This window comes from Thunnus maccoyii, chromosome 11 (genome assembly GCF_910596095.1).
Source record: "Thunnus maccoyii chromosome 11, fThuMac1.1, whole genome shotgun sequence".
Classification (NCBI taxonomy): Eukaryota; Metazoa; Chordata; class Actinopteri; order Scombriformes; family Scombridae; genus Thunnus; species Thunnus maccoyii.
The window spans coordinates 4,889,383-5,015,590 of NC_056543.1; the positions used below are offsets into that span (position 1 = coordinate 4,889,383).

The 126,208-nt window shown below is 41.4% G+C and overlaps 1 protein-coding gene across 1 annotated transcript; it reads left to right on the forward strand.

Annotated features, from left to right (window-relative positions):
- Positions 1-23,407: 23,407 nt before the first annotated feature.
- On the forward strand, positions 23,408-113,301 carry gli2a (GLI family zinc finger 2a). The gene is made up of 14 exons (XM_042426900.1): positions 23,408-23,900; positions 43,150-43,290; positions 74,296-74,401; positions 82,921-83,126; positions 88,010-88,213; positions 98,190-98,391; positions 99,105-99,303; positions 101,235-101,345; positions 101,857-101,997; positions 104,256-104,405; positions 106,416-106,580; positions 106,880-107,161; positions 108,571-108,937; positions 109,036-113,301. The coding sequence occupies exons 2-14, from the start codon at positions 43,176-43,178 to the stop codon at positions 111,360-111,362; spliced, it is 4,575 nt and encodes a 1,524-aa protein (XP_042282834.1). The 5' UTR covers positions 23,408-23,900; positions 43,150-43,175; the 3' UTR covers positions 111,363-113,301.
- Positions 113,302-126,208: the final 12,907 nt, after the last annotated feature.

A 126,208-nucleotide genomic window follows, 5' to 3' on the forward strand; every position in this document is an offset into this window, starting at 1 on the left:
ACAAAACACATACTACATAGTTTTTACTTTTATTTTGATAGGTATATGTATTTTTTATTATTTTCCGATTGGTCTGGGAAGAGGAAAATGCATACATCCTAGATAGATCATCAGACCATAGATCATCTAGAAAATAACTCTAGTTAGAATATAGGGTTTTTCCAGACACCAGTGATGTCATATAACAGGATGTTTCTCACGCTAATTTTTCAAGCAAACCTCTCAGGGGTTCGACGAAGTGAAACTAGCCCGGGGCGAAAAGGACTCTTGTGGAGAAACTGCATTGACCCGGTATCAACAGCACAGAGCTAATAGATAGCAGGTGAAGGATGAGAAAGAGCAATGTCAACACTGCAATCAGAGCTCCCCTTTGGCAGACCTCCAGACCTGCTTAGCTCTTCAAATCAAGTGGTGATACTTACTTTAGTGCTCTGCGATGCCAACATGTGCACGAGGGGCGGGATCACTGAGGGATGTCCAAACCCATCATCTAGCCATCAGTCAGCCAGATCATGTGGAACAGTTTATTATGTGAATGCAGAATATGTGCAGATATTTGGCTCTGACCTTTTTTGTTCCTCCTTGCAAGGATACACCAGACTCCCTACAGCAGAGATTGGGGAGTGACAGTAAAAAAAAAAAGTTACAGAGACTACAGGTGGGTGGTAGGGTGCAGGTGGAGCTTATAAATACTATATGAACAACATGTGGTGGCAGCTGTAGCAGCAAATGACTGCGGCAGTTATAGGGGAAGTTTCAGGTGAGCAGTTGAATCACCAAGCAGAGAATCAGTGCCTTAAATGGACCCGTCTATTGCATGTTTGGGTGTAGCAGCACATCTGAGTTTTCTACTTGAACTAACATGCAGGCTTTGCCTCATTACATGTCTTACAAAGTACTCTAAAGCATAAGTGTTTGTGGAAGGACTTATTAAGATACAAAGGGCACCGATACACACTTTTAGGCTCCTCCCGTGCAAGTAAATATTCAATAGGTCCTCATATACCAGATGTCTCCAGATTTCTGCCCAAAAGCTCATTGAAAATTTAATTTGAAGAACTGAAAGCTTCTCCAAGGCCTGTACTTTGCAGACTGGGCAATCATCATCTGAAAGCATGGCCTGACCTAGAATAAATAAGGAAAACTAGGGTATGATTTTTATAAAATAGAAGCTCTTATTGCAGTTTTATAACAGTATAGTTATGTATGGTGACTCAAATGCAGCAATGCTTTAGTGGAAGAATACAAGGTTTTGTGCAGAAAGGTTATGACCAACCATTAACATCCAGCTGTGCAAAATACTTTTATGAATTCTGAATGAAGTGTTTGTTATGAAAATGACAAGAATGACTGGAACCATATGAGTCTAATCTATCTGTAAATATATCACATGCTCACATGTATGTTACAGTTCATTATACTTGTAGTCCATGAACATTCTACATAGTGCTAGCATAACGGGCTAAATGTGCTAGCCACCCTAAAGGCTGAAAATGTTGGCCAAAACACAAAACAACATACAGATATTTTTAGCATGTGTTAAGGCTGAATGCAAAGCAAATTATATGACGTAATTGCAACAACTGTCAAAGAAAAAAGGAGACTGGGTGCAAAGTAAATAGTTTGTTCTTGATCAGCAAGAAATGAAGCAAAGACATGTCTGCACAGGCTGAAGATGTTTCAACTAAAAAAATAAATTTTCACTCATCCTGAGGCTTTATTCTGCTTCACAAGCGTACATGACATTAGATAGACTGAACATTAGGTAGAAAAAGATAGAGAGAGACTGGAGGGAAATACGTTCTGAGATCAGTCAGAAGCTGAGTTATACAAACACACACAACCACCGTCTACACTCACGCAGTCAGTGCACAAGTTGCTAGCTAGCAACTGTACGGTTGGTACATTTTCAGTTTGGGTCGAATAAACACAGACTGCAAAAACGCTCCAACAATGAATTTCATGTGAATAAAGACAGCTGCAGTTTTGCTTTGTGTTCTGTCTGAACACACCTCCAGAGGTTTAACTTGAGTTTTACTTTTGTAGTTCTATCCGTTATGATAACACTGTACATATTAAAGTAACTGCTGAGATGTCAGAATAAGGCGATGTAGTTAAAAATAGGACTAACGTTAAATATGAGCAGTCAATCAGACTGTTAAACCAAATTATCCAAACTTCATTATTTGAGGTTAAAATTAGAAATTTGCACCTTTGTTATGTTGGTAATAATACCTCCCACACACTCAACTACATTACGGTCAACGTTGAACCAGGTATTCAGTCTGTATACTATGAATGAAAACGGGCAGTTTCAAACTGGTTTTACTCTTCGCTTTTGTTTATTCTTCCAAATATGTTTAACTAACCTGGACGTTTGTTTAAAACTTGTCTACCCAATTGTGTTTCTTGGCCCCGTGTGATCTATTTCTTGGCAACATCACCGCAAAATCTCAAGTGAGTACAGTGTTGTAACTGGTGCCCACTACAAAACCTGTGGTAAACCATAGTTTTGTTTTATAAGTCTCACCAGTAGAGGGATTAAACACGAAAAAACATACTAAAGGTTGTTGCAGAAGAAAGGCCGGGAAATCAGACCACACATTTTCAAAAATACCAGGGATCAAAGTATTAATCAAGTGGACATTTTGATCTGAGGGTCTTCAGGGGGTCATCAAAATTGTTAGGAATCCTCCCCTGTGGTCTGACGACTAGGCAAACATTCAGTATTACACGCACTTTTTAAGCCGGCGCCTAAACGGTGAAACGGAGTGAAAGTCTTACATCAGATATTTGAACTTCTCTCTGAGGACATTTTCAGCGCTATTGTTTTTACTTGTCCTACATTTCGCTTTGATGCGAGGATGGCAGTGCACTCCATTTAAGGACAGCAGCGGGATCATCATAATCACTGAAAATATACGAGGACATGTGAACTCGTGTTCGTTGGGACAGTTTTAGCTTCAGCTTGGCAGAGGAAATCCAGAGGAACATTTTCATCTGCCTGTGCTCGAGTTACAATGTGTCCCTGTGCTCTCTATAATCCACGTGTTTGTCTGGAACATGTCCTGCCTCATAAAGCAGACTATTAAGCAACAATCAATCTACTTTGCTGAGGAACCGCAGCGCATAGTGATAGGGGATGGAGGGTGAAAGATGAAGAAAAAAAAAAACAGAGTTGGTAAATGAATGCAAAGCATGTGCATACACAAATGTATAATACAGCTTAGTGAGACGGATTCCAGTCATTCATCTCTTATGCTGTATTTTTAGAAAGATTACAAATCCTCTGTCTGATATCATGGAGGGTTGTGCTGCAGTTTGATTTAGCTGGATTATTGGATGGGGGTTGGCTTTGTGTGTGTTTGTGTGTGTTTGTATGTGTGTGTGTAGTGGAGGCTACCTCTCGGATTCTATTTGTATGTGTGGGAGAAATGTAATGGTATAAAATTCCCTGATGTCATTTATGAGCAGAGAGTTTAGTGCATTGCAGAGATCACGCTGTCTAGACTCTGGTAGTGCTATAATGGGATTCAGCCAGATTATTGTGATTACACTTGTAGTTGTAATACGGGGTAGCCAGAGGGCTGCAGGTTCATTCGCTGATGTGCCAGGTTGAGTTCCTCAGTGGTTGAGAATCATGCTACATGCAGAGATAACTTTGCTTTTCTATTCCTGATTTTAAAAAAATGTGATAACAAGTTTACATCAAGAGAATAATTGGGAACAGTTGCTGCTCCAAATAAATAATTAAAGTCATAACTACTGTTGATGTACCCTTGAGCAAGGCAACTAACACTCAATTCCATCGGTAGCCTATAGGACTATAACCGCAGGATAATCTATGGATAAATTAATATTATAAAAGCCCGTACTAGTAATTATCCAGAGTAGCTTGAACGCTGTTCATGCTACTCTGGAGCACAGATTTTACTGTCAACAGTTTTTTATTTAAATTACTTTCTACCAATTAAATAGTCCTGCCTGTTGACAGCAGGGTCAGTGGATTAATGTAATGTTTTAATGCTGTGAGCTACACAAACAAAATCCCATTCCAATTAAATATGAGAGGTGGCAGAAATCTCAGAGACAGATTTTTCCAAAAGAAAAACCAAAATACCACCTTAAAAAAATAGATTTTGTGATGTAGGTGAATCAACTCTTGAGTCAAAAGAAACCACAGCAGTGAGCCAAGAGTGGCATCACGCCACTCTCACAAGCACACACACGACAGTCAGGTGAGTGACTTACAGTGAAGCCTGCCAAGCAAGGATCTTAACACACTTAATGACAGCATCCAACTTCCCATGTCTCTCCTGCATACTTCCTGGATGACCTGTCTGCCTCCGCGGAGACGAGGTAAACAGGGTTAAGACAGGTGAGACGGTCACTTAGGGAATAACATGAAGTTCCAGACAGTGTGGCCCAGTCTGGTTCACCTTACAGATATACTGTATATGTCCTACATGTCATGTTTTGGTGTTTAGACCTGTTTACTCAGTTTCAATAGTTATCCTTACATTGTGACTTCATGCTCTAAGGGGAATAATATGTCTTTGCTTTCCAAGGCAACTGCTTCAGGAACATAAAAGATCTTTTGTTCTCAGTTTTTGTCCTTAAATGCCACACAGCACGGCATACGTGGGCTTATAGGTAATGTGATAGTTGGCTTGTGTTTGCTTTGTTGATATATATATCAGATACCAATAGGGACAGTTTCAGTCACTGCAGGCTGATCTCTCTCTCAGCCATCAATCACAGCGAGCCCTCAAGATGTTTTTGTTTTCCACCTACATTCTTCAGAAGTTCCTCAAACAACATTAGTAATGTAACGTGTCCATACAGGCATAAAGACTTGATACACAAGACACTGAGTGACATAAAGCGTGGCCATTCGGGACCACAACTTAGGAGGTTTTAAGTGCACTCTTGAAGCAAATCCCCTTTGTTACTTGTTCATATACTAAAAGGTGTTTTTACAGTAGGTCTGAGACTGTTGACAACACAATGGTCGTCTTTTATCATCACTCACCTGTCTAAGATCATCACTCACCTGTCTGAGAAAGATACCACCCACCCACCCCCCCATCGCCCTGCCACTTGCAAGCTCGTCTAATGGTACATCAAAGCACCTTTACTTAATCACCAAAGCTGCAGCAAGAGACCACAACAAAAGCAAGAAACAGTGGGGAAACTCCCCTACCTCTGACCTTTTCCCTCACGAGACTCGCCATGAGGAATCAAAGCCGTCAGATGTGGCGCACATGAACCCCTTATTTCAATCCCCAGCCCCCCTTCCTGCATTGCATTTGTGACTGTAGCCACCCCTACTGCAGCAGGAACCGACGTGGGGTCAGTTATGGCGACTGGATCATATCTGAGAGAGAACAAGTGGATCCTCTAGAGACCGCAACAGGCGCATTTCAGAGAGAAGTTGGAAGCACAGCGTCAAAGTCCAATTTCCTTGTCTGTCTCGGCACTTGAGGTTCCCAGACGATTTGGTCATATGTGAGGAACAGCCAGCTCTTTCAGTTTAGAGGAAGCATCAAGCAGGCCAATCATGGAGTTTACTGTGTAATATATCAAAGGCCAACTATAATAAAAACAGGGGGAGGAAGACATGCCAAAAAAGAATGGCTTTGATCTCATACATCTGCACAGTGTTTAGGTAACACCATTTGGACAGGTTTCTGAAATCTGTCAGAAAGGTGACACTAACGGGCTTAAAATGCTACAAGAATACACTACCATGTCAAAGGTCAACTGTCCTCGTATCAGCAACATTTTACAACTACAGCTGGAACCAGTGGTGGAAAGTAACAGTACATTTACTCAAGGAATGTACTTGCTGATACTCCATCCACCACATTACAGAGGTAAATATCATCCTTTTTACTCCACCGCCTTTATATGACAACTATAGTTTACAGATGAAGATACATATTAAATTGATGATCTATGTGTAAAATGTGATGCATTTTTATAGATTCAACAGCAACATGTAAAGAAATTCTCTCCACTTTAACCAGCTATGACATTAAAATGCTGCTTACATGTTCTTGCATGAAAAATCTAATAATTTATTATATTATTATTATATTATATGCATTTTCAGTACTTTCACTAGCACAGTATATTTAGGCGATTATACTTTCATACTTTTACTTAAGAAAAATTCTTAATGCAAGACTTGTGTTGCTACTCACTCAAAAATGTGCTTTTCTTCTTCTTGTTCCTTCACTTGAATGTTTGAGCTTCGCTGTGCAGCATGACGTATGTGCAGAGTTTGACACTAGAAGACTGTTTTCAGATTCAAGACAAAGTTTCTCTGTGTTCACTTTAAATCTGACTTTAAGACATATACCCACCAGCATGATTTGTGACTTCACAAACAGTTTGGAGCCAATAGCGGTCCAGTAGACAACTTATATAAATGTGATGTGGAAACTTGAAGCCTCCAGTGCAGAAACACTTAGAATAGACTTTACAGTGAAGTAGGAGACATCTTGTGTCCAACAGTTAAACTTTTCAAATGAAAATATTTTTCATGTTCTTTCTGGAGGAGTATTTTAATGAGGTAATCTAATTTTTTTGGCGGAAAAATTATCAATAGAAAATCAGCCATTTTGATAATCAATTAATGGTTTAACTAACTTTTTTAAGCAATACATAGTTAGATGTGATTTCTGTTTTATATCGTCATAAATTAAATTAAGTTTTTGGACTGTAGTTGAACCAAACAAACAATTTGATTATGTCATCATGGGCTCTGGAAACTTGTAATCTGGGAATTTTTCATTATTTTAAGAGTCATTTTTGCCCAGAATGACAGAAAGTAGAGAGATGATGGTAAATGTGGTTGCAGACATGGTGACTACACAGTCAGTGCCCTAAATCCATGGGTCATCAGGAAACTTTTCACTATTTTTGACACTATACAGATTAAACAAGGACTTGATTAATAATGAAAATAATCATTGGTTGCAAAAAATGGAAAATAAATAGGTTGCACACTTAATAAAGTATAAGGCATCAAGATGGGTGGTTGCAGAGGCAAAAATGTCATAGGGTTAAAAGAGAAGTGAGTTACAAAAAGGAAGACTAAAGGCAAGCAACGTGGGAGAGAGATCGAGAGATGAGGGAGAGTTTATTCCTTTCCCCTCATCTGTTGTCCTTTTATTCTCCGAGGCTCAGACCAGCGATGTGTATCTAGATCTGGCCTGCATATTTTGGACTGATCCCTCCCCGTGGTTCCTCAAACTGCCCCTCTGTGTTTGGGCAAGCTTGAAAGAGAGCTGATAGTATTCAAAGTACCATGAGAAGAGAGTGACGCACACAGTCACTGAGGTTTATCTCGACATCGGCAGCTGGGAGCACAGCCTCAACACATGCCCGTCGTTTCACGTTTCTGCAGCAGCAGTCCCAGATGCAGAACGGGCCAAACGGGCCATGAAAGGCGTTTCATAGGTCAATGACTTGGTGATTTATGAGACAGTGAAGTACCACACAATGACAATACATGGCACGGTGCACTCTGGCGTCACCTGAAGGGATGCACTGAAGGTCTTGAAATTTCATCAGTTGTATCTCTGTTAACCTCTTCCACTCCCACCCCTCTAGCATAGTCCCATTTTTGGAGGGGACAGAGGGTCTTTAGGGGGAGATTGCAGGTATCAACAGTATCCCACATAGAAGTGGTATATATCATCTGAAAACTGTGAACCTGAAGATTAATTTGAGATGCAGCTCAGCACTGTGTGTCAAGTTTTCCTGGTCATAAATTTGTTGTAAACATTGTGTTTTGGTTAGGCACCTGTACAAATTTTGGAGTGTATAAGGGTTTAGAACATTATGATGGAAGTTTATGATGGCCGTCTCCATGCTCAGTTATGTCTCATAAGTTTTTGCAGCAATTTTTGGGTTGATACCATTTATTACACAGATTTGGTGCAATTTTGACCCCTTGAGAATTGATAAAAATGGTCAATATTCTCTCCAAAATACCACATTAAGACATGAAGACCTCGAGGAATGCCATAGAAAAGTTCAATTTTAGTGTCAAAAAACTTTTGTCATTTGGAGATTTCTGTAAGAATTGCATTTTTCGGTGATTGGATGGTGAGCACTTTGGTTCTGGAAATTGCTCAGAAACCCCTTTATTGTCAATATACCTAGAAAAACCATACATAGTCTGAATGTCCCAGGTCTCCAATTTGTGGTTGTAAAGTTTCATGAGGCTGTGATTATCCTAGAGGTCACAATAGGTCATTTTATACAGTGAGGTCAAGTTTCAAAAAATGGTCTCACTACAATGAAATGGCTACTATTGGGACTATCATCACACATGAATACAATTGGGCTCATTGAAGAGTCTCAGCTTTCCAGTCATACACAATTTATGCAATTCCAAGACTGTTCAGGGACTCCACTATACAGAAATATTCAAATACACCATTTTTAGAATGGGCAAAAACTGCATGGGATTAGCATAAAGTGGGCTGTCTGTAAGGAGGCTCATAGGTACCCATAGAACCCATTTTCATTCAGATATCTTGAGGTGAAAAATTATTACTGTTATTTAGCCCCCTTCCCGACAAGCTAGCATGTCATGGTTGGCACCAATGGATTCCTTAGGTCTAGTTTCACTGTCACTTTAAAACTGAGCCCACTACTGTCTCCGAATGACAGTAATGTCAGCCGAGGACGCCGGCATCCTCAGGGACTGGAAGAGGTTCCTCCCCAAAGCCACGGATAGACAGAAAGACTTGACTACAAATCGCTAACTCTTGCAGAAAGCCTTGAGGACCAGTCAGCTGATAAGTCGATTAAACTAATGTGCCAAAGTGGTTGGTCTAATTTCAAACAGACTGTTCTGGTCATAGAACAACAGGATGTATGTTGTAATTTAGACCAAACAAGACTCTTTCCCACATTTCTGTCAGGAAAACCAAAGAACAACCACCGCAAAAAACTGGAATCTAAGAGCTGAGCGGATGTCACTGAAATAGCCTTAGGTAAGCATGTGTGTCTATCTCTCCCTTCATCATATCAGTACCACAGATCACTGAAGATAGCTGGGAGGTCTTTCACATACAAGGCATTTCATTGCCCCACTGGCTGCAGTTTTGATCAAACAATGATTGCGTTAGTTTGATATCTACCTCTGCAATTTAGTATTGTAATAAAACATTTTTTCCCTCTAGATATTCCAATAATCTTGTTAAACAAGGTCAAAATATAATCCACAATCAAATCTGAAAATTAATGCTTCACTTCGAGATTATTTCTAATTGAATGTGATAAAAGAGTCTTTTGGGAGTATGTTTGTTTGATGTCTGTGCACATTTTCCCAGATATATGTAGTCACATGCAGGTACATGTACCGTATGTTTGTAGACCTGAGGTTGTAATTCACAACCATGCTAGCCCTTGACTCTCAGGGGTCCAGAAGGGCCCAGGTTCACCCTGTGTCAATTGGTTTTCAGTAAATTGATTAATTGCAAATTTGTTAGGTCATAATATCAAATAATAAGAACCTTAAAGTGGCTCATTATTATTATTATTATTATTAGGTTCACCATTGTTCATGAGTCAAATCGAGTTTTAATGAAGTTTAGAGAAAGTTCATCAGGAGGACTATCTTCATGCTTACTCCATTTATTTACATTTTTTCTCTCTCTCTCTTTCTCCTTTCGTTTTCCCCTTCCAACTCTATCAGCTGGTTGAGGGCGTTCACACTTTCACTTCAACCAAGTAGATTTTTTCCACAACCTCTGTGAGCCAATCATCTTTAAAAACCGTTCTTTTCTCTGCTGCTGTCAGCTGTCATTTCAGTGTCACATTAGTGCAACCCTCACCTCCAGTTTCATCAGAACCCGCTATTTAACGGGGCCTTTCACTGAGCTGTGCACATCACATCCATCAAGATCTTCAGCCATTGCTCTTTACTCCTTCAACAACACCACTATTGTCTAAACTTCCTGTACAGCTTATGGTGTGACTACACCTGTAAAATGATGACGTCATGATGGGGTGTAGTTGCCAAAGACTCCTCACATATTTCTTCAACTGTTCCTGTTGTGCACGCTGTCAAATAAATCTATTTAATTACCCCTTAAGTCTATCTTTCAATCAAGCATGTCCTGAAATATCTGTCCTGATTCTGTTAATATAATACCTACATGGTGCTTATACCATATACCAAAAAGAAATGTGTTGTGATTTGTTTTGGGGGCTGTAGAGAAAATATAATGAAGCTGCTGTGTGCACTGTACTTGAAGGGTACTTAAAGACAACAAAGTACATACACAACTTACATAGAATAAAATGGAAATTTGGGTTAAGGGGGCATAAAATCTGGCCTTGCAGGTTCTAGCAGTGCAGAGTGGCTGTATAATAAAATGGAATTTGTACAATTAAAATCTATCTCTTACAACAGCAACATCCATCAGTGTTCAAATGGTGATGGAAATTTCCTACCTGGGTCACAATGGGTGAATCAATAGCCAGAATCAGAGCCATGCTTTTGGGACTGTTCAACTTTTACCTGAACTTTAATTAACTTGCCTGATTTTAGTTTTATGCTTTGTTACCATGACAGCTAACTTCTTGTCTAACCCTTAACAGGACCTCATCTGAAAGAGAGTTGAGGTTTTTTGACATAAGATAGTGTGACACAGCGGTTAATGGCATGATGACTTTGTTGAGGCTTCTAGTCTTGTGATCAGACATTTCCCAGCCATCCAGTAGTTTCCCAGACAAAAATTATCAGTAGCAAATGGGGCCAATGTGACTGTAGCTGACTTATCTTAAATCCTTTCCTGGCCTAATAGAGGACTTACCGGTTGACACTTCACAAATTAAAATATATTGATGACATGATAAACATAATAGATAGAAGCACGTAACAGTTATCTCATTAAAACGTTATCTCAATTAAAATCACATCATGCATGAAACAATGGAAAAATCTTTGCCATCTGTTCTTGGTACAGAAATCAAGAACTTGTCAACATTTTTCAAACATTTTCAGGTTAAAACTGAGTCAGTCATGCACATGAGTGGTCTCATTACTTCTCATCAGGTGAAGAAATTATATTAAGATCAATAATTTAGCATTAAAATATCCACCCTTTCTGTATGAAGGGAAGTGGTCATTCAAAGCAAGTTTGTTTGTTTGTTTGTTTGATTGACTGATTTAGTTTATTTCTCTCATTTCCACAGGTTTTCATTGATATTCAAGGTCTGTGGGAACCAGATTTCAAGGTTGTGTCACACTCTTGGAAGGAATATGTCTAATGTCTGTGCTTCAAGCTGCCATTTGGATGAAACAGAATAGTGTAGAGTATATTTAACTACTAAAAACAAAAAAAGAAAATTACCAGAAAATCAAAGCAAGCAAGCAGATAATAATTTCAAAGTCATGCTGTCAAGAAGTTTGACAACTTGCAAAAACAGATCACTGGTTCCTCCTAGTGTTCAATAAAGGTAATGCAGCTGCCACTTGCACACAAGTCTGAGTGTGGATCTAAACCCAGCACAAACAGTTAAAGCACATTTACTACATCTATAAAAATAAACACTGGCTCCAGCTATAAATCTTTGTCTAATGTGTGATTTTGTTGCCCCTCTTTACCGTAACAGCAGGGTACTTTTTACTGGATCATTTGGAGACATCACAGAACTCCCTCACTGATTCTTCCCCTGAGAGAGATTGTTAATGTGTGATTAGAGGTCGTGGTGTGTGTTGACGTCTGATGCTCTTCCATACGCTGCAGCGCCGCACGCCATCGTGACTTGGAGAGCCAGACTGGGCCGTGAGTCAGAGAAGACATGGCACTTGTGGCCTGCTATATTGCCAGCTCACTCAGCCAGCTGTGACTGCTGTGGTGAAGCTTGCCTGCAGATAGTCTGACAGCTACTGTATCTGAAGCAATCTGCGGTCAGGAGTCTGGACCTCAAGTGACCAGAGCTACTATTCTCATGGTTCTTAGAAGGGAGATGAAGGAAAGTCCCAGATAAAGTCATATCCGAGGGAACCTGCCTTGTAATTCTTCCCGTAGAGGAAAGTAAAATTAGGAAAACTAGCAGCTTAGTTGGAATCTAATGTCTTAAATGATGAGATGACTTGTTCCCACCTGCTGAACTCTTAAAGCCTCAGACAATGATAACTTCTTGACCACTTCTCTCAGTTAAGCCTACAAAATGACTCAACCGGATGTTGTAGAGCGGGTCCTTTGAGGTTGACCATGAGTCACTGAAAGGGGACAACACCCTCCCCCCTTTCGGTCCCCTCCCACAGCTTTGAAGTGGTGGCAGATTGTGCACAAACAACATAAACCTCCCTGCGACAAACGCTGTGATTTACCACCCAAGGCAAGGAAATGGCCACTAAGACAGTTCTATTCAGTTTATAGGGCTGTTTTGTAGCTTTCGTACCTCCGGACGGACGCTCTTTTGTGATGCCCACTTTGAGAATGCCGGAAATGAGGATTCCCAGAACAAATGCCTGGCCAGGCACCTAACAGAGGCTTACAAGCTCAGGACAATTTTGTCACAACAAAACTCACACTCTCACTGCTCTGGTCAGGAGATCCAAAGGCCAAATGTCACTGAATTCAGGGGTTAGATGCGGCTGCACTTTCAGTTTTAGGATTCACACATCATCTGTTACGCAACCTGAACACTAAACTGTAAAATTATAGGGCTTGCAGGTGATTGACATATTTCCAACATTCCTTCTCGTAAGTCCACCAGAGTTGGAACAGATTTATCCACAAGTCAGTCAAAGGATGTAAATTTTACTTTCTCATAAACTAGAAAGATTGTGTCATAAAAGCTTATTATACCCTATTTGAAAAGTAACAACTGGGAATGTTTATGTATATGAACTGTTGTGTTAATTAACAGTTTGATTTGAGGGTAGACTGATTACACTAATGGGCTGCTAACTGTAATACAGACTCATCACAAACTCACTGTAATTTGAATCAGAATCAACTTTACTGGCCAAGTACGTATGTTGACACATAAACAGAATTTGACGGTTGTCAGTAGCTCTAAAGATACAATATAGACATATTCAGCAAAGACTAAGCTAAATAAAGATAAGCAGACTAACAGCCCTTATGCACAGGTCAGATGAACAGTATGAAAATTTAGAGGAACACTGAATAACTAGAAATGCATTTCCTGCAGAAAATGCGTGTGAATGCAAAGCATTGCTGCAAATACAACACACTTGTTCAGTATCCTCATCTGTATAACTTTGCAGGATTTGGTTACCATGGTATATTACATTTAAGAGATATGGCAGGTAATAAGTAGTATAGTGGTGCTTTACTCATGACCACAGGGTGGGGCTATTGGTGCCATGATTCAGTATATCATGCAGATTCTCATGGAGAACTTGTCTACCAAGAGAATTGCAGAAATATCATGTTATAATGTTAATTTACTGTGGGTAGAATTATATCAAATGTTACACCCTTGTGCATCATGGCTTTATGTACAACATTCCCAAATTTGGTTGCAATTCAATTTAGCATTGAAGAGTTCTGGCCCGTTAGGGGCGTCATCCACACCTTCAAAAGTTTGGCAACTAATTACAGACAAATGGTAAGTGATACCCAGAAATGAACTCATAAGTTTTGTCCGGGGTCATCTAAATATGGTGTTTACCAAGTTTGGTGAAGATTAGATGAAATATGTGCCAACAGGAGCAAAAAATCCAAAAAGGCGGAAAATATTTCCAAGTGCAAATGCCCTGTATCATATATAAACCCTTGAAGAACAATAGTGTGAATACATGTCAGCATGATTTAATATTAAGAACATTTGGGCCGTATATTTTCACACACATGAGAAGTGCACACTCAGGGCATGCTGAGACTTGTTGTTATTGTTGTTGTTGTTGTTGTTGTTGTAGTATCCAGCCAACACCAGTAGGGTTGGTGTGAACCTAGACCAGTTGCAGTGAACTGCTGCCTTCCAGGACCAATTGGGAGTATTGGTCAGGAACCTGGGATCAGCCACAGCTAGCTGCTCCCTTCCCAGCGCCCTGGCCACCACTCCCATACTCCCGACCACTTCCCCATAAGAAAACTGGGAACAACCTCAGTGAACTGCTGCCTTCCCCTTTTCCCCTGAGTAGGCAGGTATCCTGGACCAGCTGCAGTGAACTACTGCTTCCCAGCACCTTGGCCATCACTTTATTAACATTTTAAATGAATGATGCTAAACATTTGTACACAATTAGAAAATAAACAAAGTATGGAGTTCATTCAGGTAATTAAACATTCAAAAGTCACTTAAAAGTAAATAGTGCAGTCTGTCTGAACGCTGTACACAAATAAAGACAAAACAAAAAATATCAACATGCTCCTCTTACTGTTGCATGTGAAAAGATGCTGGCATGTGAAAAGATTGAACTGGAAAAATGATATGGTTAAAGAACAATGGGACAGCTTTAGTAGGGATATGTCCGTAGGGAGCAGTATAACCCTGACAAGAATGCAAGCTGTAACCAGACTGTCCAAGTGTGTATTTATAAGGGTTTTTAGTGAGTGAGTGAAAAACTGAGAAAGTGAATGATTTATACCAAGTCCCACTCAAAAGTCCATTCATACACAGCGGTTGACTGATGTCATCTTTCTCCGTCTTCGGTGACCGGACGGGGTGCCTCTCTCAGCATTTATCCCTGTGAACCACCTGAAAAACAAAAAGTGTGTATTATAAACTGTATTATTATTATTATTATTATAAATAGCACACCATTCTTCAGTGTTGCATCCATCCAGGAATGGAACACTGACGGACTGGGATATTGCTGCAAATTGCTGATGTGTTTCATATAGGCCACTAGAGTAATAAATCCACTAGTACACACTACTACACAGACAGCGATGGGACATTATCTAAATAAAATGATGTATTAAGTAAAATGAAACTCACTGTGTAATTTGGAGCATCCAAATCACAAGTGCAGCTCCGCTCTCAGAAATGTTGACTTGCTGCTGAAACAAGACATTATTTTAGCAACAGTACAGATGTAGTAGTTAGCAAGACTGATTTCAAAACTTAACTCCTGCGGCTTAAGTCCTATGCCTTTTACATTTCATCAGAATAAAATTCACTTCAGGAAAACAATGAGCAAAACTCCAGATTGTCAAGATTGGTCAGTAAGTCAGAAAGAATCTCAAAGGCTTAACGAAAAAATATATAGCAGTAAAATAGCTTTTTGTTTGATGTGATCAGATGGCATGGTACCAAATCGTTATCATGACAAAAGTAAGGGCTATTGATTGGAAATGTAATGTATTTTAACAATGCTACCAAGCAAAGTAAAAAGGAACTCACCCACTGATTTGCTGGATGAAGACATACGCCGCTGTCCAGGTGCACATGTGCCAGCTCTACTGTTGTAGAGAGCTGCTGCTACTGCCGTTGCGAGCTGCTACAATAGTGTGATTACTTGCAGTAATCGCACCAATTAACAGCCTTGACCTACAGTATTACATACACACATGCTGACACTCACACAGTTTGGACATGGGGATGAAAGTACTGTTTAATACAACCCCAAAAGTTAAGAGATAGAAGAAGATCACTGTCTGTCTCTCACCCCTCCTCTCCCTTTCCCTCCCCTCTCTCATTTTTTGACCCACTAGTGTTCTGTTTATTTTCTTATATGAATAGATAATGGGCGAAAAGCAAGTCTCTTCATTTGCATGTAATACAATTTTAGAGATTAAATTAAATCCTAAAGGGTTTTGGATCAAAAAGACAATTGATGAGATAGGAAACAAGAAAAATGAAACATTTCTGCAACCCTTTCTGGCTTTGTACAATTATTTGCTGTTTTACTGTGAAATAAAATTTTACCTGTGAGGAAGCTTTGCCAGAGTGTCAAGGAAGGTGATAAGGGACAGACTCAGAGGCTACCAATTGAAAACAAACAAAATCAACCTTACCTTCACACAGCTACGCTGACATCCTCTTTCGTTTCTGCTCCCTCCCAAACCAACATCTCTCCCTTTAAATAGGCCCTGAAATCCATCTAGGCAGAACCATATTTCTATCAGGGGTGTCTTTTCCCTTAGACCAACAACTGGTGAATGACAATGTCACTTGTATCAGTTAACATTGTTTACACACACATCGACGACGATGTTCTTTACCATAAACCAAAATAAGTACAAATAACATACATACAAAACCAAACATTTAACTAATTAAAATAAATTCCCCTATACTTGGTCTATCCCATGGCATCACCGGTGATGTCAGCAAGATCTTAAAACCAGGAAGTGGTTCAGTGCCTCCTCCTTTTGTCTCCTGGCTGTATGGTGATTGAGTATGGTAGGTTACAACCTGAGCTTATCTATAACTCAAGAAACAATAAATAATGAACTTAAATACTTTTCTGTCTTGATTAAACCATAAATGAAGATGTAAATGTAACAAAACAATGCTAAACACGAACAAAACCCAGAGCAGTATGTGACAGCAATGTGACTGGCTAAACAAACGACAAGTATGGCAGGAAATACAAATGCTGTGTCTCAAATCGCATACTTCTGTACTCACACTTAACATTTTGAGTACATAAGTGCGTTCACACTGAGAAGTATGGAAAGATGCAGTGCACTGTGAGAACCCGGGTGTGGTGCACCCACAGTGAGGCCACCATCTTGGCTACGTAGTGGAAGGGGAGGGATGTTGTAACTACGGTGATGTGGTTTAGCACTAAGCACCACTATACTGTTGTCGGATATAAGCCATCAGTATGTTTATTAGGTTAATTTAGCAGTCTGTAATGATTTGGGAGCACAAACAACAACATGAAAGCTAACGTTAGCTAATGCTAATTTGCGATCGTCATTTCCGGTAAGTACACAACAGCCGTGTTTAGTGTGAGACAACACTACCCTGTCGAAAATCACGCACTACGCCAGTAAGTACATAGTGTACATAGTGTACTACATGAAAGTGTACTAATAGAAGTATGTGATTTGAGACACAGCGTAAGTGTAATGGGGACAAAAATGGAGGCCTCACACACTTTTTCATAGCCTCTAAAAACTATTCAAACAAAACAATCCTAAGATTTGATATATTTGATACTGAAATAGTCAAAACTCAGTTTTTTAACCAAGAAAAATTAAGCTAAATAGTTTGGTTTTGGATATAAATAGCTTGACTCAACCAGTGAATACTGAACTGTGTTACGATTGAACATACTGTATGTTTGTATGCTAAGTCCGTCATATATTTTAACATCTGTTGTCATTTATCTTTCCTCTTAGGCTCAAGTGGAACAGAGGGCTGAGGCTCCTTGAGCTTCAAAGAAATCTCAGTATGATGTGTGCTGAAATACTGTTGGTGCTTGAATGTTTAATTTTATTAGCCGTGTACCCGATGGTTCCCCCAGCTCTACCGCTCCAGTAACTGGTTGCCTCATCTGAAGTGGATACTGGCCTTTTAACTTGAAAGATTTTCATAGGGAGGGATTTCAGTTCTTCAGTTGTTGTAGGCAAACATTTTCAGTTTCACATCTATTTTGAAAACCAAATAAATAATATTGCTCACAACTTCAAACAAGGGCTTGACTAACCATTATTTTCTTGATTCATCAATTAATTGTTTATAAAATGTCAAAAAGTAGGAAAAAAACACCAATTTTAGTGTCATTTGAAGAAGCCCGAGGGAACTTCTTGAAATGTCTTGTTTTGTCTGATCAACGATCCCAAACCCCAAGATATTAAATTCACTGTGATATAACAGAGAAAAGCAGCAAATCTGCATATTTGAGAAGCTGAAACCAACACATTTTTGGCATTTTTTTCTTTAAAAATAAGAAACATAATAATGAAACAATTATATAAAATTAATATATAATTGCTGATTAATTTTCCTCCGATCAACTTTCCCAACTAAACATTGTAGCTCTACGTCAAACCCTGCCCATATTATATTTTTGACATTTTTACTTGGCCGTAAATTAATCAAAAGTTCATATTCGTGTTTTTGTGCACATCTAGGACTAAAGAGGCCTAAATCACCTGAATCACCAGAAAGCAGCTAATGTATTGGTATGTCAGATAAATAGTTACATTCTGTATTTAAAAAGCATTTCATTGTGAAGTCCTTGTTAACTGGAATAATCAGGAATTACCCCTCTAACACCAACTAAAAAATGCATTTGCCCTGTGAATCCTGAAGAGACCACTCCCATCAGGATAGAAATGTTTCATCATAAGATAAAGGTGATGACTCAGAACAACTTTGTATTGATTCGCAGTGACCCTTCTCTCTAAGGGGACAATTGGACCCAAACCATGCCAGCAGAAATGCCCCCCAAAGCATAACAGAGCCACCAGATCCCCACAATGTAGAGGTCAAACATTTAAGTCTGAACTGGTTTCACTAAAGTTCTCTGAGTCTGTTAAAGGTTTGTAAACACGGTAGTAAAAAGATGAGGGTTTTTTTCAATTATTCAATTAAAATATCTTGAGTGTGAGTAAATTTGTCATTTATATGGATTAAAATGTGCTGGTTGAGACTTTAATGACAAACTTAAAGCTGCAATATTTTGTATCGTCATTAGAGGGCAGCATTTTCTAAGAAATTCATGCCCCTGCTTCCTTTAACCAAGGTGCTGTGACAGCCTGAGACTGAATTTATTCCTTTTTGAAATTACAAGTTGAAACTATTTTCAAAATCTATAGCATGGTTAGGTTAGTTTAGGTTAGGTTAATATACAGTAGGAGTAAAACAGTGAGTATAGCAGTAGAGGTGGAACCTATTTTAGCTTGAAGAAATGCCCTGAGTAAAAAAAAAAAATACAATTGAATACTTGAATTCTTTCATTACTTTAGTTGTTTAGCACATGTTTATCTGAAGCTTATCCGAGGCTTTGGCAGTCCAAGTTAGTCAAATCAGGAGAATATCTTCCAAAGTAGCAGCTTTTTTAGTACAAAATTCCCTCTTTTTTTGTTTCTATCCCTCCACTGCAGCTCAACAAGGAAACACTGTCCACAGAAACAACATTTTTGTACTAAAAAGACTCAATCTTTGGAAGATATCCACTTTATTTACTAACCCAGACTGCTGAAGCCTCATATAAGAGAAAGAAAACAAGGACTGTGAATTTTGTCCCCCATCACTTACATTGTAAGTGCATTAAGAAGAGGTTGTTAAATGGCCAGTATGGGCAGAAGAAAAAGCCTGTCTCAGTCTTCATATGGGCACCTGACTATTGTTTAAGGCACTGATTTTACACTTTATCTCTCCAATCCAAGCTCTTGTCTGAACACTGTATGTGTGTGTTAACAACCTGAACCTTCTTACTGTACCTGGATGACAGGGGAAAGAGTTGCTGCCCTGAAAAAAAACAAAAAAAACACTGCAGTGCTGTCAAGGGCAAAGAGTCTGGTTGAATAGACCATAAAGAGCTCAATGATGGGCAGATAAGAGGACAAAGTCGCTACTGTACACCAGCAGAGGGCTGCCTCACCCACTTACCTCATCTAGTCTACATGGACGTGAGTGAAGTCAGCTTTCATCAGAAGGTCTGAAGATAAAGTTGTATTTTGTTAATTTGTGATATGGAGCTTTAATAAAACTGAGCTTAAAAAACTCATTAAGCCTGTCATTCAAAGCGATATTTTCCTAACACAGTGTTGACAGTGTTGCACATCATAACAAAATAATCACCACAGATCTGACATTTAACATTGTTTAAGTGGTAGTGAAGGAGAATTCAGCCAATGTGAGGTTTTGAGCTGAAATGGCTACACAGATCTTTGTTTGTTGTTGTTTGATTGGAGAAACAATGAAAAATATTAGTAATTAAAGCAGGAAAGTACGTGAATTTTGATTACAAGTATGCTGGCATGTTCATCATATCAACATGACTCAACAATATATATTATAATGATCAATAACCTGCCGGTATCAGTCAAAAAAAAAAGCACTGTAAAGACACAAGGTGATTCACTAAAACTCTGATCTTGACCACAAAGATCTCATGTGAACTTTGTTTTCGATTGCCCAATAGCATGGGCAGTGAGTTCATTTGAACAATATGTGCCCTATAAACAGTTAAATAATGAGTTGCACCATCACAGCTTGCAGATGTTATCACAGAAGTATGCATGAGGTAATATGATCAAAACATAATCCTCTGGTCTCCCTACCGTCTCCTCGCCTCCTTACCTTTCTCCCCCTTATCCTCCCCTTCCCCTCGCTGCTTTACTTTTTCGCAGTTACATTCTCTTTATTCCAATCAAAAAAAAAAAAAAAGCCCAACAAGCTCATTAAAATTCCTGCTTGTAAGACCGTAGTAGCACGGGAGAGAAGGCCAGCGAGCCTGACACTGGCATTCACCCTTCTTTTGAGGACGTGCAGAGGCACAGAGGCGCGGGGAGCAGCGGAGGCCGCTCATGTGCACAGGGTTGTTTTGAGAGTGGGCACTCAGGCATGATGCAACCACAGAGAGAGACAATAGGTGGCAGCACCTCAAGCCCTGAAACCAATCAAGCCTGACAATCCCTCTGTGACTCAGACTCTTTTCAAACCGCTCCATCTATCCACCTCTTTTTTCGTCTCATATCTCTAGCTGCGGAGCAAAAAGTTTGAACTGCTGTCTCACAAGGAGTGTGGCCCAATCTGAATAGAGTTTACATTTGTGTGTGTGTGTGTGTGTGTGTGTGTGTGTGTGTTCAGGTTGCTTAGAGATGCATAACTGGATCCACGAGTATCCGTTTGTTTGTGTGGGTGAGTATGTGATGAGTAAGTAATAGAGATTGAGTGAATGAATGAGTGTGGAGTGCGTCAATGGATTTGTTTTATTTTAGCTCTATTTCCACAGTGACCAGTGGTGCAACCTAAGAAATTCTTCAGGTAGTAACACCAACATGATCTATAAGAAACCCCCAAGAGGAAGCAGGCGAAGTTCCATGTGACTGGACCCTGATGTCTTTGTTTTATCGATCTGTCATTAAAACAATCCTTCCTTTTTCTTTCATCTGCTGGTATTCTTCTCTTACTGTCTTACTGAAAAACATTGTAAACACGGTGGTGAACGTCTGCAGTGAGATCACAATTACTCATCAGAAAAGTCTTTCTGTTCTGTTTAATAGAAAAGAAAGCAGAGTGTGTTCAGGGTGACGGCTCCCGTCCTCTACATCCAGTTTCAGATCTTAATATTCTGCTTCTATGTTTAGAGTCTGATTAGCAAAAACTAACAGATACAAAAATTATTTCATTCCCTCGACATCATTTGACAAAATCATTTATATATTTATATTGAAACTGTTAAATTGTTTTGTGGACTTTGCTTTCTTTTGTACCTATTTGATGTTTTTGTTTTTATTTATATGTTGAGTAACCATGTGCTGCATGTTTTTATTCATGCATGTTGCATTGCTGTACATCCAATTGCCCTCTGGCACCAAATAAAGTAACTGATTGATTGATTGATTGATTGATTGATTGATGAAGTATTTATTCAAGAACTATCCTTATGTACAATTCTGAGGTACTTCTACTGTACTTCACCTAAAGTTTTCCATTTTACTCTACTTCTTTCTTTGCTCCACCTTGACCAGCTAAAACATTACAATGCTGCTTACCCATTAATGCATAACTATCAATGATAATAATTAAATAATATATTGATATAACACACTTTAAAGAAGCCATGCTGTTAATTCAGTACTTTCACTTTTCATTCTTTAAGTACAAACTTTAATGTTTATTGTCCTGTATGTCAAACTCTAAGAAAGAAGTTATTCAGTAAAGCTGAAAAACTTTATTCGTTGGTGAAAGATGTTGAAATAATATAAACATGTTTGCAAAGCATATAAATACTTCTTCCACCCCCGCCAGTCACTAATAACACTAATAATACCTCATTAATATGCTTTACATGCAGTAACTGTCAAATGTAGGTGATATACTATTAATAATTCAAATGACATGTAAGTCTGGGCTATATAACATCATGTTGCATATGGATAAATTACAGTCTTGCATCAGAGAGCCGTTAACCAGGAACTCAACTCAGTTACAATGAACTTGTACCCATTAGTTTATAGTCTTATAGAGATATTACAATGTGTATTAGATTCAGTACATTTATAAGATAACATGATGTAACTAGGATGTGATGCAGAATAACCAGTGTAAAAACAGCATTACAATTAAAGATAACTACTGTCCATTACTTAAATCCATTGATTATAAATCTAATGAAGAAAACATGCAGTATTCTCACAGCAGCATGACAGTATAGTGGAATATACACATTTGTACTTACTGTAAGAGCAATTTGAGGTACTTGTACTTTACTCTGCTATGTTAAACTTCTCAATTTCAAAGGGAAATATTATAATTTTACTACACAAGTTGACACATGTAGCTAACAGTTACTTTGCAGACTGAGATTTTGCACACAAAAATCAGGTTTTTTTATTATTATACATCTTTACTTTTACTGAAGTACAATTTTGAATGCAGGACCTTTACTTCATCTTGTGTTATTGCTACTTTTGCCTCAGTAAAGGATCTGAATACTACTTCTTTCTTTTATTCTCATTATTTCTTAATGTCTCTTCACTTTCTTTAAACAATGAATGCCATTGCATTTAAATGCACCGGCACGGACAGGGTTATTTTAGGTGAAATCTACATGAATCACATAATAAATGCTGTTTGTCCGCAATATATCACTGTCTACTGCAACGCTGCCCCCGCTTACACTGCTGAATAAAAGGCTCCGAGATGAAAAAGCCTGGATGGGAATAAACAAAGCATAAATTATAAAGATTGTTTGCTGACTACTTTTTTAAAATCAACAAGCTGTGGCTTTAACTATAGGGTTTGGGTGTATCTGTTGGATGAATGTGAGTTTAGGTTTGTTCAAGATCAGAGTGTCTTGATTATCCCTCCACCCTCTTAAAAAAAACAACATAAATTACAATTAAAGCTCCAAACTGTCATTTTTTTCCAAATGCAAGAAACTTTTATAATAATGTCAACAATTGCAACTGATGTAAATTTGTGTATATAAAGTCTGATAATACACACAAGCCCAAAATTGGCTCCTTCAGACATGCTCAACTGTAAAGCCCGTGAAAAATCGAACAATAAATGAAACTTTATCTAACTCCCCCCCCCCCCGCCCCCCCTCCCTCTCTCTCTACACCCCACACACACACACACACACCCCGACTACAACTGCTGGATTGAGTTAGCCCGGCCCATCTGGTGCAGCAAATGGCCCAACTCACCAGGGAGCAAAGGGAGTGAGAGAGGAGGAGATGGTAAAGGAGGGGGGGGGGGGGGGAGAAGGAGAGAGAAGTGAGGAGGGAGGGAGGGGGGGGTTCGGATTGAAAACAGATCAGCAGCCTGAAGATCTCAACACCACCGCATGTCTCTGCAACAACTGTCGAGTAAAGCCAAAGCGCTTTTAGTTTCAAACTTCTACTCAAGATAAAAACAAGGCTTTTCTTTTTTTTTTTTTACGTTTCTTTGCTGTAAAAGCGCGTAAAGCACGCACACCAGAGCGCACCTCTTGGAGAAGATGGATTGTAAGAAAAAGTTGGACGCGACTTCTGCTCCGCATTGAATCAGCTCTCCGGGACGGAGAGGTTTGGTAATGTCGTGCAAACTTTACGTGTTTTAAAAAAGAAAAAGAAAAAACTTTTTTTCTAACTCGGTTCATGGAGTTTCGCGTCAAGTCCGGAGAGGCTCGTTTGCGCGTTTTGCGTTCAATGGTGGTGCCAGCTCGGTCATAGTTTACGGGAATCAGACTCCAGGCAAAGTTTTCCTCGGACAAAAAGACTTGAGTGAGTGGAAGAGCTTCGGTGTCGAAGTGAAAAGAGACGGCGGTGGAGGTAAGGCAACTTTGTGGTGATGCTGACAGCAGCGGGGTTTTTATTTGGAGGAGTCGCTTTAACTTTTTGTTCAGTTTGTCTCTTTATTTCTTTTATTCACACTTATTCCAACTACTAAAGTGTTTCGCTGTTGGTTTTCTCCTCCTCTCTCTCTCTCCCGTTTTTCTGTTGCCTTGCGTGTCAGCGGCAGATGAGGCTTAGGGGCAGCGCTTCACATCTCATTTGCACTTTGAACTTATCTGACATAGGAATCCAAAAAATTTTTCTCCTGCAACTTGATCCATATGGGAAGAGATGTGATCAGAAAGCTCGGCGCCAATCCCTCTACATAGCTTTTTAATAGTTCAACACAAACTATTGTAGTGTTTTCCACTCAAGTCTCCAAACTGTTAAAAAAAACTGGCGGTGATTGCATTTAAAATAAAATAAAACAGTTTAAACAGCCTGCAAGATATATTTTACAAGATCAAATAAGCTATTTGTCATTGCTTTTTTCTCCCACATTGTTTCAGCTTTCCAGTCTGTGCATGAAAAACTATTACAGCAATCACAAATCACACACTGCACATGCAGTCTTGCACACTTTCCCACTTTTAGCACTTTGCTTTTTACATTTTTTTAAAAAATTATTATTATTTTATGAGGGGGTGTGTGGGGGATTTTTTGTCATTATTGGACAGTGTGGGCAGCGTGGAGGCAGACAGGAAGCAGGAGGAGAGAGAGAGAGACAGAGAGATGGGTTTGACATGCAACGAAGGTCCCCCTGGCTGGAATCGTACCAGGGACGTTGCGGTTATGTGGCATGCGCACTAACCATTCCCAGTAACTTTTTAATCTCTTAATTCTACAAAGTGAAGAAACAAACAGCAGGCAGAAGGTTTGAGGAATGCAGTAGCAGCACGGACACATCACTGCTTCTGACAGGGCTGTGGGAGTTGTGTGCTTATTGTTGAAAGATTGCAAAGTTTACTGTTTGCTCTCCAGGCTGAGCAGTCAACAAACACTTGACGCCTTTGTGGGGCCCTTAAGCAGCTATATTTGCTGTTGGCTTTTACTCCTATCTAACAGGCGCTGCTAATGATCTCCAAACTCATGTGTGGACTTATGAGTCCCACTTTTTTTTTTTTTTTTTTTGTTAGTTGTTTTGGCTCTACACATTGCTGATAATGAAAACAGCCAGTTTGGTTTTTTTTTCTGAGGGCTTTTCTTATATAATTTACATTTGAAAATCAAACGGGGTCCTCTTCTGATGTTTTTTTTTTTTCTTCTTGAAAGCTGGTGAGAAGTAAAGTTGGAAACATTTTGGGGCATTAAGTAACTAAGAAGAGCAGCTTCACAACTCCGCTAAAGGAATAATTCAAGCAAATAAAAAGAATTAATTAATAAACAATGAATGAATTTGTAAAATACAGAAAGTTTCAAATAATAACAATATTTGTGATCCTCCTCTCCTTTTTTCTTTTTTTGGGGGGGAGTGAGAGAATGTGTGTTTTCCGCTTCACTTGATGACAACCCCAGTCAGTCAGGGCTGAGGTGATTTGCATGAGAGAAAAAAAAAGAAAAAAAAAAAAAAGTTTTAGTGCGTTTGCCCCATTGTGAGGAATGAAGAGTTCCAACAGTTAGGGCCTACGGAGAGTGAAAGGAGTAAAGAATGGATGAGCCTATTCAGCTCATTCAGCCGGAGTTCGGGGGCTCCGCTCTGCAGCGTTCAGAGACCCATAGTGGCCATGTCACTTTCATCTCCACAGCCCAGCCCCTGTGTGTGTGCTGTTGTATGTATGCTGCTGTAGCCCCCCCCCCACCTCCCCACCCCCCCACCCCATTTTCACACATCGCCTCTCTGCACAGGCCCCACTTTATTGATCTGGTTCCTTTTTTTTTTTTTTTTTTTTTTTCTCTTTTCTGGAAGTCCGCAGAAAATTTAATGAACCAAATACTGGAAAAGGAGTGACTGGGTTGTGTGTGTGTGTTGGAAGGGTATAGACTAAGGAGGAGGAGGAGAGGGTGGGAGAGGGTGGGAGAGGAGGAGGGGAGGAGGAGGGGAGGGGAGGGGGGGGTACGGCTTTTTTTTTTTTTTTTTTTGAAAGCAAATACCGATGAAGTCTAGCGTACAGGGACAGAGAGGAGGGTTGGAGGAGAGGGTGAAGTCTGAGTGACTCTGAGGAGGGGGAGGAGCACCCTCCTCCGCCACAACCACCCACTCCTGCTGAGTAAACTCAAAAGTAGAAAAAAAAGGAGAGAGAGAGAGAGAGAGAGAGAGAGAGAGAATGCCTTCAACCCCAACCCATCCTACTCTGACCCTCGTTTCAAGACGCCGTACTGTACCCAATGAAGCCGTTCGGCGGCCGGTGGCTTCATGATGGCAGCCGTATGAAAACGCAGCGTGCGTTGGGGATGCGCTCGGAGTAGATTACGAGGCCTTTGGGTGGAAAATGTTTGTACTGGAATTTAGTGGCTGTGGATGAAGGGTACCTGCTGTTTATTGGCTGGACTGTAACAGCGGGGCCGGTCCTACAAAACTGTCCATGAGCGACTGGCTGAGTGAGCCACTGAGTGATGAAGTTACACCATTGGTCAGCAGAAGAAGCTCGGGACAGCCAAGTATCCCAGAATGCATTTCACACCAACTGTAGCATTTTGGATATATGATGTAATTGCTTTTGGAAGATAAATGTTGGTCTCACAGATGAAATCTAACAAACAGCGCTGCCTCTGAGGCTCCATATGTACACATATCACCACATTTACATAAATATAAATGTATTAAAATGAACAGATCAGTCTACATTACACACTGAACATAACTTACTGCATCTCTCTGTCAGTGAGGTTATGTTTTGTGTGTAAATGGAGCTTTGAGTCGAGATCATGTTGTCACAGTACAGTCAGGTAGTTGTGTTGAAGTTGAGCTGCTGCTGTCAGCAAGTACGCTGTTGTTCCTGTTGTTAGAATGACCGCACTGCGTCCTTTTGTACTCGGAAATTTGTACTCCCAAGTCGAACTTGCCAAGTCTGAACTCGGTGTACTTGTTTTTGTTACTAGGTTTTGGCCTAGTCTTGTTCCCTCAAGCACCATGTAAACCTCTGACCCACTGCTGAACACAGTGAAGAGTCAGCATAAAGTTCTCTACTATTACCACTCTGTGACTACTTGTTGCAGCTCTAGATGTTTGGATGTAGGTGGTTACAGCATAGTTACAGCAGGAGTTTTTCTTCAATCTGAAAAACACTGGAGGTACTATTGAAGGTACTCTGCATTATCGTCTTGTAGCTGCAGTGCAATTTCTGCATACTGAAGATGTAGAAATTGGTATCTCTGCTTGTTTTATCAACCTATATGACTGATGAGCGTTCATACAGGAGGTATCCTTCTGATGTGTCTAGGCCATCATTTTTAGGCACAGGAAACAGGAAAAACATGAACTTATAGAAATACAGTTTGAGTGAGATCACACACTTATGGTGTTACGGAGCAGGATGTTAACATGTGTCACAGGTTTTGCATCTTACTTTATTCATAAGTGCCAATATAGGTGCTGCAAGTAATGATTAAATATATTTTGCCTTTCTATTGATCCTGTTAATAATTCAGTCCGTAACAGGGCTGCAACTTATTATTTAATGAATTGTTCAGTCTATGAAACACCATTTTTGCCAACCAACAGTCCGAAAGCTGAATATATTCAGTTAATAATGATATAAAATATAAAAGTAATGCAGGAAATCTTCAGATCTCTGAAGCTGGAAGCGGAGAATGTTTGGCAGTTTTACTTGAAAAAATGTCTTATAAAATATTCATTTTATCACAATTGTTATGAATTAATTTTCTGGTTACCATGGAATTGATTAAACAAGCTTTATAATAAAAATAATATGACTTTAGCAACAGTGATGTTTTCTCTACAGAGGACTGCGAGGCCTGGAGCCCACAGAGGAGGGATGTGTTGTGGATTGAAACTTGCTCATGTGCAGGGGGGCGATGCTTCTCGAACTTTTTCATGCCAAGGACCCTTAAACTGACACAAATTAGACCCCTATTTGATCAGATTTTGTGCCAGGGTCCCCCATCTGATAAAATCTTTGCTTTTAGATGTTTTACTACATAAAGTATATGAGACCCACGACTAAAACAGTCTGTAATTATGGTACTTATAGATGGAATTATAGTGAAAATAAATTATCCCCACTTTTGCTGGGGATCCCCCTGGAACCCTCTCAAGGACCCCTGGGAGTCCCCCGGGTCCCCCCTTTGAGAACCACTGATTTAGGAGGCTGTAAAAGGCAGCTATGTGTTGAACGATGCCACCGTGATCTCTCACAGTCCGCCTGCACTTCAGATGGAGGGAAAAGTGGAAGAGTTAGAGAGAGAGAGAGAGAGAGAGAGAGAGAGAGAGAGATGGCCGCTTACATTCATCTGTAGAGCCCTTCACTGAATCCTTTTGCTTTTGGCATGAGGACAGCACCAGACAGTCCTCGCTTGTTTTAACGCCTGTTGTTTCACTCCCCTCAAGGCGTCCTGTTCATTCTGCCTCAAGTGTGTGAGGTTAAATAGGCTCACATCATATCCGGGTTGGGCAGGGGATATGAGCTTCCCCCTCTTTACACTAGAGCAGCGATGAGTGGGCACTCCAAACCCCCCAACACCCCCCCCCCCCCACCCGAGGTCACGCCGGATTGTACGACTGCCGTGAAAAGAACACATCTGAACCGTATGGCCTTCAAAAAAAAAAAAAAAAACACATGTTGTCGGAAAAACGGAGCGGAGGCTGATGTGCGTTTAACAAGCCACTTTAAGGGCTGTACGGTAAAATAACTGACAAGCTCATTACAAGCCGATTGACCTCATCAATCACTGGAGGTTCTCAGCTCTCATCTAAAACAGGAACACATAACTGCAGCGGAAATAGGTTCACTCCGGAAAACTGTACTTCCAAGTCATGCAACAAGGCCTAACAACCTTTTTCCTATGCCTGTATCTTTGTTAAAGTATTCTTAAAGTACAAATAGAGAAGAAACACGAGACCTTAGCATGCTACCATTATCTCCCAAAGGGAGGAAAACTTAAACAGCTTCAGTGTTGTATACAGTTGTACTCGGTGTGATGCAAGATGTGTCATCACCGTCACATTACAAAGATCCACCACTCACATCCTGCCAAACTCTTCACACACTCCTTCACTCACATACTGACTCATCGGAAACCCGGTTTCCCAAAAGCAGTTTAGCAGTAACATCATCATTGTCTATCAGCTTACAAAGGAACAATGGTGGTCGCAGCTCTGGGGTCTTCTGGGGAAACCCTGCCCAGGTCACGAGAGGTCAGTTAATTTGTAGGAGGGGGGGGGGGGGGGGATGGGGAAACTGATTTCATTATCTCAACACAAGATTAACTCTCTGGGCAATGGAAAGTGTCAAGTTTCTGTCTTGTTTTTAAACCGGAGATAAATCTGAATCAGCTTATTTTTGGCTGGACCACAACAGCGAGGCCATCTCTACAAACCAGAACGTCCGTCACTGACTCACTCACTGACTCACTGACTGAGTGATGAAGTCACACCATTGGTTGGTCAAAGTGTATTAATAATATTTTTTCAGGCGAGAAAGTAACCATGTAGATTCCCAATATGTGGTCGGTTTATCCAAATAACGCCTATTTGGAAGTTTGCTCAGGCGTTTTTCGGAGATGTGAGGAGCCGCTGGCCGGGTGCCAGCTGGTCAACGTCCGTCGTCATTCCCGGGGCAGAGTCAGACTGGAGAAATCCAGGTGGGCCCCTTGAGAACTATGTGGGCCGCTTGAGCAGCCCATTATACAAAAACAAGCGCCTCTTATGTCTTTTCCTCCCTTGATGTCACCAAACATAAAACCTCTTGTTTAGACAGGCTTTTTAACTTTATTTGGGAAAACAAGCCACACAAAGTAAAAAAAAAAGGAGGTTATGTCTGTCTCTAACAGAGGGAGGTCTTAACATTTTGTTCTTTTCCTCAAGTCAACCATATTATCAAAATTAACTGGATCAAAATATTTCTAAGAGATCCAGATAGCATGTGACAGCATTAAGTTTCTGTTTAAAAAAGTAGGTGGTCTTAATTTTTTATTCATGTGCCCTCATGCTGGTAAACTTCCTTTCAAACTCTCCAACTTTCACCACAGGCAAACTCTTATGTGTTGGTCCCTTCTGTATAAGCACAACTATTCTCCTCAGAATAATGCCAATATCACGAAACAAATCATCAATCATTTGATAGAGAAGAATAGTGTTCCTGTCTCCCAAAGTGAGCATAGTAGTGTAATTAATGCACAGTCAACTGGCATCATATGGTTATCATGTTGCTTATCAGGTTTATTCCTAATATAGAAGACAAATGCTCTTTTTGTAATTATATGGTAGAAACGTTTATTCAGATTGTACATGTGACAATGTTTTGGGCTGATTTTCAGTTGGATCTTGAAAATATATATATATATAATAATATATTCTCCAGCAGTGACCAATGAGGAAGTTGTCTTGAGGAAGTTACCATCTTATATTACATTTAAACAAACAGATCTAAGCATATATCTTCAAACATTTCATACACGGTCCAGTCATATACAAGGTTTTGTCCAAGTCTTGTCAAACAGAAAGACATTTGATGCTAAGTGTATATTTTTCTGTCTTCTCCTTTGCACTGAATGGGTTGAGTTTAGTTGGAAACGCAGTAAAATCACAATTAATTCTTTTGCTTGTATAACTAAAAGACAGCCTGCATGTAAAAAAGAAAAGGAGGTAAAAAGATGAGAAGAGTAACAGAATCTATTCAACAACCAACTAGTGTTTGAACTACTGGTGATTTTTTGTTTATGGCATCTGAAATGCGATGACGTGATTGTTTTTCTGTCTTTTTCTGGTTGAATGTTATGGTTTTCTATCTGTTGTTGATCTGAATCATCATCAGATGGTCATCTACCAGAACCTGGACATTACAGTCATTCAGCTGTTAATAAAATATGTAATGGGAAGACTGTTTAGATAATGAACAGACCGAATGGTTGACAATCTTCTTAGCCACTTATAAGGTGGGAAAAATTTAAAAATGAATTCCCGTGACCAAGAAAGGTGTGTTCCAATAAAATCAATACAAAGCAAGTCAAAGATTGTGCAGGATTTCTTTTTCATTCACTACTTTTCTTTACATCCACCTGAAATTTGTTTTCCCACGTTAACTAAGAAGATTACCTACCATCCCGAAAGTGTTATTCAATATTATTCCTATAACTAATTTAGTGATCCACCTTGTGACTGAAGCGTCAGGTGATAGTTGGTATCTGTTATCGGGGATCAGGGTTAAGCTCATACGATGTGTTATCCGACTGTTGGAAATTAAAAGTGTGTATGGATGTTCTTTAAAGCCACACTTAAAGGCAGAGTGAAAAGTGAGAGCGGAGAGATGCCATAAACGTTAAAATATGGGAATAACAGTGCAACATTATCAGACTTTCTCTCCTAAAAAGGTATTTATAGTGTTGCAATTGGTTGTAAACACAAAAAACTGACAGAAATAGTTGTGTAACAAACTAAAAAGAGAGCTAAAGAGAGGAGTTCAAACCCTGGTATCCGATCCTTTCTTGACATCTGCATACCTGAGTCACAGTGTGAAGTGGGCGTTAATGTGAGGTTGACAGTTTCTGAAAAGTTTGGAACTTCCTGTGTTTAAAAGGTGTGTGTGTGGGTGGGTGGTAGGGGGTTTATGAAGTTATTTGACCATCTGACAAGCAGTTCTGATGGAGTATACTGGTTGATTAGACAAAAGAAGCAATTTTAAGACGTCACTTTGGTGTCTCAGTGGGCGTTTGTGGTGGTGTGGAGGAATATACTGTGTACTATATATTCCTCACTCCGTCCTGTGGTTATTTAAGTCCTGGCTGGTCAGTGTGAGAAGATGATCAGAAGGCGAAGGACCATGATTTCCCTTTTCTGCAACATTATTACTCCCTCATCAAACACCTAACAGGCTTTCCAATGTGACTGCGAACTGTTTGAGATCGCAGACAATGCCGTATTGTCTGCGATGTTTGCCGCAGGCCCTAATCTGATGCAGAGGCAGAGATCGGGGTCTACGCAGAGGCCACTGACGACAAACTGCAGCCAATATACAGAGAGAGGGGGAGAGACGGAGGGGGTGGAGGGGGAGGTTGGAACTGTTTGTGCTCCTAACTCCGAGGTTTGTGTTTGGAGGGAAGAGGGCGAGAAGTTTGTAAGTTATGATTTACACTTGGGCCCTCCCATAGCTACAAAGTCAACGAACGCAGCCTCAAGGGCAGGGCAGTTAGGCTCCTTTTTCTTACGTTTCCATATGATGGAAGATATTATATTCCAAATCGTGCTGACTCAGTGCCAGGCCACTGTCTCCTCTCAGATAGAAGCCGGAGACAAGAGAAGGGGGGAGAGAAAGAGAGTGAGCGTTGAGCTTGGATATAGACATATGGTTGTCTTTAGCAACGAGCACCGCAGCCTTCCCCCTCCTCCCTCACACTCACAACATGTCTGTTGCTGCCATCATCTCCTCTCGCTTCTCCCTCTCTCTCTCTCTCTCTTTCTCTCTCTCTCTCTCTCTCTGGCTCTGGGCCCAAATGAGGTTTTCTCATGTTTTGTAATCAGCTCATTAGAGAGAAAGTGGGATGAAAACCGCACTGGTTACGTGCAGGGCCATCTTTGCGCTCAGTTGTTTCACATGCAAGAGTTTGCAATGTAAAGGCTGCTCCGAGAGTCAACTCAGTGGTGTCAACAGGTGGTCGTAGCGTAGCGAAGCATTCCAGGACAACGAGTCGGTGAAGACAGCAGAGAACATGGGTGTACTGTAGTGTCAGTCTTGTGCTCGGCGTTGAAAGCTGCATGCATGTTTTTTTTAGCGGTAAAGTGCACGTTGCTGTTCAAACAGATCTGGAGTTTGAACATCTTGTTGCGTGCAAGCAAAGATAAGAAAATGGTCAAAGTAACATGGTTTTGGTTTGGATAGTAGTCAAGAAATGATAAAAAATAAACTACTTTTAGCATAAAATTTGAAAACATAGTGTGCAAATGAAAACAATGTAAAACCACAGTAGGAGACAGATGTTTCCGTCCACACTGAAACACCCAAACCCAATATCGTGCATCATATTTACATCAGTGCTGAAACAATTGAGTATTTGCCAACAACTGTGGTGATCGATTATTCATTTAAGTCATTTATTGAGCAGAAATGCCTCACATGAGCTTGTTCCAGCTCCTTTTCTCTGTTTAAATCAGTCTCAATGAAATATCTTTGGGTTTTGAGCTGTTGGTTGGATGAACAAGCAGTTTGAAGACGTCACCTTTAACTATTTTCTCTGACATGTTATAGACTAAATGAAAAAAAATAGCCGACAGTTTAACTGATAATGAAAATAAGACATTTACAGACATAATTTACATAGTTTGTTTGCAGCTTGTTACCTGTTAACCAGGCAAACAGTAATTCTTACACTGCTACTCCCCACTGTCAACTATCCAAAAGACAAAAACAGCTGTAAAGATGTTTAAATTAAGTGATTACAGAGAAAATGTCAGGTAACAGAAAGTTGTCTTCTTAACTTCACCTGTTGTCCTCACTGAAACGCACGGCTGGTGTTACAAAAATCTGTTGACAAAGTGACAAAACAAAGACGAAAAAATTCATTTTCAAATCATGCCAGCTCAGTATGGACATTGTCTAAGTAAGTTACAATTATCACCACTAGATCACACCTGGTGGCATGCCTTAACAGCTGCTACTGCTGTATTACCCACCAAAACAAACACACACACATACACCCACAACTTCAAGGGGGGTCCCCCTCCTGTCACCAAAGGGCCCCGAGATCTGACTTGGAAGTGGAAGCAGCTGGCTTGAAAGGACCAGTAATGCACAACCACAGACACAGACTGTCAGCTATCGTAAGCACTTCTACTAGAGTGGTAAATTCACCGCAACAATGTAGAAGTTGCACCACAATGAAACCTGAGTGTAGCAAATGCCAACTTTGATTTGGGCCAAATCTTTACTCTTTTAGGCTCGTAGGCATATACGCTGTGGTTTTCTGCGCAGGAACACACACATACACAAAGCCAGTTTTGCTTAAGTAGTTGTGGTGGTTATTGACAGCTGAAGCGGTCGAGAGTGAGTGCTAACAACACATTTAGGATGAATGACCCAGGCCAAATGCTTCAGAGAGGAAGCCGGCTCGACTCAGCGGTGTGCAATGTGGCACCGGTGACAGCTGTGACTTTTACACACAGACACACACACACCTCCGATACATGGTTAAAGGGGTCAGCTATGTGTTCATTCAGCTGTGGTATGTCAGCAATAAAAACATTACAGTTTGCAACTCGGAATTATTTTCATTAGCAATTAATATGTCAGTTAATTTCTTAGACTGATTGTTTAGAATATAAAATCCTCAAGCTGACATCTTCAAATTTCTTATTTTTTCAATCTACATTCACATGAATCTTGAGACAAGAAGCAAATCATCAAATATAAGAAACTGGAACCAGCAAATGTTTAGCATTTTTAATGTTAGCAGCATTTGGATGTTAGCAGCATCTGTAGATCAGTCCACCACTTTTGTCTATAAGTATGGATATATTGCCATGAAACGATTCGTCGACTAATCGATTAATCGCCAACTATTAAACTGATCCAAACTGATTGATGAGCTAACTATTTAGAGGCTTCAAGTGTCCACATCACACTTGTGTAAGTTGCATATTAGACCAGGATCGACTTCCAAAATAGACGCGATGTCACAAATCCTGCTCGTAAGCCCACGTCTTAAAAGCTGAGCTCAGAGAAACTTTCCCCCTTCAGCAGATGAACGTGAAAACATCCTTCTAGTGTCAGACTCTGCACGTACGTCATCATCCTGCACAGTGAAGCTCAAACATCCAACTGTAGGAACAAGAAGAAAAAGACATTATTAAGTGGAGGAGGGACTTTAAAAGAAGAAAATGTCCAAATTCTCTCATGTGTTCTCATTTATTTAGTTTATGACAGTAAACTGAATATCTTTGTGTTGTAGATGTCACCGTGGGCTTTGCTTTTCTGACATGTTCTGGACCAAACAACTAATCGATTAATCAAGAAAATAATCCACAGATTAATCGCTGTGAAGAAGTACAGCCCCATAGAAACATTTGTAGGCTATCAGTCTTGGCACTTGACTTACATGATTAACCGATCATCAAAATTGTTGTCCATCAATGTTCTGATTAATCAAGTATCTGTTTCCAGTATCTCACCCATCATTGGGTCTTGTAACGATGTCTACCTGCCTGTACTCGGGTCAGTCTGTAAATCGATCGTATTCTCTCGCGTGAGTATCTGCTCATTGACTCAAGGCAAAGACAAAAACTCAAATTGCATCCATGTAGATTCCTCCCTGTCTGCAACTGTGTGTAGGCCATGAGCTCCACATCTGTTTTCTGTTGGTTCAGGGAGACGAAGAGATCAACCACAGGATATTGCCTTTACTAGCAGGAAAGGTCAGGTTCAGGGTTGGGGTAAGAACTCATCCAGAGGGCTTTTCTCTGCTGTTTTAGATGCCTTTTATATTACATCAGTTGTTATCTGCTCATTATTCTGTATCTTCTGCAATCCATTGAATGGTTGGGTTTTGGTAAGGGATTTAAGTCCTCATGTGCAGTCTGCAGATTGTAAAAAATTTGGAAGAGAATTGGAATTTTAATCATTTAAATCCTCTTGATTGATACCCACTCGTTAAATTTCTCTGAAAGCAAGATAAAGCAAGATACTACTGAGCCAAGTAACACTTAAACACCCCTCTATAGGAAACCTACACCCTGGTTTGAGCAAGCATATTATGGCAATACTCTCCTTCCTGCTTGAGTGACTTGAATCTATACATGTGTGACAGGCTGTAGTAATGTTGTTTCAACCTCTGAATCAGGCTAATGGCTAATGTGTTGCTGTCAGACCTCTCACAGTCTACTTCATGACCTTTAAGACCCGAGCTTCAAATTGTCAAAGGAAAGCGTGATTCACCCGCAGAGTATGTGCCCCGTCTTAGTCTAAACTTGTCTAGTCCCATAGTTCTGAAACTCACCGTCCATTACAGTGTATCTCCTGTCAACAAAAACATTCCTGGTCTGATATTGATTGATTTGCGTTGATACAGGATAATTTTACAAAAACACATCAAGCTAATATGTTGGATTTAAAAGTTTTGAAAGTATAAAGTTTCGAACTACAGAACATCAAATAAGACACTGAAGAATATAAAACTATTTGTTTTTGGCAGGTCGTCAAAAGCTGTTGGTGCGTCCATCTTTCCGCGGATGGAGGGGTCATTGTACCTAAAGGACCAGTGTGCAGGATTTAGTGGCATCTAGTGGTGAGGTTGTAAATTGCAACCAACTAAATACCCCTCCCCTCCCCTTTCAAGCATGTAGGAGAACCTACGGTGACCACGAAACTTGTAAAAAATGCGAAAGGTCCCTTCTAGAGCCAGTGTTTGGTTTGTCCGCTCTGGGCTGCTGTAGAAACATGGCGGTGCAACATGGCGGGCTCAGTTGAAGGGAACCCGCTCCCTATGTAGATATAAAGGACTCATTCTAAGGTTGCGAAAACACAACAATTCTTATTTTCATGGGATTATACACTAATGAAAACATACTTGTGAATATTATATTCCATGTCTGCCAAGTCCGTTCTGCTAGATGCCACTAAATTCTACACACTGCACCTTTAAGAGTTTTTTCAAGGCCGGTCTTTGTATAAAACTGTATTTTCTGTTCAGTTTAAGCCAAAGATTTCCTACTTAACAATTACATTTAGGTAAACTTCAGGAAATAAACCCAATGTATGAGTTCCATAACATTACACACATATTTATGAAGGTGTATAGAAACTGCAGACCAGGTTTATCCTACTCTGTAAACTGTAATGGAGCACTAGAAATGCACAGAGAACGTAGAAGTAAAGATCTTTTTTTGGAACCAGCTTTGCTTTGTGTTGATTTCAAAGCAAGTAGAACTTGTTCTAATCGCCAAAAGAAATGCAGAAATCAAAAAACTTCAAACATTTAAATGATGGAAGTTGGCAGGAATACAGTTTCAAATGTGGTAAACCAAAGATGAAAGTTTTAGAGTGTCTGTTAAAAATGAACCGTTTGACTGTTAGGTATACCGTAGCAGCCAGGACTAAAAATGAGCTGTGTTGTCTAAGGAAGGAAGTATTTGTATTTTAAGTGAACAGAGTTCTCATGGAGAGAGAACATTTGGTAAGTTAAATTAAAGGTTTCTCATGAAACTGTTGCAGAGTCTCACAGAAAGTCCAGCCAGGGGTGGTTAGGGCTGGCCATATGAGGGGAAAAACAGCTGTATTTTGTCTGAATTATGCGAGGAGCTCTCTGGATCCGGATATAGTGAAGGTACAACTGAAGCAAAGTGAAAAAAAAGAAGCCTGTGTGGACTCCCTCACCACCACCACCACCGCCACCGCCTCCCTTTGCTCCTACACCTGTCCACCTGTAAATTAGATCTGACGGTTCTAGCATTCCTCCTCAGTGTATCATCATGTTTAACATTTTGCCTACTCGTGTGCTACTGGAAAAAGGATTAAGAGCTGCAGTGCATAACCTGTAAAGTCTCCTGTATGTATCACAGCTTAAAGGACCATTTTGAAGCTTTTCAAGTCTAGATTTAGGAGTTATTAATCACTGTTATCAATCTTCCTGTCGTCCTTTATTATATTAAGAAAGACCTGAAAAACTTCAACATGTGTGTGCAAATCCTCTACTTCAAAGACGCCATTTATCACATATGATCCCTTTACAACACGGCTAACAAACTATGGCTATGTTCCCTGTTCTTGTTTTATATTTTTTAGATTGTTTTTATGTGTTTTATACGTTTTAATTTCAGTAGCAGTGGCGGAAAAAGCATTTAGATCATTTACTTTATGTAAAAATAACAAATACCCCTTTACAAGTAAAAATCCTGATGTCAAAATGTAACTGAAAAATGGAAAAATGTATCAAAAGTCAAGTATTTCCAACTTAAACCATAAAACTGACAGCGTTGGTTGTTTGTGACCTATTTGACCTCTTGTGGGATAAAGGTAATAGCAGCATGACATTGTTGTGATTTGATTTCTGATGAGGTCAGACAACACTTTGTACGACCTACTTCTTTTCGAGCACTATCTGGTCTTTAGGGAGGAAGTTGAGCATGGAAAGCGTGACCACAATCTCTACCGTAGAAGTGGTATATGGATTTTAAAGGATGCTAGGTCAGAATATGTTCATATGGGTAATTTTGGAAGGAATAATGGGTATTATGCAGAATGGCACCTTCCAAAATGTTGTATTTTTCTACATACTGTAATGTCGAACAACAAAGCAAGACCGACTGGAGGTCCTGCAAGCAAACTTGTGAAAAAGCCAACGTGATGAAGACACAAAAATATGTAAAACATAACTATATTTTGGCTTTTGGTGGTTGTTATGTTAACCTGCATGAGTGTCACCGTCAGAAATTTGAGTAGAGAGGTCTGCAGGTGGCATAGGGGCAGGAGACCTCACCTATCCATCTCTCTCTCTTGTGTTTGCCAAGTGAGCAGAGTGTGAGACAGCAGTTGGTGAGCCTGTCATTGTGTGTGTGTGTGTGTGTGTGTGTGTGTGTGTGTGTGTTAGCGTGTGTGCGAATTCACCGTGTGCACCCATGAATATGTGTGTGTGCTGCCAGGAAAGAGAACCTACCAGCATACGGATCGCATTGACTGAAAGATAGGAAGGAAGAAAGTAAGAAGAGCAAAGCCTGGAAATCTTCAAAACGAGAGGGCCTCTTTTGATGTGTGTTTGCATTCCTTTCAGTGTTGGTGAAAGGGGAGCTGTTGAACGGTAGTGGAGGAGAGGAACACTTGAAACTGAACGAGGCGCTAAGAAAAACACACACCAGGTCTCAACAAAAGTCCTGCCAGTCTGAGACAGAGGGGGTAGAAGGTAAATTAACAGAAAGAGGAGTCGAGAGAGGAGAAAAGACAGAGGCAGAGGTCATCTTCTTTATATGAGAGGAAAACCTGCAAATAGAGTGAGACCATTACTGAGCTGAGGTGTAAATTCATTAGTCGGGTGATTATTCTGACTCGTTTGCAATTGTTTCAGAAAAAAAAAACCTCCCAGAAACAAGTGATTCTGCTTCAGAAACAAGTGGAATTATCTGACCCTCTAATAAATTCAACACTGACGTTGGCAGAAGAAAACATAACAGTGACTTTCCCCATTACCTCAGTCTTTTTCCTGGGCCTGGTGTGGTTAAGTGGTACGTCTGGATGATCCATCAGAGCGAGGGCTACGGAGAAAGATCAACATATACAATATCTACCATGAAGTGTAGCACTCTGTCAAAAACTGACCTTTTCTGCCACCTTTTTTTAAGCTAAATATACTTTTTTTTTTTTTTTTTTTTAAATAAAAATTTCATCCAAAAGACATTCCCGGTGTAGGCGGACATGTGTTTGAAATTAACACTGAAGAATTTTGTTGAACTTACTGAATACAAGACATCTTTCCTGGCATTCATGTGTTCACTTCCAGAACAGCTAAAACCACCAGTTGTCTTGTTCTTGCACGTATTTGGGGAAAAAAAAACCAAACACACATTCGCAGATACTTCACAAAACTGCATTTGAATGTTTATTATAATTCTCCGAAGATAAAGACGTCCAGTTTTGTGGCTGAGTGTCAGGAAGGAACATAAAAACAAACCAACCCTTGATGTAAAACTTAAGGGTTAAGGTTTCTGATATGGTCAGTCTAGCCTCGCTCGTGCTTTGCATTCAAATGAATTAAATAAATCATTCCAGGCAGTCATTAGACAGTCATTGCAGTGGTGTTTTTGCTCCGCACTTCCCAGAAATCACATCAAACACAGATGATGGTACTGTGGCATCTTTCCCCTTAATTTTCTGTTGATAATACTTCCTGTGACAGATTTTGAGGACACCAGATGTAGAAGTTTTCATGATATAACCAGCAGTTCAAAAAGGAGGTTTTTGAGAAAGCTCTTTTAATATAATGTAAATTAGCAAAATGAGAAGTCATTATTTGATTTCTTGGGATTTAGGTGACTGTCTGTGTGTGTTGGGGTGGGGTGGGGGGGTGGGGGGGTAATCCTGCCCTGCACTCTCAAGTCCCTAGCCTGTGGTCACATGGCACCAGAGGGTGGGGTAAGGAGAAGGTGGGGTGGGGAGTGTGGGGTTTATCCTTTTTCCTTTTCGTGGGCTTATCCTTTTTCCTTTTCGTGCCGCAACGGGGCTGCCCAGCCAACCAGAAGATGAGAAAAGAAGTGCACCCTTGTTGTTTGTTCGCCTTTGGCCCCTGCCATCTGTCCGCTTGGTTCCTGACACCTGTACCAGCCTGTCAGAGCTGGGCTTCCCTGTCATCGGGGGCAACACGGGACTGGCCTGCGGGGAGACACAAGGGTATGGGGGCTAATATAACAGCTCTACAGAATGAAGAAAAGATGTAGATGGTGAAGGAGGGGGCTGAGGGTGAAGTTTGGGCCACTTTTTTGATTAATTAACTAAAATCTAGCAGTTCTATATAGACCATTTTTTAAGATGTAACAGTTCCTTTTTATTTTTTAAGCTAATGACCTTTACAGGTGCATGTACCTCAAACCTCTCTTCATTAAATATTGGCTCAAGGTTCAGAGGCAACTGGAAAGCAAATAGTTGGCACGCTGTAAAGCACGGAAACAGCTATTAATGCGGTGCCAGATGTTCATCAGACACTGATGTTAACGGGAGGATTCTCAGTTATTTTTAAGGGGCAGGCTGCTTGAAAGGCAAAACACTGTTACTGTGAGTGCCAGTATGTTCATGGGCACATCTTATCTGGGCCAAGAGGGTTCACTACCAAAAAAAGAGCCCGTTTTCTGGCCAACTCTGAATAAGATAAAGGCCCATGAAAGACCACATTAAATTCTATCACTAAGGTGATGTCAGAGTGGCGGAGTTCTCCAAGACAAGATGGCTCGCTGGCTAGCTCCAAGACTGTTTGGCACCAGAAAAAAAAAAGAAACAGATGCAGCCTAAACCTGTTAGTCGCCCACCTCTAATCGGCTTACATTGGCTCGGTTACAGGCGACTGGCACCTCCGAAGGGTCACAGACATGGCTGCTAGTACACACACCTCACAATAAAGGATGACATGTTGGATATCCACATGAAACCAAAAACAGCACTTCACACATTCAGCTCGCCGCAAAAAACCAGATCACTGAACAATCACGTTTTAGTTTCAATGACAGTATCATTCTCAGTACTCATGACTATGTATTTGCTGTAACATATTCTCATACCATCTAGTATTACAAAGAGAGTGAATTTATTATGTTCTCTTGATCCTTTAGATCATTTTTTTTCTGCTGTTACTTGCTGCCAAAAATCACATTTGTTTCCCTGACTCGAGTGAAAATTAATTTCCGGATCGCTGCTTCAGTGTTGTTTGTGTCCTTTGGGCACAAGACAAGTCATAAACACATTTGTTTTATAAGATTTGCGGCTGCAAAATTATTTCTTTGGTATGTTCGATGAAGGTTTAATCAACAGACTTCCCATACATGCCTATGGGAAGTCTGTTGATTGAACCGGTGTGTGGAGACAACTGAATTGATTCATTCGGATGCCCCAAAGCATCCAGATGCACACTGACTTTTTCTCAAAACTGCAGACCCTACATGGAAACATTTCCTTTTCCTTGCACCTGTGAAAAGTGAAGTCACTCCTCTGATTACATCCAGTTGTCTGGTCTGGCCGTAACGTCCTTTCAGCATTCTGTCAAAGCACGCAGCACATTTTTCTCACCAGTGTTTGAAAGCAGGTGGGAAAACGATGACCGCAAGCTAACCGGAGAGCGTGGAATGACTTTTCCCCTCCCGGGCCGGGGACTGGGTCTTGTTTGTTCTCGGCAGAGGATGATCTTGTAGGTCCCACCAAGTCAAACAAGTGGCACGTTGCCAAGTCACAGAGCCATTCACACAGACATGAGGAGGTATTGACACAGTGTGTGCGGATAAAACCTCAGTGCTAAGGGCCACTCACATTTACAATTGGAACAGAGGGGGCACTGTGAACTCATTACATCAAACTGAGAAACCTATGTGTGTTTAGAGCCTGACCTGACATAAGTTACACTGACAGGATAAATACATACACACCTATGGAGAAATTACAGCATAAACATTGTAGTACTCAACAGTTTTAGCTACAACATTGAAAAAAAGAGATAATTTCACTCATATTTAGCTTGAAGGAGAAGGAAAGAGGTGCTGGGAAGATGAAAATCAGGTGTATGTGCAGTTTTGTGAATGAAAAGCCTCAGAACAGTCATTGTATTGTTTGAAATACCATTTTTTATTTCAAATTGAAGTGTTAATCTGCAGAATTCCTGACACTTAAGTCATATCTGTGGTTGTTGCTTCTGTGACTCACTGCGGTCTCTCTCTGAGGGTTTCTTTCATCTGTGTTTCTGCAAAAAAAAAACTAAACACATTTTCTGGGCTTTGCTATCCATATTGTAAAAATAAATAAGTATGTGCACCACAGCGCTCGCAATTAGAAGGTGAGACCTTGCTGTAATTAAGTTAAATGATTAATTTGTTTGCATATAAAAAGACTTGCAGCTCCCGTGAAGTTTTACTGGCGTGTTAGCGTGTGAACTCGGTTTATTCCATATCCATGAAATCCAACAACACAAATGTAATTTTTCCAACTTTTAGCTGCTGTCTTAAAACATCTACACCATTCAGCCCTCTCTCTGCTCTGCTGCTGCTGCTGTTATTGCAGCCATGCTCCATGACTCAGAGAAACAGTAAAACAAACAACAATATCGAATTGTTATATTTGAAAACTCTGTCTTTATCTAGACACATGGAGTAAACAGCACAACATACAATTGTAGTGAGGTCATGCTCCAAGGCTGCTTTTTTCCAGTAATTTGCATTTGGGTTTTTGAATGGGTTTTTTTTTTTTTTTTGTAACCACTTTGGCTCGTTATATGTGTTGCTCTTTGTTCAACCATATTGGCAATCGTTATTAATGGTGACTAATCACCACTTTTCTTGCTATAAATGTGAAATGGATTACTTCCTTTACACCACAGGACTGTTTCCTACATTGTTTAGAACAATATGAGATACAGTTTTTAACCAAAACCACTTTTTTTTTTTTTCTTGTTTCTGCAGGCTGTGTCAGAGATTTGAAGAGTGCCATGGAGACTTCAGCTCCAACAGCCACTGAGAAGAAGGAGTGTAAGGGTTCTGGTCTGGATGGAAGCAGCTTTTCAGAACTCCCCAAAAAGCCTTCACCCACTACTCTGACCAGAGGTACGGCGATTTTCCAAAGCTATTTTCTTCTTTAAACTAGATATTTATGGTCAACAGAGTAGGCATTACACTTACTGGTTCAAGTATAATAGTTTATAATGTCATTTGGGAACAACAACGGTGATGGGGGGGTGAAAATCTGGTGGTACTGCAGTTCTCTCCATTTCAAACAGTAGTATAATATAGCCATCTTGTATCTTGGATGTTTTTCTGTAGGTTCATGTACTCCGCAGTGCAGTGAACTGAAACATTATGGCTACTCACATAAGTAGATGGGTGGCACATGAAAAGATTTAGACCCAGAGATAGAGGCTGCGTGTTTCAAAGATGTCAGAGAATGGATGATGAGAAAATGCTATAATGAGGTCGAAAGACCTTGTTCTCACCTCCCGAGTGTAAATTTCATGAATTACTAAAAAAGGCTGGCATAGCAGTGGACGACATGGTGTATCAGAGGCCTCTGATAAAGGCTGGGAGGAGGGAGGCACCTTTGAAATGCTAACAAGATGTCGAATGACATTGTGGCGTTAGCAGAATTTCTGCTTAATGATGGGCTTGGTGGCCTGCCACGAGAGGAGCCATGAGCATTAATTGTTTAGGGATGCGGGGTGAGAAACTAGGACGTTTGAGTGCACCCTCCCTGGCACCTCCACAAAGAGGCCACAAGTTTTTTTCAAACCAGCAAAAGAAAATATTGCACTTACCATGGCATGAATTATTTAGTCATATACACAGTTATGACCATTGTGTGTCATGTAGGCTTGTGGGGGTTGAATTTTCATAACCTTGGACCACTGACAGAAAGTAGTCTTCACCCATCAGGGGTTATTTGTGGAAGTGAGGTAAAATAGAGGGTGCAGGGTGCGGAACATTCACTCTATAAAGGAGGTCATAATTAAAAGATGAGAGCTCATGTTTTCATTAGTGACTGTGTGATGAAAACTCCTCATAACGAGGTTGGAGGACCTTGTTCGGGCCTCTGAGGTACCAGTGTTATAAATTACTAAGTCCTGCTGGTGGAGCGGGCTGGTGGACACTGAAACCCCTCAGGAAGACACGCTGGCATCATCTGAGGGGCCACTGCAGGAACATTTCATTCAAGTTTGTTTTACTGTTTAATGAAGGGCCTGGTGGCCTGCCATCACAAATCTCATTTTCTCACATAAGGGAACAGTAAAAGTGGGACATTAGTACGTCATTAGATAGTTTTAATGCTCTGCTTTTGTTTTCAATTTGATTATATTCTCGTTATATGAACCAGTTCTTAACTTAGCATGCGTGTGCAAACAAAAAAAACAAAAAAATGGGGGCAAATGTGAATAAATCAAGTAGCTTGGAAACATTCTTTGTAAGATGTCGGAAACTTTCTTTGTTCAAGGACCCTTATTTATTCAGCTTACTTGTATGTCTGTCTGTTGCAAACTCCACACCACACCATGCAGACTACATTACAGTTTTTAAGCTCAAAAATAAAACCACACAATATAATAGTGTAACCTAAGCAGAAACATCCTGAGAACATCTTGTTCAACTTAATCCGTTATGTCAGCTGGCCTCAAATCTCATAACTTGTTTCATGAGAGCTCACTTTGCTTGTGTCTCATGGAGACATGCCTTGCCCTTTTGAACTTGTCTGTGTCTCTGAGTGTTAAGACATAATGGAAGTGTGTCTGGCCTCTAATGCGGAGTATGTGTCAGCGTCCAAGGAGAAGTAGAGGAAAGAGGTTAGAGATGCTGGCACAAAAGCGCAGGTCGGGTTCAGTCCATATGATAGGAATCAGGCTGCTTTCTCAGGGCCTTGTTAATGGTTTTAAATGGGCACCCACATTTTGTGTGACAGCCTGCATCTGTCTCACAGCTACAAGGCGTGCTTCCACAGGCTCAACCAGCGCAACCTGACTCCCAGGCCCCGGGATTTACGAGTGTGTGTCGGCTTGTGCTTTACCATGTCAGAGTAACATGTGTTCAGATTAGGTGCCCGCTTCCATGACTGTAAAACATCTCACGGTTTCAAAGGAATACCTGTGAATGATGCGCCCCCCCTCCTCCTCCCCCTTCCCTCCCTACTTCACACCAAAAGCTAGCGTAGATGTGCTGTTTTTTCGCCGCCTTCCTCTCTCTCGGTTTCAAACACAGATCTGCCAACTTGTTGTTTTATGACCCTTATTATATTCTGAGAAAGTTTTCCAAAGAGAATTTTTCCATCATCCTTCACTTTTGGTGTTGACTGTACGAGGCCAGTGGAGCAGACAAGCTCAGTAACACAGTGAGATTATTTCTGCCTAACCGATGTGTTATATTCATCTTTCTTAGTGTCTGGCTGTAGCTTACGAGCCTCTGACAGATACTGATGTTCTTCAGCCACAGATAATTATTCACAACCTTGATGTATCTAAAGAGGAGGCGCCACAAAAAAGAAAAAATCCTCACCTTTGTCAACACTTGCCGTCTCACTTGTACTTAAACAACAGTACAGATAGAGCATTAAATCACCCTTCCTCCAGTTTTTTCCTGCGTGAACATGGATCATCCGCAGGTCTTTCCAGTCTGACTCCAAGTGGTCACTGTAGTGTAGATGGATGAAGAAGAGACGTCTAGTATAATTACTCCTGCTGGGAGTAGAGCGTGGCTTTGAGATAAGGAGCCGCCGTGTGTTAATCATGAGTAAGTCTCAGATGCAGCTTGAGTCTAAAGGGTCTCCACCAGGGTCTCCGCACTGGCCACAGGGCCTTTCTCTGGAGGGTGCTCTGGAGCGGGTCACGGCCCCCCCTGGCAGAGAAAAATGTCCCAGAGAAAAATAGACCCCCCCCCCCCCCCCCCCCCCCCTCCTCTCCAACCCTTCCAACCCTCCTCCCCTGTCCACAGTCCTACTCCAAAGGGACAGCCACTAATCTTCCTGAGAAAGAGATTTCTGCCTTTCTTTCTATGCTCCTAAATGAGGCTCTTACGCCGCTGTGGTTCCACAGGCCGATAGAGAGGTGGAGGAAAGGGGGTGGGGGTGGGGGGGGGGGTTCAGTGGCCAGGGTTATGCAGGGATGACCACATTCATGCCAGACCCCCAAACCTCCTTTTGGGTTTAACTCCTTGGCCCTCCACCTTAGTTAAAAGAATCAGAGAATTTGAAAGTATTCTGCACAGTGAAAAAAGTAAAATGCAGTTCTTGACGAGGCCCCTGCTACTCCGTGTGGGTAAAGTGTGCAGCGCAATGCAACTTTATGTATCTGTCTCATCTAAGGAAACGTTGTAGATCGAGTTACACCGCTGTACATAGAAGAAACACCTCCCCTGGCTCCTAAAGCCACCAAACAGACCAAAACACATACTCGTATCCCAGGAGTTGAGAGAGAAAAAAGGCTCTATCAGGTGTCATCTACTGTAACATTTTATAACAGTGTATCAATAATGCCTTTCTTGATACTCGAGAAGACCTGCAAGCAACAAGCTTACAGGAAGGCCTATTGACCAAGTCCCCGTGTTGTTTATTTTCCTGTCAGGGTCTATAGCCGCACACTATCAGGAACTCGCTGCCGTCCTCCAAGAATGTCTTATAAGAGAGACTGATATTGTTTCTATCCCGGAATGACTCTCAACATATAGCTTCAGCATCTGCAGAGTCAGTTTACATCTAGGTTTTGTGCCTGATATTTCCAGTACCTAAGTTGGGACTGGCTACATCTAATGCAACATTCATTTTACCAGCCTGCAAAAAAAACAAAAAAACCCAGCTAAAATACTTGAATGGCTGACTTGCTATTTGGGGTACAGAGATCAGTGCTTACTTTAATTCATTTGGCTTTTATAAACAGTTAACTTGGTTGCTTTCCAAATCATCCCTCTTCTCCCTCTCCAGCTTCCATCCTTGCATCTCTTTCTCTGTCTCTCTCCATCTGTCTTTCTCTCCGTCTTATCTAGAGTTTCACTTGGGGGACTAGCTGGCCAAGACAGGATTTAAAGATTAGATATGCTAAGTGAAAGCAGAAGGGGCAAATCTTGTTTTTTTTTTTTGTTTTTTTTTTTTTCATTGGTCTTCAGCCCTGCTGAATGCCGCGGAAAAGCCAAAAACACTGGTTCTTGAGCCTTGAGTGGTTGCTGATGTTGCTGCCTTTATCATCGCCCATTACAGGACGTTCTCATCACAGGAGCGCTGGCCTACATACTAAGAGACGGGAACTACAGTAAGGAGGCAGTATGGGTCTCCTCCAGTGATTGGAAGCAATTGGTCACAAGGGGGTTTTTCAGCTTTATATAGTGTGTATATACATGTATTATCATTACTTTTTAAAACATTTTATTCAAAACTGAATTATACATAAGTTCCCTGGAATCTTTTTTTATGGTTGCTTGAAATGAGTGAGCAAAGAAACTCCAACCACAGAGTTCAGAGGAATTCTTAAGAAGTTGAAAGCACTATAGAGACTTATCTTTCTAGTTTTTTTTTTAATATTATTACAAGACAAATGTTTATTTTAGTGAATGCTTAAAACAGTGGTTCCAAAGTGGGGTCTGGGGACCTCCAGAGGTCCTTCAGGCGTTCCAGGAGGAAAAGAGGGAATCATTTATTTTCACTACAATTCCATCCATAGATAACACAATAACAGAATGTGTGACTATATTGGTCATGGGTTTCTCACACTTTCTTTAATAAAACATATGAAAGCTAAAAATCCTAACAGATGGAGGACACTGGGACAAAAAAATGGAGGTCCATGGTCTAATTTGTGTCCTTGATGTGAGAAAGTTTGAAAACCACTGGCTTAGAAGGCAAATATTTAGCAGCCTAGTCATCAAATTGTGTTTTCTGAGACAAATGCCTATAGTTTATTGACAGAACAGCAGACTGACAGCCTTTGGCATGTCTCTAATGTGGTTATGAAACATAAATCAGGCTCAAATGAGAGGACGTTTCTGATATCGGTTGTTTCTTTGGAACACTCTGCCTCTGCTTCAAAGTCCTCCAGAGTTAAAAAAGCTATGTGGTATGCTCTGGGCAATGTCTGCGAATATAAATCTCTCTGTACCAGAGGCGTGTACACACACAGGGCCCAAAGACAACATGTTACATTCCTTGCCATTTACAAGCAGTGAGAGAGGAGGTGGGGGCAATATATGGATGCTTTAGGGGATTAACAACACCCCATCAGCCAGCTTTTTCTCCCTATCCCTTGAGTCTCTCCCTTCTCCCTGGCTTGTACTTCCCTTTTTCTTTTTGTGAGTCATCCTCTCTTAAACAGAAAGCCCTTTCCCAGCATGCACAGTGTAATCCATGCCCCTGCCTCTAAGACACTTCCTGCCTGTTTTGTTTGTCGGGCCGATGGGAATCAGCCGACTAAGGTGCCAAGCGCTCTCTCCTCTCTCCTCTAAGGTGTCGCCTCAGGCAACCACTTTATTTGATGGGAAGACGCCACATGTTATTAAAGAACCTGTTGAAAAAGTCCATCCCTGCACATTTCTATGCCGTGAACTCTCAATCTCCTTGACCCAACGTAACCCTCGGTATTCATTAGACTCGAGCCAACAGTCTGCCAGTCTCGGCTACTTTCATCTGCTAACATAGCCCTAACTCTCACAGTTCAAGTGAAGCAAAATAAACGTCCGTGGAGTTTAGACGTGGTAAAACAAAAATGTGTGCTAGCTGTAAACACGGGCAGGACGCGCTTATGTAAACAGGCCTGGTTCCTATGGCTGAGTTGTTCTAGAGGCGGACAGTTTGTGGTCAGGCTCTTCCGGTTCATATCCCCTCACCACTCGACTCCCCCCCACCACACTCGCCTGCAGACACAGCTGTGGTCCACCCTCGTAGAAAACGCTGCTGGAGGAAAAAGAATCAATCACAGCGCTGCACGGAGCAAGGAAGCCCACTCACCCATGATGAGAAGTGCATGTCTGCAGTTACTCAGGCATCAGTCGAGAACAGATAAAACAATAATATGCACCTTGAAAAGTTTGCATTAACATATATCTATTCGTGGGAGAGCTCTGTTGTGTCGCAGCCTGAGCAAACCAGCGGACAATAGGTGTCTTTACAATTAAAGCCTGGTGTGATTATGTTGTAACTACTCCAGAGAGCAAGAGGAGGGAATTGATTTTTGCTATCAGTGAAATTCTTCCTGAGGGACACACTGCTTCTTTTAATTACAGATCTTAGGTTTCACTGCTCCTGCTCCACAGCCGCACTGTCTGTTAGCATTTAGCAAGTAGCCTAATCACTGAGAGCTTTGGGGCAGACTTGTACATACAATACATACACATCACCTACCAGACTGTGGGTGAACTAAGTGAAATGAACTGGCTTCTAACTTAAATAAAACGGTGTCGGACAGAAACAATACCAAAGCGTTCTGCCCAGTCAGCGGCAAGGTTCTCAGAGGAGAAGGAATTCCATAAACATTTATGAAAAAAAAATAAGCTTTTACAGTATTTCATTGTGGTCACATCCCCCTGGAGGGTGAATCTTATTCCAGACGGAGCGTGCGGCCATGAAACCGGTCATCCCCCGCTGGCCTCCCTCCAAGGACAGGACGTAGACGAGTCGCAGTAAACTGTGCGACCAGCAAAATAAGCAGATGAGGTTGCTGAGTAAACACAGCGGACACAGGTATAACAAACAAGAGATGTCCCAGCATACAATTCACTGGCTCTTGGAACATGTCCCGAAAACAGGATTAGAGAGGAAAAACTGGAAGGCTTCTCAGAAGAAATGTTATATATTCATATAATTTTTGCTTCTTGCATTTTATATTTAATTCTCATAAGGAAAGAAGAGTAAAAGAGGCAATTAAGATGCAAAATAATCTTTTTTTTTAATTAATAAACTGATTTTTGCATCTTGAGAGTCTCTTCTACTTTTTTTTGTTGATATTCAGGAACGAATCTTACTGGCTGACAGGTGTCAGTCATTTTCTTAAAGTCTGTTCTATTGTAATCTCTAATTCAATGGTCAACACTGAAATGTCACCTGCATCTCATGGACTTCTTCTGCAAATGGGGCTGGCTCTGGTTTCATCACAACACCTCAGTGTCTCATTCAAATTGAGCAATTTGTGGCTATATAAGTAAGAAATTACTTGACTTGACTAAAGTGTTTGTCACATATGAACACCAAGACCGTGCTGAAAGGGGTTAAAATAATAGTTCGCTTTGTTTCCAAGAGTTATATGTTGAAGGTCAGTATCAATCTAAGTATGGAGCTAGTGGCAGGAAGTGATTAGCTTAGTTTAGCATAAAGACTGGAGACAGAGGAAAAACAACCTGCCCGCCCAAAGTTCAAAACACACCTACAGAAATGTAAAAAATGTAAAAACAACAATTTGTGGTTTTAGGGGAAGTTGTAAGTAAATTACAGGAGTGCAGAGACTTACCAGAGTCCGTATCGTCACTGTGAGATTACCAGAAAATAAACTGTTGCTCGTCTTTATAGGATACATGTTAGATTAGTTAGCTTTAGAGGTGCTGGCAAACAAGTCCAAACTCCAGGTCCTTTCACAACGCACAAATTAAACTAAAAAAAAAAGAAGAAAATACATGTATCACACTTATGACACCCGATGAGGACCATGTGATGTGGTTAAAAGCTCAGGAAAACCTTGTAAGTAGACCTTAAGAAGACCCTAGTAAGTCCAATTGGATGCTGGTATTCCCGCACACACTTCCTCTCTATGATTCCTTACTCCAGGATGAAAAAGCAATAATTTGGAGGAGATTTTCTGCCAGCCATAAGCAACCATTTGCTACAGTGTCATATTCTTTGTGAGAAAGTGGTTCGGGACTGCGCTACTATTAGTTACAGTGCTCTATAATCACAGCAAAGCCTGTCATAAGGCCCCGTGTATACGGTTGTCATGGTCCCTAGAAAAAGAAAGCAAACAAAATGTTGCCATATGGAAAACTGATTTGTAATGTCATTCATCATAGCTGCAGAAAAATATGCTGGAAGAAGCAGAAATAACGACCGTCGTTCTGTAACAGCTGGGTAGCAACAGATGATTGAGTGGTATCCCTGGCTGAGGTTAGCAGGGTAGACTTTTTTTTTTTAATGGTATGAAAGAATCTCTTTGGTTTCAAGAAACAGGATGTCTGAGATTTGAATCTTAAATTTTCTTCATTACAACCAACCCAAACATTACAAGTGCCCCTTGGCCGATACTTTAACCTTAAAGTGCTCTGCAGTTCCATTTTTAGCTCGCGTTGCCTGAGTAAAATTCAAATCCATGAAGGACATGGTAGACTTGTAGCAGAATAAATATAAAAATAACATAAAAATGCATGTATTCTTGCTGGGACTATGTTTGTTTGATTATTATTATAAGCCAGTAGGGTCATGTGAAGATTAAAAGGTCAACTTCAGTTGACTCATGAAATCCTAACATAACAGAACTCCGGCCAAAACTCAGAGAGAAGGTGAAGATAAGAGCAATTAAGCTAATCTGAGGGGAAAAGATGTATTTTTATTAAAAGAAACTTATGTTTCTAAATAAAACCAGGAGAGAGAGTTTTCCATTAATGTAAATAAAGGCAATAAAAAGTGGAATGGGGATCCTCTTAATGCAAAACAAGCCAACATGTGAAGTTTTGGACTAGTTTGACCTTCAAGCCTATTCATTACTTCGTACATACCTACAACGAGGATACCTTCCAAGCCTGTTTTTTCCCATAACTTCTGTATTAAAGGTTTGTTTTTAAGATACATAATTACACTCCTCATTTTGCGATTACTGTGACAAGGTTCACCGCTTTGCTTTTTGAGCTTCGTTACGTAAATGGGGGGGGGGAAGGGAGGCGGCTGTCTAATAAACAGTCTACAAATGAAAAAAGAGCTCGGTGAATGAAAGCCTGTGTGCGTTAGTATAGCGTGTAAGCCTGCTATGTTTTGTTTGCCAGGTGATTTCCCCAACGGAGTGAGCTAAGCCTGAGAATTCCTGGCTCGGGCTTCAAAGAGCAGCAGGGTCATCCCCTGACAGCAGCGAATACAGACATGTTCATGGCAGACATGCATCTGACGTGCGCACACACTGTGAACAGACTGTTTGTCAGCTTGACCACCATCATCATGCATTTTGCGTTTATCCAGTGATCTTAAGGACTTGATGAAAGGGACTGTAATGAGACTGAATTGTCTTAGCGAAGTAATATCTGAATAAAATGATAGCTTTGATTATTATATGTTTTGTATATAATTAGGAGATTAATCAATTACTCGAGGAACAGAAATCGAATAACAATTGTAATAATCAGTTATTAAGCAAACATTCCCTGTCCACAGCTTCTCCACATGTGAAAACTTGTATATTTTCCCTCTTTAATTTAATACTTTTGGTTTTTGACCTTTGGTTTGACAAAACAGGAAGTGCAAAGACATTACTCTGGGCTCTAGGAAATTTTGATGGTAATCTTTTTGTATTTTATGAATTTTAACAAGACTAATAATACACAGATTAATCAATAATGAAAAACACATCATTATTATTATTATTATTATTTGTAGGCTGACTGACATTCATAGACATTCACAATGTGCACAGTAAAACAGTCTAAGAGGACTTTTTCTCTCTGTTTCGACCATCCATCCACACTAAAGCTGAAGTTATACTTTCCGCATCCACGAGTCCTCTAAGGTCGACATAAATTTTGTCATCAGAGGGTGTACGCATAGGTTTTGTGCAGACATCCGCATAACTCAGATTTGTTGTGACTCACAACGCTGTCATCCTGTAGACGTCGATCTACTGCACATGTGTGGAACGCGTCCCTCCAAACAGAGTCCAGGAAGTAGTATAAACAGAACTACTGCGCATCCGTGATGTCTGCGGCTGTCCATGTACACATCCGCTTGGGAGCATATCTGTGGCTTACGCTGGCCTTTTCTTTACCGAAAACTTTTAGAGAACAGTTTCTCCGGTTGATGAATCTAAAAACGCAGAACTGATCACACAATACAGGTTGTAAGCTGTATATTATTATCTCAGATGTCTCAGTGCAGCAGCACAGGAATGACTTTGCCTTCATCAACAAGTAGAATACAATAAGCCACGATCAAATCACTTTATTTATATCATTAATTATACACTGATGAAAACATACATATGAACATTATATTTCATTTCTGCCAAGTCCGTTCCAATAGATGCCACTAAATCTTACACACTAGTCCTTTGATTCCTTGACTTTTGCCTTTCGCTTTGACATCAAATCCTCCGCCATCGTCTTGTCGGTCAACTCTCATTATTTTCATCACGTGATAAGTGAAATCTGACTCAGCTGTTGTGTCCGTCATCCGACTAAGTACTGATAACACACTCAGTATTTTACAAATCAGAGTTTTTTTATTTGATGGACGCAGGCGCTGATATGCAAAAATCAACTAAATGGGTTTAATTTCTATAAAAAAAAAAGCAAAATGACTGTGGGGGGCGGTGAGCAAGTCATGTAATCGATGTGTAATCAGTGTACGCCCGAACACCGGTAACACCGACTACCACGGCGAGCCTAGCAAGAATGTGTGTGTGTGTGTATCTGTGTACGCTGTTTGCATGAGTGCAGTGCACATTCTCCAAGTGTTAGCTTTGGCAAAACAGGTTTGAGATGCTTAAGTGATAAAGGTACTGTAAATCCTCTTTATTCAGCAGAGTTGTAGTCTTAGAGAGAATCTGGCCCGTCTGAAATTCCCACGGAACAAAGAGGGAGGCGAGGGAGGTAGAGGGGGGAGACGGAGGGGAAGAGAGAGAGAAAAGGGGGGGAGGAGGGTACTCAGCAGAAGAGGGGGTATTGTTTACATATCAAGACGCTTCCTCTAACTCCCAGGAAAAGCAGTAATTTGCCTTGCAAGGTTTTACAGTTTAATGTCTCCATTGTGCAGGGGGATAACCCCTTAATTATAGATGAGGAAGTAGCCCTAAGCCCCGGACAGAGGGCGAGGGCTCACAAAGAGCCTCAGTAAGTTTTGGACCCCCTCTCTACTCTCCTCTGCTCTTGATCTGGATTTCTCACTTCTTTCTTTTGCTGTGGCCATTTTGCCTGTTCATTAGCACTTGTGGGGTGTCTGGGCACTTGCCAATTAGTGCTCCGCTTCAGGTAATATTTCCTTCCATGAGGCCAAACAAGCTCTAGTGGAGACTTGTAGGCGTCTGGTGGATGACGGGTTGGGGGGTTGGTGGGTATAAGGGGTCGAGATTGGCACAGGCTGCCAAAACCATTGGGACCCTTACGCTTTACAGACTGGCAATCACTTCATAAAATCATCCCAACGTTTTGGAACATTGAATGCAAAATCCATTTCAAGACAACTTGGGTAATCAACATCCAGACAGGCCGTAATGACAGACTTAAGCAAATATTGACTCAAGTTATAAATGTTCCAAGAAGTACTGTATATAAGGTGAAATATATGGATACTGCGAAACCATCCATCAACAAGTCATTAAGTTGTGTATTCAGCATAAAGAGGGATTGTTAACGTCTTTTAAATGCAGTTTAACACGAAGTGACAAGTGCACAAACCTTAATGGAAGTTCATTTCTGTCAATCGCTCATCTTCTACATTGGTTTAAAGGGCCTCAAACAAATTAGAGCTGAAACAATCAACTATTTTGATAATTGTTTAAGTCATTAAACGTCAAGCAGAAATGCCAAATAGCTTCTTACCTGTGAGGATTTGCTGCTTTTCTTTGTGATCGTAAATTAAATCTGTTTGGGTTATGGGCTATTTGTTGTACAAAATAAGTAATTTGCAGATGCCACCTCAGGCTCCATGATCATTACTTCATGCTTCACGCTTTTCCGGCTAATCCACTGAAGCATAGATACAAATGGGACCATCCCAAGAGAGAGAGAGGCCGTTCCACTTTTTGTCCTTGTGTGCATGCCAAAAAGGTGAGAAGACAGTTTTTGTAAAAGCTTTATTTAGTATCATGCAAGGTGTCTGATTGCATTAGAATAAACTAACAAACTCATGCGAGGGAAGCTTGGACGGTTTAAGCTGCAATCAAGCTGTTTTCGCAGGTGTGCGTTAACTCTACACCGGGCTGCTGGTGATTTTCCGAAGTGGGCCTTGTGCTCATTTCTGTGTCTGTGTGTGTTATCCTGACTGTTTGGTTAGTGTGTCGCTTCGGCAGCTTGTCATAGCTGTAGAGTCTTGTGTAATTGCCCCAGAACTTGGCTATGGGGGCAGATGGAGTAACAATAATAATACAAGGTCTTCATTTTAGGGGAACTCAAATGTCTCATACCAGGACAGACAACCACAACAGCCTAGTTATGGATGTTCACTGACTGTCTCTTGCTCTATGTTTTTTTTTTTTTTTTTTATAGCAAACAGTTTGCCAAAGATTATGTTTGTGTTTCAGCGTCACCGTTGCCTTCGTTACACACTGGTAACTCAATCCTTTTTACACACTGGCAGTCTATGCTGGGAGAAAGAACAGGAGGGGATCTGTAGACTCATGATCAGCACAGGATATATTGAAAAAATATTTTTCTTCATAAAACTATTGCTGAAGGTAACACATCAGACCCCCTAATGGAAGATATTTAACTGAGAGGTGAATTAATTGCTGTGTTGCTTCTGTTCTTTTGAGTTGTCCAGTTTTGATGACATTTTTAAGAGATTCTTGGACATGAGTTTAGTTAAAATTAAAAGATTCAAAGCATTTAATTCTGTTTCTGTAAAAGCTGTGAACACTTTCCCTCCTTCGTTCTGTGCTTCATTCATGCTCGATTAAGACATCCCTACAGGTGTGATCTTTATGAAAGACAAGCATCTGTAGGTAGCTTTCTCTTTCACCTTCCTCCTCCCTTCCCTCATGCTACCGCCACACAGTTACTAGCACCATTAGGCTGTCATAACCCACCACATATAACCTGAGGTGATCCCAAGACTGAGTGAACCAAGTGTCCCGCGGGGGGAAAAAAGACGCTGCGGCAGCCAAACAGGATCGCTACCTCGTGGTCTGGGTTGATGGGTACCACATGTAAGCAGAGGCAACCGCTGGCCCTAATAGGAGCTGACAAGTGGCGGTCTGACAGGGGGAGATCAGATGTCTTGGGCTGGTCTATCCCATCTATAGGCCCAATGGTAGAGTGGTTTGCTTTAAATAGAGTCTTTGTGCAGGAGAAACACTCGCTCATGGCTGTGCGCCTGCTTTATCTTCCCATCGTTCTAAACCTGCACTGGCGTGATAGACGCAGCTGCAAGAATTCATACGGTCCCTCGTCTATAACTCTTTACATCTGTAATCCTTTTAATTATAGGAATAGTTGTTTTTACACAGTTTCAACAACAACAGCAGCACAAACCCCTCATTGGCCGTACTGTCGGGGAAGGTAGTGGACATGTTATACTTTTGTTATGGCTGTACCGAATAGCGCTGCTTATTTTAACAGTTTGGGAGAAGATAACATCAACTATTCTTTAGATGATACTGGTTTCTCGGCCACTGTTTTCTCTGTGGTACTCTCACATAGATCTACAGCGCTGGATATTATGAATATAGTATAAAGTATATATAAAGAAGTGGGAGTGCTGACCTGGATTCAGAAATCTATCTTGAGTTATTTCCAACAAGTCTTCCAGTCTAAATAAAATACTGGTTTGTAATTGGATTCCAAATATTACTGTCGGACTGTTGGGACTTCCAAAAACTGGAATATAACTGATCTTCTACCTTTGTCATTTGGGTACGTTTAGGCACAAAAATGACTTGGTTACAGTTAGGAAATATTCATGCGTACAAGAACAAGTTTTGCTTTTGTTTTTTTGGAAAAGATTGCAATCCGCAATGTCTTGTGGCTCATCGAGGTCTATATGTTATGTTTCACTGTGACACTTACAACACCGCACAAGAAGATGAGCTATCACCACTTCATGGGGAATATAGTAGTAGTCTCAGGGAACTAGGACAATGTGTGCTGACATAGTGGATCTCACATTTGGCCTACATCGACAACAATAGTATGTACAACAAATATAATGTATGCAGCTGGTGTGTTTCGCCTGAAGATAGAAAGGACCCCATTGGTTGCTTGAGACATTGAGTTGGGTGAACAGCATCATTGAAGTATTGGTAGATTTGGGGAGAAGGATGGAAAAAATTCCACAGTTGAGGTAGCTGAAACTGCAAAAATCACAGCTATCTTTATAGTCTTTTCCTTGAGTCATTATTCACCCCCCCCCCCCCCCCTACCAAACCACAGCATACAGTGTGACTTCACATGGTGTTGGTTGCGAGCGCTTTATGTGGTGCATTTAAAGAGAAGATTAGGAATAATTCAGTGGCAGCATGTGGCACCCTTTCCCCACACAAAGAACACGAGTTGGTTGATGAAGATCACAACTGGGCCACATGTGGATCATTATCAAGAGCCAGGCAGGAATTCTTAAAACTTCAATGTGCTCTTAGATTGGGGACTTTGAAGAAAGGAAAATGCTTTCTAATCAAGGCCTTGCAAAAACAAAAGCCACAATGTGCCCAAACTCTAAAGAAGACCATCTCCAACCTAAGGAACCAGATGTTTTTTGTTTGTTTGTTTCTATTGAAGGAAAAACTAAACTAAATGGTGAAATAATTATACGATAGTCTGCAGCCATTTGTTTGTTTTGTACATAAAAGCTGAGTGAAAACTGCCTTTGGGGATTCTTTAAGTGGTATAAAACATTTTAAATAAAAATGGAATTTAGCACTGGAAACAGACTGTAAAGTCAATTTATGAAGGGTTTTTTTTTTTTTTTTTTTTTTTCCTTTTTGGATCGAGTCAAGATAAACATATAAGACTTTACCCTGGATTTGCTCTGGAGCCTGGAGTTTGGCATGAGTCCACACTGTAATTGCTTCATTATGTCGCTGCTCAATTTCACCGTCACTAAGACTGAGATAGCGTATGAAGAGTTCATTTGCAAAATCAGATATCTCCATTTTTAGTCATTTTCATAGATTATGGGGTTTTTTTTATTGGATATTACAGGTATTATCAGTCAAACTGCGGTTGGGTTGTTTTGATTAAGTACAAATAAGTAAACAATATACAGCTAACTTACAAACTTTATTGAAAAGGTTTTATTTTGTGTTAGGTGTTTCATGTTTCAGAGTCAAACAATGCCATGTAACAGATATGAGTTTCTACTAAGTGCAATATTTAACATTCTTTAAGATAAAACAAGTAGGTAAAGTGCTGGAAATTGCTACGAAAATAGTCCATTAATGGGTGATATTACACACTTACAAGATCGTACCTTGGAAAATCCCAGTCAGACTACAAAACCCCCCTGAGCATGAACGTGCCAATGTCAATGCCAACTGTTTTACTTCACTGAAAGAGAAAACATCACAGACTCTTCAGTTTCATCCAAGTTATTCATCTTTAAAGATGCCGAAGTTAGACTGAAATTTTGCTTTCAGACAGCAACATCTCCGGCTGAACACAGTCGCTATATTGTGTCATCTGACCTGAATACTGTGTGCTGAATTCACTAAATGTATTAATCAGGTTCTGTTGAAGAATAGCACAGGCGTTTTGCGTTTTCTGCTGTAAATCATGAGCTTGCAATGTTTTGACAATGGACAAAGAACGGTTTTGTGACTGAACTCTTCATATGGAAGAGTACTCTCCCATTAGAGCGTCTTTTTTTTTACCCCTCCAGAACATCAAGGTTTGTTGAAATCTCACTGTTATCATCACTGCTGTTGTCTGAGTAAGAAACACTTACTGACAAGCCCAAATAACCCTGATGACATCACTATGAGAACGTGACAGCTCCTCTAATTCGATTGTTTTTTATGTCTCTGCACCAGCAGCAGCCGTGACTGGAGGCATTATGTTCTCGGGTTGTCCGTCCATCCCTTTCTCGTGAATGCAATATCTCAGGAACGCCTTGAGGGAATTTCATCAACTTTGGCTCAAATGTTCACTTGGACTTAAGGAAGAACTGATTAGATTCTAAAGGTCAAGGTCATTGAGACCTGACGTCCATCCCATTCTAACGAACACGATATCTCAGGAATGCCTGGACGGACTTTAATTACATCTGGCACAAACGTCCACTTGGACTCAAGGATGGACTGATTACAATTTGGTGGTGTGAGGTCAAAGGTCAAGGTCAATGTGACCTCACAAAACAGGTTTTTGGCCATAACTCAGGAATTCATACGCAAATTACGACAAAGTTTAACACAAATGTCTAATATGATAAAATGTCTGTAGTGAAGACAGTTTCTCAGTGGAAATTATTCACTGGAATCATACATGTCAATATAGTAATAACCTCCATTTCACCAGAAAATACACTTAATACCTTTTTTCCTTCATGGTCTTCACTACAAATATTATATGAGTCTGGACAGACATGGATGTAAACTGCAACTTGACTGGTTGGCGGAGGCATTTAGTGAGTTCTGTCTTTCAGTAAACTGATCTATCTGTGTAAAATCAGTGTGTTTCAGAAGTTAGTAGCGTTTTGTAAGGCCACAACTCAGCTAAATACCTGTATCTGAACTCAATTTTAGCTTTTGAATGTAGTGTTTTATACCGTACTGTCACTCACTGGTTCTTACATTAAGATCAGTTTTCTATGAAAAATTATGCTTTCAACTCCTTTACAAACTAGGCCCTCATCTCTGTAATCACAGCTCAGTCGCCCACTTCTCTTGTAGTTTCAAGTTGCATGGCGAACAGGTTTACGGAGAGTTCAGGCCTTAATCAGAACCTGCACGCTTTAGCTACATTTTCAACTACTTGATTGTATAGTTGTCATCGCCATGTCCGTTCTATTTTTCATTGGCTGTGACCCCTCGAAGAAGCCTTTAACTTTTTGTTCATATGCCTCAATGTGGAATTGGATTCTTTCATTTTGACATTTGCGTGTTTTGACATATTTGCTGAAACATTGTAAGGGTATGTCTGTGTAGTTCAGAGCAAATGAACTTACAATGCAGTCCAGATGCAGGGGGAAAGTATACAATGAGCCAATGGAATCCAATGGATCAATGTAAAAGTCATTTCCTTTTTAATGTGATGTGAGCCAAATAAACAAGTAAAACGTTAGTGTTTTGTCCTCTTTGACTTGGAAATTTGAGATGTGCTACCTTTTCATATTTTTTGGAACACCCTCACTGGTTTTCGGGTTTAACACTCCACTGAGAACCCCATTGTTGAAGCGCAACCTCCTTTTCCAATTCATTTCCTTTTTACTTGTTCCATATGAGCAATGAAAGCTGTGCAGGCAGTGGGAACCTTTATGTTTTATGGCCGTCTTCAGAGGAGTAATTTCACCTGTCATTGATTGTTTAATTGTTTCACCAAGTGAAAGTCTGCGGTATGACATGTAGATCTTTTGTCATCACTAATGGCCTTGCTTAGCTTTGATGGAGCCTTTTGAATACTGTGAATACCGCAGGTTATTTATGGGCAGTCCAGATTCTTTATATAATTTTCTTCAGAGACCTGTCGCAAGCATGGTCGATCCACATCATCCCAATGCCCCATTCCACTAATTATCATAAATTAGGATTTCTATAGTGAAGCTAATTTAGCTCTACTGAAGAATACTTAACAACACTTGTCACACTTGTCAAGAAATTAACTATTTATAGCAAATGGTTATGCAAATAGATTTGACTGGAAAGTTAAAGAATGTGTCAAAGACAGCAACGAGTATTCTGCTAGTAGAAGTAGAAGAATCTTAACAGACACATACATAAAAACTAAATATTTGTTTTGCAAAAGCTTAACACATAAGGACTCCAACGTCCTCCGTATGTTCTACAGCAGCAAAGAGTTCTCTTATGCAAATATCAGCTTAGTAATAGTGAGAAGTGTGCACCTGCATGAATGTAATTTGAATGTTACGAGTCAGCTGATGGCCGAGCAGCAAACAATATAAAAGTTAAATAAATATTCTCTCTATTCTGACATGTCACAAAGTGTAACAGTATCAAATTTGTATAATGCAAGAGCTGCAACAGTTAATCAACTAGTTGATCATTGGAGAATTAGTCAGCACTATTTTGATAATCTAATAATCATTTTAATCAGTTTGAAGCAAAAATGCCAGAAATGATTTCACCCAGACCCTTGTAAGGAGTTTGTCTAGGCCTGACTGCCAAGCGTGTCCTTAACCCATATTACCACCATGGCGGTGTATTTAAAGAGAAGAGAGACATGGAGGCCCGTATGCCCTCCTTCCATGCTCTGACAATGTTTACTGTGCTGTTGAGATTGCCTTAAGGATTGTGTGAACAATAGCAATTAGCGTCAATTAGCGAAGGAGTCTCAAATGACTGCTGGGCTTTACTCCAAGCATGGCAAGCACGGCCCTCAGTGTGCAATCCTATTAGAAATTACAACTTGGCTTTGAATGTTGCTGCCTGCTTTAAACATCAGATGTACTTGATAATTTGCAACACAGGGTGAAACTTTTTCAATGCTAAAAGTTTTTCTTAGAAACAAATTAACTTTGTTTGTTTTTATTGTGTCACGTGATAATGAAGGTATTTCATTTCTACCCACTGCAAGACAAAGCACGTTTCTGATGAGGTAGTTATCTATTGCGGTCTTAAAAGGTTGCCAGCCTCCAGGGCTTTTTGGTGGAGAAGTCACTCCTCTCTCAGCAGCTTGTGGTTTTGAGCAAGGCATTCACTGAGGCCTGAATGTTCCAGTTAGGGTTGGGTACCAAACTTTTAAGGGCACCGACCGAATTACGTCAGTACTACCGAGTACCTATTCACGGTAGATCAATCGGTGCCAAATTTCAGTACCTTGAGAGCAGGTTGTGTTGTGAATTCAAAAAAATATTGATATGTGCCTTTAGAAAAATCCTTTCCAGTTTACCGACACACATACGCCTGAAATTTACCAGTACCAGTATCGGTTCAAATGTGAACGGTACCCAACCCTAGCTCCAGTATGGTTGCTCAGTGGTCATCAGTAGAGGTCTGTGGTTAAACTGGGCAGATCACAGTTTGAATGTGTGCAACTCTATAAATGTTAAACTGAAGGGAGTATGAAAAACAGCTTGAACACAGGGAAGAGACAAACCTGATATCAGAATAATCTTAAACTTGTGTTAGATAAATAATATCAGCTAATACTATATCTTATGAGCAGAATCACATGTTCATATTCATAGCGTTAAAGTGCATGAAAAATTCACTTCTCTTTCATTATTATTCATTTTTAATAATACAATCTCTATTAAAATTGGATAAATTAGCACTCAGCTCAAAGCCAAACCTTTATGAATAAAAGTAAAACATTACAAAACTGCAGAGCAACTTCCCGATGATTGAAAGCCCTTCCTGTCTTTATCCATAAAAGTGTCAGATAAAAGAGATTTCCCCACAGGCTTACCCTGAGGTGACTCAACTCCTGCAGTGTCACACAAGGGAAGCGGTATGTTGGCTAATTTTATCACACAATGCATGCTGTTTGTCAGTGCAGCCTCAGTGACAAATGATTCCTTATCTTGAGGGCTGTTGTTTGTTGTTGCTGAGTAATGTCCTGGCCACTCGTTCTTGTCTCTGGAGTCTTCAGACACTTCAGCGGCCCTGCTGTCAACTGTCAGGAACCGCGTTCGCATTATAGTCATGCGCACACACGTGTACACACACATGAGTACATGCGACCGAAGATGTGCAGGGTTACAAGTGCAGCTCTGCAGAAAAAAAAAAAGAAACTTTCTCTTATTTGTACACACTCGGTTGTCCTTTAACCCCCCGGGGTAATTGTTTTCTGTCTGCCATTTCCTCTCCGCCTTAAGCTCTCCACCACTCTGCATCATGGCCTTCCCATTCGCCTGCATAGAATCTAATGAAGACAGACATGTAAACTAACACGGGGCGAGCTCTTTCTCCCTGTCAAAGTCGCAAATCCCCCTCTTTTATAAACGGTTCGACCCTATTGCCAACGACGGACTGATGAAAGCGACATGTGTTACTCATAGGGCCCCTCGTTTATTTGACTTCCATACTTGCATTAAGGCCAAGTAAACATATCAACTGCCCTCCGGGTTGCAGAGCAGCCAGATAGATGCAAGCGTCCGCTGTTCAGATCGCTTTCGCAGCGCCACCCTCACTGCCAGAGGTAGCTGCAGGGAGGAGAGAGAGAATAAACACTGATTAATGTCATTCAGTACTGTTATAGTAAAGGATAAAGGATTTAGAGTTCAGAATATATTGCATCTGGAAAAAATTAGATACTTCCCAAAACATACTGTCACATATTTGGTTCAAGGAAAAGCATCATTCTTGTGTATTAGCATCTGAGCTTCTCTGCCTAAGGGTCCTTTAGTAATCCAGCCAACCCAGAGCAGACATTAAAATCACATGTTCTGTGACCTGGCGGTTCCCAGAGGTTGTAGCCTTAATAATTCATGACTCATTGTTGTCCCCTCCTCTTCTTCCTATTTCCTTTCCTCCTTTCTTATCACTGCATCAAGCTACTCTCTTCACGTCTTCCTTCAGCTCTAGCCTGAAGCCAAGCGGTCTTGTTTATTGTTTTTTTTCTATCTGAACCACAAGAGACAGGAAGGAAAACTGATCCTGTTTTAATTAACCGATACCCACCAGCGCTGCCCTTATCCTTACTACCTCACTACCTTCACTCGTACAGAGAATTAACAGCCTTGACCTCACACTTACTGTCCAGTCATTCCCACCTGTACTAACAAACAGCTCTGTAAAATCACTAGAGAGCAAAAAAATGTAACTTTTCAGACCACGGGGCTTTCTGTGCTGAGCTACTGGACGTTCTCCTGTTTCACTTCTTCCTTTCACTGCTTCTGTATAAAACACTCTGGACGCTTCAATGAAGAGCCTCATGTCAGAGAGGTAGAGGGAAAAGTGGGTGCTGAGTAGGAAATGTCTCAGAATTGTTCTTTAGAGATAGAAACTAGTCGAGCAAAGCTGTTGAAATGGTATAAGACTGAGTTAGTTTTTAAATCTGTCCTCATGTCTGCGGATGTGAGGTTTGTGGTTGTCACTGTGATAGTTGAGGAGTCATCAGTTCCAGGTAACTCTGACATTAGCTTGCTGAGTGTGACTAGCTGGAAAGTTAGCAAGCATGCCATAGTTTAAAAGTTACAGAGAATATACAGTAGGTTTGGCTAATGCTGTTGGTCTACATTTTGCGAATTTCATTTACAATGAGACCAATAATTCATCTGGAAAAATAGGGGTGAATATCAATTTATCTCAATTTTATTGTGTCTATAAATGATCCACAATCAGATACAATAAACTGTGATTCAACTAACATGTATCATTCCACCGGTATGTTTTATGATATTGCTGCACGTTTTTCAGAAACCAAATTGCAACTTTTTGTCGTATTTTGGAAGGATCTGTTGTGTGTCAATTAGAGCTGCAATGATTAGTCGATTAATCGGTTAGTTGTCAACTATGAAATTAATTGCCAACTATTTTGATAATCGATTAATCGTTTAGTCATTTTTTAAGAAAAAAATGTCCAAATTCTCTGATTCCAGCTTCTTGAATTCTAATATTTTCTGGTTTCTGGTTATTCTTTAGTAGTTAAACTACCATGAATGAAACTCAAAACTTTGTCCAAATATTTTTTTAATAAAAATAAAATAAACAAAAAATAAATAAATTAAAAGTGCTGGCTACAGGTAATTCCATCCCCATTATAGTGACTGCATTTTTTTTGTTTGTGCTGGCCAGCTATTATTGAAGACACTCTGCCTTTATTTAAATACCAGTTTCTATATGATAATTTACAGTAGTAGTTGTCTCATATCAGTTTACATCCCTATTGAAAGGTTATTTTAGTCTAAGATGTGTTACTACCTTGGTTTCCCCAAAATAAGGGATGAATTCTGTCTATGGGTTTCAATAAATTCTCACTTGGACAATTTTCCTAAAAGTATTGAAAGACAGATGACTCTATAGCTTCAAAACAGTCATTTTGTGTTTGTGTTTAGCTGATATTGCCACACAGGATGGGTCAGGGTTACACAGATAGAGGCGATAGGCTTTGGGGTGGTCATTTGCACTACCAGGCCTCGTGAAAATATGAAATATCACATGTAACAACCATTATCTACTTCATCTTTTCCTCATAAAACATGGACCCTAAAACGAGGGTCACTTCACAAACAGAGAAAGAGCAGAGCTGCGTTATTGGACCGGGGGAAGAAAAAAAAAAAAAAAAATCACCTGAGATCCAATCCAGTTGGTCGGAGGCCCTCTGACCTGCCTCGCAGCTGTTTCTTGTTAGTGCTTTAAAATAAATTCCCAGAGTGAGATGGTTTCCACACTGAATCCTGCCCTGAAGAAAGAGGCCAGACAAGAAGGAGGTTTATAAGACCCCGGTGCTGCATGTGTTTGTGTGTGTGTGTGTATAAACAGCTCGGTCTTAACGTTTTATCTTATCGGGATAGATGACCTAAGAGTGCACGGCCCTGCACTTAAGATGCTCTGCCCTGTGTTACGAACGCCACCGAGAGTCAGCCGAGTCGGTCTCGATTTTCTTGAAAATCTCTCTCGAGCTTTAAAAGTATCAACCCTTATAGCTGAGCCTCAACAGAGGATGTTTAAAGTCATTTTTGTGAGAGTCGACTGTTGATATCACTTTTGCTGCGGATAAACACGTGAAAGTAAGCCCCCTCCTCAGATGGTACAGGGTACATACAGAGATCCAAGCAGAAAAAGCAGGAAAAAAAGCACAATCTAATAGCTTCACATCTAAATTCCACGATATGATGGACCAAGTGTTTTTGACTGTTTATTCTCGCCTGTCACCAGACTTTTAGAAAAGCAGAGAATTGGCCAGTTTTGTGATGCAAACACACATTAAGGGGAAAGTAGAGGGATGTTAGCTGTACTCCACAGTTAAGTCTGACATGCCATCTGTTTTTTATAGCTATTGTAAACTTTAGTGCTATTAATGTCTGTATCCCCAACTAATGGATATCAGTCGTTTATTTAATAAAACCTCCACGCTGACGGATATAAACATTTTTAGGGACATAAATTATTCTGTACGTGAATTATTTTAAAGAACTCTCAAGAAGAATTTACCTCTGGCCTTTTTAAGCCCAAATCCGTCTGTGTCTTAAATAACATTGTTGTGTATCATTCTGTAAGACCAGAGACACATCTAACGGACTCAGCGTGGCAGCTTGATGGAGACCAGGCCAGGTCCGTTCAGGAGATACTCCCCAGCCTCCCACTCGGGCCTGGAGAGCAGTCTCCCCAGGAGGCGCCTCACCCCAGGGTGACCCCCAGCTGAGACGGCTTTAGATTGATGTGCGCTGCCTCCTTTTCACACACATTGTATGCTGTTTTTGGGTATTTCCTCTCCTCTTTCCCCCTAAAAAAAGCCTTGTTTACGAGTCAGGAGGGGTTGGGAGGGGGTGGGGGTTAGTGCTGAGCTTGCGCTGAGAATACCGTCATAGGGCGATGAGGACGCTCTTTGTGTGAACTGGCAGCTTCTCCGTCAGCTGTGTCTGAGAGGTTAAAGGGCTCACGGAAGACAGAGGAAAGCTCTGCCGTGGCCTCAGTGTTCCCGCCGTTTGAAGTGACTTGGCTTGATTGGTGCGTTTGCACTTGCCAGCAACTGGCAAGCGAACGCTGTTCAGAGCTGTTAGAATGAGGAACAGATTGAGATGTGTTGTGATGAGCAGCAGAAACAGCAGAAAACTCATAATAGTAACAGCTCAAGATGTTAAGTATGACTCAACTCACATTTATAGTGTGATGAAAATACCCCAGACTGAGATCTGGTTTGAACTGATTTTTCTTTAAATCCTACTAAATTGGCCACCAGTTTATTCTTCCCATCATCAGAACAGCAACAAACTCAATGTATTAATTCCTTGATCGGGCTTACACCTGCGCTCTAAAGTGGCCAGGTGATAAATCGGAAGTCTGCGTGGGAAGCTGACTGTCCTGACACCTCATCAGTCTTCACAGAGAGGCCTTCTGACCCAAGCTACCTGTACGCCAATATCACACACACACACGTGGCTACACCCGGCCCTGCTAAATGCCCAACACTCAGGCTGGGTCATGCATGGCGGTCATTAGGTAATGATCCCCAGGTACCTCCGCAGGTACTCAGATTTTTGTGTTTTTAGTCAAGTATGGGTCTCAGTGGGCTCAGAACATAACATTTTCCTGGTGAGCTTTTGGAAAAAGAACAACAATTGGAAATTTTTTGAGAGGCTAGCATTTTACAAAAGCAATAGTCCTCTCGAACCTCCCCTGCATCCCTTGATACCTATTTTACACTGAATGGATGTTAGTACCACCAGCTAATGGCGACCCAGGTGAGATAAGGTCTTAGAAGCACGAAGGCTTTAGAACAATTAGGAGAGGCGGCGCAGCACCTTGTAGCCCAGGTGATGGATCATACCGGTGGTGTGATTTGTGAGGTTGACGCTGAGACTAGGGAGTGATCGGCTGAGGCAGGCGCGCGGATTTGACAGAGACTGATCACAGACGAGAGAAGCCAGCTGGGTCTGAGTGGGAGCTGTAAACACGCAGGGACATGAATGGAGACAGCAGAGGCCCGGGCAGCTACACAACATCCCTGTGAGATGATACAACACATCTGGGGGGGAGGGGGGGTGGAGGTGGGGGGGGTGGGGTTGGAGATATGAGGGCGTCATAGCAATAAGATATAAACACAGGCCCAAGGCCCTTATTGTGCTTCACTCGCTCAGATTTTTATCTTACACTCAAATATCCATGCATATCCCCGCCCATATGTACACAGCTCAACAGCAAATACTCATAATAAACCAGGGCTGTGTATTGTTTGACATTTTTTAAAGCTGTATTAATCGATGTTATGACACAAACAATGAATCAAAGAAATGTAAAATGAGGGCGGTTATTGCACAAAGTGATAAGCTAAGAAGAGAGAAAATCATCATCCTTTAACTCTCTGGAGAGTTTTAATGTCTTTCAGCTTATTGTTTTGGTTTTACAGTCCACAACTTTACTTCACTTTCACTTATCTCACCGGTCTTGTTTCCAACTGCACCACGCAGCTGTTTTTAGTTTAAAAAAAAAAAAGGTCTGATAAAGCCGCTGTGCGCTACCCTCTCAGCACCAAACAAAGCTAACAACTAGCTGCTAAAGACTCTCAAGACCCTCCCAAAACAGAGCTGAAAGAGCAGCGAATATCGGATTTATAGCTCGTCCAGGAGGCATTTCAGATGCATTTTTAAGTTGTCCGTGTTACATGCGCCTGGCAGAACAGATACACTTTTATTTTAATCTCAATAAAACTTTATTTGTACACCTCCAGTGTATTTTCTTCCATTTTACACATGCACTGTTACTACATTGATTGTGTGTCGGCTTTCAGCGCTGCCAAAACTTGGGTGACGTACACTCAGAGCTGCGCCTGAACACATCCTTGCCTCGCTCTGTTAATGTACGGCTCTCACTACGCGCCATACGTAGACACGGTGTTACATTTGTCAGGCGGCCAGTCACACAAGTACAAATTAGTGCCAACGTCGTTCTGTGTCTGCCGAATGTGTACATAGGCGAGTGTTTGCTGACACATTCACCTTCAGCCAACGTAAAATACTCTAAAACTGCCAACATTATGATTTAAATGACTAAAGGCACTTTCTGTTTAAAAGATAAAGTGCCACTTGACACTTTTTGATACTCAGCAACTAGCAACTACTGACAAATAGACGCTGTTATATTTGAAATATACATATGTGTCATGCCGTCCGTACAGCTCTGAGTCAAAACCTCTGGAAAACAACTGCATTAGTCTTCCCAGGCAGTGAGTGTTTGATGTGTACATCATAACATATACAGACTTTACAGAGTTCACAGGGACTAATGAATTTCCGCTCAAACCATCTCCTGTCATTACGGACACCATCGGCCTAATCCACTTACCTTCTGCCCAAAATCCCCCTATCAATAAAAAAGGTATCATTTTACCCTCCCTGATGGCTGTTAAAAGTAAAGAGCCACTCTGTTAAGACTTCCTTTCATAGATGGCAGTGGTTTCGTGCTCTCCTGTAAGCCCCTAATCCCTCTGTCGCCATCGCTCGCCCATGTACTGCCCTAGAGGAAGCGACGTCTTGCAAACTAAACCTGCAGGTTTCATGTTGTGTGTGTAGTGCAGGATTCCCGGATTAGCTAAACACACATTTTTTTATTAACCTTGGGCATAACACTTGCTGTAGTGTGTGTGTGTGTGTGTGTGTGTGTGTGTATGTGTGTGTGTGTGTGTGTGCGTGTGTTTAAGAAAGGCATTTCTGTTCAACCTAAAAAAGTAACACGTTTGTGTTTGTCTCAGCCACTCTTGATGATTGCTTACTGAGAGTGAACAGCAGAACAAATCAGTGTCTGTGTGTGTGTGTGTGTGTGTGTGTGTGTGTGTTTGTGTGTAATTGTGAGTGTGTGAGTGTGTATGCATGCACATGAGCATTTGTGTATAGCCGTTGGCACTGCACTGTGTAGTTAGGATCCAGGCCAACTTTTTCTGCTGGAATTTCCTGTCTGAATCGAGCACCCCCACCTCTCCTCCTCCTCCTCCTCCTCCTCCTCCTCCTCCTCTGCTCTTCACTTCTCTCTTTCTCGCTCTCTGTGCTTTCGTCTCTTCTCTCTCTCTCTCTCTCTCTCTCTCTCTCTCTCTCTCTCTCTCTCTCCCCCTTTCTCTCACAACACGACAAAGGCTTTTTTTTTTTTTCTTCCAAAATTATTCCTGGCCTGGCCTGGCCTAGCCTCTCAGGGCATTATTATTATCTTTGAGTACTTCCTCAAAGACATGAGCCCACTCCACTCTCCACTTCAGCGTGGTCCTGATCTGCAGGCTTCATTTGGACATAATGAGAAAGTGCTTTTTCCTTCTTCTTCCTCTGAGTCATGGGACTCGGAAGGGACCTTTTGTTAACATCAAACACCTGGCATTGTCTTAAGTGAGAGATCAAACCAGAGTTTTAAGATGCAAACTAAAAAAAGGAAGGAGAAGATGTGGGGCTCTCCCTGCTACTTGGCAGGATGTTTGTCACGTCTGGAACCTCATTATGGGGGCTAGGGGGGCAAAGATATGTTCGGTCTTTAAACAAACACGTTATGAGAGATCAGAGACCAGATACAGTGGCTGAAAACAACCACCAGTTAAAGATTCCTGTGGGTTGGATTGATTCACAATATAAGATTACAGCAACACAAAAGCCCTTCAGTGTACTTCGCATGGTGCTCTTAACTGCATTTTGAGCCCTTGCCACGATTTACTAAATTAGCACTTACAGTAAAACGTAGCTTTGCTGAGAAAGACAAAGAACCAATTGACCTTTAGTAATAATTGACATCATTACTTATCTGGGTTTGTGACCTTTACTAGGGAAGAAATTCCCATGTCATCCCAACTCTAGTACACTGCATACACACATCCAAACAGTAGACTATGAGGCATCAGGCTTATGATATCAAACTTTTCCTCTATAAAGTTGGCAGGTGTTCAGATCAGAAGTAGCACTGCATAAAAAGTGTTGTTTCAGGTAGCAGTAGGATGATGAACTACATGTCAGAAAGTCCAATTTGAGGAGAAGATCCATGACTTTTAAGTTTTATCAGGCACCAAAAGTCCTGCTCAAGGGTTCATAGCACTATGAGACAAACATTTTCACAATTCAGGAAAGTTTTCATGGTGACCTTTTATTGTCAACAACGGCAAGGTAACAGCGTTCATGTTACCAGGAATGAGGATTTGTATTTGACTGGCCTCTGCAGAGTTACCAGATGACATTGCATTGCGGTAAAAAAGTTGCAACAGATTGTGCTAATGTTGGCCTGAACACTACTACTCTGGATATATAAGGCTCAGGGTGGAGTAACCCTGCGTGCCCGCACACCCAAAGGGGACAGACTGGCAGTAAATCAAGACACTGAGGCGTGCGAGTAGTCCTGGCCTTGTACCTGTCGCTAGTTGTCCCTGCAGCCCAGAAAACAATGCAGCTGTCTGGCTGATGGAAGGGCCTGCTCAGCCCTTATCGCCCCCACGTCCACCAGTCCCAAGCTGGGAGGGTGCAGAGGCGAGGGGGGGGGGGGGGGGGGGATCAGCCTCCTGGGCTTCTGCTGGGTACATTATATTTAAGTGTGTGTTTGTACATTTGTTTCACTATTGGACTGAACATTATTCCTCAATGGGAACTCAAACTAAAATGATTATAAGCAAACAATCTATGACTTTCTCATATAAATAAACTGCCATGTTCCACCACCAGTTATCATTGATTCTCATCCTATGAAGGCTTTTATATTCGCCATTCGAAATACCTGATATAACGTAGGTTTCTCACGGGAAAAGAGAAATAAAGAGTACTACCTGTAGGAACAAAACCTTTATTAAAAGAAATCTTGGAAATATATCACAAAACAAGTATAATGCAAAACAATAAGTACCTAGCATAAAAAAACAAACGCAAAAAAAACATAATAGGACCTTGCCGTTTGACAGTTTAATTGATCTCTCCGACATGTCTGAACGAAGCCTGACTTCCAGGGCCGTCTTTGTGTCTTTGTCGTCACGGTGTTGTCTCCTTGTCCCGTGCCCTCCTCATCCTCTCCACCAGAGATGTGCCAGGCAGCGGAAAGCATGGGGGCACCTCTCAGACAAAGCCCCGAACTTCTGGCTCCACTTGTGAAACAAAGCTCAAACTCCTTTTTCCCAGCTCTCACCCCCCCCCTCCTCTCGCTCATTTACTGGGTGCCTCTTCTGGCTTTGTAACACACAAGTTGACTCGGAATTGGCCGCCTGTCTCGCACACAAAAGCAAGGGAGGGTCACTGGCTGAGATCCAGCGGCATAGATCTTGATAGAAACACAGAGCCCTTGGCCCTCTGAGCTCAAAGACAAGAAAAGACAAGAAGCGCGGGGCACCAGATGGATTTTTACAACTCACTTTGGCTTTGAGAAACGTTATCTTTATTGTGTGTTTGTGTGCAGTCAAACTTTTTGTCTGTGAGACTTATTTAACCTGAGGACATCCGGTGATTTGTAGCATAATTTGGTATAATAATTCAAGGTATTCACTTCTGTATTTTCAATGTAAAGAAAGAAGACAGCAGTGCACTTCTCACAGGAAAGTTTTGGCACAAACTTCATGTTTTGACTCACAAAAACAGGAATCGGCCAATTGTAGGATTCCTATCTTAATCAACTGTGTCTGTGGCACCACCTTGTCAGCAAATGCGATTATGGCAGTACGATCACTGGCGGGTAAAGCTCACTCTGAGACCACACCGTTTAAATGTTTCACAGCTAAAAAACTACCCTAAGGGAAACTCTCTCTTCTACCAGTCAAAATCCCATCAGCGTTAACTGCAAAGAACAAGACGGTACAACGTCACAATGACGGCTTCAATCACAACAACAAAGGGCTCAATCAGGGTTAAGTAGCAGTGATGTCTGTCTTTGTAACAGGCATCACCTAAAAACAACATTCTGACGTAGCCTACAGGCGCAGAGTCCTCTTACACATTGTTTTCACAGCGCTGGCTAAAGTGATTTTGGACCCTTGAGGCACATTTCAAACAGGAAGAATGTAAAGAAAATCAGTAGGATAGTTTAATTGCTGTGATTACAATGACAGAGGGCATTAAATGTAAATTTTATGTATTGAAACATGAATTATGGAACACCTCCTTCCAAAACAGGCGATTATTTATTTATAACAAGCCTACAGTTTATTAGAGATGTCTTTATAATGCATTTCCCCTGTTTTCCAGTAATATAAACTTCTTGTGTCTTCTTGTATTTACCAAATACTCTCTACTGTGTCTTTTTTTGACAGAAAAAAAAAAAACCCAACTTGCTTAGTATTTACAGTTGCTTCCACTTTGCCATTTTGAAAAACTGCTTTTAAGCTAAGGTCAATGAAACTCAACACTTCCTGCACAGATGTTTCACATTAAAAGGTTGTTCTGTGTCTGAATGAGACTAATCATTCCCTTTCATGGCAAGCTTTTAATGTGAAAAATCAACTCCAATTGTTGAGTATCACGACAGTAGCTTAACAGCTCTTTATTAGCAACCGGCCCTTTTTTTTCTGTTTGTGCTGGCTCCTGGCTTTTATTTGAGGACTGATGTTGTCTATTAATTCCGGCTGCATGTCCTTTGAATTTAATTATCCTCAATGCATTTATTTGCTCATACCACATTGTTACCATTACTGGTGTGGAAACCTTTTTTTTTCTGAAACGCACCCATTTCCCCCTGTGTCACCCAGTCCCAGTGGTCCACTCGGATAGAGATAATGATCTGTTCTCACTGAGCTTTGACCTTTAACCTTGGTGGTCTCTGCTCCCAGGTCATATCAGATTTACTGGACCGTAGCAACCCGGGATTAACTCGAGGGAACTGCATCGCTCTATGCTCTCTGTCTCCGTCCCACACACACACACACTAACAGCTGAATTTACTCACAAGACACTTGCAGAGTGAAATTATAGCGCTCCGACTTGCTGTTCTTGGTTTATTTTCCTGCATCAACAACATTTAAAACTTCCAACATATCAAACCGGAGAGAATTAGTAGGCTTTTAGTCTGTGATCAGAGCCCTCCTCCTCCTTCAATCGAGACAATAATGTCTCCTACTCAGCCGTTGTAATGACAGTAATTAATGAATATCGGCTGTGTTGTTCTAATGAGACTTCCCTCAAGCCACCAGACCATTTATGGCAGGAAACGGTGGATTCGTGCATTCTTTGTCTGACATAAAAACACATTCATTGTTGTGTAAAACCTGCTTTGGTCTTATTGGATAGAGAAGGGCCATTAATGAACATACAGTTCTCGGGGCAAAAGCCACAGACAGTCTAGAAGGTTTCAATTACTGGTGGATTACGGGAACTGTAAAATGGTACAGTTGCATCTCATGCTGCGTTGCAGGCACTTGTCAGGAACTCTATATTTGTCTGTCTGTCATTATTCAGTACTCCGGCTTCAAGAAACTCACTGTATTTAGTTTGCTGTATTTTTCATTTGTGACCTTTTGTCTCTCTCTCTTTTGCACTTGCAGGTGCTCACCATCTCTTCCCCACGTTTCACACGCCCATCCCGATCGACATGAGACACCACGAGGGGCGGTACCATTACGAGCCACACCCACTCCACGCTATGCACGGGTAAGGATTCATAGATGGTAATGATCACAATCTCTAGCAAAGTCATGCTAAGAGCTTTATTTTTAATTGTTGTAATATATCAGCCCGACTTTTTGGGAAAACAATGCACAAGACAAATAGTACACAAGATGTACGTGTATCTATTACACTTAGAATTTGTCAATACTGTTATTTTATATGAGTCAATAGTGTCTGAAAAGAAAAGGCGGCTTAATGTGACTCGTGAAGGTCGGTTTGTCACCTTTCATTACTTTCTTTCTCTGAGAATTCTGCTACTGCTTCGTCCTATTTGTCAGCACCAGGAGTTGGAAAGACAGCCCCTCTTCCTGAGCTTCAGTGAGAGAGAGCCAAGTTCAAATACATCAAAGCCAGACAAGATACACAGAGCAAGAGGGAGACAGAGATGAGGAGAGACACGCCACATTATCACCAATACAACAGGCGCTTAACATTTCCTCTCCTATCTCCTCTCCTAACATTTCACGGTTTGAGTTTGGAGGGCTGTCTGGTGCTGGCAACGCCGAAAAATGAGGAGTTCTGCCAAGAAACATTGTCTCTACAGCTCTGTAGGGAGAGAGCCGAGTGAAAGACAGCGTTTGGAAGAACTACATAAGTGCTTCAGTGAAGAGAAAGTGGCAGGACTAATTCTTATTATAAAATCCTTATAAAATGCCTCATTGGAAAGGAAAATACTAACATGTTAAAGTAAAAATATGTCAAAAGTTATTCGTGTCACATTTTTATATATTTAATTTCTAAAAGTATTATCTTACATTTCATTGGTTAGGATATACAGTATACCATAGGTTGGAAGTCCAGTTATGTGCTGGGCTTTGCAACTTTTTTTCCTAACCTGACCTAAAAAAGAAACACTTAATTTATTATCTGACTTTATTAAAGTTGCATTACCATAAAAGTCTGGCCTTCTTAACTTTGCCAGGCCTTCTTATGCTTATCTAAAATATTCAAACCCAGGAAGAGAACCCAGGAGTAAGATCAATAGAGGTTTTGTGAGAAAACTGTGCGGTTACATTTAAATTCAGCGAGATCAGGTGATACACAGCGTAGGCCGAGCTATTCATCACCTGCAAAGCGAGGGAAGGAAGGATGGGAGGGGGGGAAAAAAAGTGTGGCCACGCACCCAGTTTGTTTTGATTAATGTGATGTTACTCTGACAGAGTGCTCCCACTAATTCATCAAGACCTTGATCTAGCTGTCTTTTCTCCAGCACGCGCCAAATTCGCCTAATTACGGCGTGTCGTCCCGGCGCGAATGGAGCAGGGTGTCGGCGCTTCGTCAGTGGCTGAGCCGCTGAGCGTCAGGGTTGTACTTCCTGTCTGAGGGATTGTGCTGACTACAAACGGAGCGCTCTTCATCACTGTTTGCATGTAACGTAATGAGAGCTGCAGCTCATTCTGTCACAGCTGTCGTAATGCAGATCCTGCAGCACTCACCTGCCTTGTTCCTTTTAAAGAAACACATTGGGATATCCTGCAGGGATCAACCAATCCAACTTTTTCTCTACTATTATTATTGTTTTTGATATGGAATCAACTTTATCCTGTCAGCACTGGTGTGTGTCAGTACTCGTGTGTGGTTTGAGCCCAAGTGCAACCTTTCTTACAAGTCATTTCCTGAGTATCTTGCAGGTTTCTCGCCACAGTAAGCTCTAGGTTTGTGGTTTATTTCATTGCGTATAGCATGCTGAGGCCTCAGGGAAGCGTAATTGAGAAAGTTAGTTAAGTGTGCAGATGCTTGAAGAGGAATAGTTTGCATGACGTGTTGTCTGACGGTGTCTGAAGGCAAAAAGTGTTTTTTTCCAACCTGTTCTGACAGTGGAAAGGTTGCATACTGAAGCCTTTACAATCCTTCTCTTTCCAAAAGCTGTAAAACACACAGGTGTTTGAACAGGGAAATATGGATCAACATTATATGTATTACCAAATGTTGCAGTGCCAGAACATAGAGCATCTTCACATAAGTACCTTTCAGCACTTTTTTTTTAAATGTTTGATGCAAGATTTAAAAGTAGCAACCTTCTCGTTGTGGTCTCTCTGCCTTTTCCAAACTTAGCATTCCAGAGAGAAGAAACATGCCATATCTGAACTGTCTCTGGAACACATTAGGAAGAACCTCTCATGAGATGACAGTTCAGCTTGGACTTAGAGACAGTACTTATGTGCTGTTTGCTGCAGATTGTGCATCTTTTTGTGCGCAAACCCACAAGCCAGGAAAGCCATCCACCATGCCAGCATGTTTGACCGGGTAATTAGCATCTGAAATCCAACCTTCCGTTCCCAGAACCTCAACGACAACGCAACAGATGAGAAAAACAGATCCCCCGCTCATTCCACAGCCCATATTTATGCTTTTTGGGAAGCAGTCGGGGGGCAAATTGCAGCACTGAAAAGTTGAAATATGCCCAAGGTTTTTGTGTGGCAGAGCTGTGGCCTACACCGCCCCTGTACACAAACAGATGTGGTCCCGCTCACCAGGCAATCAGCCTGGAGCCCCACAGCACGGAATGTGTTGATTAAATACAGTTTACAGATCAGCCATTCGGGTTGATGTTGTTTTTTCCCCTCATTGTTTTGGTTTGGTTAACATGTAAAGGGGAAGGGTGGGGGAGACGAGTGGAGGGTGGAGGGGAGTAAGTGGGGCAGATTCTCGAGGCTGCGGATTGGTTGTCAGTGGTTTTGACAGACGTGTTGTTATCTTATGTTGTTGCGTGCTGGCTCCGGCTTTCGGCTCATCGTCACGGCTAATGTTTGAATGTGGATGCTCCCCTGAGTTCCAGCCAGGAATGTGCTCCTGAAAAGACAAGGGACCCATCAATCAAAAGACTTGAATGTTGCAAATCAATAGCCTGAAATTTTCACGGTTTATTGCACGGTCTCAATGTAATTTTCCTTCCCTCAAAAAAGACTAAATGGTATGTGACAGCAACGGATCCGAATAATGGATAATTACCCTCTGTATAATCCCATCTCATTTAAGTATATTATCCCATCGTTTGACATAGTCTAACTGGGCCCCTCCTTTGTACACAGGCCTTGCTTCTCAGGGAGTACAGTATCACGTTGTGTCCAAATCCTCAGCATCCTGATCAGGGCCCCAAAAACAACTAAGGCAGGATCTTAGCATGTCCCTTGTGGGGTAGCGTGGTGATTTATCTTGATCGCCTTGGCTGCCCAGAAGTACAGAAGGGAGTGTGTCACATCATAATTCATCCCACCCCTAGCCAGCAGGGAAAATGCCAGAGAGGCAAATACTAACTTGTTGGTCAGGTAGGAGGACAGAGAGAGACAGGCAGAGAGTCGCCTCACCTCACCTTGAAAACAGATTTCATGGGCAGCGTCTTGCAGCGGCAAAGACAAGACTGTGAATTGACAGCGTGCTAAGTGAAAATGAGAATTATTACACCTATAGATGCAAGCAGTTTTTTTTTGTTTTTGTTTTTAGAGATGTATTAGATTGGTTGAATGTATCTGTGCAAAATTGTGTTTTTCACTTACCTTTCTTGAAATGAGCTAGTTCATGCAGAGAGTTGCAGACTATGTTACACTCAAAGGTGGGGTAAAAAGCCTCCTGACATAGAATAGGGCAAGATGCACTAATCATTAAGATGGGGATTACAGCACACCAAGAAAACTCTCAAAAAAAACTCTTCTTTCTTATGCACACCTGGCCGATCCTTGCGTGAAATGGCTGATTGTTTGATTGTCAGTTTCTGAAAGTTACAAACATTGACAGACGCAGCCTCCTCCAGGGGGTTTCAGACACTGTTAGATAATCCAACAGGTGCTTCATTTGAAGCTTACTGACCTCATTATACTGTAACCTATGACACCCATGTTGATTTTACACTGTTTGCAAAGCTAACACGGTAAGACCACCACAGCAGAACTGCAATTGCAGAAGTGGACACTCTTCTGTTCTCTTTGATGTTGGATTGGCACCGCATTGGGTAGAATGAAAAAAGAAAGGACACTTAAAAAGACACTCAGTAACATTTTGTTTGAACTCACTGCTAATCGTGCTGCAATCTGCCTCGGCCAGCGGGATCTAACGTACAGGTTCTCTGGTATGCACTTACTCACAGGGGTTACTCATATGCTACAACAAGCTGTACCATGTCCAAATCACTTTTTCTCACAGCAGAGTTTTAACAATGGAACAACAGAGAGCGTGTAATCACACAGTACAGAACACAGGGACAAATAGCAATTACCTTGTTGAAAGCATGTTATCTACTGACTCACACTGGCTTGCTATCTGTCCACCTATCCCTCTCTCTATCATCCTTAGCAGGGCCGACACATGGCACTTTTATTTGGAAAATAATGGATAATTCTGATATTTAAATGCTACATGTAGTGTTTCCCATCCCTCAGCCTTTTTTTTTCCTACAAGGCAGCCACCCAAAGTGTTCAAGTATGATAGAAGTCTCTTTAAATGGCAGGCGCTGATTAAGAGACAGGGCTCTCCCAAGGCTCTGAGGCCCTCCAAGAGCTTCCCATTCAACCTCTGGAAAACACACAGACTTCAAGTAACATCTTGTCAGAAAAAGGGTGGATCGACAAGGCTTCAATAATGGTACCTGCCAGACAGGGCTATTATTTGCTGCCTCCTGACAGGCAACGGCAGTAAATTTCACCTTATTATCAAGGTCTCACATACGCTCTTTGGTCGTTTGAGTGATTTACCGCAGTTAGAGTGGTGTGTGTGTGTGCCGACACGCCGGTTCGCTACTGGCCAAGAAACACATCACTGTTGTTGATGGGTATAGGTTTGAAGTAAAATGTTGCAAATTGGTTTTGGTAGGTGGAGAGTTGGCATGTTTGGTTATAATGAAAATTATCAATATGTGATGTGTAATTAATTTCTTTTCTAAGCAAGTGTTGAAGTTCGGATAACACAATCAGGCGGATCACATTGTCTTATCAACAAATGTCATGAGACTAAGATGTTATTTGAATAACTTTAAAGGATAAGTCTGTATATATCCTATACTCTAAACAACAACGAATTGATTCTGCTAACAAGTATCGTGTGTGTATCCAAAACCTGATATAGCTTATACATCTGTGCCAAAGAGCTCCGAACTATTAAAAACATGTCAATGAGTCACAGCGCTGCACTGGGTGACATGTTACATCAACACTGTTACATTGTTATTTATATTCAATCCCACACACACCATTCTATCGCTGTAAATACTCAACTAGCACTAAATGTGTATTCATCCGCAGCTGAAAATAGTTCCCAGTAAATGAACGATTTACTGCAGTTTTAGTGATGTTTGCTAAAATCTACTGTGACCACCTGTTGTAGGAAAGTACTTTACCTTTTTTTTTTTTTTTAAATTAAGCTGTATGTTTGTGACCCTTTTTTTAAAGGATCTTTGGAGGAACTAATGTGGTTGAGACTAACATGTTGTCGGTTTTGGTTTTTTGAGGATATGTTGAAAAAAAATCAGAAATCAGTAACAAGTTTATTGCCAGGTAGGTTTTTTGACATAAATAAGTAATTTTCTTGGTGTTATGATACACAATATTTAAAGTAAGAGACAATAAAAATATGTCAAATATATTTTAAAGTGAAAAGAGCTGTAGTTTTTAAAAATAAGAGAGCAAGAACAATAAGTAAATACAGAATAATGTCAGCCTTGAACCATGCAAATATGTACCCATTGTGATATAATATGAAATCTGCATCAGTTGGGGACGGAGCGAAAGGCATTTAGTAAACAAATAGATCTATGCTATGTATGGTAGTGTGTAATTAGTTTGATGAGTTCTGAGTCACCCAGTCTGATAAGAAAGAGAGCCAGCACCAGTGCCAGTTTACCCAGGTAGTCCTTCAGTGAAGCACCCGAGCACTAATCTTAGGAGGCACTGCCAAATTCTCTGTATGCTGCTTAGATTCGGACCGAGGGAAGCGTGTTTTTGTGTATGGAGCGTCTGTTTCTTCTCACTTCTCCCCTCCCGCCCAGAACAGAGGGCTCTTTATGGTTGTTTGTAGGGGAAGAGTGGGCCTGACGGCAGAAAGTTGGCCCTCAGACAAGGCCGGCAGTCTGCAGGCGCTTACTGGAAATGGAGCGAGGGCCGAGGCTCTGGGTTGGTTGGCTCGGTCCTGAGTTGGGCAGGGCCAGTCCGGTCCGGGTACAGGTTGGCGTCCACACAGAGACAGTGAATGAGAGACTGAGCAGGGAAACTCTGAAGGGTAGATTGGGATGGGGAGGAGGGGGGGGAGAAGTTGTGCCAACCATGCTTGCTAGGCCCACCTTTCACAGTCACAGCCAATAACTACAACCTGGACCAGTCACACTCATTTCATCAGTCAAGTCATTTGACAACCCTGACTTGATTCTTTTCAGGTGCATCAACACGCAAACAGTATCATCATTTCAACATTTTCACCATTTACTGAGCTTGAGGAATCTATTTTGAATAATAAGTATTTTGGTTTGCAGTCAATCACCAGAAAGACAGAAAACTTTGGATGTCAACTTGTCCCCCAGGAGGTCAAAGACTTTAACTGAATTAAATTAAATTAACTTCATAAATCATGTTTAATCAGGGCATCCTTTTTAGACGAGCCATTCCTTACACCCTTATTCTCACACATACACACACATGTTTTGTACCCAGCATGCAGTAGATGCTGCCAAGAGTCAAAACCACACATATAACCACTCATTTGTTCACAGCAGCCATCAAGCTGCTATAACGACAAGCTGAAGCGGATTTTGCTCTCAGGCACTCATAAAGTCAACTATTCTTTTATTTTAATTGCTTTGTATTGTTGTGTTTGAGTGTCACTGTCTTGTATTGTGTCGCAAAGTTTTGCTGTGTGGATGTATTTTCTACAAAAGACTAGCCCATGATTATGAGACTAAAGGTTAAAGTGAAGTGATCAGAGACAAAGACAATTGATAGATGATGTTATTGAGTTCGCTAACCTGATGTCTTGACAGATTACATCTGGACCAGCGTAAATCACTTCATCTTCTCGATTAAAAAACTCAAAATTAGGGAGTAAAATGACCAACTTTTTTCGAGAAAAATGTCGAATGTTGAACTGACGGTGACCTCAAACTTGAATTCCATCTTGAAAGACGGCTGCAATACCTAACATTTTACTCATTTGTTACTCAGGCTCGTTGTGTGCGGCCCTCCTCTACCTCACTGACAGCATGTACTAAATCATTAGTCTGGTCATTTCTGCTGAAGAGAGAACTTTCCATAGCTTCTCTCTTTCTTTCTTTGAAGAGAATGAATGATGAGTTAAAGGTGCTACGTAGATTCCAGTAATGTCCTGTCCAGTAATTCAGTTTCATGAAGATATTGCCTTACAAACTATCGATCATAGTATGTGTGTGCCAGTTAGCTAATACCTCCATCAATAGCTAATACATCCAGCTTATATCTCAATAAACTTTCTGAACTATTCCTTATATACTTGTAAAAAGGCTGTTCTTTGCTTTCTTCTTCTTGAATCAGTTCATCAAGTTGTTAGCAAGGTAGCAAACAGAAGTTAGTGTTAAATCCCTGAAACAGTGTTCACAATTGATTGCATTACAACCAAACTCTGTCATTGTCTTGTCTCTGTTGTTGTCATTCATGGTTTCTCCCGCTCAAGAGCCTTTCTGAGGGCTGAATTTCTACCAGGTGTTCTTACCACACACTGAGGCAGCAACAGGCCGCTTATCAGCGCTGAAGAACACTAGGTCGACATAAGTACTAGTGCCCCTTCAAAGGGTTGTGCCACTGCCAGCGGCCAGCAGACGTTTTTATCTAGAGTTCAGCCCCTCAGGGGCTATCAAGAATTACAACACCCACTTGTCTGTGTTTCTGCAAGCAGAGCCGCCCAATACCTGCCAGAGATGACAAATTTACTGTATAGCCTGATGTGACCGGCAGGCTGTCTGACAACTTCAGACGAGACTTCTTTCCTTTTTGCCAAAAGGTGGCTAAAAGCAGCTACTTAAGGTTTTTGAGCATCCGGTAGCACTCTCATCATACACAGTGTAAAACCTGATGTGAGAGACCCTGTTGTTTTGCCCACCCAAACAGACAGAGAGTACGCTCCTTCGTAGCCTCGCAGACGAAAGCCCTCGGTCTCGACTTGTCTGTACCTTTAGGGCTTAATAGGAGAAGGCAAACAAAAGGGGGTTATTATGTATTAGCTGTGGGACCGGGGAGGGGAAAGGATGTAAGTGGATTGAGACTGCAGACACGTTTGTGGAATAACAGAAGTTAAGGCTTGTCTATGAACATACCAGTGAAGATCACTCTAGATAATAACTGAGCACAATGCAAGTAATCAAATTAACTTAGACTGACTCCACACCCTCTATTTCCCACTATCTGTTGTCTCTCTGTTCAACTTTCACCTTCATCCACCACTATCCTATGTTTTTCTATCATTCTCTCTCTTATCTCTCTTACCTCCCTTCTTATATAGTTTATTTAAATTTGTCTCTTTGTTTTTTTACTGTACCTCCTTCTCCCCAGACCTCCAGGACTGACGGGCAGTCCAGTCATCTCAGATATTTCCCTGATCCGTCTATCGCCCCATGCGCCGGCCGGGACGGGTGAGTCACCGTTCAGCCCTCCACACCCTTACGTCAGCCCCCACATGGAGCACTACCTACGTTCAGTGCATGGCAGCCCCACCCTCTCCATGATCTCAGCAGCACGAGGACTGAGTCCTGCTGAAGGTGAGACTCACCACACACCAGCATTGTAGCACTAACAAAGAATCTAGTCAAGCTAGCTAGCAAAAACTGCTTTGTAAGCTAAAAAACCTACAAAACAGTTGTCCGGGGAACTGTTACGTATTTCTATACTTGTCAAATTCATTTTTATATATGCTTCTATATATATTGAGAGGTTCCTACTTGAGTCACTTTTGCACTGCTTGCACAGGAGTACTGATATAGTGCCCTCAGTGTCACTCACTTGACTGGGTGGTTGGACCTCTTCCTGTGACGTCAATCAGGCACTGCGCTCAGTGTTGGTTTCCTTTCATTTAAGTTCCCAAATAGACACAAACAGAAACTAAACTAAAATACCTCAGGAATGAGGATTATCATTTATTGTCCATCATGGTTTAAAAAAAAAAAGATTTAGTCCGTATTTTAGAACAAATCAGGCGTTGCGGCACACCTCCACAGGGTTGTGGGGGGGATGTGGGCGTGTTAATTTATAACCGCTGTGAAACAATCGGAAAATAACACTGCCCACTGCTGCTCTCTCTCATTCTCTCTCCCTCTTTCTTTCTCTCTCTCTCTCTCTCGCTGGTGCTCTCAGTTCACTCGTGTGCTCTCTCTCTCTTTCTTTTTCTCTCATCTTTTTCAGGAAGCCATCAGCAAAGTCTAACATTATTAAACGAAGGGAAATGTCCTCCCATCGTCCTAGTAACGTCTTTGTCCTCCCTCATGTGAGGGCTGAACAGCTCTGATCAGTCTGATCGCCGGCTGTGATTGGCCACCGCAGCATCACGGCGGGTTGCTTTTCTCCAAAAGTTGATTCTAGTTCAACTTTCTCTCCACATGCCGCCCCTGCGGCCTCCCACCCCCGCAGCCTGAACGCACTACCCCCATTCAAATGAATGGGAGGACTGGCATTTTCGCCGCAACGCCTGATTTGGTGTGAATTCAGCCTTGCTGACTCTTAGCCGCACACCAGTCTCATTCATTCCTATCTCTAATCTTTGTCCCCGTGGTATCTGCCCTGAATGGCTCATATTAGGTGAGACCCACCTTCGTGAAGGTTGGCAGCCAGTAAAAACACAGATGACAACCTGTGATTGTGAGACGTCTCCACAACTGACTCCACTTAGAAATGTCGTGTCCTCGAAAAACTAAAAAGGGCTGCACTGTCAATCACTGACTCCACCTGTAACAAACTTTGTAGATTTATCACCCTCTACCATTTCTCTGAGTAGTCTTTCCCTTTCACTCCAATACCAATTATACAGCTGTGACACATGCTGTGTCCATGTCCTGACATCAATCAAAAGTATACACGTCACAGTGTGTTCTTTATACACAGTATATTCACCCTCTGGGTGTGACAGAAGGATTTGGCTCCAATTTAGCCTCTTAAAGGAAATTTTGGTTATATAGCTCTTTTTTAAAGTATGCGCTAAAATAAACTGAGTAATAGATACTGCTGTCACATGCTGTCATTGCCTTGTGCACCTATAGAAGCTTGAATTACTTCAAAAGCGCAGGCACATATGTTCATCCATAAACACTTTTCTACCTGTCATGCATGTGCAAAATGGAAACACTCAGCCTTAGCCTCATGATGTATGCAGTGTCCGCAGAATGAAGAATAAGCTGCGAGTGATGTGGAAAATCTTTCAAATGGCAGCTATTCTGCACCTGCTTTTACAGTTAAAATTAAGGAGGTGAGATTAGAGTTAGTCAGAAGTCATATATCCTGTTCACTATAAACCAACTCTGTGTGCTTGACAGGAGCACACACACATTTAGGTTTACACAGCTGATTATTTAACCAACAGTGATAATTAGTCTTACATCGTATATGTTGCCCTAAATTAAATACTGAAGCACACCTTTCATCAAACGCGTTTTGCATGTGTGTGCATGCTGGTGATTTGCGAGTATACTTTGCGGTACAGGGAACTTTCCTGCTCGTTTGTATGTGTATGTGTTTGGGCAGGGGAAACCATGGCAATTAGCACAGACGCAAACATGCGGAGCCCCTGAACTATTGAGTTCACACGATGACAGACCTGTCCTCGCTACCCCTGTTTAAACAACAGGTCGAATAAGAGAGGAGCCACAGGCCTGCAGCCGGCACCGATAAATCACCGAGCACACGCTGCTGGCAAGTAATACCTCCCCACCTTTCAAGAGAAACAATGCGGAAGAGATGCTGTCACTGATACAGTGGCAGGGAAGTATGGCACCAAATGGAGGGAATTCTGCAGCGCTGCAGAACATAAATAAAGTCTGCTCAGTAGAGCATGTCTAAACCTCCGATAGGGATACCTGGGTGCCAGGCATGTGTTGAGGGTTGTTTATGAAACCCTAACAGCTTAAGGTATACTATATAAATTAGGGTTGGGCAATCCAATCTGGATTACTGGAGATCGCCGATAGACAATGCGATCGCCAGGGTGCGCAGGAGTAGGAGGAGGTGGGGGGGGGAGTTACGTCACAGCATCATGTTCCATTTAACATTGTTATCATATCTTTAATATCACAATCCAAATCATATCCATAATTTTAACTACTCTTATGGAGCGCAGAGCAAAGTTCTGGGGAGCAGGCGTGTGGAGAACAGAGATGAGGAGTGTCAGATCCATAGAAAAGAGATGGCAAACTGGTGTCACTCATTACTCATATTGATTAACAGGACTCAGCGAGCGGACATGCAGCTCCACCAGAAACATCTCTCAATGCACAGTAGGGCACAGATTCTAGAGATTATTTTTATAACATTATAGATCTGATAATAACTTAGTCGGTGTAGGAAAAACCGATCGTCAATCATCCCTATGATCCGATCACCAATTGGCACAAGTCTAATATAAATAACCATGATCTCCAGTGTAATTCCATATTATAATAATTCATTTAATTAAATGAGAATTGCTGTTAGTTATGCACTTTATTTATAACATTTACAGTGTCTCTGGAGCCAAAACTACAAGGCAAAGAAAGATATTTTTGTAAAAGTAAGGACCATATTGTTATACTTTTGTAGTCCACACTGCATATCTGACTACTTGTGACAGAGTAGTAGCATCCACTCTTAAGCCATGCAAGTGGCATACATTGCAATGTTGGCCATTCGGCTGGTCCACCATGTTTACATTCCCCATAGGATGAATCATAGTGACTGGTAATCCCCTGACTTTTCTTCCAGCACCACCAGCAGGTTGATATTTGTGGTTTTGGGGGAAATAATTCAATAACTATTGGATGGATTTCCTTTAAATTTGTTACAGATATTCATGAGCCACACAGGATGAATTATAAGAACTCTTTACTTTACTCTTTACTGTACTTTGTGTTCAGTGCTTATTCGCAAATGGTAGCATGCTAATGTGCTAGTTAGATGGTTAACGTGGTAAACATTATATCTGCTAAACATCAACACGTTTTCATTGTGAGCATGTTAGTATGCTGACGTTAGCATTTAGCTCAAAGCACTGCTGTGCTAAAGTACAGCCTCACCGAGCCGCTAACATGGCTGTAGACTCATAGTCTTGTTTAGCTTCAATCTATGAAACTATAATATGAGAAATTGTGTTTGGAAAACATCTCTGCCAACCAACATAATCTTTCGTCTGGGTTTACTGGGACTAGCTGGGAATGTAGTTGCTACCTCTCATCTCAATGTGTTCGTAAGTGACATCACACACACACACACACACACACACAAACCCTCAGACACAAAGTGCTACTCTGCGGAGGTGGTAACGTGATCTGGCAACCATGGAGAAACTGAAGGAATATGCCTGGATCACTGCTGCTGGAGCACAAACACACTGCCTGTGCACTGTTACCACAGCCATGGCCTAATAGGTTCTGATGGATCCAGATTTTTGGTTTATGTGTGCGCTTATGTGTATGTGTCTGTGTGTGTGCAGAGGGTGGGGGGAGGCTGTGGTTTTTCTCCCCCCCCCCCCCTCCCAATATCCCCCACCCAGTGATCCCAACCCCCACTTCCCCCCATGTTTCTACCACCATGCATATTAATCCACCATTGGCCCACACCCCTGTCTCCTCCACACACTCATGCACTGGGGTAAAGAGGGGGCGAGAGCAGGAAATGGAGGAAAGGGGGACGCGGGCTCAGTTAGATGTAGGAAAACCAATCCATCTCTCACTCTTATAGTTCCTGACACTTTTAAATGTGACTTTACCGGTGCAGGTGTTAACACATTTTACGTCAATATTACCTTTGCACATGCAGCATTTCAGGCTTCCTCAGCAATATAAGTGTGTGTGTGTGTGCATGCCTGCACTCTGTGTCTGACTTCAGCCTGTCAAACAAATGCATAAACAACACCAGAGAAGTGCAGGAATGTGGTATTCCTTCTTTCTGTAGCTCCCCCCCCCCCTTCCCCTTCCCCAACACCCCCTCTCTGCCCTGCTCCATCTCTGCCTCTGCTTCCTTTACTCCCTAGAGATATTTTCCCATAACCCTGCAAGCCTCAAAGACATCAGACACCTTTTATCAAAAGCCTCATGCCCTGGGGCACGCACGCAAGCACAAATCTTCAAATCTGTAAAGCAGGGCACTCGTCTCCTCTGTTGAGTCCTTGTTGCAACCTTTCTGTGCACATCTTAGTTTCTGTCATTCTGTCAAGGGGTAGTGTGTGTCAAATGATGAATGTGAATGTATTAATTACCAGAAAAATAAAGCATTTAGATTAGCGCAGATTTACAGGGTCATGACCTCTGTACTGGAGGAGTAGCACTGATTGTAATAATCTTGACAGAAGTCATCTCCTGACTGGTTAATTCTGCAATATTGTATTAGAGGACAAGTATTTCAAGAAGAAAAAGTTAACCTCTTCTCCTTTATCTCCTCTTTGTTCCTCCCGTTTCTGCTGCAGTGACCCACGAACACTTGAAGGACCGTGCCTTGTTCAGTCTTCCCCCTCCGCCACCGGGGGCCAACCCCACAGAGTACTACCACCTGATGGCCAGCGCCAGCCAGCGAAGCCCGTACGGTGACCTCCTGATGCAGAGCAGTGCAGCGGCGGCAGCAGCGGCGGCGGCTGCAGCTCATCTACCAGAATACATCAGCCCCGTGGATGGTGAGGATAAGACATCTCGCTACGTTGTCTACTGACGCAGTGTAACAGCACATGTGCAGACACAACTTGTTATTGATAATTTTAGATTTACACTGTATGCATCAGTAGCAACAGTGTGATTGAACAGCAAAAACACACGGCCCAATCACAGTCGTAGGGTGATGTTAACAAGTGGTGCTTCTTTTTCTCATAAACAATCTTTGGACTAGAAAGGCACAGGCTTGCAAAGAGTTTTATCTGAACTATATGTTAGCCAAGTGTGTTTTTGGCTAAGAGTCAACCAATTATCAGCTTTTTTTTATCCGATTGCTGATATGCGCTACTTCAGCTGTGATGCCGCAGCCAACCAATCTGATTGGTTACACGTCATGAGTAATAGCCTATCAACACTGAAGGCCGTGCATGATGCTGTGCTACAGACGGTACAAAGAAGCATTTGCAGAGCGAAGCTGTGTTTCGAAGGTAAGGCAGCAGATATTGCCGAAGTTGCAATAAACATCAAAGTCCTCTATGCTGAAGTTTTAAAAACACCACAATCTCTTTGCTGAAAATGCCCAAATAATGCACTTTGTTGCAGTGATGTAACGTATCGAGTCTCGTATTCAGCCGTAGTAATCATTAGTAATGAAGTAGCCTAGTTTTGAATGACAGGTTCCCTGCTATCACTTAAATAAACAGTGGTGGAGTAAGTACTCATATCCTTTACTTAAGTAAAAGTATCAGTACCACAATGTAAAAATACTTCATTGCAAGTAAAAGTCCTGCACTTAAATAAGGAAAAGTACAAAGTATTACCAGCTAAATTTACTTAAAGTATTAAGGTAAAAGTACTTGTTTTGCACAAAATCGGGCTGTGACTGATATATTAAATACATTTAACAAAGTCCATTATTATTACTGATAAGTCAAGCAGCATTTTATTGTTGTAGCTGCTCGAGGTGGAGCTAGTTTGAACTGTGTGGGGTATAAAATAAATCTTAGTGGTCTGGAGATGATAAATTGAGTAGGAAAGAAGAAAAACATAGTTCTGCTACATAAAATTTAATTTGGATTAATTTTTCAGAACTTTTCTTTCATCTTTGTGTTTTTGTAAAATATTGGAGAGTTTAACCTCTTTGGGTCTTAAACAGTTATTTATTTAAAACCATGTGAGAGGAAATGTCTCTTTGGTGGAACTGCAAACAACTCCGACATCTGAAACATGACTAACTAAAGACACAAATACACACTGATTTATTTTGAAAGGGGATACAAGCCAAAAAGTTTGGAAACCACTGGTTTAATCTTTAACAAAGCGTGGTGGGGATAAACTCATCATTATGTTATTTAATGTAAAATCTTCATCTGAAAAGTAACTAAAGCTGTCAAATAAATGTAGTGGAGTAGAAAGTACAATATTTCCCTCTGAAATGTAGTGGAGTGGAAGTATAAAGTAGCGTCAAATGGAAATACTCAAGTAAAGTACAAGTACCTTAAAACTGTACTTAAGTACAGTACTTGAGTAAATGTACTTAGTTACTTCCCACCACTGCATTTGAGTAATTGAAACCAACTAAAGGCTTTACAAAGCTGTTTTGCTGCAATAAATGAAGCATAGTCGTGCATTAAAATTGTGCATTCTAAATTTGAACATAAAGATTTTCATTTTTACTGCAAATGTATATTGATTCTTAATATCAGTTATCAGTGTCCTTGATTACTAATAATCGGTATCTGTCCTGAAAAAACATATCAGTCAACCCCTAATTGTGGCCTTTTGGCAAGTTACCAATGGCATTAATGTAAATTAGTTACCGCAGATATGATCAGCCAACACTTAACAGGTAAAAACGAGTCATTTCCAGCTGAAAGTCAGAAGCCTGCAGTACCTGAATGGTTTTCATATCAGTCTCAGATAGATAAAAGATTCAAGAGACTGGTTAGCCTTCGAGCTTAGAAATTTATATAAACTTGAAACCAGATCCAAAACAGAACCAATGGAAAGTTTACTTGATCACTAACATGATATGTTTCTGATATTTTCATGTCAAAAACTATATCGCACTCCCATTCTGGGAACACTAAAGCACATGCATGTCTTTCATCCGCGGTACAAGAGTAACAGCCTAACTTAACAGCCATCTTGCCCTTTGTTCTCAGCACCAGGCATGTTGATACCATCCTCTTATTCTTCCTCTTGAGGCTTTCTCATGGAAGAGTTCCCCACATCAAAGCTAGTGGAGCTTTTTAGTCTTATACGTAGCATGGGGGCCACGGCTGGTGTAAGGGTTGAAGGTGCATAAACACTAAAAGCCCCAAGGCCAGGAGCTCGTAAAAACACGTGTTACCGTAGAGTCTCTCATTCTGATGGTGTTTCAGGTGTGTTTGTACTGTTATTATGAGTAACATCCTACAAAACAAATCCAGGGTAACCTTAAAAGGGCACATGGAGAATGTTGGCAATGTGAGACGTAGTAATGTTACCCTTCGTCTCTGCTCTTTTTCTGTGTCAGGCTGTTATGGCAAGGATTAACCTTGTGGTCTGTGTGTGCTGTTCACTTAATGGCAGGGATGCGGCAGGTTAACTCTAACACACACACACACACACACACACACACACGGGGGCACACACAAACAGCCAGGCAAATAGGCAGGCAAACGCTCACACACTGGCACACGTGTTTGCACACAAACTCACAGAGACCAGACTGTTCTTTAATGCCAGTTAGAACCTCGGCCCCCCTATCAAAATGACGGTCAGGCACCAGAACAGACGTTTGATTTCAGCGGCGAAACACATCCAAGAAACCTTCAGCCCTTATGAATGGGGGATAGAAAGCGGACAGAGTGGAAAACTGCCCGTGAAAGTCAGCCTTTTCGATGCCTGATAATCAAATACTCCCCTTGGCACCGACACCGGCTCCGCTCCATCCAGTAGCCCTCGCTCTTTTCTTTCATCCCATCCAACCACCCACCCAGAAAAAAAAAAAAAAAAAAACTGCCCCGCCGCTTTCACCACTAATGCAGGCATCCTCACGCACAGGTAGGAAAACACAACAGAGAGGGAAAAAAATGGAATCAGATACGGGATCGCTTGGCAATTAATCCTTTTTTTTTTTTTTTTTTTTAAACGACCTCAATCACTTAGTTAAACACACCGGTGCTGAAAGGAAAGGGTGAGGAAGAGTTAGGGGGCCTTGCAGAAACTGTAGACCACCTCTTTCACTTCCCTCCTCCTCCCCTACGTTACCTCCAACCACCTCAGTGACCGCCACTGTACTGCCTTGCCCACACTTGTTTGGGGAGGCTGTTTGCTCAAATAGCCACAACCCCCACCTCCCCTCATCCCTATTGCCTGCTCCAACGCAGCGTCCACACTTGCTGCCACCATCCCAGCAGCTTTTATTTAGTGTTCTACCATGCTAGGAGTGATGTGGTCAGGTTTTGGCCACTCTACCAGTCTGGAGGCTCTTCCATTGCGGCCTCCAGACACAGGGCCCATATTGACCCAGGCAGCCAGCTAATGGTCTGTGCTGGCAGCCTCGGCCTGAATCAAAGGCTTTATTTACTGCCAGGGCATGGGAGGAGTAGTGGCAGAGGTGGCAAATATGTGCTTCATCCCCTGCCGTTTGTTTTGGAAGGCAGTGCAGATAAAACCATATTAAAAATCAATTTATGCAGTAATATTCAGCAGACCCACCGCAAGAACTAGGAGTCCTCAGTGAACCCATAGTATGGCTTCTCACCCACCCTCCCCCTCCCACCTCTTTTCCCTATGGGCAAGTGAAATTGCAAGGCTTACGGTTGAACCATGCAACACTGAGCGCCGCTGTGAGAAATGTGCTGGTGGAAAAGCTGCGGACACATGCGTCAGTATAGGTTTTCGGACAGGGCTGCAGGTCTTACTGGTGCACTTATGAATTTAAGGATTTACTGTTGGGCACACCTCAAGCCAGACACTTAAACACAGGGATTTCTCTGTGGAATATGAGGAAGACATCATTTAAAAATGCTGCAGTGATGTTGTTAAGTTTTGGAGTGCCACAACGACAGACCCCCACAGACCATGGGGGATTTCTTTCCATGTCGCCAGTCAAAACACGAACCTACCCAGAGAAATGGTTGTTGGACTACTCTTGTTTCACTGTGTAAAGATCCATACGCTGCTTGTTGGGTTTTCCTTACACGCGAATTGCCAAATGGACAGGACTCCTAAACAAACATAGTGTTAGTAGTGGTTGTAAAGACCTCACTGAAACGCTCAGTTGCTTCTGGTAGTCAGTGTCAGTCTATGGTGTGTTTTTCAAACATTAATCACTGCCCTTATCTGGCGAGAGTGACATGCAGACTGAGAGAAGCACACAGGGCTAAAACTACAAAAATACATTTTGTTCCAAGGACGCAATGTTAAAAAAATAATCAATTTCAAATCTTTAAATCTAGTATTGTCTTACTTGTCTTTAATAAATAAATGTGGTCAGTAGTTTAGGGTCATTTCATATCTTAATTAAAGAAAACGTTGCTTCAAGTTGAATCACGCATATATTTTTAAATTTGTTTCAAAGCTGTTTGCTATGTGAAAACACACTTGATGTTCTACAGACTTGCAAACATTCTGGTGCCAGGCGTGATCATTGGTGGAAAATCCTTTAAACACAACATGTGACAAATGAAGGACTGTATTCAAAATGATCATTTGCATCAGGTTAGGCGATCACAGAGTTATAAATTCTTGTGAAGACACATTACAGACTACAAGTTGGACCCTGACCAATCATACTTTACCATCTTTCTTGACTTTCAGAGGTGATCACACATCATTCCTCTTTGCATTGCCATTTTTACAGTTGTGGGCTGAAGGGTGCTCTATGCTCCTATTGGCTAACGTTAAACTAGGCGAGAGAAGGTATTGGGATGTTTAAAGGTATCCCAGTTTCTGCATCAGTTTTCTTCCATTGTGATGCACTACATGGGATAAGGTTATGGTTCCGGCAAAAGAGAAGGAGAGAATTATTTCCCAAATAAGAACATGTGAATATTTTTTTCCAGTGAAAGCTGGATTCAGTGGTAATAGCTTTCACCATCTTTACCTCCACTTGCCCCTAAGAGAGCATTTATATGATGTCATTCTCCATCCCTCTCTCATTTCCTGTCATCTCTCCAATCCGCTCTCAAATAAAGGCACAAAATGCTCCAAAAAAGAATAAATATATTATTTATACTGACAGAAGGAAGTCTGCTTATAAAAGATCAGTCTCTAAATGCCATTTGGGGACAACATTGTGCAAGGGTTTCTTTAAAAACTATCATTTTAATATGAGAGGAGATTATTTTTTATAGATGACATTTGTTTCCATCAGAGAAGTCTTTCCATGTACAGGCAGCTAGAGGATGATCCAGGCAATATTTCCTCACTCAGTTCCCGAGACTACCAAAGTAAAACCTGTAGTTGTTACAGTACACAGAAAGCTGGTCTCAGTCTTTCAACCCCGATAGAAGGAAACACCGATTCCAACATTACCGAAAAGACATTTAAGTATGATTAGCATTAGCATTGGGTACACCATCATTACTGTAAGTGTAAATAAAGTCACATTATGATATTTCACACTGGGAGGCATTCAGAAAACTGTTTATATATGAGTGAGCAGGTATGTAAGGGGTGGGTGGGCAGAGAAATATCAGAGCGGCTTGCGGGAAAAACGTTGAATCTCCCACGACAAAAGCAGCGGCCAAAGTAAATGTCTGCCACCCCAAGGAAAAAGAGATTTTAGTGTTGATGCAGCAGAGGGAGAGAGGGAGATAGATTTGTGTACTGATGTGGTGGTGGAGGAGGTGGGGGCGTGAGGGGGTCGGTCCCCTCAGACTGCATACACAAACACTTAACTATATGTTGGTTCATGAGCACATGGGTGGAAGTGTGTGCGTAAACACACTAGCAAACACAACGGCGGCTTTTGGCTGGACACTGGGGGCTCATAGAGGATTCAGCGCGAGCTCCTCGCTAATAAAATTCACAGTGTTAGTATTAGTGAGATTTAGCAGGGAAAATAAACATTTTCCCACTCCAGCTGCCCCGGGGGTTGGCTTGGCTGGCTGAAGATGTGGAGGCCTGGGGCCCTGCTGGCAAAAACTCAAACTGCGGTGTGTTGGGCGGGGGAGGAGTGTCCAGAGTAGAGCAGCTCCTGTTCATCATGGAGGGGGGAGTTAGCCGAGACCTGATTCACCCCAGATAAGGTCAAGGGGGACACACCAAAGATTATACACTCACAGCCAAATGGATGACACATATGGTGTCAGCTGATTGAATTTGTTTGTAAAGTACATTAAGAAAGATGATGGTTTAAAAGAAGAATTTTGAAAATCCATTAGCCAGATCCAAACTAAAGCCAACAATCATGTGCAAGGAATTTTCGCTAATCAACTCCACTGTAATTTATCTCTTTAAAGCTGACACATTCACCAGCAAAACCACTCTGACTGCCTTACATTAGCAATGCTGCTAACATGTTGTGCAAAGATTTTTTTTACCAGTGGTGTAGTGGTCTCTTGGTTTACTGTGGCTTCCATCTCTATGTGCACACAAACCCATGCTTGCACTTGTCTACATCACCAAGGGATGCACCAACACCATCCCCCCACTCCCTCTAACTACATGGCCTATGTATTCAAGTAGATTTTGGCAGATTTCACAAATCAAAACACATCCAAAAGACCGCCTGCTTGTCAAGAGAGCTTGATACAGTGGTAACAGCAGCTTGAGCTGCATTCATCAACAGTATTGACAGGAGGGTGTCACCAACAATATGGACAGCCACCAGAGTAACATCATCAGCTAACGTTGCTCCCTCTAGCTGGTGACAAAGTTTAATTAATGTAATAAATCAAATATGTAGTCGCACTTGTGCAGAATAAGCTAGCTACTGTTTCTGTCACTCTACTTATCTATTTCATACCCCTCTATCTACCACTCTCTACCACTAATGTAAAGGCTAAAGTCACAGAATAAAAGTCTCCAGTGTGCCATAGATTACATGAGAGATTGTAGCATAATTGGCTACAGCCTTACTCTGCAACATGGACACTGATAACACATCTCTGGCTATTTTTAGGTAGATATATGGTAAATCCCCTCCCTGACATTGGGTATAGGTCATATACCTAATATATCATAGAAGATAAAAGGAGACACATACTGTACACTAAAACATCTCCAACGACAAATACAGATTCTAATATTCTTGTAAACTCAAACACATTTTGCTTTTAGCAGAGACAGTTTGTTTACATTGTCAAGGATGTTGTGAGATTTGCATTTCTCACCAAATATTTGATAATGTGTTGGCGTCGAACTAAACTCTTGGCGCCGTTTCTGTATCCAACTCAGCTGCAATCCAAATTAGACTGCTCATCATTCTGTTGGCGTAACTCTACTGTCTAATAAGTTCACTGTCTCTGTTAACCCCAAGAGAGGCCACTGAATTCTAAAAGGAGTGGAAACTAGAAATGATTTCGCTCATAAAGGGAACCTTGAACACAAATTTGAAGTTGTAAGTTTCAGATTTTATTTAATTTTTTTGTCTAAAAGTGCTAATTTGTTCAGATGCATTTTCTCAATGCAGTGTTAAGACCCCACAGCCCCAGTTTTAGAGTTACTGTAATGGGAGAAAAGGCTTCATACCAATTCTTTGCAGAGCTTTACAGTGACCCGCCATGTGCTTAGGGGCCAGGATGACACTGAGCGCTAGCTGTGTTCTGAGGATTTTCTCAACCCTTCAATTAAAGTGTTTTCATTTTCCACAAAGCCATGTCAGTTAAAACAGCGAGGGCAAATACTTAAAATAATCACTCACACATACACACTCGTCACTCCCATCCCCTTTAATATATTTTTTTTTCTTTGCTATATCAATTTGCACTGGAGCGCCTGTAATTATGACTCTCTATATAAATCCAGGTGCCACAATTACAACCAACCCATACTGCAGTCCCACAGAGCAATGGCACACATGTAGACACACATACGTACACGCACACATACTGTAGCGCACCGTGCCATATTACCACACACTGCTGCGCCGCCACGGCCTGTGCAACATCTGTTTTCTCACTCCCCGCCGGAACATGCTCACCCTTTCAATTATAGCCGCCACCTATAAAACACTCCTTTTTGCCAAGTGGTGAGAGTTGTGTGTGTGTGTGCATGTAGGAAATTTATTCCAGGTAAAATTAGGTTAGACCAATAACATCCTTTGACATAACACCTAGCTAAAGCTTGTCCACTTGTTTAGCATGTGGACAAGAAGCTTTGTTGCTGGACTCATTGAGAGTCCTGAGCTGAGGTTGATGTATAGATTGAGGAGGTGGTTTGGAGATGGAGGTGTTTTGGGCACGGTGCCCAGAGGGGTGAGGCTGGCGCCAGGCTACCAGGCCACCAGGCTGTGAGGCCTGTTTCCTGCTTTATAAAGCGGAATATTAATACACCTATCTCCCATTAAATCTGTTGGCAAAGCAGCTAGCTTGGCTCTCTGCAAAAATAGCAAATTCAAGCAGCTGCACGACCCGTGTGGAGCAGCACATAGCTTATCAGAATGAACTCCTCATTCATGACGACCCATATTCCCAAGTGGAGGACCGCCTGCTTCTTCACCCTCTACGCTTTTTTTTTTTCTGTTCCTCCACTACCGTCTGCCTTCTTTACTCCATCCCCACCGCTCTATAGCAGCTAATGAAAGATGACACATTTATTTATTAGCCGCAGAGAGGCACATTCCTGAGGACCGTTTGTTGTTTTTGCCAGCTCTTTCATACACATCTCTATCATTTCCACCAGTCTTTTTTTTTTTTTTTCATAAGCCCCCAACTACTGTCGTCTGCCGTCTGAAGTTCCAGGGGGCCTTTTAACTAAGTGCATATGCCTTTGCTTTACGACTCGCCACCTCCAAACATAATACTTTTGGAAGTAAGACCCTGGTTTATGGCTGTAGGTCTGGCACGGTGATTATGGCGGTGCCTGGATTCATTTGGCTCGAGGGTTTGTGAGTTCCACCAGCCAAGAGTCACGGATTGGCTACATATTGACAGCAGTGAAGTTGACATGCAGCAAATGTGTGAGTGTGTCAGGTCACCATGCATGTGCTTAGGTGAGTTGTGATGTGCCTATTATGAGTTTCCTGCCTCTCGCGCCTCTGATGATGTCTGCTGTAAGACCCAATTACACATGTGCACAAACCAGTCCTGCTCTTTGTCCCTTCACACTGCAAACCAGCACCTGTTGGTCCCAAACAAGTGATCTGTCTCTGTCTCTGTGGAAGTAGGGAGTTACATGCCTCTGAAATTTAAAAGAAATAAATACACTTGAACAATACGTATGGAAAAATAAATATCCTGCTCCTCCAGTGCATGGGAAAGTAGTCCACCTTGTTATTTTCTTGTTCTCCTTTCTACGAGAATAAGAAAACAGTGCAACAACCAGGTTTAGCAGCAGGTCATGAACCCTACCTTTTGTGAGTCAGTCTTGTTCTTTTTAATGGTATTCTAAGATCAATTTGTTTAAATTGCCTCCATTTAACTTGCCCAAGTACAGCGGTCTGAAAGAGATTGCTATCACGGTAATTACTGAGAATGATTGGGGGCGATTCATTATGCATAAGAGGATGCGAATGTTAAATAGGGGAGCTGTGTGTGTGAGAGAGATGCCGGAGATATAGTGTAGCTTAGCATGGATGTGACCTCCACTAGAGTACTCAGGGCTGAATGTTTCTTCTAACATGGTTCAGCGTAACTGCTGGTTTCTATTGAGGCCAGGCAGAGATTTAATGGAAGCACAAGGAATTTGTACATTAGTTCTCCAATCTAGTTAACTGCGAGGAACGACTACAGTGCCCGAAAGTTTCTAAAGGCTGCACGTCAGACGTCATATTCTGATTTCTTTTGAAGTCGCCCGTTGAGATAGCAATACCAAAAATGTCTGACATTGTGTGTTTTTTGTGTCCAGTATCACGTTTCTCAAGCCCACGGCTGACGCCCCGACTGAGCAGGAAGAGGGCGCTATCCATCTCTCCGCTGTCAGACGCCAGCATCGACCTGCAGACCATGATCCGCACCTCGCCCAACTCCCTGGTCGCCTACATCAACAACTCCCGCTCCAGCTCGGCCGCCAGCAGCTCCTATGGGCACCTTTCAGTCGGAGGGATCAGGTATGTAAATGACCACATGATTACATCTGTGGCCAAAACAGTTGATGACAAAGAAGCTTCTTCTTTCACTAACCTTTACTGACATCTAACAATGCAGAATTACCACTGACAATAAAGTACTCTCCTTTTAAAACTATTACTGTACCCAGTAAAACACAAACCTTTAAAGACATAATCACATTTGCACCGACTTATGTGAAGATTGACCTAACTTCCCATTGAAGGCCATTAAAAAACCATGAGAATGACAAATTTAGAAATCTGTTTTTAGCAACTACATGTCAAGCTCCTGAAAAATGAGCAGTTTAAGGTTCTCATTTGTTGAACCCTGAACTGCAAATGAGTGCATTCAGCCGGTAGAAATGTTTGGGTTTGTTTTGTGCAGACATTGTCCCATCAGCCCTTTTTTTATATATATATATATAATGCTAACAGCCAAGCAGCCTGGTTCTCAGTCAGCTGTAGGACAAAAATAGGTAGCACATGTTTTACAGATGTTTGTTCAGCATGTTTAAGGATAAGGCTGGAGATATTTTCTGTTTTTGTCAACAAATCCCACAAAAAGACCAAAATCAACAATGAATGAATTTTGATGCAAATGAGGTGAAAGTCATTCAAATGTACCAGATTCAGTTATTGGATATTACCCAGCAGACACAAATCTCCGTTCATATTTTCCATGAGATAAGCATTTTCGTTTCCCTCTCACCCAGCCCCTCGTTCAGCTTCCCTCACCCCATCAACCCGGTGGCGTACCAGCAGCTGTTGTCCCAGCAGAGAGGTCTGAACGCCTTCGGCCACACGCCTCCTCTCATTCAACCGTCGCCGTCCTCTTTCTCGGCCCGCCAACACCCCCTGACGGCTTCACCTATGACCACCTCCCACAACAGCTCCAACTCTGAGGCAAACCAGGTGGGAATTGGAAGATTTGTACATTTGCAATTTTAAGTGCATACACATTTTTTTTCTTTCCATCTTTATTACCTTTGATACCATTTTTATGGATGTGTGTGTGTGTGGAATAGACTGAGGCATCCTCAAATAACTTCCAGACAGATGATTTCTAACTTGCACGTAACAGAGGTGATGTTTTCTGCTTAAACTGTGAACAGATGTTAAGATGCATACACTTGAATTTTCACAAAATATGCAAAACTTGATCCAGAGAGTTGCTATTTCTGTAAACCAACAGCAGCGTCAGTCTCATCCATGCTTATCGCCATCTTTGTCATTTAACAGTGAGACACAACAATGGAAGAAAATGACAAAATCACCGACTTTATTCTTTGTTCATTGTTTAAGGATTTAAGCACATACTGTACCTAAAAACGTTTTTGCTATTGTCATTTTGTGCACGCTGTCAGCTCATCCCACAGAAATGTCACATAAAAGCAGCTATTCAAAATCCATCTGAAACTAATGATGATCTACATGCCTGATTTATGTATGTATGTATTTGCTACAGCTTGAAGTATAAAGGAAAAGTTCACAGAGCCAGAGGTGACGTCGTAAAAACCTGCTTGTTTTGTCCGACAAACGGTCCAAAAAAAGAACTTGTTGTCTTTATTTTAAATTCTTCCTGAGGTTAGAAATACACAGGAGTTTCCCTCTAAGTTCCATCTGTCTTACTTCCTACTGTCTCCTCTGTCTCTCTTTATCAGCCCACTGTATACTCCACAGCCACTCATAATGTAAACTTCCCACTCAGTGAATCACTCCACCTCACACTGTTATCAGCTGCCTCCAGCTCTGTGTCAGCACAGCGTTTCACTGAGAGATGCAGTCTACTGACACACACCGAAAAGGATCCAAAAGAGTATATATCCACTCCTCACACACACACACACACACACACACACAAAGACACGGGCCACATTCACACACACACACACACACACATGTGCACAAACACACATTCAGCTGCAATTCAACAGTGATCAGAACCATGTTTCCCTTTTGGTTTCCAGCCAGCTGAATGAATCATCGAGGCCTTGCACAAATGCTGAACTGCACTGTAGAGTCTGGGTGGGATTAGGAGACCCCCTCCAGTGAACCTCAATATACACACACACATCTATCAGCTGCTTTACATTTTATATCTTTCCTTTCTTTTCGTCTCCATTAGAGCTTTAACAGGCCTTCTGTGTCTTTGTCTCTCCGTCGTGTTCAGAATCTGTCGGCAGATCAAAGCCCCCCCCCCCCCCCCCCCCCCCTCCCTCCCCAACCCCCACCCCCGACCCCGCTGCCTTCCCCCCCCTCAGTATGAGGGTAATAACTCCTCTTCTTTCATATTTCCTTGCGGCTTTGGCGATCATAAAGCAGTCTAAATTGTTTAGTCTCGGCGGCGGGTCCTAGTCTGACTTATGGGATCCGGTGCCTGGCGCAAACGGGACTCCTCACATCTCTGTGCAACAAACTATCGAGCCAAAAACAATTGCGTGGTATCTCTGCGGCTTAGTTATCTGATTCCCCTCTGCCGCTCCCTGCGGTGCGGAAAGAAGTAGTGTCAACTGAGTGGAATCTGGTGGTTTTAATAAATTGAATTGGATGGTGAAATGAATAGGTGAAGAAGGAACGCGAGGGCTAATGGATGCGCGGGTGGACGAACGTCATGTGTTAGGATTAATTGAATGATTCACTGATAGGTTATGAATGAGTGGGTCGGTGGGTCAGTGGATAGATATTTGGATAAAAGGAGACAAATTTAAAACCACTTTTTGTTTGCTTAGACTCTGATTGTCTCTGCTTCTGAAAATCATAACAATCGTGTGTCACTTTGACAGACTTGCAAAAACTTTTGTCTCCTCCTGTTTCACCGTGTCTCTGTCTTATCTGTCCTTCAGAACGCTGGCGGAGACCCAGCAGTGAGCAGCACAGTCAACCCACTGACCACCAAGAGGTCAAAGGTTAAAACGGAAGCAGAGGGTCCGCTGCCCATCTCACCGTCCTCTCAGGTATGATATTTAAAAAATTCAGAACGTAAGTAGGAATCTGAAATTCTGGAAAACAAAAACATAAAACACAACTTTAGTTTTAAGTTTTTTAAGTAGAATTTACTTTTGGATCTTCAAAATTCCAACCAACTGCTCAGATTCTTCTTATTTTATAACTTAGACATCTCTATCACAGCTCCAGCTACTCACAGTGGGAAAACAGATCCTCCTTTAACTGTAAGCTGCTAATTTGTCTCTAATTGATTATAGGGAGTGAATAAAAATGCAGCTTTGATCAATGACAAGAGGTGTTGTCACGCATTGAGATCAACCAACCAACTCATTAGGATTAAGAAGTAAGATAAGATAAGAGAGATGCAAAATAGTGCAGAATGCTTTTCTAATGTATTGACCACAGATCCAGGTAAAAGATGCAGTCTGTATTTGCATTTCTCTCTCTAATCATTTATACACTTAAATGGATGGATGTGTACTGTTTGTAAGTTATGCCTATCCCGTCCTCTTTCTCCAGGACCATGGTGGAGGGATCTTAGACCTGAGTGAGGATCTGGATAAAGACGAGTGTAAACAGGAGCCTGAGGCCATATATGAGACCAACTGCCACTGGGAGGGCTGTACAAAAGAGTACGACACCCAGGACCAACTCGTTCATGTGAGTAGCAGGCCTCTTGGCTCGCTCTGCATGTGACCTTGAAGCAATTGTAGAGATTTATTGAATGACAAACTCAGTCGCACTGTTTTTTATGACAGCCCACTGACAGAAAAAAAAAAAAAGTGTATAGGCCATAAAACTGTAAAATTCCACTTTGAAGATACAAAAGTTAGAACAGCAAACACGATGTCGAGCATTTTGCTGACATGTTTCATCTCATTTTTCTGGAAGCCGTTGATTTCCATCGGCATTATCGATTTGCTTCGCTGTGGTGAAAGTAAAAAATCTGACATACTGTGTTAAAAAAAAAAAAAAAAGTTCAAATAACTCTTCTGCAACTCATTAAATTCATGCTGATTGAGTCTGGTCAGAAAGCTGTCCAGTAACTGATCCTTTCCTGTTGGGTTGACACGTGCAACGTTAATGAGCCTGCCGTCTCTCACCAAATTCAAGCCCACACCCTGCAGCTGTGCCCCCCCCCCCGCCCCCCCCAAACCCCTCAGCCCCGTGACCCCTAACCCCTAACCTTTCACTCCCAGCAACACCCACAACCCCTGAAGCCCAGAGGGCTGGCCATAAATCCATCGTCATGCCAGCAGCTCTGGATTTTTAGAATCTCATGCTCCCCCCCCCCACCCTTCCCTTTTCCAGCCCAACTCTTCTTGCTTTCCATTTTCTGACTGGCTGTCAGTCATCTCAGAGCTGTAGTAGGAGGGGCATGTGTCAAGTCCACAGACCCAGAGAGTGATGGGAGAGGGGGGGTTGGAGGGGGTCAATATGGGTTGCTGCAAGTCAGGACCAGAGTTACCTTTAAGAACTTTTGCCCCAGCTCCACCTCCCTAGCCGCAAAACTCTGTGAGAGCTTGCCAGGAATAGCGAGTCGACTAGCGGAGGGTTGTTGGTTTGATCGAGGGTGTAGATGGACAATGTGAGGCCAACGCATTCTTAAATCCTCACCGGACCACCGCTTTCTATCCATATTATGAAAACCAACCAGAAATATAACCATTTCTTCTACAAAAAAAAAACACCCTTGACAGCATCTCCCTAAGCATGTCCAGGGTTTCACACAAGGTTCTCACAATATCAGCAGAAAAAAAAAACACACCTGTGGGTTTTTCTGGCTTCTGCTTAACCAAAGTAATCCTGTTTCAAGAGCCCCCAAATTATGGATTCACACTAGTGTGTAACCTGAAAATAGAGGCCTCCGCTGGGCCACACACTTGTTTCCATTCCTCCTCCTTCAACCCAAAATAGATCTCAGCAAAAATCGTCAACCACCGAGCTTTTTCGCTGGTGAAGAAGTGGCCACATAAGTGGAGCATTGTGGGCCTGGATGTCCTCAGGAAATGAAGTGGTTCCTCTGGGTGTGTTGGATATTTGCATGTGGTGCACAGGATGGGAGTTTTTAAAGTGTGTGTCTGTTCAGAAACAACATTGTGTGTGTGTTTGTCTGCAATACATGTCATTTTAGTTCAATCAAACCTGTTGTGTCTGAGGGCATTATTAAGAAACTTTGAAGGTACTCTGGGTAATATGTCATTCTCTTGCATGTCTACACATTGTAGTAGGAGTTACTGACTGTCTCCTTCTCCAGTAGTGCAAATTATTCATTTCAACAAGACAAGAAATTCTTTAAACATGAGGAGTTCCTACAAGGTGGAAATCATGCTGGAATTACAGTAAGATGTATAATTTTGCAGCGTAGACAGATCATTTCAAGAGAATCCTGGGGGAAAGAAAATTTTATTTCACATATTTTTTAGGTTTCCCTCTCTATCACGGATTGTTCAAACCGAGTGTGATTTGATTTGTCTGAAAGTAGTAGACTAATACATCAATTTAAGTTTAAACATCACACAGGAAACTTTTTACGTCCCCTCACTGACTTCCTGATTTGTTAAAAGTAAGGACAATGGGAGATAACTAACAAAGCTGTTACAAATTCCTCTTCCTGATCACTTTTACTGGGAGCTGAGGAAGTTCCTTTCCTCTGAAGAAGCATACTGACACACAGCCTGAAAAAGAAGACACAGTGCTTTTATAGTTTTTTTGTCTCCTGTTGACAGATGCATAATAACTGTCAGCTATAATGGATGGCACCGTCACTCACAATGTGTGTGTGTGTGTGTTTGTGCACGTATGCATGGACACATGTGTGTGAGAGAGAGAGATTCTTCTGGTGGGAAAAAGAGAAGAATTTGCTGACTCGTTTATATTATTGCGATAACTGACGTGAGTTGAATTGGTCTCCACAGCACATCAACAACGACCACATCCACGGTGAGAAGAAGGAGTTTGTGTGTCGCTGGGAGGAGTGTTCACGGGAGCAGAAACCCTTCAAGGCCCAGTACATGCTGGTGGTCCACATGAGGAGACACACAGGAGAGAAGCCGCATAAATGCACAGTAAGAGCCCTCGTATCCCCCGTGAAACACTGTGATGCACTGTTAGTAACTAGCTGTTTAACTGACTCACCAAGCACAAGATCAGCAGACTCACTGACTCACTTATTGTCTGACCGCTGTATTGAAAGGGGCACTCTAGCAGTTTAGTATTACACCTTTTAGTATTACACTTGCAAGAGACTTTCAAAATGTTATTAAAAGAACGGTGAAAAACAAAGCAGCAGGGGAAAAGATATACTATTTTTGTCTAGACTAGCGTTATTTATTTTACAAAGCTCCTCCAGAGTCTCAGAAGACATTATTCAACTGTCTGTCTTGTCTTGCTAAATTGACCTTTATGATGTGTAACATTAGTGGAGTGAGTTAACTTATTGGTTAAATAGTTAACCAACTACTAGAACTGTAACTCAGATATAACATGCAGTCTCTACCTTTCAGCCCTTCTGTGTGCCTCCGAAAAAAATACTTAAAAAAAAAAAAAAAGTTCATCTGATTTATTTTTTTTTTGTGTGTGTGTTTGTATCAACAGTGATATTTTTCCATTAAGTCCTCCAAATTAAACAACCACATAGGTCATTTGTACATGCACTCCAGAATGACATATGGTTTTCTGATCTGACACCCTTATCAGCAGTCATCAGCAACACAACATCATTTGTCTGTGCTTTCCAAAACCGTTACAAATAACTTTTAAAAAAATAATTGTTTTATGATGTGACAACACTGTAGGTCTGGTTAGGTTTAGGCACAAACACCACTTGGTTAGGGTTAAGGAAAGATCATGGTTTGGGTTCAAACCACTTGATCACTTGAAACATGGTGTCGGTTAGGGGTTAGGGTTAGGGTAGGGTTAGGGGTTAGGTTAGGGTAGGGTTAGGGGTTAGGGTAGGGTTAGGGTAGGGTTAGGGTTAGGGTTAGTTACTATTTCCTTAAAGTTAGGCAACCTTTGTCGTCATAGCAACAGTAAACACCACAACAATCATAGTTACGGTTCTTAAAAAAACTGTCCCAACTCGTGGTTGGAAACAGGAAGCGAACAGCAGTCTCCTGCAGCAAAGTCCACTTTTTGCAAGTAAGGATCTAACCGGCCACCCAACCCGCCACCTCCGAAAATGGAAATTTGTCACCTTATATAGACGTCATCTGAGCTGCACCACTTCTCCAGGTCATTATCCTTTGGTCACTAGATGGCATCTGTCACTCAAACGTAACTATAGGTCGTATTTGGCGACTGACATTACAACCTCTAGTGTTGTTTTTTCTTTGGAGGACGGGCTCTATTTCTCATGTTGATAAATCACAGGGGTTTTATTGAAGCCTTCGTTTGCTGTGTGAAGATAAAGTTGAGGGCCTGTTTTCTTAGGCTTCAAAGCTTGTTCACAGGATCTTGTGAATGCATTAAAACAGATGACTTGTGAAGGAGAAAGTTAAGAAAGCTGATTGACAGTGTGGGGCTGTAATTAAAATCTGCAGGCATGCAGGGGGCCATGGGTCCACATTAAGACCTCGCTGTATATTCTCTGCACAAATCCCACGTGCATCATCTAACTCCCCTTCAGTCTCATCTTTTAAGGGAGAATCTTCAGACTTTTATATCCGATTTCTGAGCTACTCTAATTTGATTCTCTTTTAATTTCAAAGCCAATTACGTTCACAGTGACTGCTCTGAAGGAATACCAAATTATAGCTTGTACAGTACAAGTGAATACAAAGGCTAAACACAGACTTCTCTTTGTCTCAACAAAGCACACTAGACAAAGAGCTCTACCACACCTCACACTTAGTTTAGATATTTCGCATAATAGCCCTTTTTACCAAAGTGTAGCCGGGCTTTGCTTTTGTGTGGCACGCCACAGTAGGTGGGCAAGAGTCCAAGAGTAGATTACATTTGAAAACTGAAACACACACAGCTTTTTTTTGTGTGTGTTGCCCAGCTCTTTTCTCTTTTCTCTAACCAGCTGCGGACAAAATAACACAGCACTCACTGTTTATCTATCTATCTGTCTGCAGTTTGAGGGCTGCTCGAAAGCTTACTCTCGCCTGGAGAACCTCAAGACCCACCTCAGGTCCCACACTGGGGAGAAGCCTTATGTGTGTGAACATGAAGGCTGCAACAAGGCCTTCTCCAACGCCTCAGATCGGGCCAAACACCAGAACCGCACACACTCTAACGAGGTATGTTCACACACTCACATCAATCCACTGATTTACTCTTATTACTCCTGTCATCATCTCATCTTGTATTCATTTAGGTCCTTATATTTGTCTGTTTGCTAGTTGCAAAGACTCTGTAATTGGTATTCTTCAATTATAATTTATGTATGTCTCACATAAGCCAAGATGCATTCTGAAAAATAAAATTTTCAAATGTTGTGGTTTTTCGATGATGAGCCTAATATTTTTGATTTACATCTGAGGTCGAATCTCAATTCTTTTCTTCCACATTAAGAGTTGTGTTAAATCCCTCTTGGCAGAAACCATATGTGTGTAAGATCCCAGGCTGTACCAAGCGCTACACGGACCCCAGCTCTCTCAGGAAGCACGTTAAGACAGTCCACGGACCCGAAGCCCACGTGACCAAGAAACAACGAAGCGATGCTCCTCCGAGACTGCAGCCACCAAAAGGCAATGGAGAGAATGAGGCGAATTCCAAGCACGGTGCGAGAGGCGTGGACGGCAAGATTGAAGCCAACAGCACCTCTAGAGGGGTGGAAGACTGCCTACAAGTCAAATCTATCAAGACTGAGAACTCTATGGTGAGTCCTTATCGCTTTCGTTTAAAAATCATCCCACACAAACCTCTTTTATACTTCATGAAAAGATTTGTGTGCAGGAAATTCATTGTTATTGACTTTAAACTCGATTAACTGCACCTTGAAGGAATTGTAGCACTTTTAGCACTCCAAATGATCAATATCACCTGTTAATATAACTCGATCAAAGAATTGCATGCATGGCTTTGTATGTTTAGGAACCAACAAAGAGAGGCACACACTTATTTTCTCACTGTTTTCCCACTTTACTAACATTGCTCTGAGACTCTGAGTTACTGCCTGCGTCCTTCCTAACACACCTCTTTGGTCGTTGCTTGAACTTGCTTCTCTCTTTCTCTTATAACCTTCCTAATGGACAGACTTCACTGAGGTGAGCACTCAAACTGTCTCTCTGTCTCATTGCAACTCAGCATGGGGAATGTGCAAATGTGTCCTTGTGTTTCACGCTACACCGTTGCATTCCACCTCTTGCATTATGGAAAATAGCCTTTTTTGCATGATAATCCATTTTCACAGATTGAAAATGTGCTCCTTTGTATATGGGACACACACAAATGCATGCACAGAGACACACACAGTAACTGGCAGTAGCCTCTGCTGTCGGCCGATGATAAAAGTCATTGTAACATTAATATTCAAGGGCTGGGACTGTTTTAGCATGTGTGCTGAACAAATAGTGCCAGCATCAAGCTGTGATCAAGACTTTAGTTCATTTTGGGCCAGTTTGAATTACTGTTGCTGCTGGATTGTTGCTCACAGAACTCATCTATTATCCACTTGTTTTCTTGTTGTAAATAAATCAAAACTCATCCATAATTAATGAGATTATGGAACTGTAGGCCTACATTACTTATTACAAAACACCATTACAATCAGAATTTTTTAACTCTGGTAATTATTTAATATTGAAGAATATATAATGAAGTTTTCTGAACTTGGCATGAGCTTATATCTTTTATTGTTTTATTCTATTCATTTCTATTTTTAAATTTCACCTATTTTGTGATTTTTGGGATGGCAGTGTTGGTCGGTTGGTTCACTGCTTTGGTCCAGACTGAATTATTAATATTGGATGGATTGCCATGAAATTTTGTACAGACATTCATGTCCCCCTAAGGGTGAATTGTATTAACTTTGATTCCCCAATCTTTTATCTAGCACCATCTGAAGGTCAAAATTTACTTTTGTCTAGTACTTTGGTTCATGACCAAGTACCTGCTAAACTAATAACATTTTCATCAGCCTCAGCCTCAAATAGTAGCTATCAGTGTTACCACAGTATTGCAGAAAATGTATTTACAAGTGAAAAACTTAATGATGGACCACCATCACTTATAATATGTCTTCTATAGTGTATTTACATCAGATTCTTCCTTGCTGTCCTCCTCCAGACGTATCAGTCCAGTCCTGGTGGCCACTCGTCATGTAGCAGTGAGCCGTCGCCTCTCAGTAGCGCCAACAACAACGACAGTGGGGTAGAGATGGCCCTGCACAGCGGGGGCAGCTTCGGGGACCTCAGTGCACAGGATGAGTGCCCCATGGTTGACTCCACTGTTTCCGCTGGGGGGCAGCAGGCTGGGGTGGGGCTCCAGTTCAGGAAAGCTGTGAGTCACGGTGGTGCAATCACCATCAAGCTGGAGAACATCAAGAAGGAAAGGCTGAAGACAGTGAGAGACTCCTGTCCCTGGGTCAACTCTGCACCGCAGCTACCGCAGGGCCAACGCAACAGCACGAAGCTGCCTCCCATACCTGCAGTCGGTAAGTGTGGAAGGTTATTTAAGGTGCTTTACTTTAATTCAATTCAAATATGTTATTAGTTGGTGTCATTATGTAAAAATGTCTCTTGTATCTGTCAGGTTCCCTGCTGGAGACCTCCAACATGATGAGTAACTTCAGTAGTTCCTACCCTGGCCAACGTGGCGGCGACCTGTCTTCGTGTGAAGTGACACTGCTAAACCAGTTAAATGAGCGGCGTGACAGCACCACCAGTACCATGAGCTCAGCATACACATTGAGTCGGCGTTCGTCTGGTATTTCACCCTGCTATTCCAGCCGTCGCTCCAGTGAGGCATCCCAGTTTGGTGCTAACCGTCACAACAATATCAGTTCGGCTGACTCCTATGACCCAATCTCCACTGATCTGTCTCGACGCTCCAGTGAGGCCAGCCACTGCGGAGGTGCTGGTGGTGGTAGTGGTGGTGGTGGTGGAGGTCTCCCAAGCCTTCTCAGTCTGACACCAGCTCAGCATTATCGGCTCAAGGCAAAGTATGCTGCTGCCATTGGTGGAGCTCCACCCACTCCTCTCCCCAATATGGATCGAATGAGCCTGAGGACCCGCATGGCTCTCTACGGTGACTCCCAGGAAGGCTCATCACACCTATTCCATCAGCCACCATCTGGAACTGTGCCCCGGAGATGTAGTGATATCGGATATGGCAACCACAGCATGATGCCCCATGAGGTACCCACCAACCTTCCACGTCGTGCCAGTGACCCAGTGCATCGTCCCACCCTAGACCCTCTCTCTTTTCCTAGGGTCCAGCGCTATAATAGCATGAACAGCATGAACCCCATGAATGGTCCATCAGAACGCCACCAGACACTGGCTATGCAGGGCTACACTCGCTCTGATGGTAGCCTGCAACGCTACCCATTCGCCCCCAGACCACCTAGCATTTCTGAGAATGTTGCCATGGAGAACATGGCAGTAGATGGGATGATCATTGGGGGGGAGCAGAGTGGGGAGGATGATATGGTGCTTCCGGATGACGTGGTGCAGTACCTCAGATCCCAGAACACTGGCAACTCAGGTCACAACTCGGGGCAAGCTGACTACCATTTCAACAACCAGTCTCAGGGCTACCAGACAGGCATGGCCCCACCAGCGTCATTTTATGCACAGAGAAGGATGGCAATGGCTGATGCCACCATGACTCAGTCTGGTCAGGACATGCAATCCTGCCAGATGGGCCCTGGTGGCTCCCAGCAGCCCTTCTCAGTACCATCAACCAACATGAACAAGAATAATATGCCAGTGCAGTGGAACGAGGTGAGCTCGGGGACTGTGGACACCACAGCCAAGCTCTCCAAACAACAGCAGCATCCTCTCAGGGGGAATCTAGCTGTTGTTCAGCAGAGGCACAACTTTGGTTCCTTCCAGGCACAGGGTCAAGGCCTTGGCAGCAACCAGCAGGTAGGGCCTATGAGTCAGAATATGTCTATGCAGGGGTACGCAAACCACAACAGCCAGAGGATGATGAACATCTCCCACCAGCAACATCAGCAACAGAGGCAATGCAGCAATGTGAACTTTAATGAGCAAATGAGTCCTCAGCAAGGGTTTGGCCAAGAGGCAATCCCGAATTCTATATCTGGGAGCACTAGTGTGAGACCTACCCGTAACAGTATGGCAGACCCAGAACTGCAAAGTTACAAAGCAAGGACACAGGCTGATGGGTATTCTCATGCGAACCAAGTGGATCAGCAACAAAATTGCAGTGTTCTCTCCCAACAGCAACAGCAGCAGCACAATATTCATAATGGAGGCAGAGGAATGTTACATCCCAGGCCTCCCACAGAGCCCAAGTCTAGTGCCAGACAACACGCAGGGTTAAGCATAATACAACCGAGCCGAATACCCAAGTCATCTGATTTGAGTCCCAGCCTTGGTAATGACACCTCAGAGGCAAGTCCAAAGAGGCCCAGTGGGTCAGAAGCCCACCATAGCAACTCTGAGAATCCCAACTCTGCTGTGTTTTACACAGGTCAGATTCATTTGTTTGAGCCAGCTTCTGCCAGCTTTGATGTCCCCATGTCCCCCTGTGCCAGCCAGGCTCCAGCCAGTAACAACACTGCTGCAGCTAACATGGCCTCACCAGGAGTCAACCAGGTCTCCAGCAGTACAGTGGATTCTTCTACTGGTGGATCTGGTGGCACAGAGCATGCCCAGATTGACTTTGACACCATGCTAGATGATGGGGACCACTCCAGCCTAATGTCAGGCACCCTGAGTCCTGGCCTTCTGCAGAGCCTCTCCCAGAATTCCTCACGTCTCACCACCCCTCGCAATTCTGTCACCCTAGCATCTGTACCGGCAGGGATCGGCAACATGGCCATCGGTGACATGAACTCAATGCTCACAGCCTTGGCTGAAGAAAGCAAGTTCCTCAACATGATAAGTTGAGAGCAATCAAACACCTCATCATCCATCCAATATTAACCATTTCTACATCAGGAATATATGGACTACACAAGAAAGCACTGATTGAACAAAGCAAAACTGGCTATTTCATACTTTTTTCCCTTCATTGTCCATAGTAATATGCTTATCTTGTAATATTTGTTTCAGATTATAATATGTTACATTATAAGGTTAGTAGTACAGCTAGGGTTAAGGACAATTTTCTATCATCATTTGTTAAAAAGCCATACTTTTTAGCTTCAAATATATGATAGTCCAGGGTATATAAATGCATCTACAAACAATTGCCATTCAGTATTTCCCTGTGTAATAGCCCTTTACAAAGTGGTGCACTGAAAGCAGTTCACATAGTGCCTTGCTGAGGACATCAAGGTTGAGCATCTGAGTACAATATGAAAACACACTTACCAGGAAATGGACATGATATGTAGATAACAGATAATATTTTTTATTATGAAGACCATGTTTATAGATTATACTGTATGGTACTTGCTTTAAGTTATGCTATAGACTTTTGATATTTAAACTAGGGCTGTCAAAGGTAACATATGAACACCTACTATTAATTCAAAAAGAATAATGCATGAATGTCTCAATTTGAATTTCCAAAATATGACATCATTAACATTTTTGTTTGTTTGTTTTTGTGTGTGTGTGTGTGTGTTTTGCTTCATGCTAACCATGGGAATTGCAAAAATATATTCTCATAGGCTAAGCTACACTTCGCTTTACCTTCTATGTGTACTATACAATATGTGAGATAAGTGAAGAGACTTGCAACCTGCCTAACCTGGAACTCCCACTGTAAAAAAATGTTGTAAAAAGGAATAAGAAAGGTGCATTTCTTTATTTGTGACTAGGTTTAAAACTCTATCACATGACTGAGAAGGACAGACACAGCAATGTATGTACTTTTTTGCAGGCAAATTATGACAGAACTACAGTGTCTTAGCTTTTCATTTCATAACCAATGACATGCTGGTGCTTAAAGCACTGAAGTTAGTGAACCTAGTCCGAGCCCAACAACAAACCATGTATGTAAAAAGTGATCCATGCCTATTATTAAAAAAAACTGTAAATATTAACTCCTATTGCAGTTTATATGTGCACTTAATTCAAATCTTTTGCAGCAAGAAATAAGCAGAAAAGTGCTATTGTGGTACCATGTCATGAGTTTCAATTACACCTAGGTTTTGGAATAAAGGATTATTTGTTAGTCTGAACAAATTTTGCTTATGTTTAACATGGTGGAAGTGTATGTTTTTTTTATGGAATATGATGAAATTCAAAATGCAATTAATCACATTTAGACAGAAATTTGACAGCCCTAGTTTAAACAAGTGGTTGTACAACATTATGTTCTACAGATACTAAGTGCTTGTTGATCATGGTCTGAGCTCTTGGGGATGGCACTGTAAAATCAAATTTCCTCCTTTGCCCTCTGGATCAGAGGCTTTAACTCTCCACGGTCTCATCTCACAAGGGTAATTGATTGAAAAGGACAAGGATATGCATCTGTGTTAGTCTATCAGGGCACAGGGACCCCAGTGTGTGATGAGGAGCATTCTCTAAAAGAATATACAAGTACCTCTGTGTGTTCTCAGTAGAGATCCAACCCTAATTAACACATTCATACCACCCTCCCTCTCCCCCCTTCGCTGCACCCCATACATCCCCTGGGCTCTGGATGAACTGCAGAGAGTCCAGGAGGGGACCCGGACTTTGATATCTGAAATCCTGTTTCGGACAGGATTGGCAAAATAGCCCTGCAAATTCCTCAGTTTTATTATGTTTGCTGAATTTCTAAGTAGCCTTTAAAATGTTTCTGTGTATGCTACCATCCACTTTTACTATGCTCAGTGTGTGTGGGTTTGTGTGAGTGTGTATATAGCTTTTGTACATTTCAAATAAACTATCTCCTTTTTTTCTGTTTAAATCCCAAAGTCTTGCGTTGTGTCTTCTTTGAAATCACATGGTCTCTGGTCCCCAGAGGCTACATGAAAGTAAGGCTAGTATGCTACAAGTGAAATTGCATTTGGCATGTTCTCAGACTGCTGTTGAGTACTGTGCTAAGGGCAAACACTGTAACTTCAGCAGCCACGTGTATGAAGGGTTTATACACATAAAGCCTTATGACATATATGATATTTGACTTATTTTTGGTTTTGGCCTGTTTTTAAAGCACTTTAAAGCTATATTTTTTGCATGCAAGGTGCCAGACAAATAAAGTTATTATTAAAGAGGATGTAGAGCACCAGACTGGCATTTATGAAAAATGAACCTTAATTTAAAAAATACTACACAACATAGGCAAAAATAATATGTAAAAGAAATAGGCACAAAAAATTGTAAACTGCAATACAAGTCAAATCATTTCAGTCAGGAGACAGCTGTCCTCAACTCTTTGCCTTCATGTGTGACCAATAACTAACAGTTGTCAGTTGTCAATAATTGACAACTGTTGAAGGTTTGTATCAAACCATGTTCACAAGCTAACATGCTATCACAGGACCTAACAAACAGATTTTTTTAATGCCAATGAATGGCTTACAATTTGTTATGGCCTATAATTTTTTATTTATATTATGGCGACAAGGGCCAATGGGGCCATTCCATTGAAGTTTTGTATGCATCTGGTTTTCACTGCTTTCTTTTTCACCACTTTATGAACATTGAAGCAGTTTTGTAAAACTCAAATTTGCATTAATATCTATGTATATTTCTTCCTGCATGTGGTGTTCAGAACCTAAATCATTAACTACATCACTGATGCTATTGTCGTTGCAATTCATCCTTTTTCTTTTTGTTTAAAATGCCACAAGGCATCCAAAACTACACAAAAACCTATTTAAAAAATTCAGTCAGGTTTTCATTCAGCACACAGCTCTGACACAGCTCTGCTCAGGGTTGTGAATGACCTGCTGACAGCAGTTGATGCAGGGTCCCTTTCTCTCCTGATTCTCCTTGACCTGAGTGCTGCATTTGACACTGTGGATCACACTATCATCTTAGAGCGCCTCCACACCACCATTGGTGCCCAACTGCACTTAAGTGGTTTCAGTCCTACCTTTGCGGTAGGATTGAGTATGTCTGACTGGAAGGATGCTGGTCTAGATCGCTCTGTGGTGTTGGACGTGTCATCACCAGACATGGGATGTAATTTCATTGCTATGCTGATGATACCCAGCTGTACATCAAAACTGCCCAAAGCCTTTCTGCAGCCATGTCATGCTTCAGCACCTGTCTTAAGGAGATAAAGGCCTGGATGAGCACAAATTTCCTCCAGTTAAACAGCAGCAGAACTGAAGCTCTTCTTATTGGCACTCCCCACCAGATTCAGTCATCCCCCATACCTCATCTCACCTTTGACAGCCAGGACCTCCCCCTTTCCTCCTCATTCATTAATCTTAGGTTTGACCCTCAGCTGACTTTTGATGACCATATAAGACATCTATGCAAAACCTCTTCCTTGTCCATGCCTTTATCTCCTCAAGACTGGACTACTGCAATGCACTCTTCACAGGGATCTCTGGCAGGAGCATCCAGAAGCTCCGGTACATTCAGAACAGTGCTGCCAAGATCCTGATGAGAGTGTGAAAACACCAATATGTAAAACCAATTCTGTTTTCATTGCACTGGCTCCCTGTCTCCTTCAGGATTGACTACAAAGTCCTGCTACTCACATTCAAATCCATCAATGGACATGCGCCTCCCTATCTACTGATCATACCACAAACCTCCACCCGCATCCTCAGATCTGTCAGCAGCTTGCTCCTCGGGGCCCCCAGTACTAAGCTCCGCACCATGGGGGACAAAGCCTTCTGCTCTGCTGCTCCACGGTTGTGGAACAGCCTTCCTAACCATCTGAGGGCAGCACAGACCCTAGACTCTTGTAAAAAAGGCCTAAGAACCTTTTTATATTCAGGAAGGCTTTTTCATCTTATTACTATTTTCTTTATGTTGTGTCTTCTATATTATTAATACTGCAGCACTGTGAGTTTCACTATGAATGAAAAGTGAGATACAAATTAAATGTATTATTTATTATTATTATTATCATAATTTATACTTTTTAACAGTGATATTTTAATGTCAGCATCTTTTCTTATTCATACCTCCTCAGCTATTTATTTGCATAGATCTGAGGATCAGGTCAACTTGGCAGGCTGTAAACAAACACCTCTCTTAACCTTTTTTATCCAAAACCACTTTATTGGAGGATAAATGAAAGAAAAAATTAAAAATTATACCTCAAACTGTCTGTGCCTGTTACTTTTTGCAAAACTGTGTTCGGTTCGGATTTCACTGCTCAGTGTCAGGTTGAAAAAAACTCATTACATTGCTTTAACAAAAGATATAACACCATAAATGATGCAGCTAAAGTTAAACCAATTTATGCCGACTGCTTTTCCTTGTCTTAGATTATTGTATAATAACTGCAGTGCATATGCTTTAATAATAGAGGAGCAATGTTTGTTTAGCTTTGAAGCACTTTCTTTCCTCTGCATAATGCACATCAACATATCTTTCTTGATGTTCTGCCAATGAAAAGATAACGTATTACTTTCAGTAGTTGTGCTTTTTATCCATGATTCTTCACCCTGCATACCAGAGAATATTTTTTTACTCTCATCTGAAAACCCAGGTGAAAAAGGATACTCCACATTGCACAAAATGCATACAGAGCAGTTTCTAAAGTTAGATGGCATGTTGTCCAAAATTAACAGCGGCAAGCCAAGACATAAAACAGGAAAGGAGAAAGAGGAGAAGAGGTGGCACAAGAAAAAGGAGAGGAGAGGAAAATCAGCAGAAAAAAGACAGAGTCTTACAGTAGAGAAAAACAAGAGTAAAGCTTCCAAAAAGGTGAGAAGCAAGAGAGAGATTGGCGATGCATGGAGGGGATGAGGGAATAAGAAAAGATGCAAAGTGCTAAAAGAAAAAGAACAAATCATTTTTAATTTGACAGCAAATTCAGCTGGGTACTGGTTAGAAGTGGAGCCCACTGATTGCTTTTGCCACTGGAATTCCTCATTCTCTTAGAGAGAGGATGGGAGAAAAATAGCCCCAGGGTAAGTAGTCTCACCAGAGAGGAGAACAAGAGGTTAGTGAGGCAGAAATAGATGATTAGACAAAGCACACAGATGAGGAGAGATGGTGCGCTCTGAAGCTTCATACTGTAAACAGGGCTGTGTAGTGCATCCATATGTGAATACTCAACAGTAAAGGGATCAACCTGTTCCCTTAACAGTGCTTAACAAAAAATAGGCTATTAAGAAAAGACAGAGTAGCGCTTTAACTGTTCGAGACACCTGTTCTTAAACCTGCATTATCTTTATTTTTGGCTACATGGAGGCAGACCTCTGCAACAAGCTAAAAATCATACGTTTGACATATTACGGCCTCATAAAGTTGTCTGTTTACAGCTAGCAGACACAGAGCAACCATCATTTCAAATGGTGTTTCTGGCAACCTCACAAATGAAAGTCTAATATTCACTCTCCTGTTCAGTTTCAGCTACGTTTTGGTCTCCACCAACTCTGAGAGAAATATCTGACTTGTTAGCTGCCAAATGCTGCACTATGTTCACCAGCTAGTTGCTAACTGTGTCTGTCTGCAGGCAGGTAGTGTACAGTTGGTTAATCAGAGTTTGTTTGCTAAAAAACGATGCCTGCTAATGAGAGCAATGAGAATCAAAGTTGTGGGCCGTAAAAAAACCCAAAAAAACCCAGTATATTTATTGTACTCTCTATCTAAAAATATTAAATAAATGCATTTATTGGCTTTCATATTCTCCCAATAATTTTTTTTTTATAATCAATTGATAAATACATAATACATTTTTATTAGTACAGCTTTAAAGAAATATTCAGCTCTCTGACTCCACTATTAAATTTTTTTAAATACATGTCACTTACATTGAAACCCTTCAGTCAAAAATGTGTTTTGCTTATTGCAAACCTTAAATTTAAAGGGGTGTTTTTAGTTTGCTTGCTTGCAACTAGTTTGGAGCTAATCATGGTCCAGTATGCAACTTATATAAGTGTGATGTGGAAACTTGAAGCCTCCAGTGAACACAATCTATGAATGGATTTTTCAGTGAAGTCAGAGACAACTTGTCACCAGCAGTTAAACTTTTGACATTATTATAATATTTGCATTTATGTATTCAGAATTTTTTAATGAGAAAGAAGGAGTAAATGTAGTGTAAAGAATTTTTAACGAAGTAATGGGACTTTTTGTGGAAAAAAAAAAAATATAAAAATATCAGAGACAAACTAGGTATGTCTTAAATGTCTTTTATGTCTTAGAACATGTCTGGAAGGGATTTTTTACTATTGGTGACTCTTATTATGCATGTAGGTGCACAGCTATGTATGTGTGCCAAACACACTTCCAGTAAAGGTTGAAGACAGCAGAAGGCCTCTGAGATTGCCTTCGATACATTGTTCATGCCAGTAAGACAAGTATCACCAGTAAGAGCAACATTAGGATCCCATAAGAAGTACAGCACTGTATACTCTAGTAAACATAAAGTAAAGAGTAAAATACACAACAGTTATCCAAACAGTAGCTTTATTCTACAGTAACTGTGTGTTCAGACAAAAAGCAAAGCTAATTTCAGAGGTGGCGTGATTACATTTAAAGTCAATGGAAAGATGCTAGTGGATTTGATTCACCCTGGGCAGCACAAATTGACACGAATACGTGTGAGTTGAAACTGTTTTAAGTTGGGCCAAAAGTTTGCACTTATCCCGGGGCTTTATGAATCTGCTTCATAAACGTACACAGACAAGAGGAAAAAGACTGGAGGGAAATAATAGCAAGTACAGGCTGAACTGAACACAAACACACAGACACACTCTCACAGACCTGATGCTCGCTACTTTACAGACCTGCCAACTCTCACGCATCGAGCATAAGACTCACGATCATACCACACATGCCTTTTCTCACGCTAACTTTTCATCTTCGTTTTCTCCGATGCAAAATTTTTTATTTTTTCCAAGTTCAGACAGGCTGAGGCACAGAGCGTAACAAGGTTAAGGCGACACTTTTCACGGATTGTCCAATCATCATTTGTTTCAACTGAAAGTGTGCAACACCAAATCATTACGATGCATGTTTTGATGTAGCAGCCAATCACAATGATTTTGTGGGCGAGCAACTAACCCGCTGAGCTTGAGTGGAGCAACGCTGGAGAGACTGTGGTGTTAGCATTGTTCACTACTCTCCGTTGCAGTTATACTAACATTAGTCAGGGATGGTTCAATATTCAGCAGGTAAGCACCTTCACTTCTTATCTCTTTAGGGTGAACATAGACCTGTATAGACAATACGCTTGCATATATTTTCTTTTTTCATGTGTGTGGGCGTTGGGGTTGCTCATGGATTTCAATCACTGACCTCACAGATTTGACTCATGTTAACTTGACAGGTACGCAATGCTCATTTGTCTATTTATGAATTTGTCGGGTGTTACTCAGGATCCGTCGATTGTGGAGCTGGCCTACGTAGAGCAAGGTTAGTAAAGTTATTGCAGCATTGCAGCACTTGTTTACATCATCTGGTGAGGAGCATAGATCTTTCTTATCCTGTGTTTTGAAGAAAAAATATGTGTAATATCTGGAGTGTATATCAAAAATGCCTCCCAATAAAAACAAATTAGCAAAAAAGAAAAAAGTCTTATCAAAAAGGTGTTGGTTCATAAGGCCAGAGAGAGGTCGAGTGGGTCAATTTACCACTAATAATACTCATTTTATTATGAACAAAAATAAGTACCCCCCCGAATAAATGATCCAGTGGTCAAATGAGGCGAGGCAAAAATTCGCTTTGGGCTCTGTCTGAAAACAGGCTGTTTAGAGTCTTGTATCAGCAACACATTAGCAGACAGCTAGTAAAGTGGCTAGCTTGGTTAGAAGCTGATCATGTAATGGCTGTGGTCTGTATTTCCCAGTGTTTTCCTGTGTTTATCCCCCCCCCCCCCCCTCCTCTTTTCCCCTGTCCGTCTCTGTATCTGTGTTGCGTGGGCGTGGCGCTCCTTCCCTGGCTCTCCTGACTCTTGCCTGACTACACACACCTGGCTGATTACACACACCTGTCTCCCATCAAGCTTATCGTCCTGCAGTATATCTACTCCAGCTTTTCAACCACTCGTCACCAGATTGTTGTTCAACCCTCTGTGGTTGTACTCAGACCAAACTTTGCTTACGCCTAGTGTCTTTTTACTTCCTTGTGCATTGGTCTATTTTTGCTAATCCTGTCACCTGCCGCTCCGTCTGCTCCACGGACCTCCATCTTCATCCTCATCCCCTTCCCCTTTTGCAATAAACTGTCATCTTTTCAACCACTACCATTGTTTGGGTTCCCATCAGTGTTCACAACAGATCATAGGAAAAACTAAATTCTACTAACTCACAACAGACAGTCACAAAGCAGCTGTAATGAAAGAGTATATACACATAATGCTCCAACAAGGGCATCTGGGGAGATATAACAATGTCACTTAAACTGCAACCGCTGTAAAAATGCGCCAGTAGCAGTTGCTTTTGGCAACAAACTGAAACCTGTGACAATAAAGTGGCCTTGTCAATTCTACCTCAAGATTAGTGAAAATAAAACGTGCAGTTGTTCTGTCTATATGGCACATCTGTCCAACTTGGAAAATAAACAGAGCTACAGCATATCAGAGATAACCTAAAGGACGACAGAGAGAGAATTGTAATCCTCTCTAACAGTATTTTTAATGGAGAAAGCACATGAGACAATCACATCTGCTGTTTCAAGTCCACCGTCCTCATCAGTGTGTCGTAACTTTATTTTAAATTTACTTTCAAAGCTCTCACGGCTTTACAACCATGTGAGTGAATCTCAGAGATGTGATGTGAAGAGGAGAGGAAAGGGAAGCATCTAATCTCTATCTGGGGTATCCTCTTCCTCTCAACTCAGCTGTCCCCCCCCCCCCCCCCCCCCCCCCCCCCCCCCAAGTTGGCCAACATCTCACTGCAGGGCTTTAAGCGTCGCTGCCTGTAAAGTAAAAGGCATGTCGAGGAAGTCAGCTGTTGCTCGGTGACATTCGCACCCTGCACCATGGCTGCTACCAGACTAAACAACACGCATCAGAGGGGAAGAAGGTCAAGTGGATGAAAGATTGTTATCCTCAGCTGACCCTCAGTGGAACAAACCTGGAAAGCTTCAAAATAGCTTCTCATACACAGTAAAGTGATCTGCAGTGATTTATTAATGAGTAACAATGACTCTGGCTTTAAAAGCAGTGGTACGATATCATGATATATTACCTGCTCACTGTTGTACACATTTGTGATGGATCTCTGCTTCATCTTACTTATTTGTCTCACTTTAGCCATGTTAGCTTCTTGGGATGAGAGTGCCGGGTGGTTGGTCAGCTGGTCCACTACTTTGGTCTAATCTTTCAACAATTAATGGATGGAATTGCCATGAAATTTGTGCTCCCAAGAGGATGAATCCTACTGACTTTGATGTGTGAACAGTGGCTCATTGTTTTATTAAGCTATGGACGCTTCTCACATCCTCTTCTTTCATGAAAATATAATTAATCAGAAGTTTACCAGCATCTATATCTTGTCAAATATACTCTCAATTATTCAAAAATAATTCCATGAATACTTTTCAATTAACCTTATACAAAGTTCAGTAAACAGAAGAAATGAAATGAATATTTGCTGTGAGAAGCTTCGTCTTTAAAACAGCAGAAGTTCTCCTCGGTACACAGTTTTTCAAGGTACTTGGCACGTAGGTCGTTCCTGCATCTTGGAGAAGTTGCCACAATTCCTCTGTGGATTTAGGTGCCTTAGTTGCTTCTGTCTCTTCATGTAATCCCAGAAATGACTCTATGATGTTGAGATCAGGGTTCTGTGGGGGCCAAACCATCTGCTGCAGGATTCCTTGTTGTTCTTGTTTCTGAAGATAGTTCTTTAAGACTCAGACTGTATGTTTGGGGTCATTGTCATGCCGCAGAATTAATTTGGGACTTATCACATGCCTCCCTGATGGACAATTAATTGTACTGAGATGTTGCTGCCGTGAATTAATCTAAATAACTTTTGTATATATGTAACATAAATGTGATCAAATTCAGTTTTATGTCTATTCCAAATGTATTCTGAGGGTGTTTTAAGAAGTATCGGAGTGTGTCACATCGTGCTCTTTGACCTTTTGAGGGCAGGTCATCATAATAAAGCGATTCATGGCTGTGATTGGGGTTGGCTTGGATGGCTGGGGTTGCAGTGCCTTTTCTCCCGAGGCTCAGCTCAGTTTCTCATCAAAGGCTTCCTGCGTTGAGCTCTGTGCCTACAGAGATCAGAGGGACGTGACCCGTGTCTGAGTCAGGGTTACCTACTGCTCCAGTAGAGCTTTGGCCCATCCTGCCGCTGCTGCTGCTGCTGGCCCAAGGGCAGAACGTGCTCTGCTAAACTCTGGAAGTGCAAGAATTATGATCAAGTCGCACAGAGCCTAGGGGATGTCTGTGATGAAGGCCGGCATTGTGGCATTCCTCAGGGGTTCAAGAGTCCAGGGTCAGTCCCTAACCCCGATCATGACCCCCTCTTAGGTTGTCCTCTATTGCCAACCAGAAGGGAGGTCGGATGTTCTGAGAGCTTCGACATGAGTAGGCCGTTGAGGAATGCTGCCATTTGATTGAAGTCAGGCGGATCTTCTGATTAAAGACTTAATGTGAGAGAGAGAGAGAGAGTGAGTGTTGGGAGTGGATGACCTCATGGATGACCTTGTCTTAGCTCTTGGTCAGCAACATTTAGAGCTCCTCTTTAATGCTTTTTAGCTATTTCCTGTTGTAACTGGCACAAATGTACACCCACTCCTCTCCCTCAGCCGCGGCACTTTCCCTTTTTTTGAAATGAATGCTGTATCTACTCACAAGACCTTCTGTATATTTGTACATGTACGTTTTTGTCTGCTGAATACCATGCCATAAGGGATAAAACAAACTAAAAATTCTTTAATATTCATGTATGGATTAAAAGGTTAAAGATAGCTGTTATTGCAGCGAAGAAAAATGTAGTGGGTAAAGACCACAGGGAGTATGGGCAGTGCCGTTTTTCTAATTTTCCTTTGGTTTGGCTCGCTCACATTTTCTCTGGGCCACATTTGCATTTTTGCTTCTTCTGGAGCAAACATACTAATACACCAAAGGAGGTTTCCCACCCTAAACCTGAACCCTTGACCTTGTTTAAGGGTTGGGAGACCTGGGTTGTTGCTGATGTTGCTACATAAAAGCTGCTGTGGATGGACTAGTATTTTCACATCCCCAACACTGTTATTATGTCCTGGAAATGCCAACTAGAACTATAGTTTGAATAGCTGAGCATGGCGGAGAGACAGTGGAATGACTGGGCTTTAAAAAAAAAAAAAAAACGCACTCTTCAGTAGAATTTACCCTAAAACCTTGCAAACACATATTTTAACATGTTTGTTTTCCTTAATCACATAGGCCTGGAATCCTTTAAAACAGCTCCGCACTGAGATAATCTTCATACCATCATAAATCAATGGAGCAAAGAGGATGTTGGTGCCATAAGGCATTTTTAGAGAAACAAACCACAGCACGAAAGTCTCTCAGGTCAGCTACCTTTCTTTTCTCTGTTGTAAGAGTCCCGGCTTGTGAGTTCAGTTTAACATGAGACCTGACCATCTCACAAGTATCATATATTCACCTTTCTTTTCCCCAGGGTTTGAAGCAGGAAAGGGGGGGTCTGATGCAGCAAAAAAAAAAAAAAAATCAGCCCAGACAAAACATAGATTGTTTCCTCCCATACAATGCACAATGGTCCACTTGCCCAATAAAGTTCCTCTTTTCAGTGCGCACACACAGCAGGTCTGTGTAAAATGGTAAACCACGGTGGCACTGTTAGACTGTTGCATATATCCCGGACGTAACGCCAACACGTGGGATGTCGTCTATTTTGAGGAACTGCTGCCTCCCTCCTCGATCCTCTGTCATCTTCCTGTATCATCTTAAACCACTGGAATTTGGTTAAACTACATCTAAAAATGCATAGAAATCACTGTCATCACTGTCTATTCAAAGGTTTTTAACTGTTGTCTGATTGTTCAGGCCTATCTATTTTTGCTTAGTTGGTAAACGCTGTCAAATTGCCAAATACCTCTTCAACTTTTTATTTCATATTAACAGATTAAAAAACAGATGTTTTGACATTAAGTTGTCATCATCAGTGTGCAATGATATAATCACCAGGTGATACAGGTGTGTGTGTGTGTGTGTGTGTGTGTGTGTGTGTATAAACCTTACAGGATAGGTTCACAATTTTTCAAATCTGTCTTTAAACAACAGTCAGGTACTCAAATGAACATTTTAAATAGATTTTTCATGTCATAATCACTCCTCCTGTTCATACTGGTCATTAGGAGATCCCTTCATAATGCCCTTACAATGAAAGTGATGGCAGACAAAATCCACAGTCCTCCTTCTGAGCAAATGTGTATTTAAAAGTTTTTGGTTTTTTTTTTATCTGAAGCTTCATATAAGCTTAAGATAAACTAAATAAACTGTGTCAATCAAGTAGATATCTTTCAACATTGCAGTCTTTAGTGCCAAACTCCCTCTTTTTGTTACTATACTTCCACTGCAGCTCAACAGGGAAACACTGTCGGAGGAAACACAAAGAGGGAATTTGATACTAGAAAGACTGTAAATGTGGCAGATATCCACTTGATATGACTAACTCAGACTGCTGAGGCCTCATATATAAGCTTAAGATAAACTTTTTAAATGCATTTTTGCAGAAAATGACTGTGTGGATTTCGTCCCTCATCACTTACATTGAAGGGGATCTTTTAATAGCCAGTATGAACAGGAGGAATGTTTATGTGGACACCTTACTTTTGTTTTAAGACACACTTGAAAAACTGTGAACCTGTCCTTTTAATCATCCCACGTGACCACTAAGTCAGTGTCCTTTGTTCAGTCAGGCAATATTCTATATATTCTTGTTCACAAATCTAATGAAGAAAACAAAACCAACAATGAATTGTTCCTACTAACAAGTACTGTGTATGTGTGTGTGTGTGTGTGTGTAAAAGCCTAATATATTTTATTCCTCTGTACCATAGATCTCCGTTGTTGTCCAAAAACCTTTAACACATCAGTTTAACTCACAAACTGTAGTTTTATTGTGGTTCAATCCCACATACATTGTCCTGCTCCTGGAAATACTCACTAGAGCACCAAATGTGTATTCTTCCACAGCTGAAAATAGTCCCCAACAAATGCACTATTTACTCCTGTTTGAGTAACATTTATTAAAAGCTACAATGCCCAGCTGTTTTAGGATGGGAGGACTTAGCCTTTTTTTAAAAATTAAGCTTTATATTTGTGACCTCCTTCTGCTCCATCCTTGGTAATTTTCGACAGTAAGACGATTGTGTTAACATAATGACATTAGTAGAGTAGTTGGTCTACAGCGACAGTTTGACAGATCAATCCCTGTGTGTCCTGTTGCAGTGGAACACTCACAGTTTTGAAAGGCTTCTCCCTCCGTATATTCTGCACTGCAAATGAAAATATTCTTTTTAATGAAAATTTTACTTTCTGTCAGACATAGCTTAGCATCAGTGTCACTGGGATTTGTTCTTACAGCATTATACACGTCTATTGCCTCATGCTCCTTGAACATGTCTCAGTTGATAAGCACTTTAACAATGTGAGCAAGACCATATGAGGAGCAAATGTTCTAAGCCTACACCATTTTACAGATCTGTATCCATAAAATCCTTAAACACACACATTGTAAATTATCACGTTATGAAAAAATACATCTGTAAACCTCATGTGTGCTTTTAGAGTATGTACGTATTTGTGCATCTCTTGTATCATGTGTCCACTGCAGACTAGGACAAAATGCAGTTGAAATTTTTTTTTAAATGAATTCTCACTTGAAGAAGCAACAACAACATGTATAATAATGGTCACTGACAAGTCATGCAAGGTTCAAGAATCAGTTTGATTTTCATGCTCTACAGAAATGAATGGTTAGCCAAAATGTAATGCATACACGTTTTGTGAAAAATTCAAACATTTTTTACTACTACTAACAATATTTTAAGCACCTTTCACATGTCCAAGGACCCTTTGCATACAGAAAAACTGGGAAAAAAACTGTTAATGGAAAACTTGGCAAAAAAGATGAGTTTTTGCAAGTCGCAAGACTTAAAAACACACAGCTACAGAGAATCAGAGACACTGGGACAGGAATCTGCTGCAGTCCAAACTGCACTGGAGGAAGATGGTGGAACACAACTGTCTGATAAAGAGATGGAGATTAATCCACAAATCATTGGAGGCATTGAAAGAGGCTGCAGGTAAGCTAGCTTGCTGCAAATTGTGTGTCAGACTTTGGCAGAGTGAATGATATGAAGCCAATGAAAGTTGGACAGAGTCACAGCAGGAGTGGGATATCAAACTAAAAAACTACAAAACTCAGTTAAAAGCTTGACTAATGCGACAAAAGTGGCAAACAAATAACGCCAGTGTCCACCATGTTCCTTAAAGGTTAGTGACCACACAAGCACACATACATGTATCCCAAACTTGGGTCAAACAATGTTTTCAATTTAAAATTTATTTCAACTTGTTTGTGTAAAGGAGTGACATGAAGAAGAACAAGTTATTATGTAAACTATTATGGTTGTCAATACATCTGAAAATTAATTCATGATTGACTTACAACATTACATGGAAGCTCATCAATCTGGTGCCATAATTGGGGTTAAAACATTTAAATCATTACTTGAAAAGTGTATTAGATGCCTTTCAG

Coding starts and splice junctions, on each gene's coding strand:
- gli2a (XM_042426900.1), top strand. CDS start 43,176: ATGGAGACTTCAGCTCCAACAGCCACTGAGAAGAAGGAGTGTAAGGGT. Junction 101,346..101,856: donor CCATCTCACCGTCCTCTCAG/GTATGATATTTA, acceptor CTCTTTCTCCAG/GACCATGGTGGAGGGATCTT. Junction 108,938..109,035: donor GCCTCCCATACCTGCAGTCG/GTAAGTGTGGAA, acceptor TGTATCTGTCAG/GTTCCCTGCTGGAGACCTCC.